Source organism: Xyrauchen texanus, chromosome 48 (genome assembly GCF_025860055.1).
Source record: "Xyrauchen texanus isolate HMW12.3.18 chromosome 48, RBS_HiC_50CHRs, whole genome shotgun sequence".
NCBI lineage: Eukaryota > Metazoa > Chordata > Actinopteri > Cypriniformes > Catostomidae > Xyrauchen > Xyrauchen texanus.
Genome location: NC_068323.1, coordinates 11,911,736 through 12,015,464, shown reverse-complemented (window position 1 = coordinate 12,015,464; position 103,729 = coordinate 11,911,736). Strand labels below are relative to the sequence as shown.

At 37.0% G+C, this 103,729-nt stretch overlaps 5 protein-coding genes, 1 long non-coding RNA gene and 1 pseudogene across 10 annotated transcripts; 4 read left to right on the top strand and 3 right to left on the bottom strand.

The window, feature by feature from the left end:
- The first annotated feature begins 7,761 nt into the window (after positions 1-7,761).
- Positions 7,762-23,190, top strand: LOC127640001 (tetratricopeptide repeat protein 39C). The gene is made up of 14 exons (XM_052122371.1): positions 7,762-8,226; positions 11,506-11,554; positions 14,464-14,592; positions 14,673-14,787; positions 14,945-15,314; positions 17,446-17,614; positions 18,180-18,273; positions 19,232-19,339; positions 19,428-19,537; positions 19,671-19,794; positions 19,931-20,028; positions 20,170-20,274; positions 20,560-20,598; positions 20,682-23,190. The coding sequence occupies exons 1-14, from the start codon at positions 8,087-8,089 to the stop codon at positions 20,769-20,771; spliced, it is 1,740 nt and encodes a 579-aa protein (XP_051978331.1). The 5' UTR covers positions 7,762-8,086; the 3' UTR covers positions 20,772-23,190.
- Positions 23,191-41,313: 18,123 nt separating this feature from the next.
- LOC127639524 (oxysterol-binding protein-related protein 1-like) lies at positions 41,314-69,619 on the bottom strand. Of its 3 annotated transcripts, none has more exons than XM_052121573.1 (28): positions 69,505-69,619; positions 61,950-62,075; positions 61,721-61,806; positions 61,481-61,555; positions 58,549-58,660; positions 58,153-58,238; positions 57,618-57,762; positions 57,391-57,458; positions 56,786-56,830; positions 55,844-55,917; positions 55,682-55,745; positions 55,482-55,583; positions 55,271-55,393; positions 54,881-54,962; positions 53,212-53,318; positions 52,387-52,549; positions 51,721-51,901; positions 50,177-50,252; positions 49,675-49,809; positions 48,048-48,145; positions 47,622-47,804; positions 47,430-47,537; positions 45,314-45,403; positions 45,085-45,211; positions 44,837-44,953; positions 44,539-44,662; positions 43,447-43,537; positions 41,314-42,663 (listed from the first exon to the last, which is right to left on the bottom strand). In XM_052121573.1, the coding sequence occupies exons 1-28, from the start codon at positions 69,587-69,589 to the stop codon at positions 42,555-42,557; spliced, it is 2,982 nt and encodes a 993-aa protein (XP_051977533.1). In that variant the 5' UTR covers positions 69,590-69,619; the 3' UTR covers positions 41,314-42,554. The 3 variants fall into 3 exon arrangements, with proteins under 3 accessions (XP_051977533.1, XP_051977535.1, XP_051977534.1); XM_052121575.1 differs by having other exon boundaries at positions 69,402-69,515; XM_052121574.1 differs by lacking the exon at positions 69,505-69,619 and adding an exon at positions 64,752-65,122.
- LOC127639529 (uncharacterized) lies at positions 67,303-69,192 on the top strand. Its single transcript, XR_007969971.1, has 3 exons — positions 67,303-68,367; positions 68,841-68,935; positions 69,004-69,192. It is a non-coding gene; the product is annotated as an uncharacterized LOC127639529 (long non-coding RNA).
- A 153-nt stretch (positions 69,620-69,772) lies between the features above and the next one.
- On the bottom strand, positions 69,773-76,712 carry lrrc39 (leucine rich repeat containing 39). 3 transcript variants are annotated; one of them, XM_052121580.1, is made up of 9 exons: positions 76,506-76,712; positions 76,162-76,330; positions 72,823-72,928; positions 72,202-72,358; positions 71,963-72,036; positions 71,726-71,871; positions 71,461-71,613; positions 70,278-70,420; positions 69,773-70,141 (listed from the first exon to the last, which is right to left on the bottom strand). In XM_052121580.1, the coding sequence occupies exons 2-9, from the start codon at positions 76,287-76,289 to the stop codon at positions 70,071-70,073; spliced, it is 978 nt and encodes a 325-aa protein (XP_051977540.1). In that variant the 5' UTR covers positions 76,290-76,330; positions 76,506-76,712; the 3' UTR covers positions 69,773-70,070. The 3 variants fall into 3 exon arrangements, with proteins under 3 accessions (XP_051977540.1, XP_051977539.1, XP_051977537.1); XM_052121579.1 differs by having other exon boundaries at positions 69,774-70,141; positions 71,963-72,099; positions 76,162-76,357; XM_052121577.1 differs by having other exon boundaries at positions 69,775-70,141; positions 71,963-72,099.
- Positions 74,672-75,766, top strand: LOC127639528 (adenosine kinase-like; annotated as a pseudogene).
- Positions 76,713-81,506: 4,794 nt separating the features above from the next.
- LOC127639526 (lipoamide acyltransferase component of branched-chain alpha-keto acid dehydrogenase complex, mitochondrial-like) lies at positions 81,507-92,590 on the bottom strand. Its single transcript, XM_052121576.1, has 11 exons — positions 92,525-92,590; positions 91,945-92,065; positions 91,787-91,862; positions 91,493-91,674; positions 91,276-91,403; positions 86,493-86,745; positions 83,981-84,147; positions 83,811-83,888; positions 83,536-83,727; positions 83,327-83,398; positions 81,507-82,744 (listed from the first exon to the last, which is right to left on the bottom strand). The coding sequence occupies exons 1-11, from the start codon at positions 92,573-92,575 to the stop codon at positions 82,577-82,579; spliced, it is 1,488 nt and encodes a 495-aa protein (XP_051977536.1). The 5' UTR covers positions 92,576-92,590; the 3' UTR covers positions 81,507-82,576.
- Positions 92,591-96,602: 4,012 nt separating this feature from the next.
- Positions 96,603-103,028, top strand: LOC127639786 (RNA 3'-terminal phosphate cyclase-like). Its single transcript, XM_052122002.1, has 11 exons — positions 96,603-97,034; positions 97,155-97,255; positions 97,902-98,045; positions 98,206-98,329; positions 98,459-98,517; positions 98,607-98,748; positions 99,713-99,834; positions 99,948-100,006; positions 100,263-100,357; positions 100,466-100,570; positions 102,006-103,028. The coding sequence occupies exons 1-11, from the start codon at positions 96,990-96,992 to the stop codon at positions 102,102-102,104; spliced, it is 1,095 nt and encodes a 364-aa protein (XP_051977962.1). The 5' UTR covers positions 96,603-96,989; the 3' UTR covers positions 102,105-103,028.
- Positions 103,029-103,729: the final 701 nt, after the last annotated feature.

Genomic DNA, 103,729 nt, shown 5'->3' with positions numbered 1-103,729 from the left:
CTTCATTCTAAACTCCTCCTTTCAGACAGCCTACTCTGCTCTGATTGGTCAGATGTCCTAGTCTGTTGTGATTGGTCTACCGCTTAGTGTAGTGTTTGAGGGCGGGTCAAAGCTGTTCGCGAGCAGCCAATGAAGACAAGTGGCGGGTTTTTGTTAGCAAATTATGTAGGTTAGCACAGGAAGTAAATCTGGAATTACTAACGACTTGTTTCGGGTGTTCAGAATTCTTTCTTTTGGGATTAAATAACTCCATTTTTCGTGCACTTTGATTTTTGAAACTTTGCAGACTTTTTTACATTCACAATTCACATTCAGATTGGGAGATTGGCCACCAGAAGAGCAGTGGCGAAACACGACTGAAGTAAAGTGTTCTTCCACAAATTGCTTGAAATTAAGTTTCAACCACAGATGTCACTAGAGAGCACATTAGTGCTGTACATAGTGCAGATTTATCATAATAAACAATAGATAAGCATTTATTAATCTTAGTTAATGTTACTTTCATTATATACTAATACATATTTAAAATCAAAGGTTGTATTAGTTAACATTAGTTAATGCACTATGAACTAAAATGAACTAACAATGAACAATTGTATTTTTATTTTAACTAACATTAACAGAGATTCATAAAAAATGTAACAAATATTTAGTTTCTTCATGTTGCCTAATGCATTAAATAATGTTAACAAATGGAACTTTATTGTAATGTGTTACCAGCTAATCTTTGGTGTGGTTTGGACATGACATTTTCATCAATAAATTCATTTTAAAAAGATGCAGCACATAAATACATTTTGGAACATACAAATATTCTTCAATGGCATAAGGCTCTAAAACCCCAATTTTGCCGCAAATTTCTCACTCATTATTTTCACAATGAAGAGTTTGCCACAAAGCTTGTTTGCATGTGAAAATAATGAGTGTCAAATTTGTGGCAAGTATGCAGAGAATTTTTGTAATAGCCATTTTGATTTTAATTGTAACTTTTGTCTTTGTGTTTAAGATGTCAAGTTATACACATAGCTGGATGGCAGAGGCAGGCTAAATACATACACATTATGCCGTTGTGATTTAATGTGCTCAGTAACGTCATTTCTCAGTTTGTAGAAACTACAACAACACTAGAACAGCGTTACTGATTGCTTCGCAAGCCATGTTTTAACTTATTTTAGTCTACATTTTGTTGTTTTTCAAAGGGAAATTCTAAAGAAGGATCCAGAAGTCCAAAATTCCTGAAACACACCTTGGTTCCAACAGCAAGTTGCAGATTACAATAGATTCAGAGGAACTCAATAACTGGTACAGTTGTTCTTTTTTTAATACTTGAGCACCTTTGCTAGGGTTTTGACTTCAGATCAAGGGCATAGCCAGGAAATTGCTTTTGGGTGGGCCTAAATAATATGGATGGGCCAAGTTTTTGCCTAAATATTTTTTACCTAATGTTCCTTAACAACAGAGACCCTGGGTCTTATTTGGAAGGGCCCAGGCCCACCCTTGGCTACACCTCTGGTTCAGATAATTTCATTTAGCAATAAGACCATCTTTGTCCCACAGGCCCCAGTTCTACCTGGATGTCCGGACCAAATCATCTAATGGACTTCTACTCCATATCACAAGGAAACAGAGTGTACCTTTTGTGGTCTTGTACCTGGTCGATGGAAATGTCACACTCAGTGTTGTGGCGATTGGCACAATGTATGTAGCAAACTTAGACAGCTAAAGTGGTGTGTATTTGTGACTGGGCCAAATTTGTAAAAATGCCAAATAATGTCCATACAGATCAAGTGTGATGAAACACACCTTTCTCTTAACTGTGGATGACATTCAAATACCTGATGGATGACTCTCAAAATAGTTCACCCATGATCTTCAATCTCCTGTTTATGTGGGACATGGACAGTTTCACATGTCTCATAAAACACAAGTATGACTGTACGTCAGTCTTATGTACAAGCTAACTGCGACCTTCTGTTTTGTTAACATTGCCTGGCACTGTTGTCATTGAAGAGGCTATTTTCTCAGAGAAAAGCTCTTCTTCAGAAGAGCATCATTGGATGTATGCGTGACATGAAGTTTTTTAATCTTCTCCTCGTGAAGCCTAATGTCAATCATGGTGCCACACCCTGCTTTAAAGGGATGACTGAGAAGGGGGTGTATTTACTGATGATGGTGCACACGTGGTCATAGGTTTGGCTTTTCATTTGTTCATAGAGTTCAATATGGAGTTCTCTTTATAAGTACAGTAAATGTAGCAAAAGTCAAATCCACAGTTAAACAAGATAAGAATTAAATGTATCTGTTTTGTGTGGCAGAAAACTACCTTACCTCCGGTTCTACCTTCAACCTGGTTTTTGAGTTTCATCGCAGGAACCTGACAGGCCTTCTCTTCCACAAAAGAGACCACTACGGACAGACCCTTTCTATGTTACTCAAGAGAGGAATAAGGAGTGCTTGCATAAAATAAAGCGCATCAGTGGCCATCCACTTTTTCAGCTGCTTGGTTTCCAGAAGTTTTTTATTAAAATCTAGGAATGTCCCGATACCAATACTGGTATCGGAATCGGGTCAGATACTGACCCGGGCGTGCCTCCTCATGGCCCAGCAATACCCTACTCCTCGTCACACTCCTCCAACACCCCTTCCTGGAGGGGAGGTGTTGCCCTTCTGGCCGTCCTTCTGCCGGCAGGTCTTCCCTGCCTCTTTGGACCCTGTTAGAGACAAGGGGAGGGACAGGGGAGAGGGAAATAGTGAGGGCGGACAGACAAAGATAGATCTATGAGTAGCGTCTGTACCGAGGATCAACTCAAAACAAACCTGCACGGAGATGACTTAAGTGAAAAACATTCTCTTACCATCAAATGTATTCCTTAAACATGTTAGGCTGGCATTCCCCACTGAATTTTATCCTGACTTTGAAAAACATCTTAAGTTGTTTGTCGATGGGCAGCACATGATGGCATATATGTTGCAGGTTCAAGTGTTGGACTTTGTTGCTTTAGGTAAGACAGTGGTTATTCTTCATTATTCATATTGGCTGCCATGTTGATAGAAAAACAAATCATGCATATTCATGTTATTGATACTTTATTATAAATATGAAGTTAAGACCTACTTTCTAAATATCTGTTTGATTACTATGTGTTGTACAGTAGCTAACATGACCTGTAATGTAGTATGGAATGCATAGCATAGCAGAAGAGAAAGTGGCTGTGAGAAATAACTGAATGCTTTACTTTCCAATCATTAAGTTACTTTTTTAAGGAATAATGCAATATTGTAATGAGTTACTTTTAAAAGTAGTGTATCCAAACACTGGTCATGGCAACAAAGTTGTAAAATTGGCAATAACTTCACACAGAAAAGGTTAATAAGTGATTTTATCACACTAAAATCATTTTTAGTCACATATTGGTTGTCACGTGGCTATACGTGAGTATTTTAATGTTCAAAAATCGGCCCCATTCACTTCCATTGTAACTGCCTCTCTGTAAACACGATTTTTGCTTCCTTTTATGAAAATGAGAAGCAAGTCAAAATTCATTTTAGTGGTAATCATCATTATGCTACAAATGCTGTCGATTGAGCTTAACTTGTATTGAACCAGGAATATTCCTTTAACTACGGAAGAAGAAGAAGAAGAAGAAGAAGAAGAAGAAGGGTTATTGTGGTACAGCAGTTGTCGTGACGAAGTTCCTGGTTGGAGGGGAGGCGACGGGCATGTGACAGTAAAGAGGAAGCTTCAGTCGAGTCCTCATACTTTTCGATCACTTATATCACCCTTTACACCTCAGTGGGGTGAATGAGCGCCTAATACGGCGTATCAAAGGGACAATAACGTCACTCCACCGATGCTCCTTTAATATTGCGTAAGAAGGCGCGAGTAGGGTTGCCACCTATGTCTGATAAAAAACCTGGACAAATCAATGACCCGGCCACCGCTTTGCTCACAAGTGAAAATGTCCATTAGACTCAGAAGACACAATTGGTCGTTGTGCAGTAAGATTGTGCATAGTCGTGAATATTTTAAACATCTCAAGTATTCTCACTTATCTTAACTTATAGCTTACCTGGTTGCTTAGATACTGTGCTTGTGCTTGCTTTTGCTTTGCTAAAGAAATAAGTAGAGGGATGACATTAGATTTGCATTTACCATACCTTAGCCACATCTATAGCCACTTTTATTTAGTATGTCTCAATCAGACATTGGAATAACAAAATCATACATAAATGGGCCTTAGCTTACCTAGTCTTCCATCTATACTTGGCGTTTCCCTTTGCTGCAGCTATCAGTGGTTTCTGTTCTTCAATGAATGTCTTGAATTCAGTGCATGACAATTTGAAATTCAATCTGACCTGAAGCTCAGACTTCACCATTGCAACTAACAGTCTGTTTCTTTTATCGGACCAAACATCCTCCATATGACTGAACACTCTTTCTGCATAGGCATTACTGACTGGTATGGAAAAAACAAAAGCAACTACTTTCAACAGCTCAGTGGATTCAGTTGCCTTGCTAAAAAAATTATTTGTTTTAGCATGGTCATCCAAAGCAGTTTTGCCTTCATGTTTAACCAGAATTTTAACTGAGCATACGGAGCAGGTAGCATAAAGTGGGTCGCCTGGTGTTGGCTTTAGCCATGTGGAGTAATTGTCATTTTTCAACCAGTCATTATTAAAGTATGTCGAATGTTTCATTTTCTTTTTACTGGCCTGTCCGTCTTTGTGAACACACTGTCATCTTCGTCTTCCGTCTCGCCACCCATGTTAACGCTAACGAACGACGTTGACGTACAATCTTCTTCACACTGCTTCTCAAATTGCCGCCTGTAGTAACTGGCTAGCTGCCAAGAAGACAGACGCGCTAGATGACGTAGCCTACGTCACGTCACACGTCCCAGAGCCAATGATAGCGGATTCTACACACAAGAGACACGGACCACTCTGTGCACAACGCATAGGCTATTTCAAGTGGAGAGAAAATAGATAGTTGAATATACATATTCACGTAGCCTTTCGAAAACCGGGACATTTAGTGTCCCGGGAGAGTGGATAAATTTCCCGGGACAGGTTATTAAAAAGAAGGACAATCCCGGTAAAACCGGGACAGGTGGCAACACTAGGCGCGAGGCGAACGGACGCAGAGACCTTTTTCACACTCCGGGTTTATGAACGCGGAAGTAAACGCACAGCAGTTATCAGAAACACTTACAGACAATTCTTTCAACAAGTGATCACAGAAAGAATGGCTTCAGTACTAGTTCAGTACTACTAGCTGTGATAGTAATGTAAGCACTGGACTTTGCTGAATAAAACATGCATGACTAGGTACAGAATTGATAGAGACTAGCATGCAATAAAGCATTAAATAAATGATTAAATACACGATCCAGAACAATATTCAAGTCTCTTTCACAGGTGTTCTTCTCATTGCATGTTTTCAAGTTTAGCCTACTCTATGTACAATGACAAAATCATCTGCTGCACACACTAAAGCATGATGCACCATGTGGTCCGGCCTTCTATATTATAAGTTATGTAAATATTAGTCACATGAAACAATTACCAAAAGCCTAATGATTTGAGGAAGCAGTCACAATGAGCATGGTTCTTCTTGTAAGATTACAAAAGCTTCTAAAACATGATATGAAATTATACACAAGATTACCGAGTGCCCCAGAAAATTGATTCTAAAACATGCCATTGGCACACTGGACAAATGAAACAGCCTCCATATTTCCCTGGAAAACATATCGCCATTGGTGCCAGCCACTGACAATGGCATTGGCATCACATGAGTATGAATTTATGCTTACAAGATCATGTCAGGTTAATACACATTTGAATTTTGTAAAGCAAACTGATGTTCCAAATTAGTTCATACTAACACACTAAAATGTCCACTTCTGGGAATGAAAGTGTCTTCTGTGAAATGATAATTGTACCAAAATACAAAACACATATCGGTTGTCTTTTGTAGAAACAAGTGCATCACAAACGCAAAGCTAAAACATAACATTCATAATATTGGTAATGATAACATATGTACTATTTCATATTACCACAATTAAAAAATATATATTCTTGTGATAGCTGCTGGCCTGTTTTTTTTTTTTTTTTTTTTTTTTGCATCAATTGCCATAAGAACTGGTGCCTCGGCACAGAGCAACAACAACAACAATAATAATAAATGTGCCACAAGAACAAAGCATACAATTATTTATATTGGCATATATTGATTAGTGGCCAACATGAACTGCCATCAAGCTATTAACTGTGATTAAAGCAGAAACGAGTTTCTCTTGTTTCCAGTAGAAATATTGAAACATCCATTGTAAAGCAAATTTGCTATAAAGTGTGAAAACTCACTGAAAGTATAACTTGTTTTATTTTTATTTCTTGTTTTCTGACAGACAATTACAGTAGCATTGAAAATTAATTGTTAATAAAACACCTCTTGGTAGAAAAATATTTCACAACCTATGAATTGTTGCAAAAAATGACTTAATATACAACAGAAGAGCACAATTAAGAATTTAAAAAGCTACGGGGTGGGTTAGTTGCTTTGGCTCTTCTGTATCCTAAAGTGGCTGTAATCATTTGTGCAAGAATGCAAAGTGCACAGACTAATCAAAAGCACTTTTTTCTTTATTTTATTATCTCTAAATTATTTATAATAAAAGTATAGGTATTATGGCATATTCTTATAATTATGTAACATAACCATAGTAAAAACAGCCTAACAGACCAAGGTGGTAGCTGGTCGCACAGTCTGGCCTAGCTGGTTTTGGACACTTGATGCAGTGGGGCTAGCAAGACTAACTCAAGATGACCAGAAAAATACATTATGGTGGTTTAAGCAGTTTTTGTTCTCTGTCTGAGTATGTAGCAACTTTTTAGCAACCTATGTCCACAAACATTTTTCAATTCATGCTTGAGGTTTGAATGTAAGCAATTTATATGTTGTAGAATAAACCGGAAGGTAGACTTAGACCGATATATATATCAATGTAACCGATTGATCAATGCCGATAACTATCGGTTATGTGCAAAAATCTAAGCCGATAGTTGCCAATAATTGTTTTTTTATTCCTCATCAATAAGCCTCATCTGGTGATTATTTTACTTTCCTCCCAATTTGGAATGCCCAATTCCCACTACTTAGTAGGTCCTCGTGGTGGTGCGGTTACTCACCTCAATCCGGGCAGCGGAGGACAAGTCTCAGTTGCCTCCACTTCTGAGATATCCAATCCACGCATCTTATTGCATGACACCGCGGAGGCTCACAGCATGTGGAGGCTCATGCTATTCTCCGCGATCCACTCACAAACTACCACACGTACCAACAAGAGCGAGAACCACTAATTGCGACCACGATGAGGTTACCCAATGTCACTCTACCCTCCCTAGCAACTGGGCCAATTTGGTTAGGAGACCTGGCTGGAGTCTCTCAGCACGCCCTGGATTCAAACTCGCGACTCCAGGGGTGGTAGTCAGCGACAATGACGCCGAGCTACCCAGGCCCCATCTAAAGCACTTTTGACAAATTAACAAAGGTTACAGAAATGTAAACTGTTGTAGTTTAGACTAACTTTGTCCAAAGTTGAATTACCTTTTTGAAATAATTCTTCAAACAAGTTGAACTTGAATCATGAGGGTTGTGTTGTGCGCTACATGTTCGGTTCCACTTCAATACGCATGTCAGGATCACTCATGAATATTCATGTATGCTCCGCCCACTGGAACCAAATATCTCAGGAACTGGATACATTGTAACACCGGCTGATATTTCATAACTCATTATGATGGAGGGGGACGTTTGCGGATCTAAAACATCTTAGCGCAGCAGATCGGACACGGAAGGGATCAAACTACATCCAGACGATATTTCGACAGTAATGGAAAAATGTTGGCACGTCGGTGATTGTTTGATCAATTAAATTGATTCGGTTCTTGCGGAGGAGCGATTGTCATACTGTAAACAAAACAAGCAGACAAGCAATATCCTCCGCGGTGTTTTGTAGTTGTATGGGGTTCATTTTAATCAGCGAGAGTTTATAGGCGTATAAAGGAGGAAACATTGAGGATGGCAGGCCCCGAGCACCCGCAACAGCAGGTTGAAGAGAAAGCCGAACAGATAGATGACGCCGAACTGGCATTTCAGGGCATTCATATGCTGCTCAACAATGGCTTCAAAGAAAGCGACGAGCTCTTTAAGAGATACAGGTAAGATTAATACCATGATAGCTTACGTACATCACACAGACGTCTATATGATGTGTGTTTACATCTGGAAGACGTATTATTATGTTTGCTCATCTGCAATACGTCTATAAGACGCATGTCAATAAGTATGTCTCGGATGTCTTTGAGACGCTTTTATGATTTAGAATGTTCGTTTCTGTTTTGATTGCATGACGTCAAGACGAACGTTCTGCAAACTATTTGTCTGTGGGGCTGTCACTTGCATGTAGAGAAGCAATGTTGATTTACAGGGTGGCGGTTGATGGTTTTGGCTAGACTGACATGTTTCACAGTCATAGCTGTGCAGAATTAAAGGTCATTTTTTTCCTCATTTAAAAAGTTTGACTTCTAATTAAATTAATAGTAATGTTGAACATATGTATAAAATCATGACCACTCATGAGAGATGAGGACTAGTGATATCAGTAACCTTATAAAACCTCTTTTATTCTACATGGGGTAGGGGCACCTCATGGGGGCAGCCATGTTAGCATCACACGACCATCTGAATATTACTAGCTTAATCTCAGTAACTGCCCTGTTATTGGACACTTTAATTACTGGATTAAATGAATCCTGGTTTACTGTGCATAGTGAATTTCTACAATGGTTGTGTAACTGAAAACTACTGTGTTTGAATGATGCAGCATCCAGGCCACTAGGTGTCAGTGTAAGCCAATTAATGTCACTTCGAAATACTTTGGAAAAAATGACTGAGTGCACCTTTAAAGTTAAGGGCACGTGACTTTCTTGAAATAATACATTGGTTCCGTGGATTGATCAATCGATCCTTACAAAATATCGATCTTAAGTGTTTTATTAATACTAACAATTATTATTTATTCAGCTTGAAAGTGAATGTGCACCATACTCTTTGGGGAATGAAAAAGGTGTAAAATTGTGTTGGCAAAATAGAACCTACTTATTCTTCTGCTCATCTAAATATTTATGGAGGGCCACATAAATAACCCCACAGAAGCCCAGGTCTCATGAGAGTCTCGTTCACTGTAACTGGTTAGGTTTAGAGGTAGGGGTAGGTTTAGTGTTTCTGTGTGACTCCATATAAACACAATAAGCACAGTTTGTGAACTAGTGCTCACAAATAAAATTTCGAAATTCGAATGTTCATCAAATTTAAGAAAGAAACGCACATTCAAATAGTAAAACTGTTCGTTTTAAGTCACTGATGATGATGACTTCAGACCAATCACATTTGTAACGGTAACCGGCTGGTACGTGATGTGCAGTGTGTAAAACCTCACTCTCCTGGCCTCAAGAGGCGCACTAGTGACTGATGCTAGAGACTGTGGCCTTTAGCCTCCTTGTTGCGCTTCCTAGATCTCCTTGAAAATGGCATCAGCTTTTGCCACGTTCAAGCTGTCCTCCAAGTTCTTTGACAAAGCAAACAGCCGAAGCCTTGCCAAAGAGGGGCTCAAACATCAGAGAGTCCAGTGCAAGAGCAGAATCATTGTGGTGCATGAAGTTGATGTATCCATTCCATTGACAGTTGATCCTGCTGGGTCTACACACCCACATGGAACTGATGGCACCAAAGAGGATGAATGTCTTCAGCAGCCAGTCTTCAGTCACTGCTGGGTGCAGATCACCCAGAAACATAGACCCTGGCTGATCCTCTCTGTAGAAAACACTATAGTTTGTATGACATGGCCTTTGTCCCAGTCTATACAAACAGAGCTGTGTCAAAAGTTGTATACTGGCAGTGGCAGCTGAAGTGAGCATGTCATGCACTCAAAATGGTCATAAACTAAAGGTTTCAGCTCCTTTTATAGGCTGAAATATGCAAGTTCAACATTGCACTGACACTGAACATGGTCATTATGACATCACAGTTAAGAGAGTTCCACTTCTTTATATGCACAGTTACAGTTGTTCACTCTTTAAAAAAACATACATTTAAGTTCAGTTAAATTACAAAATAGTAGTTATTATAAATAATTATAACTAATTTATTTAATTATACATTTAATTACAAATAAAATTAATTAAACACTTTAAAATATATTTTAGGTGTAAATTAACAGTGAGCAAGTTATTCACCAAACACAATTAGGGTGATTTACATGATGCTAAAATAAAACCATACAATGATAACAAAAAATATATCAGGCACTAATTAATGTCATAAAATTAAAACAGAATACTTCAATTAATTTTAAAAAGCATTATTTTTTAAAGGCCTTGAAAAGAAAGAATGTTCATTTGTTTTCAGTTTCATTTGTTCTTCTTTTTTAGAGTAATATTAGTGGCATGACAACGGGTATATTATGCTGCATTCACACTTATTAAGGCTTGTTAAGGTTTTAATAAATGACACTTCTTCACAGGCGAGGAAGTTTTGAGTTCTGAAACTTAAAGTATGTTTTTATAATATAATGAACTCTTATTTCAAATGATCAAGGAAAATGTAATTCCTCATGTCACGATGACCCCTTTAAGGCCTGTAAACTTCATATTCACACTGAACAGTGGAGATTAGAGGTATACTGTTCACAAAGGATGTGTTCTTGCATTCAAAACAGCTGGACAGAGCTCAACAGTACGGAGCAAAATGCAGTGGTCTTGAAATGTGCTTTTCAAAGCTGAACTCCTTTCAACTTTACAGTATCTTGCTGTAAAAAACGTGGTGCTCATGTTGCAAAACTCTGGTTTAGACACTGGAGACTGGTGCATTTAATGTGTGTTGAATAGGAAGTCACAAAATAAACACTTTTAAGGTGGAAGAAAGCCTACATTTTTGGATTGATTAACTTAGTCGAATTAATAGTGATTTAAAGTTAATATTAGATCTAGCAAATATTAGAACACTTTATTGGCCCATATTGCATCAAACTGAAGAGACAGGGCATGTGAACATTGGTGGTTGAGTCCTTAGAGTTTGTGTCTAGCAGATGAAACCATTACTTAATGACACTCTTAAGGGTATGGATATTCATATATATTATGTTTCATGCTCTTAAGAGCTTAATTCCCTGTTTAATTTGAAATATAATCTTATGAGCAGGCCTGCACAGAATCCACGACTACTGTACTGTACATCATTTAAAAAGTTCTATTAATTTCCCCACCCATTGCACATTTGTATATTAAATATTCTGAAAAAATTGGATTCCAGCTATTATTAATTTCTTGCACAATTACATGAACAAAGTCTGCATGTAGGCAATGGCATTACTTGTGTTGTGCGTTGTCCCATGACCTCAGACTTAACCCATGAAACTTGGTTCTCTATTTTGTCTGCAGGACTCATAGCCCGCTAATGAGCTTTGGGGCCAGTTTCGTCAGCTTCTTGGTAAGTGAACGCCATTATATTAATTTTAGTTGTTAGTACTTACAAAGTCAAAAAAGCCAACATTCACACAATATTTACTCATAATTAAGGCTAGGTATTAATACAGATTTCTGATTCACAAGCCTTCAATTCCCATTTCAATAAAATTCCAATGTACTTGGGAACATTTCAGTCATAATATTAATTTTGCTTGCATAATAAAGACATTTTTTCTTAGTTAATGCTGTTAATTATACAGGGCACCTTCTAACTTGGTACATTTCGAAAATATTAATAAAATGTTTTTATTTAAGTAGTTTTCGTCATTTTGGTCACATTTGATCTTTTTCAAAACGTACAGATTCCATGTATTCCATCAGTCTTGGAATTGCATATGTTATATTGCATAATATATATGTATTTTGTTACCTGTTTATTGTTTGCATGTATAATTAGTACCATTTACAGGTATTTACATTGATATGTACAACAAGTGCTAAAACAGTACTGTCTCTTTAAGACTAGCAGCAGTTCAGGGAGCATTTTACAGAAGTCTTTTGGATAAGCACATTTTAATAAGAGAGCAGTCACATGGCTTCTATCGCATCTGTGCTAAATGCTATTGGAATTAAATGCTTTTTTTGGTTTTGATCAACAACTGTAAAGAACTGAACGGATGTTAAAAGAAAACTTTTTAAATGAAAATGGATTGCAAGGACACACATTACACATTGTCAAAACAAACTTTTACTCTCAACACGCAGTGATGGAATCTCAGTGCACAGACATTTTTAGTCACATAGATATGAAATTTGGCTTCATGTGTGAGCGATAGGCTGAGCCCTCTTAAAGTCTCATGTCTTATAAGTTTGGTCGACAACATCATGAATCATGCCTATCCATCCCTGCTATCATTATTACTGTAGTCTGCACACACTCTCATACACACTCCTACTGCAAGACTGTTTGCTGCAGTGCTGCACAGGTTTCATCTAGCCCATTAATAGAAGTACAGAACAGGAAATTATATACTGGAGAGAAAATAAGACCAAAGGTTTGGAGAAAGACAGATAAGGAGGTGGTAAGATAGAGAGAGAGATTGGGGAGGCAATGTGACAACAATGCACAGACGCATATGACTACTTGAAATGATTATCGTTGCATAATGCATACTGTGTCACACATTATTTAAAAAAAAAATACAGACAGCAGAGGAGGAAACTACACAAGGCTAAACAAGTGCTAGTCATCACTAACGTACCACCAACAAAAAAGGATTACTTTACAAAACACAAGACCTTCAAAGCTGACTGGGTTTTTGTTTACCATTGGTATGAGTGTAGCTGCCATGTTTTGTTCTCCTTTATTAGGAAGAACCATTTAATTAATTAGTTTATAAGTACAGCACAGTAACAGAGCGATATTGTAGTGCATGAACTAACCTTTGTTTGCTATGAACAATAGGTGTTGAATGCCATTTCAGGATGTTAGTCATACAGGATGATATAAGCATGGTTTTATACAGTAAGACTGTACAATTTCTCTTGGCTTGTGACATTCAATATTTATTGTGTTTGGGAGCGTTATATAATAACAATGTACAATTTTTTTTATTTGAATTGCGTTTTATTTAAGGATTGTGTGGTAGGAACAATGTAGGCCTCTCAAAGTGGCCTCTGTACTCTGAAAAACATTTCCTTTCCCTTTTGCAGGGGACGCTAGTATTTCTGCATCCCTTTTGAAAGGGCCTTTTGTTGGGCCCATGTGTTCGGTATTGTGTATGCAACTTCGTCCAATCATATTAGCACATTTTTGCAATTTAACACTATGACTTCCTGTTACATAAAGGATGTCTAGTGTGAAATGTACACTGATTAGTCAGTAACAAAAAAAAGTCTAATTTTAGATGTACTTAAAAAGGGTGTCATTAGCTTTCACTTTCTCTGTTTATCCTCTAGCAATGGCACTTGCTTTCAACTTCAATAAATGTCTCTCTTTTTGGTTTTTTCCTGTTTTTTAGTGTGTTTTTTTTTTTTTCACATCGGTGTACAGTAGTATCAGGAATATTATTGGGAAATGAGATTGGGTAGTCTGATCTCAAACAAATTATGTGACTGTGGTGACATGATAGTGGAAATTATATTACGTGGTATCTTACACATATCAATGCAGTTTCCATTGTGAAAATTCCCTAAAAGTTAGTTACATTTTCTCTCAAACAGATGAGGTTTTAAGGTTAATGGTTTATCGAGTCTGAAGTCAAGAAAACCAAACTCCTTACCTTAAACGTAAACCAAGCCTAATCGATAGTGTAATTAAACGCAATTTTCAGATACAAAACGCAACAGTTGAAGCAACCATGTCATTTTGTGGTGCTTCTTTGACACTTTCAGATCATGTGTCGACTAGCATGCTCATAAGGGCTCGTAGTCTGGTCTCTTGCATACCAAGAACAATGCTTTATCGGTTAAGCTACCGTGCAATTTGATTCCAATCAAACAAGCTTGTACAGTAAATGTAGTGTAGGCTATTGTCTTACAAGTCATGCGATATAATAGTGTTTTGATCTCATTTTGTGAGGAACAGTGTGAAAAGTGATTATAAACTAATAATTTGCCATTTGTTGTTGTAGCGCCTCTAGTGTTCATATCACCAGGTAACTGCCGTGATACAACAAGCCACAAATCATTTAGCAAAAATCAAGTTATAGTAACGTGATTCTATGAGACCAGGTTGAAGTTGCAGGCCAGATTCAAACTTGCGTCACATACAAGTGCACTTTCAGGAATACTGTGCCACATCACCATTTTTTTCTCCTTTTGAATGTGATTAAAAATTCTTAAAAAGGAATATTTACAGACTACCATTTTTTTAAATGCACAGACTACAATCTTTCGAAATGTTGACGAAATATTTTTGTGTCACTGTAGAATGCCATGATGACATTCGAGGAGGAGAAAATGCAGATGGCCTGCGATGACCTGAGGACTACTGAGAAACTTTGTGAGAGTGACAACACCGGCGTCATCGAGACCATCCGTAACAAAATCAAGAAGAGTGTGAGTTTAAATGAGTGAAATTCTGTACAGAATTTCTTGCCAGATTCTTTAAATCAACATCTTTTGTATCTCCAAATTAGATGGACTCCCAGAGATCAGGGGTGGAGGTTTTGGATCGCATGCAGAGGCAAATCATTGTGGCAGACTGCCAGATCTATCTCGCCGTGCTGTATTTTGTCAAACAGGAACTCTCAGGTGGATTTTAAAGACTGAATGTTTATACTTTACATTAGAATAATGCTGATTCAAGGAAAAAACAGCTTTACAATGTCATTGCGTCATTTGCATACCACCATGTAGAAGTGTTTTTGTTATTATCAAATAAATATCATAATTACCTCTCACTCTTTAGCTTACATCAAAGGGGGCTGGATCCTCCGCAAGGCCTGGAAAATGTACAACAAATGCTACAGTGACATCAGCCAACTGCAGGAAGCCTGTAGCAGACGGTCCTCAGACCAGGAGGGGGCACTGGCCTCCGATAAAGCCAACCACAACACATCTTCAACAGAAAGTGGCGGCAGAGTAACAGAAGAGGTTCTGGATCGTCTCAAGGGTTCTGTCAGCTTCGGTTATGGTCTTTTTCACCTGTGTATTTCAATGGTACCTCCACACCTGCTCAAGATCGTAAACCTGTTGGGTTTTCCTGGAGATCGCCACCAAGGTCTTGCGTCCTTAGCCTATGCTAGTGAGAGCAAAGATATGAAAGCGCCACTGGCCACGTAAGTGTGCATGCTTTACTTAGAAATTGTATACATTGTTATTGTTTTGGGGGGGTGTTCTGGTAGTGCAAGCATCACTATAATTATTGCTCAGGCCAAAACATACTCTACGCAAGTACATCAACACGAACAGTTCTAGCTAAGCAAGGCTGTTTTTTTTGTCCATGTTGCATTCTGAAATGTGTCAAACTGCAATTTAACACACCGCAAGTTTGCGTTGCATTCTCAATGTTGCCACAAGGGCCGCTACAGTGAACATTAGTGGGAACTCTCCGCTTGTACGGAGAGTTGTCTCTTTCAAGACAACAATTGTCATGGCGGAGCAACGGTTTGAAGAGTATATTGCTAAACAAGTAAGTTAAAGTCAATATATTTATAGCAGCTTACCTGAATGATAGCACATCCAGTTTAATGATAGACTTTTAAGGTAACTCTATCATCCCCTTGAGCACTAAGGTTTGTTACCACCACATTAACGCAAAAACACAAGATAAGCATGTTCAGCCAGGCCGAGCGTTGGCAGTGTGCTCACATCTGCGTACAAATAATTTGACTCATTTGGGCTCATTTCACTTGGGCCAGCAACCAACCACCCAGAACACACTAGCAACCATCTAGCATTGTCCTAGCAACCACATATCAAAACATTAACAACAATGTAAGAGTAAGCTTAGTTCTAGCCGAAAGATCTTGGGATTCATTCTATCAGGCATCCATCCAATCACATTACAGCCCATCGCTTTATAGCCTGCTCAGCTGCCTCTCCTTGTTTGCATACTTCCGTTTTCATCCCATCACCGATTCCCATCACCACCAGTTTAGGTCCCGTCCTGGGTGGGGGTAAGCTCTGCTCCCCTGCCGTCATCACCTCTGGCAGGATCTGATGGTTCAAGCAACCATCGGAGTGCTAAACCGTAGGAAGGGGCTCACGCCAAATTATATAAATATCCTTTCATTCGCATTTAATCCAGCAATCTCAAGTCTTTCTGATGAAACGTATGTGAATAATCCTAAATGCTTACATTGAAGGAGGGTTCCCTTATATAGAATATAGAGACTTAGAGGTAGATCTTATAACTTGGGCCAGTAAACAGATACCCAGAACACACTAGCAACTGCATTGCAACAACTTAGCAACCACTCAGAACACCTTGGCAACCTAATTGCATTACCCTAGCAACCATTCACAACAGCCTAGGATCGTAGTGGTGAGTTTTGCCAAAGACTGTTTAGCCTGAGATGGAGCACTTGCATTAAAATGAATGGGAGAGGGGCCTGGGTAGCTGGTAAAGACGCTGGCTACCACCCCTGGAGTTCACTAGTTCGAATCCCAGGGTGTGCTGAGTGACTCCAGCCAGGTCCCCTAAGCAAACAAATTGGCCCAGTTTTTAGGGAGGGTAGAGTCATATGGGGTAACTTCCTCGTGGTCGCTATAATGAGGTTCGTTCTCGGTGGAGCACGTGGTGAGTTGGATGCAGCTGTGGATGGCGTAAAGCCTCTACATGTGCTATGTCTCCGTGGTAATGCGCTCAACAAGCCACGTGATGAGATGCGCGGGTTGACCGTCTCAGACATGGATACCAGGCAGCTGGTATTCGTCCTCTGCCACCCAGATTGAGGCGAGTCACCACGCAACCTTAAAAAATAGGTTTGAAAGGTCACTATTAGAGATAAATTAGAGGAAAAGCCATGCAAATGTGCAAGAAATTGTTACAGAACCCCAGATTCATGCAGTGCTATTAAATTGATTTGTGTGGTTTCATTAAAGAAATGTGGTGTGTTGTGGGCTAAAGCACAGAACTGGTAAGCAGAAGGTTGCTGGTTCAATCACCACAGCCACCACCATTGTGTCCTTGAGCAAGGAGCTCCCTGTAATAAGTGCACTGTAAGTCCCTTTGGATAAAAGCATCTGCCAAATGCGTAAATGTAAAAAATTGGAAACAGAAAACCTTTCGAATTTTGTAGCTTTGCTTGTAAGTGCACAAGGGTTTGTTTGTTTGTAAATTTCTTATGTCATTATATAGAAGTACATTTCCCTAATCATATCTCATTATTTCAGAAATTGCATAATCAAATTAGCAGAATAGAGTATCTTTTATCTCTGGTTTATCTCTCTCTCTCTGTCTATCAGTTTGGCCCTCTTGTGGTATCACACAGTGGTGCAGCCCTTCTTTGCCCTGGATGGCTCTGACTCTCACGCTGGACTGCTGGAGGCCAAAGCCATTCTGCAGAAGAAAGCAATGGTTTACCCAAACTCCTCTCTCTTCATCTTCTTCAAGGGACGAGTACAGAGATTAGAGGTGTGTGTTTAGGATAAAGCAGATATTTGATGAAGAAGTAATGCATCAAAACCAGACCAGATGTTTTGTGTTAGATAATGAATTGGCACAATTACAGTAAACAATAGTGCAGTTTATTGTCCATTATATTTAATTGGTGTGTAACCACAGCAATGACTTACTTTATTCTGTGGGTGTGTTAGTCACATATTTGTAATGGAAGGAATCCAAAGCCAATCATTATTTAAAACATGTCAAATCCAAATTATACATTGCCTTTGAATACTTAGTTCACATTACACCACTGTTAGAGCAGAAAACATCTTTATATTTCCTGGGGCAGTCTGATGATCAAGAACGTTTTCAGATGTTGTGGCTTGTTTGCAGTTTGACCTAAATTCTACATTGCAATACTAGGCATATTTCAAATAAGGTGTGGCACTTAGGTCTGTTTGCTCTCTCTACCACAACTCAGTAAATATTGATGAAACTGTTGTGACAGAGCATAATGTCCCTAGTGGAGTTTGTTCCATTGGACTATAATTATGCAAGCATATTTATCTTATATTTGTCGTTTTACTTTCAGTGCCAAATCAACAGTGCACTGGCGTCATTCCAGGATGCTCTGGAGTTCGCCTCAGACCAAAGAGAGATTCAACACGTGTGCCTCTATGAAATCGGTATGGCTGCTCTAGTTGTTATTGAAGTCCATATTGATAATTGTATTATTTTTCAGACCCACACAGAATCTGATCTAGCAGATTTCTGCAGAATTGGAGCACCAGCCTTTCACAAAGATCTAAACATTCCCACCTATTTTATATTTGGCTCATTTGATGATGCTTTCAACTAACTTGGAAGATTTTGTAAACTGTTTTTGTTCATAAAGTTGGTTTGTAACTTGTTTGATTTTCCAGTTGGTGCAGAATTATAGAAATTTACTTGACTTTTGTAAACTTTCTTTGTTCGTAAAATTTGTAAACTTCTTTGATTTCCATGTTTAGTGTAGCATGATAGAGATGAACTTTGAAGATGTTTGGAAATTTTGTATGTAAAGTTTGTAAACCTCTTTAATTTGCAGATTGGTGCAGCATGAAAGAGATTCACTTTGAAGATGTTTGTGAACTACTTTTGTTCGTAAAGTTTGTTTGTAAACATTTATTTGCAGGTTCGTACAGCATGATCGAGATGAACATTATAGATGTTCGTAAACTTATTTTTTTATAAAGTTTGTAAACTTGATGGATTTGCTGGTTGGTTCAATATGATCGAGATGAACTTTGAAGATGTTTGTAAACGTCTTTGATTTGCAGGTTGGTGCAGCTGCAAGAGATTAGCTTTGAAGATGTTTGTAAACGTCTTTGATTTGCAGGTTGGTGCAGCTGCAAGAGATTAGCTTTGAAGATGTTTGTAAACGTCTTTGATTTGCAGGTTGGTGCAGCTGCAAGAGATTAGCTTTGAAGATGTTTGTAAACGTCTTTGATTTGCAGGTTGGTGCAGCGTGCAAGAGCTGTACTGTACTTTGAAGATGTTTGTAAACCTTTATTTGCAGGTTTGTACAGCATGACAGAGATGAACTTTGAATATTTTTGTAAACTTTGTATTTAAAGTTTGTTTGTAAATGTATTTGATTTGCAGGTTGGTGCAGCATGATCGAGATGAACTTTGAAGATGCCTTCAGGTCTTTTGAACGACTGAAGAATGAATCCCGATGGTCTCAGTGCTACTATGCTTACCTCACTGGAGGTCAGAAAATTAAATTTCTCACAATTGTTCTTTCTTGACCTATTTAAAAGTTTTTAATAGCTAAATGTTTCCTTTTCTCAACCCAAAGTATGTCAGGGAGCCTCTGGTGATCTTGAGGGAGCCAAGACCGTTTTCCAAGATGTTCAGAAGCTTTTTAAGCGCAAGAACAATCAAATCGAGCAGTTTGCTCTCAAAAGGGTTTGTTCCAACTCTTTTTACAATTAGTTTCTGTATTTTGTATATACAGTGTACAGACTTTTCGCATTGCTGTTTGTTATATTAAAGTATTTAATTGTAAGACTTTTGCCTCTACTTTGTTTTGTTTCACCAGGCAGAGAGACTGAGAAAAATGTCCCTTACACGAGAGCTGTGCATTTTGGGTGTTGTTGAGGTGCTGTACTTATGGAAAGCTCTTCCAAATTGCTCTTCCTCCAAACTCCAGCTTATGAACCAAGGTAAGAAGACCACAGTGACTTAAAAGCAAGATGAAATGTATACTGTCAGACAGGCTAAAGATCTATCAGTCTAAATTCTTGGGTTATTGTTGTTTTGTTTTTGCTCAGGTGCTAATTTTAATGCTTTGTTTTTCAGTTCTACAAGGGCTGGATGACCAGTCAAGTCTGGGCCTAAAGCATCTGCTGCTTGGTGCTATTCAGAAATGTCTTGGAAATATTGTAGATGCCATCCAGGTTTGTTTTATCTTTCATGAAACATGTATCAAAAATTAACAGTATAATTTGTTAATTACTGGCATAATTTACACATTGTTTGGTCATATCTTTATTTATCCTTCATGTACTGTATTTATGCTTATGTTTGTTGGTTTGTAGTCATTTCAGTTGGCAGCACAGGATGAATATGGCCATCTGAAGAACAGCTATGTTCAGCCCTATTCCTGCTATGAGATGGGCTGCGTGTTACTGGCCAAACCTGAGGTAAAATACGTAATCCTCAGAAACTTTCTTAAAAATTACTCAGTTTTAAGAAAGCTGATGTAAGCTTTTATTTTCAAAACAACCCATTTATACTGTAGATAATACTTCACCCTGCTCTGGCTAAAAAGATAGTCTTTTGAAAGTTTTTGCATTTAATATACTTTTTTTTTTTTTTTAAATAAGGTATTAACATACTGGAGTATTGGACTTTGCTCCTTTTAAATAAAGCAATGTCCCTTTCATGAACTAAATTCCTTAATTCCTTTCACCTTTTTTTCCCCTAAGACTCTGAGTAAAGGAAGATCATTACTGCTTCAGGCTAAGGTAAGACCTTAACTTAACATTGGTGTTGAGGTATCTCGATTGAGTTAGTGAACTTGTTTTGGTGACGATACGTTTACTTGTAGGAGAACTACTCTGGGTACGACTTTGAGAATCGATTGCACGTCCGTATCCATTCTGCCCTTGCCTCCATAAAGGAAGTGGTCCCACACTGACCCTGTCCAACCGAAAGTGCACTGTACATTAACCACTCCTGTCCAGCACTTTTTACAATGAAAGCCATTTGAAGTTATCATGCTTTTCTGGAGGAGAAATGTAAAGTTCTGAGAATGAGGATGAGTTCACAAATTATTTGTTTCAACATTGCATTTAGTCTAGTATCAGAAATGGTTCACGAATATCTGTTGGTTATTATAACATGTAGCTGTTGGTCCATCCCAATGATATCTCATTTTCACTTTCACATTTACACCCTACACAGTAGAGGTACATTGTCTGTGTGTGTTTGGGATTGTTCTGAATGCAGAAGGTATTTATTGTTACATGTGGAATATAGAAATGTTGAGGCAAACTATCAAAATAAAACGCAATATAAATATACTGTATTGAATAGACAAATGGGTTAGATCCATTACCATAGCTTGCCCTATGATACACAGTACATTAGCATGGGATAGAAGTCAATATTAGACAACACAAGATAACACATAAAATTATAAAAAATATATTATGTAACCCTTTAGCTCAAGTTAATAGTATCCAAATGTATATCTGTATGTCAAATCCAGATTGTATGCTCCATAGTGATGTCTAATCAAGTGGTTGACTGAAATGGGTTTTGCAAATTGCAGATACTGATATCTAGGGAATTGGTAGGCAGTTATAATACTACTGATATACATATGAAACAGTTTGATGATAGCAAATGACACATACACAATCATCGGCCAATTCTGATAATATTGAAATGATCAAATATCGGCCTGGCCAATACTTTTCAAATACCGATATCTAGGGAGTTGGGTGACCAATAGCAATTATTATACTGATATATGGAACAGTTTGATGATAGCAGATGACACATATAGTTATTGGTCTATTCCAATAATCTTGAAATGCCCAAATATTGGCCTGGCCAATCAATTTTAGATATCCGATATCTAGAGAGGTGGGTGGTCAGTGGCAGTTACAATCAGGGTTGGGGAGTAACGAAATACATGTAACGGGATTACGTATTTAAAATGCAAAATATATGCAACTGTATTCCACTACAGTTACAATTTAAATAATTGGTATTTAGAATACAGTTACATTCAAAAAGTATTTTGATTACTGATGAGATTACTTTGCATTTTATTGTCATTTGGTTTATTTAATATTTAGTCCTTTCAGATGGAAAACATTTATACATATAAGTGATGTGATCCAAAGTGCATTTGAACAGCGGTCAAACACTTTCTATGATGTGTTACACTCATATGAGCAGACAGAGAAGTACGTTTGAAGTGAGTTTGGAGCACAAGAAATAGAAATAAACCTTGTGTAAATTGTCAGCTTTACGCTAAGCTAAAATGCTATTTCTAACCATTTTACATGCACGTTACCTTAATAATTCCGATAATCTCAAACACCAAATATCGGCCTGGCCAATACATTTTCGATATCCGATACCTAGAGAGGTGGGTGGCCGATGCAGTAATAAATTGATATATGTAACAGTTTGATGCTAGCAAATGACAAACGCCATTATCAGCCAATTTCGATAACCTCGAAGACCAAATATCGGCCTGGCCGAATAATCTAGTCTAGTGATAGACCTTTGAAGTGTACGGCTAACACACTATTGTAAGTTTATACCAATTGCATTCAAGTTTGGCTGTGTTCATTGTATGCATGTAATGCATATGTTGCTAATGTCTGTCGTAACCCTAGACTACATCTCCCATCATGATCGTTAGCCCTAAAGTATGTCAGGGGGCCTTTGGTGATTTTAAATGTGCAAGATTTTATGACAGGAATAGGAAAATCATGACTAATTGCATCTCATCTGAAATGTTGTATTTTAAGTTGGAGTGTAGCAGCATCTACTTTGCCATACCCTTCGTTGCCATGTTCTCTGCTGCTCAGCAACTTGTGACAGCAAGATATATTTTCTGAAGTGATAAACCATGCACAATTACCCAATGCACTTTCTCTGGGCCAGAGGAAGTCTTTTCGTTTATATATTTTTGTCTTGTTATTTTTGATGAGCCATAAGTTGTAATTGTTTTTGTGCTAGATGTTTTCTGTAATTATGTTGATGGCCCAAATTTAGACTTTTAACAGTGCATCAGTATCTCCTTTTCATAATTTTGCCTCTGAATAAACAGAATTGATTTGAGTCTGTGTACATATTGTGAAATTGTTGTGAAACTTGCACTTCCTTATTTTCTTGGCCCAGTAGATGTAAAATGTTGGTCCCTCCTGTGTGGTTTGTTCACTAAACTGTATATGACTCTCTATCGACAAGCCCTTCTGGTGTCTTCTACAAACGAGGCTTGATTGAAACTCAAAACATGTTTTCACTGTGAAATGTGTCAGTATTGGATGTTCAGGGTTTTGAAAATTTCAATAATAAAATAACAATGAAACTTACCATCAAACACTGTTCTTGTGTTCTTTGTTAATTGAATAATAATCATCAAAGCAAGGGTTTGCTGAGCACAAAGCTACGTGGAAAATTTCTATGCTAACACAAATTTGATTTTTAAATGCTGCCTGTTTTTCTCATTTTAGCGGATAGTGGTTTATTCATCTTTTCCCTTTCCTCCATACTAACAAAAATTCCCTGGTTCCTAAATAGTATATGGATATTGATTTCCATTGGTAAACCAATTAACATGGTTAATCATACCTCTAGTCTGGTGGATCGACAAATCTCTTGCCCTCCAACTTCTGGTCCACTAGAAGTGAGCACTGATCTTACATACTCCCCTGTTTCAACATCACATGAGACAGCTTCTCCTGTAACTGCAGTTAAATAATCCCAATTCAAGCCAAACTCATGCCTCTTCAAGCCACTTGTCAGGACGACCTCCACAGTCAACGGCATTTCCTTTCGTGTCAACTGATGAAGGCTTTCAACTCATGCAAATGAGACATCAACCATGACAGAGGGCAAATCATCCAGAATTTGACATACTCCTCTTGATTTGATGGCAACAGCTAATGTGTTGACAAATGAGACAAGAGTATCTATTGGTCCAGTCGACTACTACTTGTTCCATAATCCCGCCAATTTCAAACCCGAACGTTGCAACTCCAGTTGACTGCACCACCTGTCCATTCATCTCATGCATTTAAAGAAGCCATGCCAACAACACCTTGTTGCTTGCTTCAGTGTGCTGGTCAGGTCCCTTGTGACTGTATTCAATCCCAGATGCATGAAGGCAAACCATTTCAATTCCAATACAATCATGCATGTAGACTGTACCAGCAATCACACCTCAGTCTTTGCTGTAAATTCAAAACATTATAAGTACCTCCCCCAACATACTGTATCTCTATTTTACTGTAACTTCAGTATTCTTTGTTGTATGCAGTATCGTCCATCTGTCTGTCTTTTGTTATTTTGTTCTGTGCTCTCAAATGGTTCCACCCCCAGTATGGATTATTACCTGTTGGATTTACCTGTTGTTGGATTTATACTCACCACTGTGGATTACTCTTCTTGCTCACCGTCAGCCGATCTTCTCATCCTCCTCCGCCCAGGTGTCTTCCAGTCATCATCAGTTCCTCTATTTCCTCATTGGACATTCCAGTCTGCAGCCTGTGCCGGATACATTCCCCAATGACTTTATTCACCTGTGTTTTTTAAGTGTGCCATCAATAAAGAACTGTTCACATATCCGTCTGTATTTAAGTCCTACTCTGCTGCTGTACCCCTGACAATACTATTTAAAACAACGTTTTTGTAATTCTTGTATAATTCTTGTATTCAATTTTAGGATATTATATTAAATAAATATTCCAGGTTCATTTCAAGTTAAGCGCAATCAAAAGCATTTGTGGCAAAATGTTGATTGCCTCAAAAATTAATTTAGACTCATCCCTCCTTTTCTTTGAAAAAAACTAAAAACTCTGGGTTACAGTGAGGCATTGAGTGAATGGGGGGCCAATCCCTACATTTTTAAATCCTCACTGTTTAAAAAGTATAGCCACAAGATGTAAACACTATATGTGTTAAATTGATTTTGGTGTGATACAATCGCTTACTAACCTTTTCGGTGTAAAGTTATAGCCAATTTTACAACACTAAGATGCTGTAAACCATGTAATCCCGCAAAAATGTCAATTTATACAACTTTACAGTTCAAATATTACTCGTGTTTTGTCAGAACAATTTATGTAAGTGCTTTTATAAAATTATTAAGTTTTCATTTCTGCATTAAAATCCTCCAAAATTTGGCCCCATTCAGTTCCACTGTAAGCGTGTCACTGTTACATACTTTGTGTTTTTTTTTAAGAAAAAAAAAATATTTTTGTGGTTATCAACATTATGCCACAAATACTGTCTTTTAAGCTTCACTTGTATTGAACCCATGGAAGATTCCTTTAATTTAGATACTTCACTGAATACTTGTACAAAAAAATAATTTAAAAAAGGTCATAAGTCCTCTGCAAAAAAGAAAAGTTAAAAAGGATTGAAATGTTGTGAAATTGTGAAACATCTAAAATATATATTTTATATCCACGTTACTTGTCAACCATCCAGTTTCAAGATAATCCTTATCCTATACAGAAGTCAAGTCATGTTTTATTTGTATAGTGCATTTCACAACACACATCATATCAAAGCAGCTTTATAGGAAATCACGCATTAGCCTAAAACATTCAATAAAAAAACAAACTGTAATATCTATAATGTCTTAGAGTGATCATTGTATAGTTTGATTAAATATGATTGTTAAGTGAATACAAATATATAATTAAATGATAATTGTATTAATAACGCCAGTGAGCAAGCTGAAGGTGACTGTGGCGAGGAACACAAAACTCAATAAGATGTTGATTAATGGAGAAAAATAACCTTGGACTCACTGTGGGGGCCAGTTCCCCTCTGGCTAACATCATGAATATAATGCCAATATTACTTATTTATGTGCATTGCAAGCCATGGTTTAAAATTATTAAACTAAGTAAGTGTTAAGGGTCAGTGATTAAACAAAGATTTTGTATGAACTGTAAGATTAATGACTAATGTCACCTTTGAAGTTCATCCTGGATTAATAAGGCATATTTAACCGCAGCATAGTTATAGATATTTTGCGCAACTTGTGTTTTATTCCCAGTAAACTCTTATACCGTACCTGCCAATTATGCGTAATGACGTGTCACGTCACTGTTGTCACAGAAACAACCGAATTTCGCCGGAAAACAGATTAGTTTTAGGCCAATCAGAGAGCTCACACTTTTAATGACATGTTTTGTGATGTCTAGGGTTATATCAACGATTTAAGACGCGATTTCTTAGTATATATTCTACCTTATAGTGAGTATACACTTTTAAGACATTGTTTATTAGTAACGCAACTGTGATTTTGATTAAATGCGTTAACATAACAATTCGTACCACTTAATACTTTTCACTTAGCAATATCGTTACAAAAAAAAAAAAAAACATGTTTTACACACAATATGTTTCCGACCATTGCGACGCTTTTATGGTTACCATTTTCCAATTTGAGCTCTTGGAGTTTACATTTACCTCATTATACGTTTCTGAGTTGCCATTTGTTGATATCAGCAAGTAACTGTATATTTAAAAAAGGCCATGAGCTGAGATATATAGCAGTTTGTCCTGAATATTGAGACTGGTGTATTTAATTTGTACTACTTACCTAAATGGATATGAATGCTCATGCATATTTTTATAGGTGAGGATCTGCCAAATACTGACGCCCCATTATTGAATGTATCTCCAACCTGAAGAACACCCATATTAAAATAGCAGCACTCCGCTAGAGCTGTAAATATGCCCCATTCCCAGTCCATAAAGAAAACCCTATCAACTAGCAAGTATGAAAATGCATCAAAGACCTTGCAGAAAAGTCCAAATACTAAAGAACCCGCAGAATCAAAGTCTGACAGTCCTATAAATAAATATAAACCAAAAGAGATAAAGAACAAGAATGAATCTTCCTCTAAAGGCTTTTCAAATGTCCTGTGCTGCTGTTGCATTGAAGATGATGATGATGACATCCTGATGTTACCATTCAACAATGACAGTGCTCTCAATCGTTTGGTTGGTCAGCTACAAACAGGAGAAGTTCTTTCTTCAGTGCCTGGGCGTACATTTCCACTGACCGCCAACCCAACAGCGCAAGAGAATGAAAAGACCATAAGTCGAAGCAAAGCTCTCAAACCAACAGACCTGAAAACTCAGACAGACTCAGATGTCACAACATCTAGTGGAACCTTCAAAGCTATGGATCTTGAAGAGCCGTCTACCTCTGACGAACAAAGCGGGCAGTTCCCAGATAATGTTAACCTCCGGACAGACTTGCTGCAAGACTTGCTGGACCAAAGCAGGTTCAATGTGAATGACCCCTGTTGTAGTTTCCAAGTCTGCTTCGCAGGTCAGATGATGGGCTGTGGATACAGAACTCAGTACAAGGTCTTGACAATGTCTATGCGGCTCACTGAACCCCTGGTGATGTCCTCACGGCTGACAGCTTCAGGATCGAACACTGCACCATCAGGTGAAAGAATTCCTTTTCTTTACATTTTGCTCATGTCAACTCTGCACAGCAATGCATTTTGTGCACTATTAAGACAATAAGGACGTCAGACCTTGGGGGGGGGGAGAAAATATTTTAACTTTATTCCTACCTACACAAGCAGATACGAGAAGGCCTGCAATTAGAGAAGAATATGGAGAAGAGGTATGGAAAGACATTTCCTCTGATAGCAATTTAAAACACGGGCCTTTTAAAATAAATATAGCATTTTATACACATCCTGCTAGTGGAATTCATAATTTAAAACAATTACATAAATTAACCTTTTCTGAAATCATTATTATTACTATATCATACTGTAATTCTTCTTTTTACATTTGTTTCATAGGATGATGACATAGTCCAGTAAAATGTTTTATGGCAGACAGGGACTGCCTGAGGATATGAGTGGACAAGACAGGACATCACATAAATAAAATGAATGTATGGAAATAAATGCATTATCATTGATTGGTTGAAGACAAATCATTTGCATAAGCAGTTTTTGGACTTTTCTCAGTGTACAGTCAAGACAAACAAAATCGAGTCACATGTTGGACTACATATCCAACAGACAGGGCTTTCCTTGAAATGTTATTGTGTTACTTTGTGCAAGAGGAATCCATTTATTAGGCCTGTATCACAAAGAAATATGGTGCAGATGGTGGACAAACAACAAGGTAAATGCACAAGGTTTATGTTGTATGACAACTGTCTCAGTCACTCTCATTATTATAACAAGGACAAAAGAACACAAGACATTTCCATGAGGAGACAATGGACGCAATGGTGGCGCTGTCGCTATCTGTGGTGCTGAATTCATTTGCTGAATTCAAATTAGAAATCCTTTAAAAATGTAGTTGAAAATGCATGTCAAGTCATAAGAAACTTTATCTTTTTGTCTTGTCTATGTTGGTTTAATACAGTTTTTAAATTTTTTATAGAAATGTATACTAATATATATGTGTGTGTGTGTGTGTGTGTGTGTGATGTAACCATCAAGTAAAATGTATTAAAACACATTCCTTGCACACTTAAACACATGAGTGTACACAACTTCAAAAAATATTTTTTTACATTTCAAACATATATTTTATTTTATTTATTTTAATTTTTGCAAATATCATGACTGGAACAAAATGTGATTTAAAATTTTATTTTATTTTATTATTAATTAAATAATTTTCCAAACTATTTATGCCAACATTTCTTTTTTTTCAAGAATTTTAGCTTTTAATGAGACATTTTTGTATTAATATTTTTTACTGTCTCCAAACGATTACATCACAACCCCAGAAAAAACAACAACAACATGTTCATCATAGCAGAGGTGTAGCCTATTTAAGTACTTGTTTCATGGAAGTGACATTTTAATGTATCTTGTATAACTTAATGCATTCAACAATTATTTAACCTATTTTTAATATTTACGCATTTCAATTTCATAACAAAATTCCATCAAATGTAATTATAGTATTTTAAACCAATTTAATTGAATGAAACAAAATATTTATTTTTTATTTTATTTAAGATTACTCCAGTCAATTTAATGGAATTTTGTCATGAAATTGAAACGCGTAAAATTATTTTTCTGAGTGTAGATCTTGACGAAATAAAGGAGAGACACGTCATTGACCCATAAATATATAAATACAGCAACGAAAAAATAAATGATTCAAAATAAACAATATATAGCCTAAATAAATAATACATGACTAATTATATCCACAATATCTAGCTAGATTATTAGGTTGTCATTGTGTCTCCGGCTGATTTAGAACATTACCGTTCATACCTTTAAAAAATGCCGGACGCGATTGTTGTATTCATTCGAAAAGACTGCCGAAGCATTAAGTGCCCTCTTCTCTCAGCACATTCTCAATGTCCAATGGATCAGACTTTTAGGGCAGCATGTGCTTTTGAAATTGAGTTGCACTCTGTTCCCGTCGAGCAGGTTCTTGGAAGAGAGACTGAAACATCAAAAGGCTGAAAGATCAGCACAGGTAAACTTAGACATTGACAGCAGTGTCATGCATTTAAAACGTCTGCATAATTCTTATATGTGCAGTAGCATTCATTCACTGTAATAAGTGGTAACATGCAATTGTTACCACTTTATCTCAAATTAGTTTTATGGTGTAACCTAATGTATTCAGGTTGATTCAGTGATGTTAAACAATATTTTGGACTTCAAACCAGTTCATTTAGATTTTACCACATGATATATTTTATTTTAGTGCAATTCTTACAGTATTTATACTTAAAAAAAAATCAATCAATGTGAAAAACCCTGGAAAAGGTGACCAGTTCCAGCATTTAAACATACAGTTCATCGGGTAACTTAAGGTGCTTTATGTGATAACATCTAAATTAAGTGGTTTTATTCAATTCATGTTTAATAAATAGTTAAATGTTATTTAATCTAACTAAATTGACCTGAGTTAACTGCAGGGATACCACTTTTTTCAGTGTATATTTATATATATTTTAATCTAAAATCTTCATGCCCATGTCATTTGTCAAATGCCACTTTTTTATAGTTGGATCACTGTGTGTGTGTGTGTGTGTGTGTGTGTGTGTGTGTGTGTGTTAAGAATAAATATTATAGTAACATTTCATCTGAACTAAACCCCTCATACCCCTCTTTGTATGTGTTGTGTTTCCACAGAGATGTCAAGGTGTAGTTCCCGGTTGCGGCTAAGTGGATATTATGTCCCTGAAGACAATGCTGTAAACACCAGTTTTGATGGACGTGTTCGGCGCATCTCATACAGAGAGAGCCCTGTGAGGTGTGATTACATGTTAAAGCAGAAGTTATTTTATCATTCTATCCTTTGTGTAATAAAAACATTCGAAAGTTACGTTTCTTGAGAACTGTAAACACTATGGCCCTGTTTTGAGCAACCCGTCCAGCCCAACACAACAACATTGACTCAACCAATGGTGTGAGTTGGGGGCGCGACTATCTTTTTGTTGGGGGTGTATTAGGATGACTCTTTCAAAACAGTATTTACAGTCATTTGCAAAAGCATTGTGAGGATGTCTTCAAATATGCCATAAATAGTTTTCATTTATCACTTAATGTCACTGAAAGTCCAGTGCAAAGTCTAGTAAACATAAAGCTCAATCAATATTTGGTGTGACCACCTTTGCCTTCAAAACAGCACCAATTCTCCTAGCGACACCTGGACAGTTTTTCTAGGTTGTTGGCTGATTCACCAGTTCTTCTGTCTGTTTAGTCTGTCTCATTCGCTTCTGTCTCTTCATGTAATCTCAGACTGACACGATGCTGAGTGGGGGGCTCTATGATGGCCATGACATCTGTTGCAGGGCTCCCTGTTCTTCTATTCTAATCTTTTCTATTTGCTAAAGTAATGCTATAGTAATGTTTGCGAGTCTAACATTTATATTTCCTTTTGACACACTAAAGTTGAAGATGTAAATAACAATCTTAAGAGAAATTCTTTTGTGAAACATCTCATGTGCCTAAGACTTTTGCACAGTGCTGTATTTTCTCATTTCCATTAGGTGGCGCAAGAGTGGCACAGAAATGACACATTTCAGCTTTAAGATGTGAAAGTTAACACACATATGTTCCTTTCCACAGCCATCTCCATTTTCTATTCATTTCACCCCTGCAGGGTCTTCAAAAAGAGATCTTGGGCACGTAGAGGTCGCAGTGCAACCCAAACCACAACCTCAAACAGCATGGTTGAATCACTGACACCATATGCTGATGATTTCAGTGACACTGGGTTAGATATGGGTTAGTATCACTGCAATGTACTGTGTTAGGTATTATACTGATTTTGTATATCTGATGTCCAAATACTTTTAGGGGCCTCTGTAAATTGATTTTGCATCCTGGGGCCATGTGTATAAAGCCGCTTTAAGAGTGTCAAAATTAAAAAATTAGGTAATGACGTAAATGTACTCTTATTCCTAGACTTAAGAAGAGTGATTCATGAGGTTCAAATAGTTTAAGAGTGCTGGAGAGGTAGAGAGTGCTCTTAACCTGGTTAGGAGAAGCACAATGACTGTGTTCTGCGGAGACAACGCACTACAACAAAGAATGTGTTGTACTTATGATAGTGGAATTTGCGTAAATGTGTTTCATAGTTTAGTGACATTAAATCCATCAGTATATATTTTTAATTGCAGCACTTTTTTTTTCATTGAATGAATACATTGAAACTCAATGTTGAGATATGAACTATATAAAACATTCAATAAGCTTATTTAATTTATGTGTGGTGTCAGGTGCTTTAACAGATTCCTTCTGCAGTTTAATGTGCTTGAGAGACGTTTAACCTCAGCTCATAACTTACATTTGATTGAATTATTCGTATTTGTAAATATTAAAGTCATGCAAGTTTCAATTCCCAATTTGCAAAACAACTAGTCAAAAACAGCAAGTGAGTCATTATATATATATATATATATATACAGTACTGTGCAGAAGTCTTAGGCACATGAGATGTTTCACAAAAGCATTTGTCTTAAGATGATTATTTATATCTTCAGGTTTAGTGTGTCAATAGGAAATATAAATGTTAGACTCTTTACATTACTATAGCATTACTTTTGCATATAGAAAAGATTAGAATAGAAGAACAGGGAGCCCTGCAACAGATTTCATGGTCCTCACAGAGCCCCCCACTGAACATAGTGTCAGTCTGAGATTACATGAAGAGACAGAAGCAATTGAGACATAGATAGAAGAACTGTGGTGAATTCTCCAAGAAGCTTGGAACATCCAATCTGCCAACAACTAATGCCGAGTTTACACTAGCGATTTTAAGCCCGATTTTCACTCGCTGACGGTTTTGTGGAGATCGCGGTCAAAAGCCTGAAATCATAGGCATATCGGAGCTCGCTCCCATGAGCGATGATCGCAATGTGTGAACTATCAACGACGCGATTTGAGAGAAGCGCCAACGCATCGCCGATGTCAGCGAGATATCTAGCAAGTTAAATATCTGGACCCGTCTGCAATTCCAAATCGCGCAATGTGAAGAGCAAGAAATGGGGCACGGGAAGTTTCAGTGGGAGGAGTCCTGATGTACCTGCAACAGAGCATCAACTAGCATGTCTGCGGAATCAAGAAAGTCTCATTGGACCGAAGAAATGAAGGAAAGATTAGTGGAACATTGGCAGGAGCACCAGCGACTATTTGACGTTTCCTCTTAACTGTACCACAACCGGGTGGAGAAAGAGAAGAGTTGGAGAGAAATGGCCAATTCTCTTGGACAGTCAGGTAAGCAAATAGGTAGCTATTGTAACCAATAAAATATGATTAAAAACATACACATCATATTCTGAAACGCATAACATATGATCATGCATTTGTTTCGTATCTCGTATCACTTCTCACGTGTAATCTGTTGTGAAACATAATTTGGAGTGCAGGCAGAGTCGTCGGGGATTCATCAATAGTGAAATGTTTTGTAATGTGTTCACCCCTGTCGCCGATTCGTCGTGTAATTTGAAAACGCTACGACTTCCGTGACAAGACAGACAGTTGTGTAATATGAACGGTACCACGATCCGACGTCTTTGAAACATTTTAATCGATTGACAGCCCTAATATATAAATATCCATCCAACCAAACAGAGTGCCACAATAAAATATTGTTGATATGTTGAAATTCAAATTTATCATTAAATTGAACCGTGTTTCACTGAAATCTTAGATGTAACTGTAATGGGATTATAAGTTTGGTTTATTATCATTTCATTTTGTGATTTCATTTGTCCTTCTATTTCTTTTATTCATATTGCAATATTTTGCATTTGGATTTTTTGTAGCCTTCAATTTGCACATTGTTTGAGGGAACGTTTGCCAAAATGTGGAATAATGTTTTTAAAATGCAGGAAATTCAGTTTGGCGTTCTCATTTGATTAACCAAAGAATTAATCAACAGAAAATAACCTATTATCAAAACATTGTTTTATAATGTGTTATAATCATGAGTGATTTAATGATGTCATACCAGGTGGGACAAATTACCCTACCAGGCTCACTATTGGCTGATTCAGTGGTTGAGGGCGGCCATTTTGGGTCGACATCACCGTAGTCTTTATTTTACAGCACTTAAGTGTCACCTCAGCCAGCACCTAAGAATCAGTCTTAGACTTAGACCCACTCTTACACAAGTCCTACTCTTTGCTAAGACATTTTTGACACTTGGTCAAAGTCAAAGCTGAAGACTATTCTTAGGAACATTTCTGAAAAGTTTTATGCATACAGCCCCAGGTCTCAGAATCACATTACTCTATGAATATTTATTTTTTGTGGCTTGTTGTACAACCCCAATTCTAAGAAAGTTGGAACAGTATGGAAAATCTACTAAAAAGGAGTAAATTATATTCTCCCATCATTGTTTGACGTTTTACCTTGTGAATTTATTATAATTTTCCTTAAGTAACTGTACAAATAACAGTAAACAATTATGGAGACAGATATTGATTGTAGAACCATTTTTCAAATCACAAAATGCTGAGCTCCTTTTCTCCCTTTCATAACAATTCTCTTCCTCTTGGTTCTAGATGTTTCTTCTAACTTTAAGGTGGCAGCCCAAAGGAGGGACAAGATGTACAAAACCACTTGCCGCAGCATTTTGCCTTTTTCCCTCAGTAACACTAATCGATTTCCATCGGGGAATTTCGCAGCTGAGAAAGACTACTACTCATCAACACTGAATGGTGTGTGCTTCAACATAATTACACAGGAAATCAACAAGTTGCTTCCGAATGTTCATATAACCTGAAGTCGACCCTATTCTGCAGAGTTACTGACTAGCGCCATACCCCATCAGACATCTGCATCAATTCAAATGTGTTCACTTTATCCAGTGTCATGACTGATAGCGCTTTGCACGAGTGTCCTCAGAGGCACAGGTTCTGGTCCTGTGAAAACCAGGAAGCAATTGCATTACATAAACAATGGCCAGTGCAATGCAGAAGTTGAGTTCCTGCTCTAAAATTGCATTGTCATTCCACTGATGGTTAGGTTTAAGATTAGTGGGTACTGTTAATCAAATATGCATTCCTGTTGACCGTGTTACATCATTTACAACTCGCTTCTGGCACCCCTCTGTGGACATTTCACCCAGAAACTGAAGCTCACACATGCCCATATGTTCAAAAACATTTCCAGATTCGGCCACTGGGGGCAGTGATTCGAATTTCAGTGAGCATACAACTTTCGACCTACTGTTGCCAAATTCCCAGTGAGATCAGTCTGATCTTCAGTCTGATGTTGAAAAGTTAATATATTTGCTGGTAGATGCTTATTAAACATTGTTTCCTTTTTTTAGATTCCACGCACACCCAGGAAAGTCCAACATTTGCCCTCTCGGATGTTTTCCACACTCCAGGTCACATATCTTTTATGTTGCAATCTGCAACTGTACTGTCATTATTTTGCATTGTAATGTTTAACGCAATAATAATGCATTCTTTTGTTTTTGTATTTTTTGGGCAGGTCTGGCTGTAGTAATGCTCTGCTGGTGGCTGGAGAATGTCTGGCACACTCTGAACAAGAATATCTCAAGAATTTCATGCTCTGACGTTTTTCAGCTCAGCAGGTAAATGGAAACTCTATTCATGGGTCCGTTTATTTTGTACGAGTGGTGATCTATATTTAGTGTGCTCTCCAGCCTTAAAGACACAAATCAGCATTGGCATCACATATGATGTATTTTTCGAGTGAAACTGAATGTTCAGCAATAATGAATGTAGAATGGGACTTCATTTTATCCACTGGGATTTAATCAGGGCGAGACATGTTAGGCTATGACATTATTGATTATTGGCCGACACAGTCTTGGTTTCAACAATCAGCAAAATATCAAATTTTGATTAAAGATTATAAAACAAAAATGTTTCTCTTCACTGATGAACCAAACACCGTAAGGGTTGTACATTGTACAGAGACATTTATTAAGAAATAAATAAATAGGGTCAATTTTAAATCCTTTGATTTGATTTTTTTTGTTTTGTTTTATTCTGTTATTTTTTTTCTCCTTCTCAACCTTATTTTTCTTTTTCACAACAGATGCAATTTAGATACAAGGAAAACTATCATGCTCCTGTTCACCCTCTGCTTGATTTTTGGTGAGTCAGTGGGTTTTCATATCCCTTTCCTATATGCCAAAGGGAAGCTTTTCATTTGAGGTGATAGTGGAATTCTTTTGTTCCAGGTATTTGGTATTGCCTTCCATTTGCTTTTCCATCTCACTGGCGTCAGACTGAAATGCAACCTCCAACGGAAAAATACACAACCATACCCGTAAGACCCAGTGCGAGTAGAACATCTCTAAAATATACATAGCTCTTCCCAAAAGCCATGCAAACTTCACTGTCTCTTTCTTAAATCCTATTATTTACTCTATATCTTTATAGAGCCGTTTAACCCTTGGCAGCCTGGCAGAAATTAAGAACGAAATTGCCGACGTGCGCAAAAGAGAGGCCAACGTGATGGTGAGAGACAATCTCAAATCGTCATTTATACATTGATGCATCTCTCTATATGCAGGTATTTCATGGATTTTAATGGTCATGTATACATCCTTTTGTCTGGTCTCATTATCACAGAGAGAGATCGCATGGCTTAAACTGCAGAGTGAAAAGCAGAAACTCAAGTTTGAGGTGAGAAAACTACATTTACACACACACACACACACACACACACACACACACTCTACACTTGATTAAGGAGAAATAATTGACTAAACTTCAGGCATGAAACTCATGGCACAAGCTGACTGGTTCTTTGAACATATTATCTTTAGCTCATTTGTGATACAGTATGTTAAGTCAATCAGCTCGCTTGGTGTAAATTGATAGGTCCTTTGAAATTGGGTAGCCAATCAAATCGTGTACTCTCTCTTTGTCTATCATTTAAATTGCTCAGTTCTGCAGATAAGCTAGCTTCACTGCAGTGCGCTACGAGAGTTTTTTCTGAAATCCTCCTCCTCCCCAGCACCACCTGTCCAGATCTGCTACATGGGGATTGTATGGATGTCTAATGTATGTTCACATGGTTAACTCAGCATGTCTGTGTATGTTCTAGCAGCAGCAAGTTATCATACTTGCTCTACAGCAACAGCAACAGCAGCAGCGTAGCAGATCTAAGCCATCAAAACCAAAATCCTACCAATATGTCATATCCATATTACAAGCTAAATCATTCCAAGACACTGAAATGCAATAAAATAATTTATGGCATACTATTATTGCCTAAACCCAACTCTGCGTTAATGTGTTTTCTACTATTTAGAAAACTCACCATAAGTGCACAACTTCCTCTTTCTCTGACGCCACTAAAGTACAAGGAATGAATGACGCAACATTGATTTACACGTTTGAACTCTCTGTGTGTGTGTGTGTGTTGTTTTATTGTTCTGTAGGTTTTGCAAAAAGATGTCACTGTGCAAGAGATGAAGTGAGTACCTTTTTATTCTTTTTTCATATTTAATAACACACAGCAGTCATCTTTTTCAATTATTAAGACTAAACCTTAATGCATAATAACCAGTGTTGGGTGTAATCTGATTACAAGGTAATTATTTATTGCAATCTAATGACATTTTAAGTCAAAAGTAGTGCAACACATTACATTGTAAATTAGTGTAATCAAATTACAGTTATTGCCTTTAAGTTAATTACTTGTAAGTACATTATTGGGTTATTTCTAAAATAATACTCTTTATGTAGAGTACATAATGTACAAATGCGTGGCGTTGAGAAATACTTCTGTTCAAGGATATAGAGACATTTTGAATTCGCTGAGCTGAAAAACAAACTTTTTCTGTGAAGTGTTTTAGAAAGTAACAAATAAATAAATAAATGGAAATGACTACTTTTCGATGAAGTAATCAGTAAAGTAATCACATTACAATGTTTTAGAGTAGTAACCAGTATTGGATTACTTTTTTGAGTAACTTGCTCAACATGGATAATAATTGTAAATGTGAATTAAATGTTCTTGTTTCTCACTTAGTCTTGAATATCCGTACCAGCAGCAGATCTCTGACTTAAGATTAGATGTTTCAAACATCAAGAAAGCATCAAACCTCCTTAAACAGAAACTGGATATGCAGAAGACCCTCAGTTCCAAAGTAAAGTATTTTTCCCTAGATGTTCACATATCCTGTTTGTTATTCCCATCATCTTCAAATGCTCTCACAATGAAGATTCCTATTCAAAAATTCTTAAAATGCATTTCAGGATGTGACTGACATCGTCCAGAGGGCTCTAAATTTGCACAAGTCTGACGGCACTGGAATGGCCGACTATGCTCTAGAATCTTCTGGTACGTAATTTGTCGCTAATTTCGATAAATTCTCATTAACGCCAAGCACATTTGATTACATAATGATAACTGATGTGTATGTTTGTTAACTTGTTTAGGTGGCAGCGTGATCAAGGCTCGTTGTTCGGAAACATATCAGTCCAAGTCGCAATTGTTCACCTTATTTGGGATACCACTGTGGTGTTACTCTGAAAGCCCCCGTACCGTCATTCAGGTCACATTGATATAAAAACTCACCTACGGTTATTTAGGTCTATATCTAAACTGTAATGTCTGGGACTAAACTGTAGTGTTTGGGATTGTTGCAGCCGGAGGTGTATCCAGGGAAGTGCTGGGCATTTGGTGGGTCAAATGGGTTCCTGGTGATTTCCCTGTCCCATCCAATCAGGATCACTCACGTCACCCTTGAGCACATTCCCAAGGCACTTTCTACAACAGGACAAATAGATAGCGCACCCAAAGACTTCGTTGTTTTTGTGAGTTTAGGCCACATTACATGACACAATCAAGTTCCAATTTTGGTATGACAATTGTAATGTATATTTGCCTGCTTTTTAGGGTTTGTCCAGCGAGTTTAGTGGAGGACATCTGCTGGGAACATTCATGTATGACCAGGATGGCGAGTCTTTACAGACTTTCGAACTCCTGGTAGGTCACAAAATGGTTATTGCTTAGCAGTGTAAAAATAAGTCTTCTGCAATGAAATGGTAATGCATAAACAGTTAAGACATATAATTATGTTCTCTGTCCTTTAAGGAGTCTACAACACAAGTATACAGAATGGTGGAACTGAGGATTCTGAGTAACTGGGGTCACCCTGAATATACCTGCATCTACCGTTTTAGGGTGCACGGGGCTCCCTGGGTCACCAGAGGGTTAGAGGATCACAGCTAAGTAACAAATTAGCAGAAATATTAAAGCATCATCTGTTTATTAAAGCAACATCAAGTCATTTTTGTGGGCATGAGGTCAAGAGTCCAACTCAACATCATAACTGTGTTGTTTAGTTTAAGGTGCTATGTTTTAAAGGGGTCATGACATGAGAAACCAAATTTGCCTTGATCTTTTGGTATATAAGAGGTCTTTGTATCATTAAAACGTCCTGCAAGTTTAATATTTTAAGATGTCCTCCCCATTCTAAACGAATCATTTATTTAATCAAGCTCAAAATACAGCTCGTTCTGGATTCATGGTTAGAAGTGACGTGTCGGTTAGAAGTGACGTAACAGCGTTTGCATATGACCGCCTCCAGCACAAGATAACTACGCTTTAAGCGCAAGACAACTACGCTCATTTCGTATCGCCGTGCGCCTCACAAGTGTTCAGTCGATGGACAGCGAGCTCTGACAGAGACTACTTGTGAACAGGAAAATTACGATGGCTGTGGTCAAACAAAACCTCTGAATAAGCTGCCGAAAGATCCAGACGTCAGGGAAAAATGGATGCAGTTTATTTTTTGCGGACGTTCCAGTCACGGCAGTGTTAACTTAAGCGTTTGTTCTGTACATTTTAAGGATGATTGTTTTGAGAACAAATCTCAATATGATGCTGGCTTTGCCAGAAAACTGTTGCTCAAAGATAAGTCCGTGCCGACTATTCTGGGAACAACGACGACGCAAACTGTAAGTAATCTATTTTAAACTTTAAACTACTTTTTAAAGCGCAATTTCATTCATTATGAATAATCACAGTGTTTTTACTTAGTTTACTTGCATATTGTTCTGGCTGGAAGCGTCAATAATTGATACATAGGCACTGACGTTAGCCAATCATAACAGTGGGCGTTAACACTGAAGTCTTAAATGGAAAACGACCCCAAAACAGACTGTTTGAATCAGAGGATGAGAAACAGGGTGGGAAAAGGTCATAAATCACTAGATTTTAAAAGTTTTTCTTAAAAAAAAATATATTAATACTATAATTGCACCTAAGGGAACATAATAATACAATAAAAAAAACCATGTCATGACCCCTTTAAGTTTTAATTCATTATCATTGTCTGAACATCCAAATGGAATTTGATTCATTTCAATGACATATTTACATTTTGTTCCTTTTATTGATTCAAACATCTTCATGAAAGCTTTAATATTTAGCTTTCATTTTTAGATGAAAACGCAGTTTTCTTTTTAAACGCAGTTGACACATTTTCATATTTGTATTTCGATTTTGGCATTTTATTATGCTCCATGTAATTTCTGAACACTGGATGGAATTGCGCGGAACCTTTGTGATGTGTCCGCCCAAGGACATTGCACTGACACACACCACAACACACATAAAACAGTGATTCCGTGTCAGTGATCAAGTGATGGGGAAAGGACCTCTTTATGCTATTTGTTGTACAAAATGACCAAATGGGACTTGTGACAGAAATCAAGTACTTGCGGCTTCTTTAAGGTGCAATTTAATTACCTTGCCAAGTCTTATCTATCACCAAAATGCCCAAAAATATGCTACATGGCAATGATGAGGGACCGTTGAGGCTGGCTAGCTTATTGGAGTTCTCCCATGGAAGGTCTGTCCACGCTCTGCACAAAATGTAAACAATTCAACTTTGAACCCATTGCCACTGATCTTTCGAAGCGTCAGCTAATAATTGCTGGACAATTTGGATGAAGTGTCGTTAGGTGGGCAATGCTAGTCCTAAAAGCAGCACTCTGCAGTGGTTTTCATGTGGTTCAAAGAGGCACTTGATGCTCTGATACGAATTATGCAAATTTTACATACAAAGTGGACAGCCACAGAACTGCCGGCCGATTACTTTTGTGGAGGATGAGGGTTTAAGAGCTTTAATGCACATTGCAATGAATATGCAACCTATGGGGACTAGTTCTTTCAATTAGTCAACCTCCAATGTAGACTTTGGGAAATGTTTAACATTACTTGAATTGGTGCTATTTTAGTGCATTTCTGCCATTATACTGTGGAAGGATTTTTAGAAAAATGTTAATAAAGCACTATTGTTACATATTGTTTTGTTTTCTTTCCTAAGAAGGAAATAAATCCATTTAAGCACTTTCAAAATTTGCGATTAATCACGGTTAACTATGAAAGCATAAGCGATTAATCATGATTAATTATTAATCGACTTATAGCAATAGAAGATACACTCCAAGATATTACATAAGTATTACATTTTTTTAAGGGGGGGGGGGGGGGTCCCCTTTTTCACCCAATTTGGAGTGCCCAATTCCCAATGCGCTTTTAAGTCCTTATGGTCGCGTAGTGACTCGCCTCAATTCGGGTGGCGGAGGATGAATCCCAGCTGCCTCCGCGTCTGAGACCGTCAATCTGCGCATCTTATCATGTGGCTTGTTGAGCCTGTTGCCAAGGTGACATAGTGCGTGTTGAGTCTGCACGCCATCCATCGCGGCATCAAAGCCCAACTGAGAATTAATCACATTATAGTGACCACAAGGAGGTTACCCCATGTGACTCTACCCTCCCTAGCAACCAGGCCAATTTGGTTGCTTAGGAGACTCAGCACGCCCTGGGATTCGAACTAGCGAACTCCAGGGGTGGTAGCCTTTATATATTTATTCTTAAAATTATGTATTTTTGTATTACTTTTTTTTTTAATTTAGCTTTAAACAAAAATTATACATATCTTAGTCATGTCAGGTTATGCAAACGGAAAACATCAAACAATTGTATTAAATGATCAGACATTAATTGTTTTATTAGTTTTTTTATTATGTACATTACATTCAATCTTTAATGCCTTTTATGCACAATATTATTCTCCTCAACATTCATAATGTAGGCAAATTTGGGATAAGATTTAAAAAAAAAAAAATACACACACACACATCTGGACACTCACAAAAATAAACAGATTTAGTTCAAATGTATACCACACCAAATGACCAATGCAGCATCACAGGTTCCTGGTTGTTTGCAGTTCATGCTGCTAAAATAGTTGACATTATTAGAGTCCTTCGATTTGATCTCTGCTCTCGTGTGCACACAAACACACATTAAGCACTTCAACAGAAAATGAATCACTACCTAAACAAATTGTTAAAAACAGCTAAACAGTTAATCCAATATAATACATAATTGAATTATAAGAATGTTATATTTAAAAAATAAAATAAGACATTGGTCAATGTAATAGTGAGAACAGACACCATAGAGTTCTCTCAAAATAAAATCAACATCACAAACCGACTGAGCAGCAGAAATCTTCTAACACTGTATGTGTGGTATATGAACTGTGAATGTGCTTTAAAATGTTAAAATCAAAACATGTAAAGGCCAAAGTATACTTGGTTGCCCGCGTTGCTAATAGAAATTTGTCATCAGCACAGTCTGCGGACTGTCCGCGTGCGGCCCAGATTTTCTTGATACATGGACAGTACTCATCTGTGTACATCATAAGCGCATTTGCCTGCTGTTGACTGAGCTAATGAGTAGTAGCAGTTGTAGTTGGAATGTGTCAAACACGCAAAAAAACGAAGTATACCTGGGCCTTAATAGTCAATTTACAACAAAACATTTTATTTTTATACAGTATTTGACTTTTAACACAGTGGGAATGTTACAAACTTAAGAAATGTAAAGTGAAATGGACCCAGACTTGAGCCTTGGAGGACACCCAAATCTATGACATCATCATTTCCTTTTGCTATTATCTTCACTGATATTACTATGTCAAGTCCAGCTTGTGATTATCCTCTTCCTTGATATGCTACAATCTGTAGTTCCTAAAGCCAATATTATGTTGCAGATGCATTTAAATATTTCATGGCATAATTAAGACAAATATAAAAACTTAATAATTCAGCTATACAGAGCAGTGAGTTCAAATAAAAAGTATCTTAAACCCCATAAAAGTCCACCTCTGAATGTTTTTATAGTTATATAACGGATAGTCTTGACTATACAGTATATCAACGATAGTGCACAGTTCTGGTGGGTCAGTATATGTCTGGTACTTGGGAATAATCACGGTCCCAGTAGCCGTTGCTACTAGCCAACAGCCAGTCCTGAGAACCGTTGTGTGGATTTGGACCTTGATGAAACCACCTGTTTCGAACAAAGACAAGGTTCTGTTTAGCGAACACGTAACACCCCGTCTACACTGAGAGCAACTCACGGGACATTCTAGAGCAATGCCTTTATAATTAACAAAGTTGTCTGAAGATTTACCAATACAGATTTCTTTTTCGTTAGAAGTGTCAGATAAACGATATGCAAAACCGATTCATTAAATAATTCAATAATAAGTTAAATATTATATACCGTTGTATAATTAAAGACTGTGGCTACAAAGAGGTAAGTTGCTCTAGGCAATTAAATGACCATGTTAAGAGTGAAACTGCGAAAGCAATTACTGTACAGCCGAGCAAAAAACAATGCAACAAAGCAAGTGTCAAACCTGGGGCCGTTTCTGCTTACAGCAGCACAGGACAGATGATAATGCCAAAAGAAATGAAAGGGAAAATGGGGTTAAATGCAGAGTGCTGTGTTCAGTGAACCAGGACTATAAGAGCCAGTCAAGAGTGCTAATAAACATCAGTTATTTACATATGTATGCACAGCACATCATGAGATAGTAGACACTGTTAAAAGCTATAGATGAAGAACGGTTCAATCTATCAAACATTCTTATACAAGGTGTATTAAAATGAAAAGATTATGAAAACTTCTTGCACAGTTTAAAGGAGATCCCCCATATCAATTTATTATGATTTTAGAGTATAACTATAACTAGTAACGTTGGTATTGTGACATACATAACATGGTAAATCAGCGAGCAGCAGAACAAATATGAGAAAAGCTATAAAACTTTAGACAAAAGTTTGGTACCTCATCTTCCATTCTTCATCTGACTTGGAACGGTTCTTACGTGCCGCTCTCTGTTTTTCCTCCAATCGTTTCTTCTCCTCACTGGCCAGATCTGAGATTGGAAAAAACAATTTTAGAGTCCAAAATATTAAAATGTTTGTAATCTATGCACAGATTTGCAGGAAGCTCTAGAAATTGAGAAACCGGAGCACACAAAAGCTACATCTTGTTATTACCCTGGCACAAATGCATGCAATATGCACAAGTAATACCATTTCGTAACATAATACAGTATGTGTAATTATTAGGGCTGTCAATAGATTTAAAATCGAATAATTAAAAAATGCCGATTAATTGCAATTAATCGCATATATCAATATTTGCCGAGAAAGGTCCACAAAAGTTTTTCAATATAAGCAATACATAATAATTATTATATATAGGGCCTTGAATATAATATAATAATTCAGATTGAATTGTACAGCATTATTTATATTTTTTGATCGAAACAAAAAGTGGTTATAGAGTTTTATTCCCATTTAGCAACACTACAGTCGACAGCAATCCAATTTGCAATTAAGTTCGTCAATCTGTCACGTTTTCACAAGATGCGTTCTTGTGTTCTGTCTGCGTTATTTGTAATGTCAGTTTATTTACATATGAGTAAAATTGACGCTTCTGGATCATCTCTCTGGTTTTCAGTATCATAAACACAGTGTTGTTAGAATGCTGTTTCACGAAACTTTGAAAATCGCATCTAGAAATGAATTGTTGTGCTTCATCCAGCTGTCAGTGACGCTTCATGTGTGACTGACTCTCATTTTGTGGCTGCGCCGATTGTGAGGTTTGTTTAGGCGCTGACTGCCCCCTGCTGATGCGGCTTGTAAAAATTAGACTTGTTTTTCAAGCTTGAATGGCTCAGGTGGAAGGAAAATGCATACTTTTATTACAGAATTTACATACGGATCAGGGAGCATGATTAATTGCGTACATTTTTTGAATGCGTTATTTGTTATATAAATTAATCACACTAAATTAACATGTTAAATCAACAGCCCTTGCAATGGGCAAAACAGTGATACAAAATCTAACAAGCAGACATGCAATACATACCAATGTCTCCGTTCTCCATAGCTCGTATGTCCGGCCTCAGTCTACTGTCTGTTTTAGGGATCACTGCTTCAATCTCGTTGTCCAGCTCATTAAGTTGCATTGCGAAGGAAGTGAAGCTGTACATCTTTCATATACGTGAATAAAACCACAAGACAAACCATAAGAATTTAGTAAGACCTTAAAGTGCCTAATTTTTGAGATAGGCATTCAACTGAGTTGGCAATCCTATTTACTCTAATTACTTTATACTATAAAAAGGCCAAAATGTATGACGTTTTCATTGTTTTCTGTAACTGACTTGGGCTGAGTTAGCTGGTCGAGGTGCTATTCTCCACAACAGCTGACTGCCTGGTATGACCTCCAGTGAATCTCCACCCCCTTGTTGAGGTGTTTCCTCTGATTCTGCAACCGATGACTGAGAAATACCAAGCAAACAGTTGTAATAACCCCCAAAAAATTAAATAGTCTAGCTTTGCCCATTACAGCCCTATAGGACATGTGTCATTATAATAGACAATATATGTTGTTTGAAACATTCAGAAATACCTGTTTACTGCTTTTCTTCTCTTCCAACGCTTTTTTATCGTTCTTTTTGTGAGCTTCGAACGTCACTGGGTCTACTATGTACATGCACTCTGTCCATTTCCCGTAAAGGACACACACTTTCTTTTTGCTACATGGGATTAACAAAATGGCAATCTTAAACAATGATATGATACCAGTCATATTAGAAAGATTACATTTATCATGTAAATTCAATTAGAAAAGTATGTACCTTTTATCCAGGATGTAGCCTTCAACCTTATGCAATTCTTTCCCAAAAAGGCCACAAGGTTTGAAATTCAGGCAGCATTTTTCGCCAGTCCTATTGGCAAACATAGTATAGCTCTTGCATTATTGCCAACTCAAGGTCCCCGTTTGAAGTGAATGTGTTCATTTCCATCGTTATCAGCAAACTTCACCAGAGAGAAGTTCTAACACAAACTTGTTGGCTATCAATGAAAACCAGCCCAGATGTGACATACAATATACACTATATAGCCAAATGATGTGGACACCTTAACACCACACCCATATTGTAGTTTTTAATTTCAAAATCATTGGCATGAATAGTGGGTCTCTAACAGCATCCACACTTCTTTGAAGGTTTTCCTCTAGATGTTGGAAGATGGCTGCTGGGATTTGCTCCCATTCAGAAAAGAGAGCATCAGTGAGGTCAGGCACTGATGTTGGCTATGGGGCCTGGCTTGCATTCTGTGTTCCAATTCAGCCAAAAGTTGTTCAGTGGGGTTCAGATCTGGACTTTGTGCAGGACTTTCAAGTTCTTCCACACCAAACTTACTAAATCATGTCTATATGGGTCTTGTTTTGTGCACGGGGCACTGTCACACTGGAACAGAAAAGGGCCCTCGCAACTGTTGAAGCAAAGTTGGAAGCACAGAATTATGTAGAATTACACTGTATGGAGTTGCATTAAGATTTCTCTTCAGTGTAATTATGGGAATAGCCAAACCTGTTAATTAGAACGGGGTGTCCACATACTTTTGGCCATATAGTGAATATAATTGAGTTCGAGATGCTTCGTTGTATCGGCAACTGATATTTATTGGCCAAATATTGACCAAATTACAGTTTTTTGTGAATTCTGAAACACTAACAGTGATTCTTGAAGCACTATCTCTGAAACCATTAACACTTTTAGCCAATGCATTTACCAAGTGTGCCAAACTGAATACACGTTCTCAGCTTTACACTTAGTTTGTATCTTTATAACACACCTTTTGCAAAAACTGTAAACACAACTCACTGATTTACACTCAATTTAATAACACACTTCTAGCAATGCTGTAAACATTGGTCTCTACATTGCTTCACTATTTCGCCAATTGTCTTTCGTGAAGTGAAAACACTTTTAGATAATCAGTTCACCAACAAATCAGAGCTTGAGTACTATAAATAGGCCAGTCTTATGGCCAGACCAACAAAGGCGGCAAGTTTTTTTTCTAGCACAAATGTATTTGTTTTCTTCTACTTCACTTTAGTTGTTTGAGGAGTGTTAGAACATCGAGAAAGCAAATGCAGTACATAACTTTTCCACCATATTTGTACTGATAGCGTGTTTACATACTTTACACATTTGGATGCCTGTGTGTATGCTTTACACACTACATTTATGACAAAACTTAATTGCAAACTGCTATGCCCTGCACACAGAAAAAGCTAAAGCCACAAGTGTTTTTCATTTATACAACCAATGCGCAGTTGGCGCTTCGTGAGCTTATTCAAATGAAGAGTTTTGCAAGAGATGTATAATGTTTTGCTGGTTTGGTGAAAGGTTTTGTGGTTGGTGTGTAGAGTTTATAGCCAAAATAGCCAATAGTTTCAAAGATAGTGCCTAAGCAATCAGAAAAAAACTGTAAAACCATCGGCATATTGTCCATGAACATGGAAACGCAGATATGAAAAAAGATGGTACATTTATAAATAATTTCATGTAAAACGTCTATTTGTAATGCATGTAAAAAGTTCTATTGTTTAGAACTCCAAAGTGTTCTCCAATTGAACTCCAATGGAAAGTATTTATTGTTATAACAATAAAATTGCTTTTGTACCTCTTTGTATGTTTTTTAACAGCAATTCTTAAGCAAAACGTTAAACTGATGACAAAATAAAGTGGCAAAATATCGGTCTTAGCCTATATCGGTATCGTTTTTTTGTTTGTTAAAAGCAGCATCAGTATTCATATCATAATATTATGTAGACCTATAGGAATCAGGTTATACATAATATCATGTATGGTTAAAGTAATCAGTTCAAAACCAGCATTAGTGAAGTTTGCTAATCAAACATCACAATCAACATCTACATTTCCAGAACACTCCTGTTGGTACCTGTGATTAATAACCTCCATATTCCCGTATTGTTCGATCCACAGTTGTCCTACAATGATGTTGTGGACACAACACGTTGGGTTCGTCCATGTGTAGGCCTCATTATGCCTGCAAAAAAATTACTCATTCACTGAAACAATTAATGAGGATTTTTAGCAAAATGCATGAAGCAGACCACATATGCTTTCTTACTTAGGAAGTTCTAGAGTGATAATGCCCTTTGGTTCGGCTTCCACACTCTTGCCCCAGAACTTCAGTTTGGGGTAGATGGAGCCATGGAACACGAAGTCCTTCTGGAGACCCTCAGCGTGAAAGGCACTTATGGGAGGATGGTGGCTCACTTGTTCCGATATCAACCGGAAATCAAGATCTTCCCTGAAGGTGGAAAAAACACGTTCTAGATAACATCAAGCGTATGACATATTGATTTTGTCTAGTTTGTCTAATATATGTTGTTTAGGTGAAAGGAACTCCAACATGCACCCTTGCAGAGCAAATGCAAACACCAATGCTAATCCACTAGCATTCCTTTGCTCATATAAACCAGCAATTCTATGTATTCATCAAAATAATCCAATATCCTTGACACCCTGTTTTGAATGGGTTGAAATCTCTTACCTGACTAACTCATATGTTTCTCCTAGCAGAGGGTTGAAGGGTTTCCCCGTCCTTTCCCACTGCGATGCCACAGCTGATACGGCAAACGCTGCCACACTCTGTGTTGAAAACAGGCAGATGACTAATCCATGAATTCACTCTAAGGGGCTGTTCACATTGAATGCGTTCTTGCAAATTAATATAGGTAGATAAAGCACGACAAATAAAAAACAGAACGTAGGAGTCTCAAGACCCGCTTTTAAAAGTTGACATTCTATTAACTTGACACGAAGTCTTAAAAAAACGTGATGCTCATGCACGAGATGCTGCCGCTGTGCAAGAGTCAAAGATGTATGTGTAGAGCAAATTTATAAAAAAAAAAACAATTGGAAAACAGCATGGGTGAATGAAACAATGCAGTTTTTCAATTGTTTTCTGTATAATAATCACTAGATGGACATCTTTGACCATTGGGCCACGTCTTGCTTTTTTTTTTAGCATCTGGCGCAAGGAGCACCTTGTTTTTAGATACCGTGGCAAATTAAAATGAACTTTAAAAGTGTGCCTCGAGACACGTCTTGTTCCTTTTGTTATGCAGCATCTGGCTTTTTCTTCATTGCAAGAACTCGTTTGGTCTGGAAGGCCCCTTAGAAAATGCATCCACACATATAAACACCATCAAAAAAATGAAAAATGCCACAATATGGAAATATGCCCCATCAGCACATAAATTGTGTCTCCAACTCCAACTGAATAATAATAAACCTTTTATATCATCAAACATCATCTGGTTATATACATCCATCCAAACCTTTAATCTGGTGAATATAAATTTCAATTTGGTTAATAATTAATATAATTCATTGTAATGGGGTCAAAACTCTGTCCCTTCAAAATAAAAGTCCCTGATGTCTTTTGAACATACAAACTGGGATTTTCATTTCAGACTCTTGTAGCCCTCATATTTGTGCCAGTCATCGTAAGGAAAGACAGATTCTATAAATCAATTTTAAAAACTATTGGCTAATCAATTGGTTATTGGTCTTTCCTACGACCTTAGTTATCGGTATCGGCAAAATCCACCATCGGTCAACATCTATTTTGAAGGGCTCCCAAAAGGCCGCAACCAGGACTGTTCAGGTGGGACTTTAGATCCTTCAAATATATCAAGAATGAGTTATCGACCAATGCCAAATGATCTCAAAATATTGGCTGAAATTTGTCTGGTTGGCATTTCATTCTACAGACACACTTTATATTAAGTGTTTTTAACTACTTTGTAATTAAGTATTTGATACAATGTACGCATACGTTGTTGTTGCATTGTAATTACATTTGAAATATGTAGTTACCTGTCTGAGATACCTGTTGACCTTACCCCTAAACCTACCTGTACCTCAACCTCGGTAGCAGCAAATGTGAATCTTGTGAGAATTTGCAGAACACCATGTAGTTACACAATAACTACATTGTATTGTATGCATTTTAATGTTAGTATATAGTAGTTCAAGATATCTAATATAAAGTTGGACCCATTCTACCACTAGTGGCAATTCACTGACAATTTCTCCACTAATGTAAAGGATTTCAGTGGCCCAGAACTGAAGGGTTTGCTTGTGTACAGAGGGGCTGATGACAGTGCTTTTACCTTCATTCTCTCAATGGAGTCTTCTAAGACATTAGCCTGATGGATGAGGTATGTGTGCTCCATGTATTCTGTAAGCCTTTGCAGAAAACTCAACGGCTCATTAAAAATGACAGGCATGGTGATCTTAGACAGTTCCTGAGAGAGATGTAGATCAGAAAGAGTACTCTGAGCAATCCTGAAAGATGATGATGATGATTGCATTATGAAAAAGCCCATGTTAGCCTCTACAATCTCTAGCAATTTTAGAAAAACGATATACATTTTAAAGAAGATTTTCATTCTGAGACATCATTAACTGCACACACATAATGACCCAGTTTATAATCTCAAGTTTACATTGATAAAAATGATTAGATGCACAAATTATCTTGTGATAAGTGCGAATTTGAGGATGAATTAGTCACCATTGTCTTTTAAAGTGAAATGTTACAAATATAACTTTTTTGAAAAAAAAATAATAATAATAATAATAATAATAATAATTATAATAATGTAACCTCACCATCCCAATGCACTTTCTCAATATACTCCAGATACTAAAGTCATTTCTGGAGAACATGGGAGCTGGCAAGCTTGTTCTATGGAAAAACAACAGCAAAAAGTATAGCAATTGAGCAATGCCATGTCAGCTTAATGAGAATTTGGCCCATTTACATTAAGAAACCTCTATGGCTAAAACAGAGACTAGGTAGCTGTATCCATGGTAACTGGTTCTGCTGTGGTCAAGTACGTCTAGACTGGCATGATCAGACAGGTAACGGAAGATTTATATCTTATTCAGCAAAGCAGGGCTGGAGTCCAATCACTTTCAGAGAGCTCAGATAAACTGAAGCAATTTTGTTTTATATTGTACAAGATAAATGTAAAAAAACTTAAAACATAAATAGACATGATACATTGTTACTCTTTATATTATTCAATGCATTTTATATTGTTTTGCAGAGGACAATCTCTAAAGACAACATATAAACAGTAAACACATTTTATTTTCAGCAATTCTGATGATAATGTTTCTTATGTTCCCTGGGTTTTAAAAAAAAATACAAAATTACAATCTCTGAAACACACTATCAGCGGCATCAGTCCATCAACAATCCATCAGTCAACATGTCGAGCCTTACAAGTTCAAATTACGGCGTTAAACTCTACCTCATCAATCTTTTAGCGTTTCATCATGAGCACCTCTTCTGGCCTCAGCTTGCTTAATTATTTACCACAAGATACAAACACAACAAACACAGGATAAGATAAGTAACGTCTAAGAAACTGAACAAATAACAAGTGCTGTTACAAAAAGAACTGGGCTGGATGTTATCTTTGAGATATCATTTGTTTTTATACTTCTTTTTTATACATTGTTTTTATAATAACTAATTGCTTGTTTTTCTGCTTTGTTTATATAACGTATCTGCTTGTATTTATACTTTGATTTTACAAATAATTTTTTATACTTTTAGTTTTTTTTTTCTTTTTGCTTGTTTTTATACTTTGTTTTAATAAATAAGTATTAATATTTTATGTTTTTATAAATTCTTTGCTTGTTTTTATACTTTGTTTTAATAAATAAGTATTAATATTTTATGTTTTTATAAATTCTTTGCTTGTTTTAATACTTTTTGTTTTTATAAAATATTTGCTTGTTTTTATACATTATTTAAAACATTTTATACCTTGTTTTTATAAAACAGATATTGTATTTTTTTATAAAGTGTTTTTATACGTTGTTTTTATCATTATAATTTGTTTATTTTTTAAACCTTATTTTTATTAATTCTTTGCTTGTTTTTATACTTTGTTTTTTATAAATTCTTTGTTTTTACATATTTGTTGTTAGTTTTTAATGCTTTAATTTTGTCAACCAACTTAAAGAGCACAAATATTTAGCAAACACAATCAACAAAGTAGTTATTGTGATGGTAAATGCTTTTTTCCTCTTTCATGGCTATTACAATCACACAATTTCACAGAACCAGAAAGGTCTGGTGGATGTGTTGGCATTGTGCTTATTTGTGTCTGCATTGAGATGAGCGTTCCAGGGTTGCTCACCTGTGCCTCTTCAATCCATTCACCCTGGCCCCCTCATCATCCTCCTCTTCCCGGGACATCCTGCCAATGAGATGACTTCGGACGCTGGAGTAGATCTCAGACTTGGTGTCTTCTCTGTCCTCGTACAAGTGGCCGCCCGTCTCAAAAGCGCTCACAACGGGCTCAGAATCTGAATCTTCTGCTAACGAACACAACCAGACATGGTTTACAGGGACAATGCATGGCCGACTGCAACATGCTCACTGAGGAAACCTGAGCCAAGGATCAGGTGGCGTTTAATGGAACCACACAGTCGGAAGTGACTGGACACGTCACTATGTAACATGTCTCACTAATATGAAGCTCATTCTGAAGATTTCCTTGATATTTTAACCATCACAAGATCTAACATGTTATAAAAATGTGCCAATTTGCACATGCTCCTGACATACTGGGCCTTGGTGCTCATGTGGAAAACACAGGTTCAAGTCCAGCTGATATTTTTCCATTTATTTTTTTCTAAAACTGCAAATTCATTTTTGTTAACCTATTTTAGATATCTAGATTATTTTTGTCACTTTCTGTGGCTTTTTTACCCGAGTCCAGGTAAATTTCTGACCACATTTTCGGAGCACGTGTATTACCCACCAGACTATTTGTAATTCTCAAGCATAAGAACCAACTAACCATACAGAGCGTCGTAGAACTCGTCCTCACTGAGAGCGCTGCGGGGCGACGATCCTTTGACCACTGACTGCTCCAACTCATGATGTTCTGTAGCCAAAGTCTGAAGAGCTTCAGACAAGATTTTATTCTTCTCAACCTCATGCTCCAGTTTTGATCTGCATAACTGCAAAAAGCACTCACAGATGTTTACTTTGCTATCTACTGTAAATGAGGGCATATCACAGGCTTACATTGTTATTGCATAAAACTATTTACAGTTCCTATAGACTAACACTAACCAACATCCTAAACCAACTTTTTTTTCCTTTTTTTAGAATTAAAAGAAAAAACAATATTTATAAATGTTGTTTTAATTTTTTTCAAAAGAGGACATCCCCTGATGTCCCCAAGGAAGGTTTTGTCAGATTTTGCACACAAATTGTGGGCAAATGCACATATTCAACCCATATTCAAATTCACTGTGCAAAGACATTCGCACTCGGAGAGTATACATGTCAGCTTCTCAAATACTCATTGGGGAATATAATCTGCCAGATATCACATCTGACAAGCAGTCCTGCCAAAAGCTGATATTAATGCCCTTGATAAACAACCCCTCTGTTACCTTAGTGTGTCCCATGCATGGAAACCACACCAATGCTCATGATTAAAATGAATTAGAAACCAAATTTGTACCATATTTGACACAACAGTGCATTTCGCAATTTTTCCAACCAACAACTCCGGCCACCTTTTTTCATTTTCCATATCTGATTCTTAGAAGGCACTTTTAATTACATCCAGAAAGTTGTATACAGCAGTGGATGTGTGCAGAGAAATACATACCCCTTCCTGTTTGGAAAAAAGTCCCAGACACTGTTGCAATGAGGAACAGGTTTCAGTTGAGGCCGCACACACCTCTTGTAGCTTGTGAACAACTGCAGCAGGGAATCCTGCAAGAACATATGTATATATATTAATGGCTGCATGTGCCTTTCATACAGTGGGGTCTAAAAGTCTGAGGGCACATTGAAAATCTGGAATATTAAATCAAATTTAAACCTGCAAATAAAAAGAAAGTTTTAGGATTTTAAAGAGGTACATTTTGCAAGAAATATGTACGACTCAGCACTATTTCTGGGTCAGTATCCAAATGAGCAAATTTGTGGCATTGATCATGTTAACTCCTTTGTACAACAAGTCTCACAATGCTCTTTGGAACATCATCAAATTATGAACTTTGGCACAAACTTCCAAAAAAGCTAGCTCAAGTGCATTGCTATTAAGATAATTTGTAATGAAAGTTTTTTTTTTATTAAAAATAGAAATATGCAAAACAGGAGCAATTTCACTAGTGGTCTCAGGATTTTGGACCCACTGTATGTTCCTCGACCAATCAGATGCATCGGCTGGGACAAACAGAATTAATGCTGGCATTTGCTTAAATTTATATGTATGTATGTATGTATGCATGCATGTGTGTATATATATATATATATATATATATATATATATATATATATATATATATATATATATCACATATATTAATAAATTGTATTAAAACATTTGAATTATCTACATTAGTACATGACAGGTCAATTTATCAAATGAATCACCTATATCAATATTTGTGGAGAAAGACCCCCAAATAAAGAAAATTACATTATGAATATTTTAATACAATTCTGGATATATTAATATTACATAGATATAATAATAAAGCAATATCTTTAATGTAACAGGGAAAATTGAACAGACATTCATCAAGCTGCTCTTAAATGCGCTGCTTTCTTACACTTTAGTTTAGAATGGCATGGACACAAGTGAAGTGATACAAACAGTGAATCATCCGAGTGCATCAGTACATGTGGAAAGTGTCTCGTCCAATCAGATTCGAGGACCGGAGCTAACTGTTGAATAATAAATAATCATTCAAACAACTATAATATACAGTATATATATAGGAGTCAATATACCATTGTTTGTTTTATTCCAGTATCATTGAGCAAGCATACAGTCCATAGCAAGCCGTCAAATCGTCAATCTGTCTCGTTTTCACAGTATGCATTCTTGATGCATTTTTAGGATGCTGGTTAAAGTTAAAAGTAATTGAAACTTTTAAAATCGCATCCTGAGATCCTCGAATTCTATTGTACTTCAACCAATTGTCAAGAATACGTCATAATGACAGCGTGACCGCTCTCATTCTGTGGCTGTGCAGTTAGTGAGATTTGTTGAGGCGCTGACTGCCCCCTGCTGAAACAGGTCGTAGAAAACAAGTTACATGTACTTCAAGCTTGAATAGCTCTGATGGCAGGACAATTCGTACTTTTATTATGGAATTTATGTAATTTTTTAACATGTTATTTTACATATTTTAATACAATTAATCACAGTAAATTAACACATTAAATCAAGGGCCCTAGTTCTATTTTATATAATTAATCACATCGAATGAATGCACTAAACCGACAGCCTTCAATCAAATATTAATAAAATGTCAAGTCCTTACGTTCCGCAAGTCCATCTTCTTTCACCATGGACAGGAGGGCCAACACCTCTGTCTCAAACTTTTGATGGTGGGCCTCAGCGAGCTGTCAAACAAAAGAGGAACAAGGAAAATAAAGGAGAAAGTCGGGAAATTGAGACAGAGAAAGGTTAGGACTGTAAGAATGGGTCAGGGTTAGTCAACTTTACCACTTCCTGCAAATAAGGTGAAAAAGGGAAGTCAGAACTCATTATACTAGAGGAATATACGAGATTTCAGCTGATAGGCAGTGCTGTCACATGATGACGATGGTTTCAGATAAGCATAATATCTACTTATCACCATAAAAAAGGCGAAACAAGGTCACGTGCTATTAAACTGAAAGTTTACCCACTAGACGAGAGCATTTCTCACCTGAAGCGAATGAGACAGCTCGACCACAGTCACAACATTATCCTCCTCTTCGTCACTGTCGGGGTCCTGAGAGCAGTAATGTGTGCTGAAAGCTGAATGTTCCTCTATTGCTTCAAGCCATCTCTGAAAAAGAATAACCCACATACAATTACATAAACTCACATAACACACAGGAGTCTACACTAAACAAAGGAGCTAAATGTAATCTCACTTTTCTGGTGGCGTCCGTGTTGTTTTTCTGCGGGACTTTGAAATTGTGAACACTGTCATCAAAGCATTTGACTGTGAAATAGCCGTTATCTTTCGCTTTAATCTAAAGTAAAGGAAAAAGCAGTTTGACCAGTCCTGTTAGAAAAAAACATGACCGATAGACCCAGCATTTTTGGTCACTGCTAAATCATCCAAACTTACCATGCACTGCGCTTGCGTTAGGGGTTTGCAACCTTTCCTCCGTGTGTTTGATTCTGCATCTGGCCTTGATGGGTTAAAGTAAATAAAGTAGAAGGATTTATCATTATAGGCAACCTAAAAAGATTGAACCTTAGTTTAATAACTAAATAATATACAACTCACTTTTTGGGGTACCATGACAAGACCCCATCTAGAAGAACCACCCAGTAGGAGCGCCATCCGAAGAACCTTGAGCTCTGAAATACAGACAAAACAGAAGTGAAACAGACGAAAATAAAAGGTGCAGTTTACATTATATAAAGGTGTTTTCATTTGTAAATTCCAAAGCTAATCCTTTGTTGACATAAAATAAAGACTACTAAGCAACTACTGAAAAATACATTTTGCCATATATAGGCTGTCATTGAGCACGTTTACATGCACAGCAGCTGCTATATATAAAGAAAATCAGCTCATTCAGAAAAACCGACAATGTAAAAAAAAATGTGGTCACATTTTCTATTAGGTGGGCTTAACTACTATGTACTAACATTAAATACATACAGAGAGTGTATTTACTGTGTTTCTACATGTTGTTCTGCAAAATTCTCAAATTTGTTTCTACTGTGGTTGAGGTACAGGTAGGTTTAGGAGTAAGGGTAAGGGTTAGGGTTAGGATTAGGGGTTAGTGTTCAGTTTTGGGGCAAGGGTTGGGTAAGGGTTAGGGGTAAACTTAACAGTGTAACTACAAATGTAATTAAATGCAGGTACTTTAAATGTAATTGCAATGCAACAACATGTATGTACATAATAAGTACATTGTATCTTATGGTTAAGTACATCAGGTGAGAATAACTTCTATGTCAAAACAAAAACAGACATGTGCACAACACTTGTGCACATTGATTTAACAGGTAAGAATGCTGGTAAAGGAGTTTACATGCAATGTGAAATCGGGTAATGTGCAAAACTCTGTGTGCCAATCAGTTTTTGCTTAAACCTTTAATGTCCATACCCCGATAAAGGAACCTCACATATTGTCGGCTAATTTAAATATAACCGCTGTAAGAACATGCATGTAAACACGCTCATTGGGTTTGTTGTGATAAACATCTTTATGCTTACCTTCCAAAGAGGTCCCTCAACCGTTTTAACATAGCGCGTCATTCCCTGTAGAATTTACAGAAAGAGTGCAATATCGTAAATAACTGCAAAACATCCATAAGGAATATTGTGAAGTGTTGCTATAGCAACTAGTGAGATATTTCTGAAACACTATTTCTGGTGCACAAGAATCAAAGTCTTTAAAGCTGAAATGTGTAATATCTGCACCACTAGCACAACCGAATTACAAAAAGAAATATTGTTTTCAAAACATCTTGTCGAATACACCAACCCCCCCATCTGCAATTGGTCAAACAAAAAGATAGTCCCGCCCCCAACTCAGACCATTGGCTGAGACAATATTGTTGTATTGGGTTGGACGTGCTGCTCAAAACAAACAGGAATATTTATTGCACCACAGATACAGTTTTCGATAAAATTAACATACGAATGGCTAATTTATAGTTGTTATATGTGCATATTAAGCTGGGATTGGAGAAAATATTTTAACACAGAAAAAGTTCACACACTTCAGTTTTAAAGAAACAATGCACAGCTTCTAAAAAGGTTTTGTATAATTTTGTACATTATGTTATGCAAAGATTGCCCTCTAGTAAGGAACCTACTTTCATAACATTGCCTGCAATGATCTGCTTCATTTCCTCATCATTAGCCAAGTCAAAAACTGTCTGATCTGAACTCCAAATAGAAACAAAAATGGTAAAGTTATTAAACATACTGTAGTATCAAATTCATATGACAAAATGGGTGAGATCGTTTGGTCTAATCTCATTAGTCATTATATTGCAATTTAAAACAGAGAAAGGAACTCAAATAAGGCTGACCCTTATACCGTTTCTATTCTTGACGTTGGGGTTGGCACTGTGTTGCAGGAGTTTAACGGCACATTGTTTCTGGCCTCTGTAAGCAGAACAATGCAGCGGCGTATTGCCCAGTAGATCCGTGCAGTTTATGTTCGGTGGTTTCTTCATGTTAAGCTACACATATAATGAGAGTTACAACAAATGGTTTAGACAAAACAGCATTTAAAATGAGTAGAGCAAAAAACAACCCTTTTTTATCAAGACACATGAATGCAAGAACTTCTGAAACTAGAAAGCAATATAAACATTGGTCATTATTCAGGACTACAAACTTTTGCAAGGCCATTTACAGCTTACGTCATGTAAGCATTAGCTACAAACAAAACAGAGCTAAGAAATTGTTTATACAAGGGTGAAAATGCCCTCTGACATATTATGCCTTGTGTCAAGTGCTCTCCATCTACAGTGACAAACAAACACATTGTACAACAAAAAATACAGCAAATGATAAAGAAGTCTTTAAAATGGTTGGGCGAATTTGTAAAGATTTTATGGCGAGGTTACCAGTCTTGTGAGGGTAGATAAGGCTCCTTCCCGAGCCGCCTCCAACATCTGCTCCTCTAGCTTCCTCTCCTCAGTTCTTTCCGCAGCTTGTAAGTAATAAACAGCTATTTAGCGGACACTTTTATCCAAAGTGGCTTCCAGTACAGTGGTCCTGGACTAAACTGAGGTCAAGTGCTATTGGAACAATGGTTTCTTGTCCAGTTTATTATCAACAGGCCAAAACATGACCAGTTTTCCAGCTGCAGCTACTTTTACACACACACTAACAAACTTTCTTATGTTTATAAAATGAGTCCCTGCATATAAACAACACACGGAGAGAACCAGGACATTATACATGAACAATAAGCCAGTGATTGGCATTAACAGCTCTTGAACGCAGCATGGCGGACTTACCCTCCAACATGCTTTTGATCTCTATATTCTGGGTGATGTCTTTGGGTATCTGTGCCGTCCCATTGATGACAGAAGGACAAGCATCGTACTGAAGGAGCAACATCACAACCTCCTAAACAAAATAGATGTAATCAGTAGTTAGAATATATTCAGTATTCAATCAATTTTTTAGCATTCATAAATCAATCTGTATTCAGTATTCATTCGATTTTCAGCATTCGGCATCCAATCAGCATTTAGGATTAAGTATACATTAAATATGATATATTTAGTATTCAGTATCCAATCAGAAATCAGCAATGAGTATCTAATCCATATTCAAGATTCAGAATTCAATCATTATTCAGCATTTATTCCAATTTTATTATTCAATCAGCATTCAGGATTCAGTATCCATTTAGTATTGAGCATTCACTATTCAATTAGTGTTCAGTACCCAATCTATATTCAGCATTCAGTATCCAATCTATATTCAGCATTCAGTATCCAATCTATATTCAGCATTCAGTATCCAATCTATATTCAGCATTCAGTATCCAATCTACATTCAGCATTTAGTACCCAAGCTATATTCAGCATTCAGTATCCAATCTATATTCAGCATTCAGTATCCAATCTATATTCAGCATTCAGTATCCAATCTACTTTCAGCATTTAGTACCCAAGCTATATTCAGCATTTAGTATCCAATCTATATTCAGCATTCAGTATCCAATCTACATTCAGCATTCAGTATCCAATCTATATTCAGCATTCAGTATCCAATCTATATTCAGCATTCAGTATCCAATCTATATTCAGCATTCAGTATCCAATCTATATTCAGCATTCAGTATCCAATCTACATTCAGCATTTAGTACCCAAGCTATATTCAGCATTCAGTACCCAATCTACATTCAGCATTCAGTACCCAATCTACATTCAGCATTCAGTACCCAATCTATATTCAGCATTCAGTATCCAATCCTTATTCAGCATTCAGAATTCAATCTATATTCAGCATTTAGTATCCAATCTATATTCAGCATTCAGTATCCAATCTATATTCAGCATTCAGTATCCAATCTATATTCAGCATTCAGTATCCAATCTATATTCAGCATTCAGTATCCAATCTACATTCAGCATTTAGTACCCAAGCTATATTCAGCATTCAGTATCCAATATATATTCAGCATTCAGTATCCAATCTATATTCAGCATTCAGTATCCAATCTACTTTCAGCATTTAGTACCCAAGCTATATTCAGCATTTAGTATCCAATCTATATTCAGCATTCAGTATCCAATCTACATTCAGCATTCAGTATCCAATCTATATTCAGCATTCAGTATCCAATCTATATTCAGCATTCAGTATCCAATCTATATTCAGCATTCAGTATCCAATCTACATTCAGCATTTAGTACCCAAGCTATATTCAGCATTCAGTACCCAATCTACATTCAGCATTCAGTACCCAATCTACATTCAGCATTCAGTACCCAATCTATATTCAGCATTCAGTATCCAATCCTTATTCAGCATTCAGAATTCAATCTATATTCAGCATTTAGTATCCAATCTACATTCAGCATTCAGTATCCAATCTATATTCAGCATTCAGTACCCAATCTATATTCAGCATTTAGTATCCAATCTATATTCAGCATTCAGTATCCAATCTACATTCAGCATTCAGTATCCAATCTATATTCAGCATTCAGTATCCAATCTATATTCAGCATTCAGTATCCAATCTATATTCAGCATTCAGTATCCAATCTACATTCAGCATTTAGTACCCAAGCTATATTCAGCATTCAGTACCCAATCTACATTCAGCATTCAGTACCCAATCTACATTCAGCACCCAATCTACATTCAGCATTCAGTATCCAATCCTTATTCAGCATTCAGAATTCAATCTATATTCAGCATTTAGTATCCAATCTACATTCAGCATTCAGTATCCAATCTATATTCAGCATTCAGTATCCAATCTATATTCAGCATTCAGAACCCAATCTACATTCAGCATTCAGAACCCAATCTACATTCAACATTTAGTACCCAATCTATATTCAGCATTTAGTATCCAATCTATATTCAGCATTTAGTATCCAATCTACATTCAGCATTCAGTATCCAATCTATATTCAGCATTCAGTACCCAATCTACATTAGCATTCAGTACCAAATCTACATTAGCATTCAGTACCCAATCTACATTCAGCATTTAGTACCCAATCTATATTCAGCATTCAGTATCCAATCCTTATTCAGCATTCAGAATTCAATCTATATTCAGCATTTAGTATCCAATCTACATTCAGAATTTAGTATCCAATCTACATTCAGCATTCAGTATCCAATCTATATTCAGCATTCAGTATCCAATCTATATTCAGCATTCAGTACCCAATCTACATTCAGCATTTAGTACCCAATCTATATTCAGCATTCAGTATCCAATCTATATTCAGCATTTAGTATCCAATCTACATTCAGCATTCAGTATCCAATCTACATTCAGCATTCAGTACCCAATCTACATTCAGCATTCAGTACCCAATCTACATTCAGCGTTCAGTACCCAATCTATATTCAGCATTCAGTATCCAATCTATATTCAGCATTTAGTATCCAATCTACATTCAGCATCCAATCTATATTCAGCATTCAGTATCCAATCTATATTCAGCATTTAGTATCCAATCTACATTCAGCATCCAATCTATATTCAGCATTCAGTACCCAATCTATATTCAGCATTCAGTACCCAATCTATATTCAGCATTCAGAATTCAATCAGTATTCAGTAAATTTTCATTATTTCATCAGAATTTAGCATTTGGTTTCCAATCAGTAATTAGCATTCAGGTAAATAAATACTGTGTGTCAGTATATGCGTATATCTTAGGATTCAGATGTGCGATGATAACACATACCTTTCTCCCAGTGAATGCTGCTTTATGGAGGGGCGTGTCTCCAACATTATTTGGCAAATTGGTATCTGCTCCTGCCTGTAGGCAGCACAGGTGAGTGAAAGTAAAAATTAGGCATCAAAGTACTCTCGCAACCCATTAGCAGATATTACGTTAAGGTAAGATAAGGTAAACATTCACCTGGTGCAAAAGAGTTCAAAGCTACCAAAAGGGAAAACAGAACTCGCAAAAGTTGAATGGTACCTTCAGTAAAACCTCAACAACATCCTTGTGTCCAAAATAACAGGCCAGATGAAGAGGCGTCCATCCATGATTAGATTTGCTCTTGCCTAATACAATGCAATACCAATGATAATAGCATTGCTGTTACAAACATTTCAAAATAACAAATAGCAGACAATTAGATGATAATAAACTCATTGCATGGTAATATCTACAGATGCATGGAAACATAAACTGTGAGGTGTCATACCTTTGCAATTGATATCGATTTTGGCCTCCTCCTTTATCTTGGACATCAAAAGCCTCTGGATACTCTCCAAGTTCCCATTCCTGGCATCCTTGAGGAACTGCTCCTCTGGGTCCAACACCTCCATGACTTTATGAACAAAATACAAAACCCTTCAAACTGTAAAGTCAAGCCTTTGGTAACAAATGAAGTGTATAAAAGAGCAGGATTCAAGTAATCAAAATCTGCTTGAACTCTTAAAGTTCTTGAAAGGTGTCGGTCTCCATATTGCACGAAAATATCGACAATTGAACTCTGACCACTGAAAAATGGTCCCAAAGGTTTGCACAGACCAACATTACCAATAAACCAATTCAGATTAGAGTAACAAAATGAATACAATTGATTGATTGATTGACACTTTATTATCTGATTCTATCTAAATCTAAATGTGATTTTATAACCTTGTTTATGGGAAATGTGTGACATCAGATTTGTGAATGAATCATTCTTTTAAAATGGTTCTTTGTAACTAGTGTAACACGACACAATCTGTAGGAGTTATTTGAAAACAGTCATAGTAGAAACAAAATATTTATTCCACTACAAAGTAAAACAATAAATATTTATTTCACTACAAAGTAAAACAATAAATATTTATTCCACTACAAAGTAAAACAATAAATATTTATTTCACTACAAGTAAAACAATAAATATTTATTCCACTACAAAGTAAAACAATAAATATTTATTTCACTAAAGTAAAACAATAAATATTTATTCCACTACAAAGTAAAACAATAAATATTTATTTCACTACAAAGTAAAACAATAAATATTTATTCCACTACAAAGTAAAACAATAAATATTTATTTCACTACAAAGTAAAACAATAAATATTTATTTCACTACAAAGTAAAACAATAAATATTTATTTCACTAACAAAGTGTAAAACAAAACATTTAGGCCTTCTTCACTACAAAAATCAAAAGCTTTTTTAATACAAATTGAAAAAATTTAACATTTATTGCACTATTAAGTGAAAAGATAAAAACCGATTTTTTTTTAAATTAATCAATTATTCAGCATTTGTATTTTTATTTTTGTAAAAAGCTGATTTAGTTCATTTCACCATATTGTCGGATATCCTAAAATAATAAATAATAAGTGTTGTAAAATATTTTATTTGCATTATATTTATTTATTTATATTAAGTCTTAACATTTTTTTTAAGACTAAATATTTATTTCACAACAAGGTGAAAAAAAAACAATGTTTATTTCAATTCAATTCATAATTATTTGACAACAAATTGCTCAGAAACCAGTAATGAACACACTCCACTGCCTTTTGTACAACACATTTTCACTTTTCACTAAAGGTTGTTTAACATGAAAGGATGATAATAAAGTTTGTGAAATTCATGTGTCTTTATCTTTGTACATAGAAATACAGATACACAAATTCCTTGAAATTGCCATCTTGTGATTCCCTTGTTTGGATTGGAGGAAAATTACCTCCAGCAAGACATAGACGACACATGACACAGCGCTGATAAACATGACATTTCTGTGATGATCTCATAAACAAGACATTAATAGAACAGCACTATAAACTACAGTTCAATATGAAATACAACAAGGATGTTTCTGTAAAGAAAGTGCCTATTTCAGAACAAAACGAGCAGGAAAAATGTCTTGGTATGCAGATTAACAACGATAAGTCACTTTTAAGTCACAGACAAGAACCATGTTAGCTGTACACCAACACCATAAAGCTGTCTTTGTGTGAATGTAGGCTAATACGCTAAAGAAACATGAAGGGTGTAAGATTCAAACAAGACCTACATCAGAACTGAAGTAAAACAAATACAAAACATATAAATTCATTGGAAACACGTTTGACGTACTATGTTTCTCTCGAGCACTTTCTCCGAACACAGTGCTGGTTTGTATTATTTTTAAAAGTACTCCTAAATCTACAATTCTTCATATTCTAATCCTGTAACAAAATGGTATGATCTACAATGTGCACTAGTATTTCCAGCCAAATGTAATGCATTCATCAAATTCCAAACACTGACACTTGATGATGGAGAATCAATTGAAATGCAAATCAATTTCCATTAAATATAACAAGTTATACACAAAGATCTGCAAGTGTTGTGCTATATATGCCCATAATGGGTATAAATGGCCAAAAAATAAAGAACAAAGACTTTTCAGTAAGGTTGACTGTGCAAAAATACTTAACCGTCATGTGACTTTCTAAACCTCTGAAGTCATGGGACAAATAATTTGTCTGAGCATAACACCACAATAATGACCCAATTTGAGCAACCGGTCTCCATTTGGTTGCATCATAACGTTCATCTGGTAAAGATCCCATGGAGAAGCAACTTTCAGCAAATCAATGAGATTTTAAAAATAAACCAAAGTGAAATTTCTCTAGTCTCACAGGATCTAAATGTTTCCTTTACATTGACTCTTAACTGTTGTCATGTGAAATCCTGTCACCAGGATGTGGTTTTATCACTTCTCACCTCTGCCTAAGAATTTAGCAATGAGCTGCAGTCAAAGATATTAAAACATTTATGTGAGAAATGTGTTATGCAAGGGTATACACATTAATGTATGTTAGAAATTATGCATTAGCCTATTATAAACATAATTATATATTATTATACATTATTAATAAAATACGTAATCAAGGCACTTTTCCAAAGTCCTTTAAACTTGCTTTTATGTTTAAAGATATAACTTATATACTTACAACTATATATTAAACAGTGACCATTGTATTAGTGGTAAATGAGAAACGTACCTATTTCTGGTAAGTTTAGTTAAAGCATGACTGGAAGTTCCGCGAGACACTCCACCATTCCTGATTCAGAACGCGTCCAGACATTTTAAGAAATACGATTCAAAAAATGAAAAATGAAAAGAACATTTTCACAAATTGTGCTTTATCACAGAATTGAGAGAGCGTGTGGTGCTTTTAAGTCTTGCACTCTTCTTGTTTGAGTAACTCACACTAACTCGGTCTTTCCTAATAGTGCAAAGTTCTTTACAAACAGTCGTGCATCTTTTAATCTGTTCTGCAACTAGATTGTGCGCGTGCTGCTGCTCGTAAAGTCAAAACAAACACAAAATAACATCATACGGCAGTATGTAAATGAACAGCTGATCGACAACACATATAATGACGATACACTTCCGGTCTTGAAAACAACATTAAACAGCCACGATAAGAGCCATTCGATTATAATATCTATAATAAAAATAATAATAACAACAACAACAACAACAACAACAACAACAACAACAATAATAATAATATACTAGTATAGATATTAATATTATTATTATTATAAAAAAACAAGTAGTACAAGGAAAAAGACGAAATAAATAAATAAATGTAATAAAGGCTATTTTAGAGCCAAAAATGAACTGGTTATTTAAGAAATACTTTCCACCTGATAAAAAAATAAATAAAAATAAGGTTTATTAAAAAGAGTAGGCCATGCCTAGAGAAGTTGTACCTCTTGTAATGATAATAATAATAATTGTGCTAAATTTCTAAAACTTTATTTTTATTTCGTTTATTATTATTATTATTATTATTATTATTATTATTATTATTATTAAATAAATCAGGAAGGCGTTGGTTTCACACTGAATTCACATCTCAGATGATTCCAAGGTCTACCAAAAAAGACCATGGTAGTAGTTTTTGGAAATGTAATATGGCAAAAGTAGTTGTTTTTTTTTTTTGTTTTTTTGTTTTTTTTAATGGACGTGTACCTGGGAGTCCATGTAGGAACCTTTTCTAATGAAAATGATAATCATTCAGGATCATGGTATGTATCAGTGTTTTTACCGTCTAATACCATCACTGTGCCATGGTGCAGCCACAGCACTTATTTTGTATTGTGAAAGAAATTGTACTACAAAGAAGATCTATGTGTCAATTACCAGTTATTTCCGATTAGTTCTAAAATAATATAATAATTATTATAACAACAACAAAAACATCAACAATAATAATAATAAATACATTAAAGTAATAATATAACTACTTTTATTATTAGTAGTAGTAGTAATAGTATTTATGTTAAGAATAATAATAATAAATACATTAAAGTATAAATATAAATAAATATAACAATAATAATAATAATAATAATAATTATTATTATTATTATTAATATCACCTATGTTTATAATAATACTACTAATAATAAATAAATCAATTTAATAATAAATTACTATATTTATTCAATTGCTACATTAAAGGGGTCATGACATGAGAAACCAAATTTGCCTTGATCTTTTGGTATATAAGAGGTCTTTGTATCATTAAAACGTCCTGCAAGTTTAATATTTTAAGACGTCCTCCCCATTCTAAACGAATCATTTATTTAATCAAGCTCAAAATACAGCTCGTTCTGGATTCATGGTTAGAAGTGACGTGACGGTTAGAAGTGACGTAACAGCGTTTGCATATGACCGCCTCCAGCACAAGATAACTACGCTTTAAGCGCAAGACTACGCTCATTTCGTATCGCCGTGCGCCTCACAAGTGTTCAGTCGATGGACAGCGAGCTCTGACAGAGACTACTTGTGCACAGGAAAATACGATGCCACACAGATGTGCTGTTCCTGGCTGTGGTCAAACAAAACCTCTGAATAAGCTGCCGAAAGATCCAGACGTCAGGGAAAAATGGATGCAGTTTATTTGCAGTTTATGGATGCAGTGACGTCCCAGTCACGGCAGTGTTAACTTAAGCGTTTGTTCTGTACATTTTAAGGATGACTGTTTTGAGAACAAATCTCAATATGATGCTGGCTTTGCCAGAAAACTGTTGCTCAAAGATAAGTCCGTGCCGACTATTCTGGGAACAACGACGACGCAAACTGTAAGTAATCTATTTTAAACTTTAAACTACTTTTTAAAGCGCAATTTCATTCATTATGAATAATCACAGTGTTTTTACTTAGTTTACTTGCATATTGTTCTGGCTGGGGCGTCAATAATTGATACATAGGCACTGACGTTAGCCAATCATAACAGTGGGCGTTAACACTGAAGTCTTAAATGGAAAACGCCCCCAAAACAGACTGTTTGAATCAGAGGATGAGAAACAGGGTGGGAAAAGGTCATAAATCACTAGATTTTAAAAGTTTTTCTTAAAAAAAAATATATTAATACTATAATTGCACCTAAGGGAACATAATAATACAATAAAAAAAACCCATGTCATGACCCCTTTAATAATACGTGTTACGTTTTTAATAATTTCATGACGACCGTTCACATGTCTTTTATTTTGAAATTTCTCGCCGACGTCACAAAGTTGCGTCATCACAAGGAGTAGTCCAAAGCAATCGGCGTGTCAGAGCCTTCACCTGGAAGATGTGCTTTTAATGTTGTGAGAAAGAAACGATACTGCAAGATGGTTGTTAGAAAAGGAAAAATCTTCAGCGGGGAACAGGCAAACGCTGTATGCCAGTAAAAATACTTAAACATGTCAATGTTTTCCTCTTCTGTATGGATACACGCGTACTGTCCCCGTAAACACCAGGCTAATTGGTCAAACTATAAAGCTTACACATTTTCTTAAGTGGTGAATTTATTTACAGCTGTTTGCTTAAGTGTCATGTTCCTGTAGTGTGAAAACAGTGAGAAAAAACGAATAGGCCTACCCTGTCCGCTGGACCCTAAACATGAATAAAACCACTTTTCAACCTAGTTTGCTGGGCTAGTGAGAATAAAATGATGCTTAATAGTAGGGTATGCATTTTATTTGTAGATAATTAGTACAAAATGGGAGGCGCGCCAGAGTTAAAAAGATACATAAATATAATATAAAAAAGTATTTTGAAAAGTATTGGCCGTAGGCCGTAGCTTCATTGTGCAGCAGTTACAGAAATACTCAAACCAGCCCATGGAGAGCCGCAGTGGTGATGGCATTCTCTGTGGATCTATTTGCTCTGTTGGCGTCCTGGTCCAGGGTGGATTTGTTGTGCTTTAAAACCAGTCTTTCAAAGCACTTTGCTGTGATAGCCGTGAGAGGCACCGGTCTATAGTAAATGGGGCAACTGGTGTTGGTCTGTTTTGGCACTGGTATTATGGCTGATTTCAGACAGGCAGTTTCACTGTGACAGATACTGTTTAGGCTAGAAACAGTTATGCTAAGTAATCCTATTGTCATGAGGACAAACAGGTATTTTAATAATAAACAACGCAGAATACAATTTCATATTATTAATAGAAACGTATAGCTGCTAATCACGCATCAGTAATTAACACATTGGCTGAATGAGTCTGTCAGACTGAATTAAAGGTTATGTGGTTCCCTATGGGAATCACATCCAGGACAATAGAAAACTCCCTTGGTGTCACTGGGATTTTATGGACATCTAGAAACTCAGAATAAGTAAGCAACATGCCTTCTTGATGTAATAATTGATAGAATTGTGTTATGCCTAAATAAATATTTATTTTTAAATAATATATTACAAATTAAATATCTATGGGGTGAAAATTTATGCTTATATAACAGGGACCAAGCCAGCATATATATATATATATATATATATATATATATACACACATTTAACATAGGCTATCTTATTTATTATTGACTTTGCTATTGTAAAGCCCTATACTACTTTGTTGCAAAAAAGCAACTATCGGCATCAATTAAATCAATATATCAGTCATACCTGATATATGGTATAAATGCCCTTAATGAAAATTGTGATGTTGTCATGAGGGTAATTATAATGTATAAATGCCTTTATACCTCGCGCGCCCCCATCAGGCTGATTGGGGACCGGGTGTGCGTTGTTCCAGCCCGGCCCCGCCCTCCTCCGCTCTACAATAATGTACTGTATTCTGTTTCCCCAGGTCTGCACACCAAAGGTGTTGAAAACATAATTTCACATGAGCCTTTAAATGATCCAAAGAATGGAGATTCTGCCTTTAAACACCTCAAGCAACAGGTAACATGCTGCAGAGCTACCAAACTATACATACATGTCAAGAAATGTCATAATATCCTGTTTAACAGGCCTTGATTCTCGGAAACATGGAAGCTTTGGAACTGCTCATCCCAAACAGATGTTATATAGAGTTTGGTGCTGGGGAAGGAACATTGTACCATTGGATTCACCTGAACTCTCAAAGCAGTAGAACATTTAAAAAAAATTACTTGTGGAAAGGTCCAGTACTCGGTTTAAGGTGTGATGTCATTCAAATAAAGCTGATCGTTCCCTCAAATAAAATTTCCTCTGGAAATTAGTTTTAATATCCATTTGTTGTGTTTTTTTTAAGGTAGATATTCAGCACCTGGATTTAAGTGAGTGAGCTTCTTTTTTTCCTTCTTCTTTTTTAAATCCCCTTTTCTGCCAGTTTGGAATACCCAATTCCCACTACTTAGTAGGTCCTCGTGGTGGCGTGATTACTCACCTCAATCCGGATGGTGGAGGACAAGTCTAAGTTGCCTCTGCTTTTGAGACCGTCAATTCACGCATCTTGTTACATCTCATTGTTTTGTTAATCTTATTCGTACCTGTTTCCTCTTCACATCCTTGCGGTTTTATGTCAGTTGAAGACCGGGAACAAATCGAACGTCTATGTAAGCTTCTAATTGACATGGGGAGAGTTTTAGCTCCAGCTAAGAGGCTTTGAATCCAGCCTGAAGTATTACACAAGCAGGGACGTGTCATAGGAGAATGTGTTACTAACTGCCGTTCCCACAACCAGTCAGAACAGAGATGTATTTGAACTGCCTTCTTAAAACAATCAGTAGGTTGCATAGACAAGGCAAAGCACATAATAGCCAGCAGTGCTCTGCAGAACATGTATGATCCTATTTATTTGATCACTGTTTATGGATTTATTTTATTTGAACCCATCCACAAACATTAGTTATGACAAACAAGCAGAAGCACAAAGCAGAAAAGTCAAATCCAACCAACTGCACAGAGAACAAAACATTTTCTAAGTCCATTTAAAAGACAAGAGAAGCACAGAGGACTCTTCACAGGGTGTGTGGGACAACACTTGGCTTGATGAACCAGAAGATCAGGCCAAGCCCTTTGAAGGCAGAGGAGCAGAAAGTAGCCAGCAAGCAATTCACAAAGACGATGCTATCTCTGGCACAGCATCCATCATCACACTTAGTACTGACATGAAAGTTTGGGATCCTGAAATACATATTTAATGCAAAAGTTGGTCAGTAACATGGTCTGAATACTTCAGTTCTAGTTCTGTTTTATTTAAGCAATTTTTTATTAAAGTTCTACCAGTTGTGTACACAGTACATATTGATCACAGCATAACCTCTTTTCCGGGACTCTTGGATGTAGCAGTGCATGAACTCGCGACCGTACATCTCCCTGTCATTATCTTCTTCGGCCACATCCTCTTTTAAATCGGGCAGTGTGACGTCGTACGTCAAAGGATTGTCTCGGAAATTCACAAACCTGCCAAAAGAGCATTTTAAGCTTAGTAATCGTAATCCCATCAATAATCGTAATATAGTAAAAATGGTCAAATCCTTCTTATTGTTGCACGTCCTTGCGACATAAAAAGCCTAGGTGCAGCTCAATGCATATAAAAGAATGCAGGTGTCTTGTCGGGGTGGCTGTGGCTGAGTTGGTAGAGCGGGTTGGCCACTAATTGCAGGATTGGTGGTTTGAATCCCGGCCCACACAACTCCACATGCCGAAGTGTTCTTGGGCAAGACACTGAACCCCAAGTTGCTCCCAATGGCAGGCTAACACCTTGCATGGCAGCTCTGCCATCATTGGTGTATGAATGTGCGTATGAATGGGTGAATGTGTCACAGTGTAAAGTGCTTAGAATACGTTAAGGTTAAAAAGGCGCTATATAAGTGCAGACCATTTACCATTTGTGATGCGCTTTTAAAAGTTGACATTACTTTTAACCTAAAGGCCAAAGTATAGTTTGGTTTTCCGTGTGTCGCGACATCTTGTGCACAGTGTGCATATGCAAATTTCATCATCAGCACAGTACACCAGACTGTCCACTTGCATACCGGTTTTTCTAGACACACAAATAGTCTTCATCTTTGCGCTTTGTTGGCACATGTGCCTGTTGTTGACTACTAAAGAGTATCACAAAGCAGTAGTTGCGTCAAATGCGTCAAAAGAGTATACTTTGAGAGGGTTAATGCTCGACCGTGCACGAAAGGTAATGGCACGGACAAAACGGAGTATACCCAAGCCTTGACCTGGAGTCTACAAAAACATGGCGCTTCTGTGCAAGACACTGAAAGAACAGTGAGGTGCTGCGGTAAAAGGCATCCGTGTAGCGCATGTACAGTGGCAAAAAAAGTATGTTAACCCTTTGGAATTACTTGCATTTATGTACAGTACTGTGCCGAAGAAGAAACTGTGCCGAAGTCACTCCTATGTAATTATTGTTTTGCTTTTGCAAAGCTTCTTATTGCTTGCGCTTGAGACATACGTAAGGCATTTCAAATCATAGATTAACTACTTACCTGAGGTTACTCATGCCCTCCATAAGCGGAGGGATGTCTCGTAGTTTATTTTTGCTCAGAACTAGAGTATCCAGGCTTTGCATGCGGCTGATATTGTCTGGCAGGTATTCTAGTTCATTTCTTGGGAGCCACAGGGTGTGAAGTTTCTCCATTCTAGATCAAAACATGGAGAGAAACAGGCGTTAGATCCACGACCAAATTTTATTAATGGTGCACTGACCAATGTGTTAAAGTAGTGTGACTTGTTGTTGGTGTAGAACTGTACCTATGAATGTCATCTGGCAAACTCTCCAACCTGTTGCTTCCCATGTCTAGCCACTCCAGTGAAGGAAGGTTGACCACACAGTCTGGAATGGTGGTGAACTGGTTCATGGAGAGGTCCAGGTGATACAACTTCTTTAGATTGCTGAGCTAAGGAAACACATTTGTTGATTTTCAAATTTGTTGACATTTGGAGTGTATTAAATATATATAATATATAAATATAGATGTTTAATGATACCTGGACTGGCAGCTCATCTAAATCTTGATTCATTGCCAATTCCAGTTTTTCTAGATTTTCACAGTGGCCGATATCTTCTGGTACAAAACACACTCTGTTATAGCTCAACAACAGCTCCCGTAACCTTGTTAGTTTACCTGTTAGTTATAAGAGAATGTCTGTAAGTTACTATAACATGAAGTTATTTTAAAAAGGTCAAGCTGAATGGTTTGTGTAGATGCCTCCCATTTTTTACTGACCAATCTCTTTGGGAATCTCTGTGACTGAGTTACGAGACAAGTCCAAGACTATGAGATTCTCAAAGCTTGAGATGAATCGTGGAATTTTCTGAAGTCCTGTTCGGTGTAATTGCCATTCTTGGATTTGCGTGAGCTGGACTAGAGCTGCGGGAAGAGTCTGCGGCAAGAGACAAGATGGCAACAGTGAGCACCAAATGCTCAATAAAAAAATATAGTACAATAGTGATAATAGATAATTGCCATTGGCCAGAAGTGTTAGCTCTTTCATGTGTAAGTTCCAGAATCTAGACCAATCCCAAGTCCCAAGTCCTTGCAGTTCTCCTTTGGGTCTACACTCTGTAAAAGGGCTTATATTGGGTGCATAGTGGCTACAAATGGAGCACTTGTGTACACCCTGTTGAAACCTAAAATGACAAATGGGACACTCTACTATCTTATGCACGTTAAGGGATGCATTAAGTCCACATCAAGAGGATTTTGTACTGGGTCTTTGTCTGTATTATAATGCCCACAATGCACCCTCCTCTAGATATCAGCATCATTTACTGAAACACCCAAATAGGTCAATCAGTAACTTCAATGTAAATTCGTGGAACTCACAAAGTACAAATCACACAGTACCTTCCACTCCTCCTTTTCAATCCGAAAGATGATACGTCCTTCCTCGGTCACCACTTTTTCCTTTAACTTGGCCAAAGTGATACGATCCTCCCAGGCACCTGTCAGCCTGCATCAAAGATATCGAATTAATAAAAAAGTCTTTCTACATGCTAAATAGATCTGTCAACAGGGATTTATTTAAAGACGAAAACACAATTAATGAAGTGCTTTAAAAAGGTGGTTCTTAAGTTCTCAACTGGTTTCACCTCAGGACAATCATAAGCTGCTATCGGGCCAAACGGTTCTCAGCACGGTACCATTAAAGTAGCATTTCCTCTTGAGCACAGTTCGGCATGGCACAATTACAAACCGTTCTTGGTACGGTTAACTAACCGTACCCATTCTCAACTGTGCTGGTGGAATGTCTTTAGAACTTGGCAACTCACGGTTGTCAATTTGCTAATGCCAGGGTTACTTGTAACACTTAGTTGTTCCTAGCCTGCAAAGTTTGCTAATATTTGGGAGAAGTTAATAAAAAATTGTGTATGTTTAGTGTGTCTTCATGATTGTATGACGATGGTTTAACTAGTATTGTAGCCTACATTTATTTTTCTACATGCCTTTTTCATCAGGGAAGTCATTACCAGCTCATTAAAACTCAAAAAGCATCAATATATTGGCATTTAGTATTTTCATAAAATACCTATATAATATTTTGTCAATAAACATCCTTTTTAGCTAGATTGGGAACTTTTACCTTTCTGCATGTTCGTGTCCGGTGGCATACACAAACCCTCCAAAATTATGGTAAACCTCCATTTCTCTTTGTTTTCCTTTTTGCGACATGGGCCGTGTCTTTCCTGTGTATTAGCAGAGTAAAACCAGGGGAAAAAAGCAGTCCTAAAATCTGGAACGTTCGATCATCCTCCATAGTGCACTCGCACCAATGTTTGTCTCTCACGCGGTTGAGAACAGACGGATTTGTTACGTACTGTACATTCTCCTGATTTCAATGCACCACAGTGCAAAAAGAAACCGTAACCATGCCAACTGGCCCGGATTGTAATGTTACAGTTTTGCAAGGAGAACTGTTTGGCCCAACGGTGGAAAAACGGCTATAGTTTCATGACAACTCTAATTTGTACAAGATGGCGAAATTGTAATATATCGTACGACTTGGCTCATGCGAAAAGGTATGATTTTTATCTCCATATATACCAACTAATTAACAAACAGAATATCAAATTGATACAATTCTGACATAAAATTTTTACTAACCTCCAATCCAACGCTTTAAGAAAGGAAAGGTCAGTAAACTAATCTGGTTACTCATTTCATATTTATTTATGTAATACAAATGACTGATATCTATGTCAATAACCTGTAATATGCTTCCCTCGCATTGCTCCAAAGCCTTATGTGTTATTTATCTGTGGTATGAAATGAGAAGTTCATGGTTGGGTTTAGAGTTTGGGTAAGAGTTTCGATTTAATGGTTAGGTTGGGGTTAGGGGTGAAACGTAAAAGTAAAATGGTTTCAAAATAACAAAAATCTAAATAAAATTGTTCGTTGGTTCGTTTTTTGTTCTCTGTGGGAGTAAAAGTCGTACGTTTTTGTACAAGCATTGTATCCAATTTCACCATCTCATTTTACAACTTGTCATGAGAACTGGTTGTTCAGGACCAAGATTTCACTTTGGACATCAAGTGGAAACTCAACAGGATACCAAACCCTTCATCTATATTAATGTAGTCTGGGTTGTATTGTTTGGAGTTTGATTTGACGCACTGCCTTCATCATCAACAACAAACAAAATGGGAGTCCTATTTATTTTGATATTGTAACAATGCACAATTTTTTTGATAAGTCAGTCAAAATGCCCTTTTTGGGATGGGAAATCCCTTGCTTGACATCTGTGCTGTGGTGGACAAAGATTTTCTAGACAAGTATGGACTCAAGCCAGATGACCAGATTTTAGCAGAGGACAAACACAAGGAAATGTTTGAAGAGATAGTCATGAAATTCAAGGTTGAATACCATGCCGGAGGTGCCACGCAGAATTCTATCAAGGTTGCGCAGTGGATGATCCAAGAGCCACACAAAGTGGCTACGTTCTTCGGCTGCATCGGGGAGGACAAGTTCGGGAAGATCCTGAAAGAGAAGGCAGAGGAGGCCCACGTGGATGCCCACTACTACGAGCAGAGCGAGGAGCCCACGGGAACCTGTGCTGCCTGCATCACTGGCAACAACAGGTATCTTGTTGCAAATCTCGCTGCAGCTAATTGCTACAAGAAAGAAAAGCACCTAGACCTGGAGGAGAACTGGAAGCTTGTTTAAAAAGCCAAAGTTTATTCCTGACTGTGTCTTTGGAGTCAATCCTAAAGGTAGCCAAACACGCCTCTGAAAACAACAAGATCTTCTGCTTGAATCTGTCAGCTCCATTCATTTGCGAGTTCTTCAGTGAGGCCCTGATGAAGGTTATGCCCTACGTGGATATCCTTTTCGGCAACGAAACGGAGGCAGCGCCGTTTGCGCGAGAACAGGGCTTTGAGACAGAAGACATTGAGGAGTTTGCTAAGAAGGCCCAAAGCTTACCAAAGGTGAACAAGAAAAGGCAGCGGATTGTTGTCTTTACCCAAGGCAAAGAAGGCACTGTGATGACCAAAGGTGACAAGGTAGAGATATTTCCTGTCCTGAAGATCGACCAGAGTGAGATAGTGGACACCAATGGTGCTGGAGATGCCTTTGTTGGAGGTTTCCTATCTGAGCTGGTGCAGGATAAGACCTTTGAGCAGTGCATCCGTGCTGGACATTACTCTGCTAACGTCATTATTCGATATGCAGGCTGTACATTCCCAGAAAAGCCTGATTTCCACTGATGGGCCACTCAGAGAGCAGAATATATGGCCACCTAAGTGTTTTAAAGGACTAATACCTTTTTTTAATTGACTTTTTATTTTCTGTTCCTCTTGTTCACTGCATGCATTCTTCTGTGCCTCTATTTCTAACAGTCCCACATCCTAATAAGATAATGGAGATGTATTTCCTATGAAAAACAATTTACAAAAGAATTCCTTTGTTGCAAGTATGGATTTATTTTAACTAAAGCAATTTGAGTATTGCTCTCCCCTGTACTGTAAGAGCAGTAATCATAAACCAGCATCTCTCCTGGTGTGGTATTTTTAACAAATTTACCTTGATGATATCTTGATACTGCTTTAAAATGTAAAGGAAATATTGAAAACGCACAACTTTTTTTGAAAAAATAAGTTGTATTTTATTATGTAAATTTAGCATTGTTTTCCCCCTGAGAACAGTTGCATTATCTACCCATGGGATACATGACAGCAGTGCACATACCTACCCACCGCTCCCCTGTCTCTCTGCTCTCTCTCATTCTTCAGTTCATCCTTGCTTTTCTTTATTCTGGTTTCCCACAGTGCCTTGATAGAGTTCACCGTCCCGCAGCAGACAGCCACCCCCGTCATGATGACAAACAGACCCCAAATCTCCCCTCTCACACAGTGTGCTAGGGCAGCAAACTCATTGTAATACCCTCAAAATCATGCATGCACAGTAACACTATTAGTGTCAACACATTGTTGTTCGACTGTTATACACAAATCCTAATATTATAGTCTGTGAATAAACGTTAAGACAACTTTGAGAAGGTAAAATAATGGTATGAATTAGCTTGTGCTTACCACTCTCATTGGTTCAAATTGTCCTTCCAGCCCCTAACATGTTTTTACCAGGTTAGACCCATTTGTGTTGCATTCGTTTTTTCACCACACTGGACCAATGGTGTAATTCCAGTAAGTGTGATGTGTTGAAGGAATTTACTTTGAAATAATTATCCGGACAGTGTTTGTCATTGGTTTTCCTTCTAGAACCGAAACTCCGGCCAGATTCTAAATTTAACCAGTGACAACACTGAGAATAGTGTGGTCACATGTTAAAGTTGGCATAAGAACAGCTGCCCCCTTTCGCATACCTCACTGCTCCAGACATGCTTTTAAGAATAGAGGAGAAATATTAACCTGATTAACAATGAGGCTTTGGACGATTATATTTTGTGACAGTGGTGGCAGCTGTAGTTTTTAGGCTAAAGTCTTCCATTAATAATTTTAATCTCACTTCACTTACTGTATTAATGAAATATGTAGTACATTTTTAAGGTTGTTTACTGTGAAATGCTATTTTGCTATCCTTTTGATAAAGGAAAAATCATATTTCATTTGTGTACATGCATTTGACAACACACATTTTAAGGTTTTTATTAAGGGATAATAAGGCAAATACAAGACCACATAATCTTAAATGCACATAGAACATACAGCCTAATAATGCACTTAAAAACCCTTAAAAAAGAGAGTGAAAACTGTAGTGTAAAGGCTGTTTCACACCAAAAACATTTTTTTTTTCCATGAGGAAGATTTGGAATAGAAACAATGGATTCCTATGGAGCCTTTCACACAGGACATTTGCCAGTGGACAAGGAAAGATTCTTTTATTAATGAATGACAATTACCAGGAAATAACTGTGGTTGCATAATCAGTGACAAACGTGATTCAGAGGTTGCATCCCCCCACCAATTACTGTCCAGTAAGTGAAAGTATAATGTTTGGGATTAAAAGCCCCCCCCCCCTCCCCCGTATCAGAGATTAGTTTGTTTATAGAATACTTGAGATGTAATAAAAATGGCAAATGCTTTTGAAATTAGCTGGAATTGTTTTATTTTTTTTCTTCTGAAATTGTTGTTTTGAGTAAGCATCATCTTAATTTGTTACTCAAAAAGCATCTTGTTGTCTTCGTTTTTATTTATTTTTTATTTTGCATTATTTGACAAATTGTGCCCTATAACTATTGGACCAGTATCTACATAATTGCCATTTACCCCAAGTGAGGGGTAAAAGGCTCCCTCACCACCTAAACTAAAAATTCCTGTTGACTATTACATCTTGTATAGCTGAAAAAAACTTGCTTCACAACTTGCTTTTGGCGCCCCTCTGTGGACATTTCACCTGGAAAGTGGAGCTCATACTTGCCTATACACCCAACAACACTTACTGCTTTGGCCATTGGGGGCAGTGTTTTCAATTTCAAGCAAAAAGACCGATTTTAGCTAAAGAAAAGTCAACCTACTGTTTCCGATATCGCTGTGAGATCAGTCTGTGAAAGGCTTCATAGGGAGCAATTGTTTATATTCAAAATCTTCCTCATGGCGAGAAATAGTGACGCAAATGTGTGTTTGGTATCCTTAGATTTATGAAACGTGCTATTAAAATAAACTTACATATAATAATTCAGAGTACTTTTAAAATCGTTGTATCTTTTACTCTTTATAAACTGCAAACAGAATGCAAAAAGCAAATAAAGATCTGTTTTTATAAATATATTCAGTGAATGTGTCTGCAGTTGGGCTCCATACTGCTCTGCTTGAACAATTAACCACCGAGTCCTTCAGCTGGCCAATGGCCACATAACAAATCAGTTTATATCGATCATACAGTAACTTCCTCGTAGCCTTTATAATGCAATCAGACAGCGCTTTAGAAATTGCTGCGCATGCGCAGCTGTATTCCACTGCCTCAAGTTTCGCATCTACCAGTTGCTTGATTAATTCATGCGCTCGTTCGGTGGAGAAGTGTCTGTCCGGGATGGTCTGATAATGGATGAGCTGTTCCTTTCTGCCTGAAGTCTCTGGGATTAATTTTTGGCTATTCAGTTCCTTCGTCATCCAGTTTGAGCTGCGTGTGGGAATCAGTGATGATGTGCTGGTTTTTCGCTGTACATCTTCCTTGGATATTTTCCTCTTGGTGTTCATTTCGTGGGTTCGCTTCCACTGTCTCTCGTCTTTCTTATGTAATTAGAAAGAAACGTATAGTCGTTAGTGTCATTAGAATAATTGAGTGATGTAATATTGGCTGCAGTATTAGTAGGATAGTGTTCTAGTTTGATGAACACCAGAGGGGACCACACAAGGTTAAATTAAGTGGTCATTAGGGGGGTTCAGGACCCCTCCCGTCAGTTCCAACACTGGATTAAATAAGTTTGTCTGCTAATTATAATAATAGGCCAACCACTACTACAAATAGGCTTATACTAATATTTTTGCATGCTTTTTCAAATTTGAGTAACTTTTTTATTTGTATTTAAAGTAATAAAAAAATAATAGTTACTCTACTAATAATCTTTTTGTTTTGTGTTAAAAAAATAAATACAATCAAATACAGATATACTACTTTTTCTTTTACCTTTTAAAAAAAATATTGTCAGATGAAAATGACTAAATTAACTAGAATGAACTTATAATTTCAATGAAAATAAACAACAACAAAAAAACATGAATTAAATCAAGGTTTTCTGTTTCTCCAGATTGTGCATTTTCAAAATAATAGTAAAAAAAATAAAGAAGTATTAAATTGTACTTTTCTTTTTTAGTTGCACCAAATTGTAAAGTATAAAAATATCCATGGCAACATTTGCATTTTTAATTCAGGTTTTTAGTACATTTATTCCTGTTGCTGCATCACTTTGAACTGAGATTTAAATTCATTTAAGAAATGTGTTCTGATATATTATGGCATTAAATTCTTACCTGCATGTTCTTATGCACGTCAATAGTTAAAACCCCATTTACCGTAGTTTGTGCTAAATTGATGTGGCAAAGGCAACAGTCTAAAACTCTGATCCGGCTTGAGAATGAGAAACAAGGCTCCACCTCGCACTGACTATTTAACCTTTCTAAGGATCATAAATCCTAAAAGGGTTCTAAAGCTGCTCAGTCCTGTTCAACATTCAGGGTTCCCACAGTAAATGTCTTTGACTTTTCCAGCAGTTTATTTACTGGATAAGAACTAAAATATATATCTATATATATATATCTCTCTCTCTCTCTCTCTCTCTATATATATACAGTGAGGAAAATAAGTATTTGAACACCCTGCTATTTTGCAAGTTCTCCCACTTGGAAATCATGGAGGGGTCTGAAATTGTCATCGTAGGTGCATGTCCACTGTGAGAGACATAATCTAAAAAAAAAAATCCAGAAATCACAATGTATGATTTTTTAACTATTTATTTGTATGATACAGCTGCAAATAAGTATTTGAACACCTGAGAAAATCAATGTTAATATTTGGTACAGTAGCCTTTGTTTGCAATTACAGAGGTCAAACGTTTCCTGTAGTTTTTCACCAGGTTTGCACACACTGCAGGAGGGATTTTGGCCCACTCCTCCACACAGATCTTCTCTAGATCAGTCAGGTTTCTGGGCTGTCGCTGAGAAACACGGAGTTTGTGCTCCCTCCAAAGATTCTCTATTGGGTTTAGGTCTGGAGACTGGCTAGGCCACGCCAGAACCTTGATATGCTTCTTACAGAGCCACTCCTTGGTTATCCTGGCTGTGTGCTTCGGGTCATTGTCATGTTGGAAGACCCAGCCTCGACCCATCTTCAATGCTCTAACTGAGGGAAGGAGGTTGTTCCCCAAAATCTCGCAATACATGGCCCCGGTCATCCTCTCCTTAATACAGTGCAGTCACCCTGTCCCATGTGCAGAAAAACACCCCCAAAGCATGATGCTACCACCCCCATGCTTCACAGTAGGGATGGTGTTCTTGGGATGGTACTCATCATTCTTCTTCCTCCAAACACGGTTAGTGGAATTATGACCAAAAGGTCTCATCTGACCACATGACTTTCTCCCATGACTCCTCTGGATCATCCAAATGGTCATTGGCAAACTTAAGACGAGCCTTGACATGTGCTCGGGGAACCTTCCGTGCCATGCATGATTTCAAACCATGACGTCTTAGTGTATTACCAACAGTAACCTTGGAAACGGTGGTCCCAGCTCTTTTCAGGTCATTGACCAGCTCCTCCCGTGTAGTTCTGGGCTGATTTCTCACCTTTCTTAGGATCATTGAGACCCCACGAGGTGAGATCTTGCATGGAGCCCCAGTCCGAGGGAGATTGACAGTCATGTTTAGCTTCTTCCATTTTCTAATGATTGCTCCAACAGTGGACCTTTTTTCACCAAGCTGCTTGGCAATTTCCTCGTAGCCCTTTCCAGCCTTGTGGAGGTGTACAATTTTGTCTCTAGTGTCTTTGGACAGCTCTTTGGTCTTGGCCATGTTAGTAGTTGGATTCTTACTGATTGTATGGGGTGGACAGGTGTCTTTATGCAGCTATCGACCTCAAACAGGTGCATCTAATTTAGGATAATAAATGGAGTGGAGGTGGACATTTTAAAGGCAGACTAACAGGTCTTTGAGGGTCAGAATTCTAGCTGATAGACAGGTGTTCAAATACTTATTTGCAGCTGTATCATACAAATAAATAGTTAAAAAATCATACATTGTGATTTCTGGATTTTTTTTTTTAGATTATGTCTCTCACAGTGGACATGCACCTACGATGACAATTTCAGACCCCTCCATGATTTCTAAGTGGGAGAACTTGCAAAATAGCAGGGTGTTCAAATACTTATTTTCCTCACTGTATATATATATATTTTTTTATAGAGGCTGCACCCACAAAGAGCTATTTCTGACCTGGTAAAATATAGCTGACTTTTTAAAATTTCCAGGTTTTCGATTAATGTGGGAACCTTCACTAGGAGCAGCATTAGAGCTGGAACATGAAGGTCTAAATTGAGAGTTTACTGTTTAAAGTAATAGTCTTTGAATGATTTCTAAAATATATAATTTATTAAAATGCTTTTCTTTAAAATTCACAAACTCAAAAGGCCCTAAAAGAAGCACTGATGTTTCATTAATAGTGGTTGAACGTCACCGTTTCAAAACTTGTGTCCATGTGTACAATCATCAAACCAGAGAAGATGAGATTACATCAGTTTAAATTTCCCACAGCCAAAATGAATATATTTTGCACAATATTTCCATTGTCCTTCAAAACCCATGACATCAGATTAAAAAGAAAAGCAGCATTCTTAAAAAAATAAAAATGACGGTGAATCTCATGAAACAGGAACATGTCCTGGTCATATTTCACTCCAAAATCAAAAGAACGTATAATTTTCTTAAAAGCTTCATTTTCATTGATTTTTTACTAAATAGTTTTCATTACTGTAATTAAAAAAAATAATGTTTTTATTTAAATCGAAAAGTATTCATACATCATGGTAGTGTTAGCCGTACTTTAACTTTTTTTTTTAGTTTAAAAAGAAAAAACTCCAAGTAAAACATCTGAACACATTAAAATGCACTTAATCTGTAATGAAAACTTTGCAATATATAACAATTTTCTTTTAATTTTAAGCTTGCATGTTTCTGAGATTCGCCAAGACATTTTGTATTTTTTCACTGACAGATATCACCTGTTTGTAACTAGTGTGGATACATTTTTAAAACCCTTGTGCAACGCCACTGAAGTGACATTATGATTTCACAGTAACTATAGAGTTGGATTATAAATCAATGTTCATGGGTTAGTGTTCACATCGCTACATTTATAAGTTCATTTTATCTACCATTCAGAAATTCATAATACGTTCTGGTAGATGTAACAGCCTACATCAGTAAGGCAACAACAGGAGACAACTTTAAACCTTAACAGTACACACAAAGGAAACAAACATCAAAACAACAGTCAGAAACGATGTGCACCGTTCATGTCATAATTGAAGGAGTGGCTCAGATGACATGAGCTCTTTGCTGGAGTACAAATCTGTAGTGTCTGGACATGACATCACCAGTCACTACAGAAAGTGGGTTTGCATGGCTAGATGTGTTTGAGGACAGTGTGGTCTTTATTTTAAATCCAGGACCATGGTGGCAGGGTTCTCCAGGTAAGATTTCCACATGTTGGAGAAACGACACATGGTGGCTCCATCGATGATTCGATGGTCGGCAGACCAGCTGACGTTCATGATATGTGCTTTCATAACCTCGTCTTTGTGGTTGAACCGAGGTAGCACCTGAGAACACAGGAAAGAACATGTTACTTCATAATTCAATGCAAATAATATTTTCGACGTAGAATTACTTGGACGCACTAATCCTAATATTGCAGACTAGAGGTAGACCAATATATTGGTTTTACTGATTCGTCAGTGCCGATAGTTGCCAATAATTTTTTTTTTTTAATACCTCCATGTTCCTCTGTGGCGGGACGATACAGTTGGAATGCATTGGTTCTACAGTATAACAGTGGCCACAAGAGGTGAAATAAAAACAATCACTGTATCTCTTTATTTCCTGGTCATTATTGAGATTTTGGACTCTTGTAGCCTCAGTGTCTATCCCTGTCATTGTAAGAAAATTCAATGAACCAATTTTTACAAAACTAGAGGGGGCCGATGATGGATTTTGCCAATACGATATATAATGTAGTGGAAAAGGCTGATTAACAAGTTATTAATCAGTTAAAAAATTAATCAGTTAATAATCGGTTATCCAATTGATCGTTATTAATCAGCTTTTTCCACCACCTTAGTTATCAGTGTCTGCAAATACCACAATGAGTCAACCTCTACTGCAGACTTCATAGCTTTACAAACCTGAATCTTCCCAAGAGCACCAATAGCAACTTCGGGAGGTAATATAACCGGCTTTGCATAGGTTCCACCAATCTGTTCAGAAGCACGAGAAGAAAACAATAATATAAATCTTGTTTCAAGGTGAGTGATAATTTACCATCTGCAATTGCTTACATCATTTATGATTTCTGGACAATTAGCACAAAGTCTTCCTGTAGCTCTCAACTCACCGATCCTATGTTTGACAGAGTGAATGTTCCCCCCGTGAGGTCGGCAGTCCCCAACTGGCCTGACACACCCAAAGTCTGCAGACGGTTGAGCTCAATTGCGATTTCAAAGACGCTGAGCATCTGTACGTTCTTCACGTTAGGAACTAAAAGACCTTGACTGGTGTCCATCGCCAGTCCGATGTTATGAGCAGCCTTATGGAGGAAGAAACCCAATTAGATCAGTGATCTAATTGAATAATACACCAACAAAATGTTTTCCCCACATGAAACGTTACCTTATAGGTGATGTTTGTGGAGTTTTCATCCACAGAGGCATTAAGAATGGGGAAGTGGAGGAGCCCAAGTGATGCTGCCTGTTCATAAAAAGCAATAACATCAGTTCTCTTGTATGCCACAGACTTGGAAATGGCAGGCCAATCTATAGCTAGAGGAAATGTGTGTATACCTTGATGAAGAACGGCATGTAGCTGAGCTTCACACCTCGAGACTCTGACAATCCCTTCAGCTCGGAGCGCAATCGAATCAACTGTGTCAGATCCACTTCATCACAGTAACCAAAGTGAGGGATCTTCAGGGCTGCTGACATAGTCTTAACCATTGCTTTCTGAAAGCCTGTTTAGAAATGAAAATTTCTACATCAAACACAAATTTGCGTAAATGGGGAAAAAACCGTATGAATCTGTGTGAATCAGTGTGGTTCAAACAGGGTTAAACGATTTGGACATTATTATTATTCATTAGTAATTTATTTCTATATTCATGTCTTAACTTACTATGCAGTCAAGCCTTTATTTTGGCAGAAGCTTTTATTAAGAAAACTGAAGTAACGGAAGTTTCTGTTGTTTGTAGTTGAGTTGACAGCCTTTTTAATCCAGTGAAATGTTCATCTGACTTGCGGTCCACAAAAACCCACGACCATAGGCTTATTTTAAATTTCTTTAGTAAATTGTAGTGGCCAAACATAAAGGTGTGTGAAATAACACAAATGTGCAATTAAAGTAATTCTGGGGCACTTTAAATATGATGTTATTACATTACGTTACCATTACATAACGTTATCACGTTAGCTCACCGAATGGGACTCGGAGTACATCAGACACTCAGGGCACCAGATAGATAGAATTAGTGCGTATCAAGCACAGAACCGCTCTGAAACCACGTCCAATACACTGACCCTTTATATGTATTTATATGTTTATATGTATTTAAGAAAGCACTACACACCACAGACAAAAGGGGCAATGCGTTCAGACTATATGGATATGTACAAAAACCATCAAAGCGATTATCTAATCAGATAAACTATGATCTAATAAAAATTAGCCCTTCCACTTTCCCAGCCTCGGAAGTGGCTAGAATGAGTAACGGACAGAATGGAAGGCGGCTCGAATTTGTATATTCTTTGTTTGATGTCAGAAAACATGGACGCTGCGCTGCATCAAAACAGTGCCCTCTGACGGTAATGGCTTTATACTTTTATTTAGTGATTGTTTGAATGTTTGTAACATATAAAAATAAAGATATTGTGATGTGAAAAGACTATTTGAGCAGCTGGTTCATTATGACAACCGCTTCAGTCCTTCTTTTGCTGGTAAACAGTAGCATGAATTCAGATCACACCTGTTTGATTGTACACTTCTGAGCCCAGTCTAGTGTAATCACACCGGTTTGATCATACGTGCGAAAGGGTTAAGAGTCAAAAAACATTAGCAACGCATTAATTGATGAAAATCAAATGGTTTCACTTAACAATAAGGCTCAAAAAAATCCATAATATATACAGTATATGTACCTCCAACTTTTCTCCTCGACAATGAATGTTATCATATACACCATTCAAAGTTGAGAAATGTGTTAGTAGTATATACCAGGGACGTGCCGTCCATATAAGCGAGGTAAGCAGTGCTTGCCTAACAGAAGGGTGAAAAGAAAAATGACAATATGAAATATTTAAATATAACTGTTAATATAAACTATTGTTTTCGTTCAAAAAACGAACGGTTGGCAATCATGTGCTTCTTGTGTTATGTCTGTTTTATAGTTCTAACATTAGGACGCAGTGTCGGTTTAAAAAACAAATGCCTTGTGCATTCAGGTTAAGATTGTTGTCTTTGGTGATCAGATTAGCTCATTGCTGCTTTCCATTCCAGTGTTTCTGAACTGTGAGAAGATTGACGTTTGAGGCCTTTGATGTTGAAACTACTGTATTAACTGGCAATCTTTTTCTTTTTTTGTGTGTCATAAACTCTTCTGGCACTATGGGTCATTGTATGATTTAATGGACATAAACATGCTCGGCTCAGTATGTGACAATCTGTAATTTGTGTGATATGAACAATATTACTGTCCTGAATTTAAAACGATTTGGTCATGAAGTTTGCCACTGTGACATAATTGACTGGTGGGTTCTAAGGCAACAATTTACATCTATAACATTTCCGCAACATTACACTCACCTGTATAATATGTTTTGGGCACAGCGTTTAATAATGTGTATTAAAAATCTTTGACGCTTGCCCTGTCTCAAAGCCCATGACATGAGCCTGGTATATACATTATATACTTTCGTATAAATTAAGATTAACACTGTGAAGAGGTGCCGTTCCTTGTTAGATCACAATAACTATATATCAATAAATTAACATTAGCCAAGATTAATAAATGCTGTAAAAAAGTGTTATTCATTTTTAGTTCATGCTAACTAATGTTAACAAATGCAGCCTTATTGTAAAGTGTTACCATTTAATTAAATTGCAGTCCTCGCAATTTGATAATCGCACTGGATCATATCATGATTGCGATTAATCGCTCAGCCCTAGTTTGAAAGCAATATTGATGACGCAAATGTACCGCACTTCAGAACCAAATAACACATAGTGGAAAAAAAGTTCAAATCAAACTCTGGTTCGGACCAAGCCATTAAACAAAATGTGAAAACAGCCTTAATGCATTTATACCTTTTACAGGCTCAGTGTGGTCTTTGCCTGTGAACACAGGTTTATGGACAACAGGAGTGGGAATACTGGGTGGAGCTGTCTTCTCTTTTGGTTTTGGAGCTGAAGGTACAGCGGAAGCAGGAGGAGGAGGCTGAATCTCCTGGAATGGGGTGGGGGGTAAAATGGCCCCTGTCTGTCTGGCTATAAAGTTGAGGATGTCCTCTTTGAGAATACGACTATCCTTTCCAGTGCCGATGACTTCACTTAGTTTAATCTGTGAGGAAAATGATGAGTAGGATTATTTCAGTGTAAGTAATCTAGAATGAGTTCAAACCACTAATAAGACAAATTAGCTTTTGATTTGAAAATGTAATGTAAACAGTCATGCGCACATTGAATAAGCCAGTAAAAATGCCAGTAAATGTGTTTACATACATTGTGAAATTGGGGTAATGGGCAAAAATCTACCCATGTAGATCTACCCAATATAGTGCCTATAGTATATACTTTTTATAATATGTACTGTAAATATTATACACACTCTTTGGAAACAAACAGCCTTTATATAAAATGTGTGACAGTTACAAAACTGAGGGGAAAAAAAGGAAAAATTTTGCTGCAGTAAATAAGTAAACACTCTTCTTTATTTAACTTGACTAGATTGGTTTTGTTACCCTCTCTGCCCTTGTGGCCATGACAACAACACAAACATCTTAGACTATGTGAGGCTGCCATGCTAGCAATTACTTTCCTAACACTCTCCAACAAGGAGCTACAACCATCTTTAGAAAAAAAGCTATTGCTGACAGTAACATCTACCCTGACACGATTTAATGAGGCTAGTGCATAGCCTAGCAACGTCTAATCATTTGCAGGAGTTTATGACCCCTGGTCACAATAGCCAGAGCACAAGCCCCACTGATTCTGACACCATGCTCTGTTTGATTTCAGGCAGAACCTCTGTGACAATCTTCTAACATCTTATTTTCAAATCAAGACGTAATAAAGAATTAACCCACAACGATTATTGTAACTGGATGTTGGAAGAAAACATGAAACATTAACACATTTAACTTCCATAATACAACATTTTACTGAGTAAAGAATGATATTAATCAGGAAACAATGAAGGTTGGGTTTTGATGTATGTTATGGTATACTGTGTTATTATGAAATATATTTTTTAAACTCTCTGCTAACATAGTGTCATATAGAGACTAGAGGTTAACCAATGTATCGCCGAGGCCTTTAAATCGGCTGATATTTAGTATTTTTAAATTATCGGCATTGGCCAATACATTTTTCCATTAGTCCGATTTCACAAGCAGAAACAGCGCAGAGAATTGCCCAATATCACCCAGCAGAATTGCATATTTATAGTAGAGGTCAACATGTAGTGGATTTTGCCGATACCAATAACTAAGGGGGTAGAAAATGCCAATAACCAATTAATCAGCCGGTAGTTGTTTTTTATCAATTTATAGAATGCTAAACATTTCTTAGTCTTCCCTTACTACAGACATAGTCTACAAGAATCCAAAATAAATAAAATCCAATAAAGCAGTTGATCATGAAATAAATCCCAATAATAACCAGAACAATTAAGATTTGGTGCATAACCAAGATGTACGTGTATACACATACATATACATATATATATATATATATATATATATATATACATACATACATACATACATACATGCATACATACACTGATCAGCAACAATATTAAAACCACTGACAGGTGAAGTGAATAACTATTATCTCGATACAATGGTACCCGTCAAGGGGTGTGATATATTAGACAGCGAGTGAACAGTCAGTTCTTGAACTTTCACGTGTTGAAAGCAGGAAAAATGGGCAAGCATAAGGATCTGAGCGACTTTGACAAGGGACAAATTGTGATGGCTAGAATACTGTGTAAGAGCATCTCCAAAACAGCACGTCTTGCACGATTTTTAAAGTGCTAACACAAGTTAATTACATTTTTAGAAGTTTTAGGTACAGGTCATGACATTTACTTATATATTCAATTGTGTGACACTATACATCAGTCAGCATTATATCGGACATCCTGCACTCTACATATCGGCATCAGCCACTAAAAATCCCTTTATGGTCAATCACTAATAGAGAGCACAAAAGATATATAAATATTTCTTCTGCATTCCGGGTCGTCTTGCACGCTGTTGAGTGCTCAGCCCTTTTAAGTACACTGCCAGCCAAAATTTGAATAATGTACAGATTTTGCTGTTTCGGAAGGAAATTGGTAATTTAATTCACCAAAGTAGCATTCAACTGATCCCAAAGTATAGTCAGGACATTACTGATGTAATAAACAGCACCATCACTGTTTGAAAAAAATCATTTTTTTAATCAAATTTAGACAAGCTCCATTTCCAGCAGCCATCACTCCCAACACCTTATCCTTGAGTAATCATGCTAAATTGCTAATTTGGTACTAGAAAATCACTTGCAATTATATCAAACACAGTTGAAAGCTATTTGGTTTGTTAAATGAAGCTTAACATTGTCTGTGTTTGTTTTTGAGTTGCCACAGTATGCAATAGACTGGCATGTCTTAAGGTCAATTTTAGGTCAAAAATGGCAAAAAAGAAACAGCTTTCCCTAGAAACTCAATCAATCATTTGAAATTAACAAAAGACGGAAGATTTCATACAGAGATGTACACTACAGTCTTCAAAGCCAAAGCACAACTGGCTCTAACAAGGACAGAAAGAGATTTGGAAGACCAGATGAACAACTAAACAAGAGGATAAGTACATCAGAGTCTCTAGTTTGAGAAATAGACGCCTCACATGTCCTCAGCTGACAGCTTCATTTAATTCTACCTGCTCAACACCAGTTTCATGTACAACAGTAAAGAGAAGACTCAGGTGTGCAGATCTTATGGGAAGAATTGCAAAGAAAAAGCAACTTTTGAAACAGAAAAGGTTAGAGTGGGCAAAGAAACACAGACATTGGACAACAGATAATTGGAAAAGAGTGTTACGGATCTTAACCCCATTGAGCTTTTGTGAGATCAGATAGACTGTAAGGTGCGTGAGAAGCACAAGACAGCCACATCTATGGCAAGTGCTACAGGAAGCGTGGGATGAAATGTCATTTGAGTATCTGGATAAACTGACATCTAGAATGCCAAGAATCTGCAAAGCTGTCTTTGATGCACATGGAGGATTTTTTGATGAGAAATCTTTGAAGTAGTTTAAGAAGTTCTGAAATGTTTCTTCAAATTGTAATAGTAATTTTTCATGTTATTAATGTCCGGACTATACATTGTGGTCATTTGAATGCCACTTTGGTGATTAAAAGTACCAATTTCTTTCCATAATCTGTACATTATTCCAAACTTATGGCCACCAGAGTATTCTCTTTTGACCACAATCAAACGCATTTTAAACATACGCACTACAACTGTTGTGCAATACAAAAGTCTTTCTGGCAGGTCAGTCAACTGGCGGCCATCTTTGGAACGCTCCCGGAAAGTTATTTCAAGTCAAGACAGTGAAGCTTCTATCAGCTTAAATGGAGAAAGACCAAAATCTCCTAAATGGTTGGTCAAACATTATGATCAAAAAACATATTTAAAATCAGCAGTAAAATATTACAACATTGGTATCATAAATACTTATATAATTTGCCTCAGATTACACTAAAAAACACAATTTACTCGGCTTGTATAGCTAATGCACAAGATTGACAGGCGATGTCTTTACGTAAAAGGTGATAGGCTCTTTTACCTGTCATAGACGAAGACTATTATCAAGAAAATCTGGGCCACGCACGGACTGTGCTGATGAGGAAATTTGAGTCACGCATATTGTCCGAAGAGCGATCACCAACGTGGACAACCAAAGTATACTTTGGCCTTTACTTGTGCTGTACATTCCAAGATTTCTGCATTAACAAATATGAATAAACTCCAGATGTATACGACTTGCATTGTATTCTGTAGTTATTACCTCTGGAAGCATTCAGGCATGAAATGCCTCAAACACAACAGCGAATTCAACATTATTTCAGCTCCTTCGAAATGTAAATTCGAGCCAGCGGATCTGTAACCAAGGTAGTTTAGGGAAGGGAAAAAGTCGAAAATACACCTCTTCATCTCTGCATTAGCTGCTTTGTTGGCAACTTTGTTTACATGAAAATCTCTTGAGGAGGCGGGGTTAAAACTGACTTAAGGCTGGCTTAACTGCAGAGCGGCCTTGCATACATCAGTAGAGAATAGTCAGTCACATCACCGGAAGAGCAAGTTCTGAATTATTTAAAAATGAAGAGCTCACTGGCATGGGAAGCTCAGCGAATAAAGACACTGATTACCACCCCTGGAGTCGTGAGTTCGAATCCAGGGCGTGCTGAGTGACTCCAGCCAGGTCTCCAAAGCAACCAAATTGGCCGGGTTGCTAGGGAGGGTAGAGTCACATGGGGTAACCTCCTCGTGGTCACTATAATGTGGTTCACTCTCAGTGGGGCATGTGGCGAGAGTACGTTGATGCCGCCGAGAATATAGGGGAAAATGTCTCTGCGGTAACACGCTCAACAAGCCACGTGATTCGATGCGCGGATTGATGGTCTCAGACATGGAGGCAACTGAGAATTGGGCATTCCAAATTGGGGAGAAAAAGTGGAGAAATATGTACAAAAAATAAAAATGTAAGAGCTCAATTTTTTTATAAAATAGCAAATATGTAACATGCATTAATAAAATAAATAGGATAAATTCTGATTTCATGCCAACTTTAACGCTCGTTTTGGTGGAAGATAAATCATGACTCACATTGTTCTCCGTAGCTAACCGTCTTACTGCAGGGGTTGCCTGAGTCTTGTGTCCTTTGATCTCCTGGTGTGTGTGTTCCTCTTGGGACATGGCTGGTGTCTCCACCACATCCTCCTGAGGTCCCTCCACTGCAAAACACCATGAAATATAAGATTAAGGGATCTGATGCAAAGCTAAATCACTCGATACCACAAAAATGCACTTATAAAAAACTAACCCTGGCCTGCAACTGTTTCGATGTCAACAAGAGGTTTGCCCACAAGGGCAATTGAATCGACATCATAGTGGAGTTTACGAATGATTCCGTCATAGCGGCTTGTGATCGTTACAGATGCTTTATCACTCTGAACTTCACAGATGCTGTCGAACTGAGACACTTTGTCGCCCTCTTTCACATACCTAATGTGCACAATAATAAAAGGAGACGATGACTAATAAAAGATAATGGCACCCCTTGCTGGTTGCTATTTGTATGGGTCAAATAGCTTGAGTAGATTTTATAGACACTTACCATTCTTTAACTGTCACCTCCATAATGCCTTCCCCAATATCTGAGAGCTTAAACTGCATAACTGGTCTTGCTGCAACTGTAATGAGCAAGAAATGCAATTATAAGTACAATCTACAAGTTTAGAACCCAAATACCCTTATCGCAATAGTTACACTTACCATAGCTAGTGCGAAAGAAGCGATACTGTTGCCCAGCATTAAGGTAATATGATTGGGGTCGGTACACGAGGCAAGCTGCCTGGGTCTTTGAGCAGCAGTGCTTGTGCAAACGTGTATAGACCTGAAATACAGTCAATATAGAACAAAATCTTTGATTCAAAGTGTTTCAACGTATGCTACAACGTTTCATATAGAATAGATTAGACCAACTGTGTAAATCTCACAAAGCCTGAAAGCCTATATATATATATATATATATATATATATTGCATCGAAGTGTATTAATAAAACTTTTCAAGTTGCATGTATTACGCTCATATTTCTTAAGTTTGTTTCATTGTCAACAAAAATGTTTATATCTCTTAATAATTTGTTGTTTTTAACATTTTGGCATCTATACACATATATCATTCATGTCCAGTGAATGATCCTACTTCAGGCAACTAGTTCTGCAAGTTCTTCCGTTTTTAAGTCATTTAAATAAACCGAACCGCGACTAAACCATCTCTAAAAGTCGTCGGTGTCTTTTAGAAATTAGTGCAACCACGTAGTTCAAATAAAATGTAAAGTAAAGACATACCAGGCGTCTCATAAACGCGAATGGACCCCGCACAGTGATGACTGACGCCATCTTCCCTACCCGATTTTGTCTAACCGGATGTGACGGAACAATCACGCCCCGCTCCACTGGCCAATCAGAGAGCTTTTTGTGAAGGGCAAATATTTCCTATGCGTAATGTTTTTAAGGCAAACACAAACACAAAAGCCTGCACTCAGTCATTTTTTTCCTCATTTAAAAAGTTTTAGTTTCAGTACCATGGAAGTGAAAAGGGCCAATCAGTAAACGGTTAAATACTCACTGTTTCAAAAGTATAGACACAAGATGTAAACAATATGCTTGTAAACATGATTTAAAAATGAGATAAAATTGCTTACTTACATTTTCTGTGTAAAGTTATAGCCAATTTTACAACATTATTGCCATGACGATGTAATGTCAACAAAGCCTAAAACAACTGTAAAAATTACGATTTAAACAACTTTACAGCTCAAATAATACATGTGTTTTAAGAAAAGAATTAAGGGTCTATACATGCTTTTATAAAATTATAAGCTTCACATCTCTGTTTAAACCCTCCAAAAATTGGCCCCATTCACTTCCATTGTAAGTGCGTCACTGTAACCTCCATTTTTGCTTCTTTTTTTTTCTTCTCAATTTGGCATGCCCAGTTCCCAATGTGCTCTAGGTCCTCGTGGTGACGTAGTGACTTGCCTCAATCCGGGTGGTGGAAGATGAATCTCAGTTGCCTCCGCGTCTGAAACCGTCAACCGGCACATCTTATCACGTGGCTTGTTGAGCGCATTACCATGGAGACATAGCGCACGTGGAGGCTTCACGCCACCCACCACGGCATCCATGCACAACTCACCACGCGCCCCACCGAGAGTGAACCACATTACAGCAACCACGAGGAGGTTACCCCATGTGACATTAGCAACCGGGCCAATCTGGTTGCTTAGGAGACCTGGCGATTTTTGCTTTTTTAAAGAAAAGGAGAGGCGATTCTAAATACATCTTTGTGGTAATCAATGTTATGTCGATTGAACTTAACTTGAAAAATGGCATATGGAACAGAAAATATGTATCAATACCTACAAATGTTGAGACCACTGCCGTATTGGTTCTTTTTACATGAAGTTACGACTGTCAAGTCGGAGCATTCACAGAATTTGAAGTTTACAACTAGTAATTACGATTTCTAGGAAGACATGAACGACGTCTGAATCTCGTAATTACTGTAACTCCTACATGATGTGAATGCTCCATAAATCTTAATAACCACCCTGTTATTGGACACTTTCAATCAGTTATTCAATTATTCATGGCAAACTGTGAATCATATTCATTTGTCCAATGGTATAGGAAACTACAAACTATTGCGTTTGAATGATGCTGCATCCACACCCCATGGGGTCAGTGTAAATCTAAAATGATTAAACAAATCACTGAGTGTACCTTTAATGTTATGACAGTGTCAGTGTCATATATTAAAGTCTGGCAGAGGCTATTTACACTAAGTGCAAATAGTGGCAGATACTCTTACACCCCTGTTTATATACTAACATACAGTAGTGGAATACCTACAGCATTTTTATTGAGTTTATTTGGAGTCCCACAAACACCCTACACCAACACCTAGCCCTAACCCTACCTTACAAAATGTAACCATGGTTTTAATACAGTAACCATAGTATCACCATGGTATTTTTCTAGTAAAATCACAGTAACCACAAAATTAAACATGGTTACTATTATCTACTATTAACACCATGTTAATGTAGTAACACTATGGTTAGTACATCAGAACTGTATAGTTTCCACAAAAACATATGGTTACTTCAATATTACAGTAAAATCAAGGTTAATTTGATCAAGATCAAATCTCCGACCTTCACTGTGACCAAATCACTGCAAGGAATCTCTTTTATTTATTAGTAGTATTATGGGAAATATTAAGAATAGAGACAGTATATGAAAAGTATATCAAGGAATGGGATTTGAGCCTGGATCTCCAGTCATTACACCCAGATCTACTGCAGAATTTGCCATAAAATCCTGTGATTCCACCAGACAATTGGAGCACAAATAGTCACTTGGTTATCCGATCTCTTAATCCACTAAATGTCTAACCCGTTAACCATTTTAATGTCTCTGCCCCATTGCGAACATTTCAAATATGCCCACCTTCATTTGATCAGCAGTTGACCCCAAATAAATCTGCCTTGAGTTTGGTCCAGATATTCCTCTCATGAAAACAATGCGGACATGGAAATGCGTGAAGAATTAAAGCTTCAGGAGATCATCATAACTAATAATATTATCATCCTTTTTAATGTCATTATAAAATAAAGGTCTTTCCATCTCATGAAACATTTGGCTTTCCTAATGTTTTCCCAAATATATCGTCAGTGGAATGTAGTTTGTAGTCTTTGGGCAGTCTTCATAATGTCTTAATAACCTGTCATGCAGCAAAGGCACTAAATTGTGAATTTCTTCTTGAGCATTTTCTTCAAAAGCTGATCTAGAGGTATAAGCAGGGAGTTTTATGTTATTGTTTTTGTTAAAAGGATAAAGTAAGCTCCCATATATCACCATACCATGCAATTTATTTTCATGTTTACACTAATAGCAACATTCCCCTTTTGTAACCATCTTCAGCAGTATAGTGCAAATTATTCATGCATTTTTATTATTTCTGTTTCACAGAATATTATTTTCACATGATGAAAAGGACTGTAAGGAGCCTGAGGATATGGTGCTCGTCAGAAGGAAGAGGATCAAACAGACCATGGTGGAATCGCTTTATTGATGCTGCAAGCTTTCCCACGGCAGTGCATGGAATAAATAACCTGTTTACCAACAGCTGGTATACCACACTGTGATGCCAGCATTAATGTTCTGTACTGTACATCTATAGAGGTAGGAGAGGATATACTGTACATTTCTTCATCCTTCTCTGTATGGGCTTCTGAGCTGTCACCTTCACGAAGGTCAAACTGACACTAGAACGGATACCTAGAGACTCCTGTGCTGTTAGTATTGATTGAGTCATTGGGCCAAACCATTTTCCAGGCTTCTAAAAATGTATTATTTGTATTTTATTTATTTATTCCGCTACTTGGTAACTTTGTGCATACTAACCTTTATTATTATAGTGTATTAGTGTTTCATTATTATTTGGTGTTTATTATAGTTAATTGCTAATATTATAGAATTATACAGTATAGCGTATTAGCTCCATATTTTATGATAGGACTGTTTGACCAATTCCAATAGTATACTGTATACCCTCTTTTAGCTCTCTGTATAAAATATCTTGCTTTTCCATGAAAAGAGTTACATTTAAGATATATATTTGGGACCTGTATAACCCAACTGCCATAAATAAGCAAAAAACAAACTAACAAATTAATAAAGAATTAGTGTTATAATCAGAACTTCCTCCTCTCCTTTATTTATTTAATAAATCTTAGTGAAACATGCAATTCATATAAATAAAGATTAAAGGCCCCGGGCTAACATTTACATATTTTAAGTACTGCATGAATGCATAATGCATTTATTTATTTTTTTGCAGGACTTTAAATATTTTTTTTTAAATATTAAGTATTTGCATTTGTGAATAAAATATTTTCCATAAATAATAATAATAATAAAATAATAAAATGCATTTATATAAACCGGTTCTGATTGTTTCAACTTTATTTTATGTTTGACTATTTCTTTTTAATTATGTATAATCAAAATAATAAAATAACAGGACACATTGTGTAACTCCAAAGATACAAGAGGAAGAAAAATAAAATAACCTAAATAAATAAATAATACATTTACACAACGTTTCGTTTTTTTTTTTTACCAGTTTTCATTATCTTAAGCAATATGTATTATATATACTTTTTTTTTTTTTTTTTTACAAAAATAACATTCTTTTCCAACATCCGAAAAGTTAGAAAGTAAAACATTAGGGTAGATTTTGCGTACAAATCTTTTAGGAATTGCTCTCACTTTTTTGGAAATACAAAATTTGTAGAGATTTTCCCCTTAATGCGCGTCATGTTACAGCGGTCACACTACAACTGCGCATGCTCGGAATCCTTCCACCTCCACCATAGCAGCAGTGACTGGCAAGACTAGTTGCGAGAGTGTGACCGTATTGCCAGGAAATTTGCCGATTTTTTTTTTGTTGGTATTTTTGTTTCGCTCAAGTCAACTCCTACTTAATTTATTTGTATCAAACCAAACGACGACATCCAGTTGTGTCCTTATCTCAGTTAAGAAGGACTGTTTCGGTTTTTCCAGGATATTTTGGGGAAGTATCGAGGCATTGTTTGTGCTACGGACGCCAGTTTGTATTAACTTTCGTACAGTCTGGAAGTTGCGCTCAGTGGCTTTTCATTCCCGCGAGCTCGTTTCTAATCATCGGCGCGCTTTGAAGTCGAACTCGCCAATACATTGTAACGATTTTTCGAATTTTGCGAAAATGGCCGCAACTACGTTCGAAATGGACGGAAGCGTAATGGAAGGGGTGAGTGTACATTTGCCATTCCTTTTCTTTAATATTTATTATTAAAGTTATTATTTCACTACATTGAGTAGTTTGGACAGTTCTTCTTTTTAAACAAGTTTTCGATGTTTCTCTTGGAAGGGGGGGCAGATTTTACGGGTGTCTGTGGCGCTGAGTTGCATTCAAGGAGCGTCAATCAAACTAAATAAAATCCGAGCCGGCAGAAGCACACCGGGATTAAGGTAATGATAATTTTGTTTTGGGACACCTTGTGTATTCGGCTCTATGGGGGGTTGTGTACATTTAAATGGTTATGTGTTATATGTGGTGCATGTTCCCATGCCCCCCTCCCTCTTGTTCTATTCAACAGTGAATCATGAAACAAAGCAAAGTTGGGTTGTTGGAGTTTAGTACTGATCTCATCATTACTTTGAGTCAAACCAGATAGGCGACTGCTCAATAAAGTTGTTTTTATACCATCTACCCCACATACATGTCAGGTATAGTTTAGCAATTAATTTTAAATGGGTCCCTTTGTTAGTTAGCATAGAAGCACATGGCTACTTTCCATGTTCTTTTTCTCATTCTTTCTTAAATATTTCCTTTTTAAAAGTTCTGGCTTTGTATTGGAGCTCTGAAATGACCAATGTTTTCCATTCTAGAGTACATTTATTGCTGTTATTATCATCACATTGGTCAGTGTATATAGAATTATATGTTGAAAGTGATTTAACTTTTTTTACATGTCAAATTCTCTGTCAGTACATTGAGTCATTCCGATTCTTTCAGTCAAAATTGGTGTTTTTTTTAAACGGTACTTAACTTCGTTATCCCTTTGATTGTTATCACTACCCCCCTCCCTCCTTCCCTCCCTATTCAACATCACAGGCCTCAGCATCTGTCAGGTCTCCAGCTGGTGAGGGACATGTGTGATGGCAATCTGGAGGGAGCCACAGTGGGATCCACGGAAATTACACTCACTCCTGGGAAAATCAGGGGTGGGAATCACATCGCAGACACTCAGACGGCCGGGTAAGAGACCGAGTCACGGCAGAGTGTGAATTAATGACATTGTAAAATGCCTGAAGACCATTGAATTACATTTAACAACCTCATCTGATCGTGATTCTTAACAAAAAGAACCATGGCAATGCATTTTAGGGGCTTGAATGGTTTGTTTTCTGTGGTTTAGGAGCGTAGGACTGCTGATGCAGATTTCTCTGCCCTGCGCCCTGTTTGCTCGGGGTCCGTCAGAACTGTGTCTGAAGGGAGGTACCAATGCTGAGATGGCACCTCAGATCGACTACACAATAAAGGTATTGCCTGTGTTAAGTTTAGTGACTGGGAATGACCAGACAAACTCATCAGTTGGACATCCTTGAAATTGCGTCATTTAATTTTTGTGAAGTCTCAAATTAGATCTCCTTAACACACTTCTTTTCTAGGTTTTCAAACCAATTGTGGAGAGATTCGGTGTTCATTTGGACTGTGATTTACGAATGAGGTAATGCATGTTTGGTTTAGTTTGATGTAAACATTTTAAACCGATTATATCTGTTAAATCTAAAAGCTCAAATGTTTCTTGGAAAACAGAGGTTACTATCCTAAAGGGGGTGGAGAGGTAGTGGTCAAGGTAAACCCTGTGAAAGAACTGAGTCCAATTAACATGACCGAAAGAGGAAACCTCACCAAGGTCTACGGCAGGGCCTTTGTGGCTGGAGTACTCCCCTTCAAGGTACGAGACCCTTATCTATACTTTTATTTGCTTATCTACACGATTTGTGCTTTCTTTGACACCATCTATCATTAAATGAATAACTAGCCTTGGAATGGCCATGGCCTTATTTTATGTTTAGGTTAATTGGCTTATTTGGAAAAAAAGATGTGTGTGTGTGTGTGTGTATATATAACAACAACAACAACTTACATTTATATAGCGCTTTTCTCAAACTCAAAGTGCTTTACATAGTATAGGGGGAATCTCCTCAACCACCACCAGTGTGCAGCATCCACCTGGATGATGCGACGACAGCCATAGTGCACCAGAACGCCCACCACACACCAGCTATTGGTGGAGAGGAGATGGTAGAGTGATGTAGCCAATTCAGGGATGTGTGTGTATATGTGTATATATATATATATATATATATATATACACACATATATACGAAGGATATGTGGCGAAGGATGAATCTCAGTTGCCTCCGCATCTGAGACCGTCAAATCGTGCATCTTATAACATGGCTTGTTTAGCGCGTTACTGCGGAGACATAGTGCGTGTGGAGGCCCGCGCTATTCTCCACGGCATCCACGCACAACTCGCAACGCCCCCCACCAAGAGCAAACCACATTATAGCGACCAAGAGGAGGTTACCCCATGTGACTACCCTCCCTAGCAATCGGGCCAATTTGGTTGCTTAGGAGACCTAGCTGGAGTTTGAATTTGAACTCACGTATTAACTTGCTGAGCTACCCAGGCCCCCAATGATCCCCAATGATGGAAATAAAGACTTATGTTTTTTGTTTTGAATCGGAATGTTTAAAAAAATAATTGCCATGATTTTTGTTTTTAATTGGCATATTTTTGTTTTTAATGGGCATGTTTGATGATAAAGACATTGTTTTAGTAAAGACCTTCTGTTTTGAAATAGCTGATTTGACCAGTCGTAAACTTAGTTTGTATTGCTCTTGATGTTCAGTTGGCGAAGGACATGTCAACGGCAGCTGTGCGCACTATCAGGAAAGAAATTAAAGACCTGTACATAAACATTCAATCTCTGCAAGAAAAGGACAAGGCCTGTGGCAATGGCAATGGGATTATGTGAGTCCATCTGGTCTCAAACTTACCATTGCTATTATTTATTTATTTGAAGTATTTGAGATTCGTTTGGAGTTTTTGTTAATGTCTGTATAATATTTTCTATCTCTTGGCAGAATAATTGCAGAATCATCCAATGGTTGCATATTTGCAGGGTCATCCCTTGGCAAGAAAGGTAAGAGTTGTCTGGTTGCCCAGTACAAAACAATGTGTTCTACGTTTTGCCACTAGAGGGCATTAGATCATAAAGAAAAGCCTGTTCTGTTGCGGTTGTTGTTGAGGATTGAAAAACATCCATAAGCCAATCAAATCGAAAATGTTCCCTTAGTGCATCTCCCTGAATTGGATAAAGACATGTTTCTATGTGAGATACATAAAAGAAAACATGAACTCCATCTCACTGAGTGTATTATCGCTTTGTCCGTCTCTAGGTGTGTACGCTGACAAAGTTGGCATTGAGGCTGCGGAAATGTTGCTAAGAAACATCAGACATAATGGTTGTGTGGATGAGTTCTTGCAAGACCAGGTCAGACAGTGCACACAAACACTCAACTTTTTCAGTGCAATGAATAATTACTAATGCACTTAAGTGTGCTTCTCTGGAGACTAAATTAATTATATTTTTCTCTTACAGCTCATTATTTTCATGGCCTTGGCAAACGGCACATCCAGAATCCGGACAGGCCCAATAACTCTCCACACAAAAACGGCAATCCATGTTGCTGAGCAGCTTACTAATGTAAGTTAGTGCCACCTCATACACAGCTATATTATATATCTATTAATACAATAAATCTAAATTAATAACATCGTTGACTATATTGATTAAAGGGATAGTTCACCAAAAAATGAAAATTCTCTTCTCATTTATTTACCCTGATGCCATCCCAGTTGTGTATGAGTTTCTTTCTTCAGCAGCTCTGTAGGTCCACACAATGCAAGTGAATGGTGATCAGACCTTTGTAGCTCCAAAAAGAAGCATACAATTAATTCATAAGACTCTGGTGGTTAAATCCTTATCTTCAGAAGCAATATAATAGGTGTGGGTGAGAAACCGTTAAACATGTAAGTCTTTTTCTTTTTTTACTTTAAATCTCCACTTTCACTTTTACATCTGGAAGTGAAAGTTAAATTGGGGATTTAGAGTAAAAAATGACTTAAATATTGATCTGTTTCTCACCCACACCTATTATATTGCTTTTAAAGACATGGATTTAAACACCGGAGTCTTATGAATTACTTTTATACTGCTTTATGTCCTTTTTGGACTTTCAAAAATGTTGATATCCATTCACTTGCATTTTATGGACCTACAGAGCAGAGATATTCTTCTAAAATCTTTGTTCTGCTGAAGAAAGTCATCTGAAATGGCATGAGGGCGAGTAAATGAGAAGATAATTTTTATTTTTGTGTGAACAAAGACCTTTCAGACCAGGCAATGAAAATAGAGTGCATCTGTTATGGACATTAATACGTTACTATTACTAGTAATTATCAATATATTCTATGTTTGTATCTTATCCAATATATATATATATATATTAACCTATTTACGGTTGTAAAAATTCAGATCCCCAAAATGCATCCTGCGTGGATGTTTTATCCCTCCAGTTACGTCTGTAGCAATGTCTTCACCCTATTTATTTATTGTACAAAATAAACTGAATCCAAACATGACCAAATTTCAGATTTGATGATGCATCACATCAGATAGTATCGATTTGTAATCAAAATGGTTTCCCATTTCGTATGTCTTACATGTCTAGAAAAACTATGCTTCGGCGTACTGTGCTGATGACGTGACCCCGTCAACAGAAAATGTTTTGATTACGATTCTTCACTATTTGATGCAATGCTTCGTGAAATCTGTAATTTCAGATCTTAAATCTGTATTTGCGACTTTGCTAAAAGAGTATCACAAAGCAGTCGTAGTGCGTTTGTGTGATGCGTCCGTATGCACTCACGGTCAAAGAGTATACTTCGAAAGGCTTGAACCCTCGACTGCTCGAGATGGTACGGCCCTCAGAAAAACAAAGTATACCCTAGCTATAATATTTACACCAATAATAGCTTTTCGATTTGAAATATTCGATTGTGGTAGCAGTGGTATTTTACCTCCATAGGACACTTTATTTAGTGTTTTTCCTCCAGTTTCAATTTTCTTTCTTTTACAGGCAAAATTTGTTATACGCCAGGCAGAAGATGAGCACGGCAACAAGGATACCTACATCATCGAGTGCCAAGGAGTAGGTGCCACCAATTCTAGCTTGTAAACACATGGATATGCCCTCCTTGGCTTGTCCCCAGCCAAGATAAAGCGGCTCGAATGGAGTCAACTGGAGGACTTGTAGCAGAGACACACTACTACTGTAACTGACGGGATAACCTAAAGATAACGTGACATTATCTTTATGTTCTCCCATGATTGATTAGTTTTCACACTGACCCTGAGTCAGTCTGCCTTGTCTCTGTTTGTACCTTACGTCAACTGCTCTGTCCCCCTCTAATAATTTTGTTACTCAGGGTTTTGCTTTACACTGTAATGACATCACTTGCATTATGGATATTTTGGGCTCTTTTTGCAATATTCCCACATCGGGTTTGTGCTGAATCCTTTCGATGGCATTCAGGTTGAATCAGTCAAATTTACTTTATGCACCCTAACACACGCCTTAATGTTTCATTAAATCAATCTGAAATTACAATCAGTTTTGCCAAGCGTAACCAATTTTGCATGGAAGTAGTAATGTACATGTATGCCACTGGTAAATTTAGTGCACTGTGTGTACACAGAGGAAAAAAAAAAAAAGTTAAAATTTACGGTTCCATTTAGCATTTTCTTTTTTGTAAGTTATTTAAGTTGTTGTGTTGGTATGAAACAAATTTCTGAAATGTCATTACCATTTTATTGTTTTCTCGCTGTACTTTTTCTGTGCACAGAATGAAAAGTGCTTAAAGTGAGATCTCTGGTTTCATTCTTAGTAATATTTGTTATTTATAAGATGAAATTGCAGATGTTAATTTGATTGACATGAGATTTTCTGTTGACGTTTTTGTTGGTTCAGGTGAGCATGTCATTTTGTTATTTGCATTAAGATATTTTTGAGATAAAATAAGTAAAAGACACATTATAAATTGATTCAGTGTTTCCTTAATTAAAAAGGTAATTTTTTTCTTCTCTGACCTATATTTAAAAGAATAGTTCACCCTTAAAAAAAAAAAAAAACTCCTGTCACTTTCACTCACCTTAATATGCTTCAAAGCCATTGTGACTTTTTTTATTTTCTCGACTTTTGGTTAAACTTCCTTTTAAGGCGTAATAATTATCTTGAGAGGCTTTGCTATGTAAAAATGCTGTTGGAAGCACTATATAGGGTCATTAAAGGTGTATTTAGGTGCCATTTATTTGGTCTTAAGCAGCTCTTGGAGACCTTTTTGATGTTTTATATGGCATTGCAAAATAATTTTGTAAAGTGTGAGTACTTGTGGAGCTTTAATGCAAATCTTCACATTTAACTCCCCCTGGAGACAGTCTACAAGTGTTTGCTATTATCAGTCCAACTGGAGTCTCTCCCATTGGCTCCTTTGTGCTCTGGGCCAATACAATTACACCCGGCAGATGCCAGGACAATAGAGGGAGCGTTGAGATATGTGAAAATGCACATGTGCATTGTTAAAAGGAGAAGCGTCCCTGAGGGGGTGGTGGGTGTGGTCTCTGAACAGTATTCAATGGGCTGTCAGTATGATCATTTGTGTGGGTGGGTGGAGAAAGGAAATGTTTGCTTATGTCCAACCACATGATCAAACAAACAAATTACTTTTAAAACAGATTTTTAAAATAAATTAATTTAAAGTTTAATTTCTCTTGAAATGACTGTTAAAATTGAGACTTTTGAAA

Coding starts and splice junctions, on each gene's coding strand:
- LOC127639524 (XM_052121573.1), bottom strand. CDS start 69,589: ATGTCAATTAGAAGCTTACATAGACGTTCGATTTGTTCCCGGTCTTCA. Junction 58,661..61,480: donor CAGCATTCACTGGGAGAAAG/GTATGTGTTATC, acceptor TATTTTGTTTAG/GAGGTTGTGATGTTGCTCCT. Junction 45,404..47,429: donor ATGGAGGTTATTAATCACAG/GTACCAACAGGA, acceptor GTTTGCCAATAG/GACTGGCGAAAAATGCTGCC.
- LOC127639526 (XM_052121576.1), bottom strand. CDS start 92,575: ATGGCGTCAGTCATCACTGTGCGGGGTCCATTCGCGTTTATGAGACGC. Junction 91,863..91,944: donor CTTCTTTCGCACTAGCTATG/GTAAGTGTAACT, acceptor TGCTCATTACAG/TTGCAGCAAGACCAGTTATG. Junction 82,745..83,326: donor GTGCTCTTGGGAAGATTCAG/GTTTGTAAAGCT, acceptor CTGTGTTCTCAG/GTGCTACCTCGGTTCAACCA.
- LOC127639786 (XM_052122002.1), top strand. CDS start 96,990: ATGGCCGCAACTACGTTCGAAATGGACGGAAGCGTAATGGAAGGG. Junction 97,256..97,901: donor AGAAGCACACCGGGATTAAG/GTAATGATAATT, acceptor TCAACATCACAG/GCCTCAGCATCTGTCAGGTC. Junction 98,518..98,606: donor GACTGTGATTTACGAATGAG/GTAATGCATGTT, acceptor CTTGGAAAACAG/AGGTTACTATCCTAAAGGGG.
- lrrc39 (XM_052121579.1), bottom strand. CDS start 76,289: ATGACGGGGGTGGCTGTCTGCTGCGGGACGGTGAACTCTATCAAGGCA. Junction 72,100..72,201: donor AGAGATTCCCAAAGAGATTG/GTCAGTAAAAAA, acceptor TATAACTAACAG/GTAAACTAACAAGGTTACGG. Junction 70,421..71,460: donor GAGGGCATGAGTAACCTCAG/GTAAGTAGTTAA, acceptor CTCTTTTGGCAG/GTTTGTGAATTTCCGAGACA.
- LOC127640001 (XM_052122371.1), top strand. CDS start 8,087: ATGGCAGGCCCCGAGCACCCGCAACAGCAGGTTGAAGAGAAAGCCGAA. Junction 15,315..17,445: donor ATGAAAGCGCCACTGGCCAC/GTAAGTGTGCAT, acceptor TCTGTCTATCAG/TTTGGCCCTCTTGTGGTATC. Junction 19,795..19,930: donor ACTCCAGCTTATGAACCAAG/GTAAGAAGACCA, acceptor TTTGTTTTTCAG/TTCTACAAGGGCTGGATGAC.